This window comes from Hypanus sabinus, chromosome 8 (genome assembly GCF_030144855.1).
Source record: "Hypanus sabinus isolate sHypSab1 chromosome 8, sHypSab1.hap1, whole genome shotgun sequence".
NCBI lineage: Eukaryota > Metazoa > Chordata > Chondrichthyes > Myliobatiformes > Dasyatidae > Hypanus > Hypanus sabinus.
This window is the reverse complement of record NC_082713.1, coordinates 91,839,156-91,983,334: the sequence shown is the minus strand read 5'-3', so window position 1 is coordinate 91,983,334 and position 144,179 is coordinate 91,839,156. Positions and strand designations below refer to the sequence as shown.

At 43.2% G+C, this 144,179-nt stretch overlaps 1 protein-coding gene across 2 annotated transcripts; it reads right to left on the bottom strand.

Moving 5' to 3' along the window:
* Nucleotides 1-47,938: 47,938 nt before the first annotated feature.
* chmp1b (charged multivesicular body protein 1B) lies at nt 47,939-97,881 on the bottom strand. 2 transcript variants are annotated; one of them, XM_059977488.1, is made up of 8 exons: nt 97,790-97,881; nt 92,543-92,640; nt 89,578-89,724; nt 75,486-75,554; nt 73,609-73,716; nt 65,442-65,485; nt 56,399-56,471; nt 47,939-48,745 (listed from the first exon to the last, which is right to left on the bottom strand). In XM_059977488.1, the coding sequence occupies exons 1-8, from the start codon at nt 97,806-97,808 to the stop codon at nt 48,701-48,703; spliced, it is 603 nt and encodes a 200-aa protein (XP_059833471.1). In that variant the 5' UTR covers nt 97,809-97,881; the 3' UTR covers nt 47,939-48,700. The 2 variants fall into 2 exon arrangements, with proteins under 2 accessions (XP_059833471.1, XP_059833470.1); XM_059977487.1 differs by lacking the exon at nt 97,790-97,881 and adding an exon at nt 93,100-93,179 and having other exon boundaries at nt 92,543-92,681.
* Between the last annotated feature and the right edge of the window lie 46,298 nt (nt 97,882-144,179).

Here is a 144,179-nt window from a genome sequence, read left to right as displayed (position 1 = left end):
TTGGAGAACAAGTCATATGAAGCAAGGTTAGCAGAGCTGGGACTTTTCTCTTTGGAGCATAGAAGAATGAGAGGGGACATGATAGAGGTCTACAAGATTATGAGAGGTATAGATAGGGTGGATAGTCAGTACCTGTTTCCCAGGGCACCAATAGCAAACACCAGAGGGCATATGTACAAAATTAAGGGAGGGAAGTTTAGGGGAGACATCAGAGGTAAGTTTTTTACACAGAGGGTTGTGAGTGCCTGGAATGACTTGCCAGGGATGGTGGTGGAGGCTAAAACATTAGGGGCATTTAAGAGCCTCTTGGACAGGCACATGGATGAAAGAAAAATAGAGGGTTATGGGGTAGTGTGGGTTTAGTACTTTTTTAAAGGATTATATGGGTCAGCACAACAAGGAGGGCTAAAGGACCTGTACTGCACTGTAGTGTTCTATGGTTCTATGATGAGGATGGGGGGGATGGGAGATGGACTGTCCTCAGCCTTCACAGAAAGTAGAGACGCTACTGGGCTTTCTTTGCTATGGAGATAGTTGTTGAGGGACCAGGTGAGATTCTCTGCCAGGTGAACACCAAGAAATTTGGTGCTCTTAACAATCTCTACAGAGGAACCATCAATGTTCAGACTGGAGTGGTTGCTCTGTGCCCTCCTGAAGTCAACAACCATCTTTTTTGTTTTATTCACATTTAGAGACAGGTTGTTGGCTTTGCACCAGTCCGTTAGCCGCTGAACCTCCTCTCTGTAAGCTGACTCGTCGTTCTTGCTGTTGAGACCCAGCACAGTCTTGTCATCGGCGAACTTGATGATGTGGTTTGAGCTGTGTGGCAGCACAGTCGTGGGTCTGCAGAGTGAACAGCTGTGGACTAAGCACACAGCCCTGGGGGGCCCCCCTGCTCAGTGTGATGGTGTTGGAGATGCTGCTCCCGATCCGGACTGACTGAGGTCTCCCAGTCAGGAAGTCTAGGATCCAGTTACAGAGGGAGGTATTCAGGCCCCGTAGGCTCAGCTTTCCAATCAGTTTCTGAGGGATGATGGTGTTGAATGCTGAATTGAAGTCTATGAACAGCATTTGAAAGTATTTGTTCAGGTGGGTTAGAGCCAGGTGGAGGGTGAAGGCAATGGTGTCGTCTGTTGAGCGTTTGGGATGGTACACAAACTGCATGGGGTCCAGTGAGGGGGGCAGCAGGGTCTTGATATACCTCATGACGAGCCTCTCGTAAAACTTCATGATGATGGATGTGAGTGCAACAAGATGGTAGTCATTTAAGTAGGACACTGAAGACTTCTTCGGCAGAGGGACAATGGTGGCGGCCTTGAAGCACGTTGGAACAGTGGCGCTGCTCAAGGAGATGTTGAAAATGTCAGTGAGAACATCTGCTAGATAGTCTGCACATCCTCTGAGCATTCTACCAGGAATGTTGTCTGGTCCAGCAGCCTTACCTGGGTTGACCCTGCACAGGGTTCCCCTCACATTGGCCATGGAATGATGATGGAATTGATGGCATTGTGCCAAGATACAAAGACAGGTGGAGAGGCAGGTGGTGTTCAGGAACCAGAGAGGCTACAGAAGGACTTTGACAGATTAAGAGAATGAGAAAAGAAGTGGGCAGATGGAATACAGTGTTGAAGTGTATGGTCGTGCACTTTGATGGAAGAAATAAAAGTGCAGACTATTTTGGAAATGGAGTGAAAATTCAAAATTTGGGGTATGAAGGGACTTGGAGTCCTCATATAGGATTCCCCAAATGTTAATTTGCAGGTTGAGTTTGTGGTGAGGAAGGCAAATGCAATGTTAGTATTTATCTTGAGGGGACTAGAATATAAAAGCAAGGACATAATGTTGAAGCTTTATAAAGCACTGGTGAGGCCTCACTTGGAGTATTGCAAGCAATTTTGGGCCTCTTTTCTAAGAAAGAATGTGCTGACATTGGAGAGGGTTCAAGGAGGTTCATAAAAATTATTCCAGGATTGAAAGGCTTGTCATATGAGGAGCTTTTGATGGCTCTGGGTCTCACTGGAATTCAGAAGAATGAGGAAAGAGATGATTGAGTGTTGAAAGGCTTCGATAGAGTGGATGTGGAGACGCTGGTTTCTGTGGTGGGGGACTCAGCCTCAGTATAGAGGGACATCCATTCAGAATAGAGATGAGGAGGAATTCCTTTAGCCAGCAAGTGGTGAATATGTGGAATTTGTTGCCACAGGCCACTGTGGAGGCCAAATCATTGGGTAAATTTAAGACAGAGTTTGTTATATTCTTGTTTTAGTCAGAGCGTGGAGGGATACAGGGAGAAGGCAGGAGATTGGAACTGAGAGGGAATTGTATCAGCCATAATGAAATGGCAGAACTGTCTCGATGGGCCAATTCCGCTTCTATATCTTATGGTCTTATGTACACAAGAGATTTTCAGATGCTGGATATCCAGTGTAACCCACACTAAATTCAGGAGGAACTCACCCAGGCCATGCTCTTTTCTCGCTGCTGCCATCAGGTAGAAGGTACAGGTGCCTCAGGACTCACACCACCGGGTTCAAGAACAGTTACTACCCCTGAATCATCAGGCTCTTGAACAAAAGGGGATACAATAGGGTCTTATAAGAAACTTTAAGATCGGTACATGGAGCTTAGTAAAATAAAGGACTATAGGTAAGCCTAGTAATTTCTAAGGTAAGGACATGTTCGGCACAACTTTGTGGGCCAAAGGGCCTGTATTGTGCTATGTTTCTATGATGGCTACAATTATTTAAGGACTCTATCTTATTGCTATTTCATGCTTGTTATTTATTGCTATTTATTTGTATCTGCATTTACACAGTTTGTTTTCAGTGTCCGATGTTTACAGTTTACAGATCCAGTTTACCGTTACTTCTCCATAGATTTGCTAAGTAACCCTGCAGAAAAAGAATCTCAGGGTTGTATGTGGTGATGTGTATGTATTCTGATCACAAATTTTACTTTAAGCTTTAGGTGAGGCACATCTATGGAAAGGAATAAACAGTTGGTGTTTTGGACCAAGATCCTTCATCAGGACTCATACATGTCACAGAGTCACAGAACACTACAGCACAGCAACACAGCCTTTGGCCCATCTAGTCCATGCTGATCCATTAATCTGCTTTCTCCCATCGAACTGCACCCTGACCATAACCTTCCATATTTTTCCCATCCATGTGCCTACCCAAATTTTTCTTAAATGTTGACATCAAATATGCATCAGTCTCTTGCACTAGGAGCTCATTCTACACTCTCAGCACCATCTGAGAGTGCTGCTCTTAAACTTTTCACCTTTCACCCTTAACCCATGACCTCTAGTTATAGTCTCACCCAACCTCAGTGGAAAAAGCCTGCTTGCATTTACCCTCCCTATACCCCACATAATTTTGTACACCTCTATTAAATCTCCCCTCAATCTTCTACGTTCTAGGGAATAAAGTCCTAACCAATTCAACATTGCCCTATACTCAGGTGATCAAGTCCCGGCAACATCCTTGTAAATTGTCTCTGCACTCTTTCAATCTTATTTACATCCTTCCTGTGAGTAGGTGACAAAAACTGTCTCTCTAACTGACACACTATACTCCAATTAGGCCTCACCAGTGTCTAAAAGAACTTCAACATAACATCAAAACTCCTGTACTCAAAGTTAATGAAGGCCAATGTACCCAAAACTCTCTTTATGTCTCTATTCATCTGTGATGTCTCTTTCAAGGAATTATGGATCCATATTCCCAGATCCCTGTTCTGCCACATTCCGCAGTGCCCATCACTCACTGTGTAAGTCCCTAATCTTGTTGGTCCTCCGGAAGTGTAATACTTCACGCTAGCCTGCAAAAATCCCATCTGCCATGTTTCAGCCTATTTTTCCAGCTACTCCAGATTCTGCATAAAGCTTTGATGCTCTTCTTCACTGTCTATTTTCCCCACAATCTGCAAATGGCTCCACATTAGCACAGCAGTTAGTGCAATGCAATTACAGCTTGGTGTGTTCTGGAGTTAGGAGGTTAGTGCTGTCAGTACATCCTCCCCATGGAATGCACACGTTTTCCCCGGGTCCTCCAGTTTCCTCCCACAGTATAAAAATGTACTGGGTAGGTTGTCCATTGTCCCATGATGAGGTCAGCATTAATCAGGGTTGTGCAATTACTGGGACAGCGTAGCTCAAAGGGCCAGAAGAGGCCCACTGTATCACCAAATAAAATAACAATAAATAAAATTCACTGACCCACAATATCATCCAGATCATTGATATGGCAAACAACAAAGGACCTGATATCAATACCCGTGGCACACAACTACTCACTGGCCTCCGGTCAGAGGCAACCCTATACTACCACTCTCTGGCTTCTCCCACAAACCAATGTCTAATCCAATTTACGACATCATTTTGAATGTCAAGCGAATGAACCTTCTTGAACAACTTCTCATGCGGAACCTTGTCAAAGGCCTTGCAAAAATCCATATTGAAAACATCCACTGCCTTGCTTTCATCAACTTTCTTGCTAACTTCCTTGAAAAACTCTATAATATCGGTTAAACATGACCAATCATGCAGAAAGCCATGATGACTATCCCTAATCAGTCCCTGTTTATCCAAGTATATCTGATCCTTAGAATAACTTTTCCACTACTGGCATCAGGTACTTTATGACAATCACCAACAAAACTGCCTTTTAAATTTTCTAATGTTATCTAGCCCCACCACCTCCTCTGGTAGTTCTTTCTGATATTCACCAGCCTCTGAAAAACTTAACCCCTCAGTTTGCTTTTAAATTCCTTCCCATTCTCCTTAAACCTATGCTCTCTAATTTTAGACTCTACTGCCCTGGTATAAAGGTTTTGAATTTCTACCTTAATTAAATACATTGTAAATTTATTGAATCACCCATTAGACTCCTACATTGCAATGAGAATAAGACATTGGGGCAGAATTAGGCCATTTGGTCCATTGAATCTGCTCCACTATTTGATCATGGCTGATGCATTTCCATTTCAACTCCATCCTCTTGCCTTTTCTTCATGACCTTTCACGCTCTGGCCTATCAAGAATCCATCAACCTTCACCTTAATGACCTGACCCTCCATAGATGTCTGTGGCAATGAATACCACAGATTCACAACCCTCTGGCTGAAGAAATTCCTTCTCATCTCTATTCTAACTGAAGTCCCTCTATTCTGAGGTTACGCCTCTGGTCCTAGACTTCCCCACTACAGGAAGCATTCTCTCCACATTGTCTCCAAATCCACTCTACCTGTGCCTTTCAGCATTCAATAGGCATCAAACAATTCTCATATGATAAGCTTTTCAAGATTGAAATTATTTTCATGAACATCCTTTAAATCTGCTCCAATGTCAGCACATCCTTTCTTAAATAAGGGGCCCAAAATTGCTCACAATACTCCAAGTGAGGCCTCACCTGAGCCTTCAAAAGCATCAACGTTACAGTACGTCCTTGCTTTTATACTCTAGTCCTCTCAAAATCAATGTTAACTTTGTATCCGGACAAGACAGCGCCAGTGTATAATGTTCCCTTTGACATTTTCCAGATAGCAAAATAAAATAGCCTTTTTACTTCTTTTACATCTGTTTTCCACCTTAAATGCATTTCTGAGACTGTTAGAGCCTGTGATTTACAGTTTGGAGATCGTTTGAGCGATCCAGCAGTTTATTGGCTCTGAGAAGATTCTGGGAAGTGAGCGCGTACTCAAACGGCCTCAATGTGAAGGAACTTTGAGACGATGTTCAACTTCATTTTGCCAGTTCAAGCATTCATTAATCGCTGATTAAAGCATCAAGAAAGACTAAAAGATCAAGGTGAGTGGGAGTTCAGCGCCAACTGCCTTTCTTTTGATCGTTGCCAGATGAGGAGTCTGTGGTCCCCTTCCCTTTCCAATAATGTCAGGATATCAGAGGATGGTATCATGCTTCTGTGTTTGAACTAATGCGATTATGGACCTTGGACATGGGTTTTATATTCTCTTGTTATTTATCACCCGTTCCTTTTCCGTTTTGTTGTGTGAGGGGAGAGTGTTTGGAGGTTGATGTTCTGTTAGCATTTTGTGCAGTGGAGAAGTTGTTTTCTCGGGGATCAATATTGCAGTTCCGCTTTGTGCAGGGGGAGGGGGTTGGGGGCTTGATGGTCGGGATGCCTTTCTTTTTTGTACAGGGGGTGGGCTTGATGTTTCTCTCTGAATGACTGTCATGTTCTGTCTCTGTTTCCTGGCTATCTAGAGAATACAAATTTCAGAGTTGTTTGTGGATACATGGTTTGATAATAAATGAATCTTTGACCTTCCTCAGCACCAAATCAAACTGCAAATTTACCTTTAGGGACTCCTGCATGAGGACTCCCAAGTCCCTTTGCACCTCTGATTTTTGAATTTTCTCCCCATTTAGAAAATAGTCTGCTTTTATTCCTTCCACCAAAGTGCATTACCATACACTTCCTGGCACTGTTCCTACAGCCATTTTGCCCACTTTGCTGATCTAAGTCTTTCTGCAGCCTCCCTGCTTCCTCAACACTACCACCCCACCACCAATCTTCATATTGTCCACAAAGCAATCAATTTTGTCTTCGAAATCATTGACATCCAGCTTATCAATCTCTTCTTACAACTTCAGTCCTCTATTCTGTGTAAAATCTCCATTAATGTTTGACAGAGCAAATATTTAATCCTGGTTCTCATGACTATAACATTGTAAAACCCAACCTGAGCTTTATCTCTTGGTATCAGAGAATAGAGAACATTGAACTCAACAACACAGGACAGGCTTTTTGCCCCATGATGTTACGCCGAACCAGTTAGAAAGTAAAATTTCAAAGAACCAAAAACTACTCCCTCCTGAGAATCGGAATCAGAATCAGGTTTATTATCACCAGCATGCGACATGAAATTTGTTAACTTAGTAGCAGCAGTTCAATGCAATAATAATCTAGCCGAGAGAGAGAAAAAAAGCATAATAATAAATAAACAAGTAAATCAATTACGTATATTGAATAGATTATTAAAAATGTGCAAAAACAGAAATACTGTATATTAAAAAAAAATGAGGTAGTGCCCCAAGTTTCAATGTCCATTTAGGAATCGGATGGCAGAGGGGAAGAAGCTGTTCCTGAATCGCCTTGTGTGTGCCTTCAGGCTTCTGTACCTCCTACCTGATGGTAACAGTGAGAAAAGGGCATGCCCTGGGTGCTGGAGGTCTTTAATAATGGACGCTGCCTTTCTGAAACACTGTCCCTAAGGATGTCCTGGGTACTTTGTAGACTAGTGCCCAAGATAGAGCTGACTAGATTTACAACCTTCTGAAGCTTCTTTTGGTCCGGTGCCATTGCCCCTCCATACCAGACAGTGATGCAGCTTGTCAGAATGCTCTCCATGGTACAACTATAGACGTTTTTCCAGTGTATTTGTTGACATGCCAAATCGCTTCAAACTCCTAATAAAGTATAGCCACTGTCTTGCCTTCTTTATGACTGCATCAATGTGCTGGGACCAGGTTAGATCCTCAGAGATCTTGACACCCAGGAACATGAAGCTGCTCACTCTCTCCACTTCTGATCCCCCTATGAGGATTGCTATGTGTTCCTTCATCTTATCCTTCCTGAAGTCCACAATCAGGTCTTTCGTTTTACTGACTTTTGAGTGCCAGGTTGTTGCTGTGACGCCATTCCACTAGTTGGCATATCTCACTCTTGTACACCCTCTCATCACCATCTGAGATTCCACCAACAATGATTGTATCGTCCCAATGCTCATATTCCTCCACCTTCCTCACATCCATGTGCCTATCTCTTAAAAGCCTGTAATGTATTTGCCTCTACCAGCATACCAGGCAACATATTCTAAGATTCCAACATTCTCTGAATAAAAAAACTTAACCGTCACATCCCCTTTGAATGTACTCCCCCTCAGCTTCATTGCATACACCCTGATGTTAGACATTTCTACCCTCTCTACTCTATCTGTGACTCTCATGATCTTATAAACCTCAATCAGATCTCCACTCAGCCTCAGACACTCCAGAGTAAACAACCCAAGTTTGTAAGCCTCTCATGACAGCACATGCCCTCTAAACCAGGTAGCATCTTGAATCCTCTTCTGCACCTTCTCCAAAGCCTCAACATCTATAAAGGGGCAACTGGAATTGTCTGTAATACTCCAGATGTGGCATAACCAGTTTTATAAAGTTGCAACATAAAATAACCTCTCAATTTTTGAACTCACTGCCTCGACTAATGAAAACAAACTTTCCATAAGTCTTCTTAACAACCTTATCAACCTGTGTAGCCACTTTCAAGGAACTATGAACTTGACCACAAGATCATTCTGCTCAACCGTCTCCTTGCAATTTTCCACCAAGGTTCAACACCTCACATTTATCTGGGCTAAACTCCATCTGCCATTTCTCTATCCAAATCTGCAACTGGTCTATATTGTGTTGTATTCTTTGTCAGTCTTTTACACTATCCACAACTGCACTAATTCTGGTATTATCTATAAACTTAGTAACCTACCCATTTACATTTTCATCTAGGTCAAAATCCTTCAACCACCACCCTCTGTCTTCTATCTGCAGCCAGTTCTGAATACAAACAGCTAATTCACTGCAGACCCTGTACAACTTAATATTCTGGATTAGCCTCCACTGAGGGACTTTGCAAACACCATACTAAAATCCATGTGGACAACATCCACTGCTCTACCTTCATCAATCTCTCTCATCATCTTCTCAAACAACTCCGTCAAGTGAGTAAGACGTGACCTACCCTTCACAAAGCCATGTTGGCTCTCCCTAATCAGGCCATGGGTTCCCAAATGCTCATGCATCCTACCCCTATGAATTTTCTCTACAGTTTCCCCACAGCTGCTGTGAGACTCAATAGTCTATAGTTCCCCTATATGCGACAAAAAGCAGCATCTCCCTTTAGCTACCAATTTTAAAATAACTTCACATTCCCATTATACCATGTTGGTCAATGGCCTCCTCTACTTCCATGATGAGGCCAAACTCAGTTTGGAGGAGCAAAATCAGATTTTTCCATCTGGGTGACCTCAACCATATCGGCATAAATGCCAATTTCTCCAATTTGAAGTAATTTCTCTCTCCACCTTCCTTTTCTCTTTTTCCGTTCCCCATTCTGGTTGCCCTCTCAACTCTTTACACCTCACTAACCCATCACATCTGTTGGGTTCCCCATCTCTGTCCCTTTCTTCCGTGGTTCACTGTCCTCTCATATTAGATTCCTTCTTCTCCAGCCCTTGAATTCTTCTACTTAGAAACATAGAAAATCTACAGCACAATACAGGTCCTTTGGCCCACAATCTGTGCCGAACATGTCGTTACCTGAGAAATGATCTAGGGTTACCCAGAGCCCTCTATTTTTCTGAGGTCTATGTACCTATCCAGGAATCTCTTAAAAGACCTTATGGTACCTGCCTCCACCACCATCACCAGCAGCCCATTCCAGACTCTCACCCCTAACATCTCCTCTGTACCTACTTCCAAGCACCTTAAAACTGTGCCCTCTCATGCTAGCCATTTCAGCCCTGGGTAAAAGCCTCTGACTATCCACATAATCAATGCCTCTCATCATATTGTACACCTCTGTCAGGTCACCTCTCATCCTCCGTCGCTCCAAGGAGAAAAGGCCAAGTTCACTCAACCTATTCTCATAAGTCATACTCCCCAATCCAGGCAACATCCTTGTAAATCTCCTCTGCACCCTTTCTATGGCATCCACATCCTTCCTGTAGTGAGGCAACCAGAACAGAGCACAGTACTCCAAGTGGGGTTTGGCCAGGGTCCTATATAGCTGCAACATTACCTCCTGGCTCCTAAACTCAATCCCACAATTGACAACAGCCAATGCACCATATGCTTTCTTAGCCACAGAGTCAACCTGCACAGCAGGCTTGAGTGTCCTATGGACTCGGACCCCAAGATCCCTCTGATCCTCCACACTGCCAAGAGCCTTGTCATTAATACTATATTCTGTCATCATATTTGGTCTACCAAAATGAACCACTTCACTCTTATCTAGTTTGAACTCCATCTGCCACTTCTCAGCCCAGTTTTGCATCCTATCAATGTCCCACTGTAACCTTTGACAGCCCTCCACACTATCCACAACACCCCCAACCTTTGTATCATCAGCAAGTTTACTAACCCATCCCTCCACGTCTTCATCCAGGTCATTTATAAAATTCACAAAGAGTAGCGGTCCCAGAATAGATCCCTGAGGCACACCATGCTCCATGAAGAACATGACCCGTCTACAACCACTCTTTGCCTTCCGTGGGCAAGCCAGTTCTGGATCCACAAATCAATGTCTCCTTGGATCCTATGCCTCATTACTTTCTCAATAAGGCTTGCATGTGGTATCTTGTCAAATTCCCTGCTGAATCCATATACACTACATCTACCACTCTTCCTTCTACAATATGTTTAGTCACATCCTCAAAAAATTTAATCAGGCTCGTAAAACTTGATCTGCTTTCACAAAGCCATGCTGACTATTCTAAATCATATAATACCTTGTAGCGATGTGCTACACACAGCGCTGAAATAACGACACGCAGTCGGAAAGTCGTTTCGAGACTAGTTTATTCAAACTTCGCGGCGCTCGTATTTAAATCCCTAGCGCCCCCCGGGCGGAAATGACGTCAGAGGTGTATTATCAAAGTCTCCCCTGTGCACTGGCTATTTGTGAGCCGGTTCGCCTGCGCAGAAAGTGGGTCGCCACATACCCCCCACCCCCAGAACCGGCAACACACCCCCCAATGTCCACAGTCTGGATCAGCCTCTGTTTGGGAGGTCTGCCTCTGCGCCGCGGTGCCCGAACCTCGACCGGTTGCGCCAAATCCACATGGGCTGGTTTGAGTCGGTCCACCGTGAAAACCTCCTCTCTCTCCCCAATGTCCAGAATGTACGTGGACCCATTGTTGTTGATCACCCTGAACGGCCCCTCGTACGGCTGCTGTATCTGCACCTGGTGTCCGCCCCTTCGTACAAACACAAACTTACAGTTTTGCAGGTCTTTGGGTACATGGGTCGGGGTCCGTCCATGCTGTGAAGTTGGTACGGGGGCCAGGTTGCCGAGCCTTTCGCGTAGCCTGACCAGGACTGCTGCGGGTTCTTCCTCTTTTCCCCTTGGGGCTGGTATGAACTCTCCCGGGACGGCCAAGGGTGTGCCGTACACCAACTCGGCCGACGAGGCATGCAGATCCTCTTTGGGGGCTGTACGAATTCCAAGCAGGACCCAGGGAAGCTCGTCCACCCAGTTAGGTCCTCTCAGGTGGGCCATGAGAACTGACCTCAGGTGACGGTGGAAGCGTTCCACTAGTCCGTTCGACTGTGGGTGTTAGGCAGTTGTGTGGTGTAGCTGTGTTCCCAACAGGCTGGCCACAGCCGACCACAGGCTGGAGGTGAACTGGGCGCCTCTGTCGGAGGTAATGTGGGCCGGTACCCTGAAGCGTACTACCCAGGTTGCGATCAGTGCTCGGGCGCAGGAATCGGCAGATGTGTCGGTGAGTGGGAAAGTCCTGCAGCTGCAAACCCGAGACTGCAGTCCTGTAGCTGGGCATCTTGTCGTCTGCCTGCTGCGCCTCCGCCAGTGCTGCATAGTCCACCCCCAGGGACAGATCCTGGACAGCTGGTCTGGAGAGTGTGTCCGCCACGACGCTGTCCCTTCCCGAGACATGCTGGATGTCCGTCGTGTACTCGGACATGTAGGACAGAAGTCGCTGCTGGCGAGCCGACCAGGGATCGGACTCCTTCGTGAACGCGAAGGTCAACGGTTTGTGGTCCATGAACTTCTGAAGTACCTGAAATGCTGGATTGCCAGATACAGTGCCAACAGCTCCCAGTCGAAAGCACTGTACTTGAGTTCGGGTGGTCGTAGGTGCTTGCTGAAGAATGCCAGGCGTTGCCAGCACCCCTCGATGAGTTGCTCCAGCACCCCACCGACTGCTGTGTCGGATGCGTCCACCGTGAGGGCGGTCGGAATGTCCGTTCTGGGGTGAACCAGCATCGCGGCATCTGCCAAGGCTTCCTTGGCTTTAACGAAATCGGCCGCGGCCTCCTCGTCCCAAGTAATGCCTTTACCCGACATCAGGGTGTATAACGGGCACATGATACAGGCTGCTGAGGGGAGGAAACGGTGGTAGAAGTTCACTATACCAATGAACTCCTGCAGGCCTTTGACCGTGTTGGGCCGGGCAAAGTGGCGTATCGCGTCTACCTTGGTGGGCAGAGGTGTTGCCCCATCTTTGGTAATCCTGTGGACCAGGAAGTCGATGGTATCGAGACTGAACTGGCATTTGGCTGGGTTGATCGTGAGGCCGAAATCACTCAGGCGGGAGTAGAGCTGGCGGAGGTGGGACAGATGTTCCTGATGACTACTGCTGGCTATGAGGATGTCATCCAAATAGATGAACGCAAAGTCCAGGTAGCGTCCCACCGGTTCCATTAGCCGCTGGAACGTCTATGCGGCATTCTTCAGGCCCAGTGGCAATCAGAGGAACTCAAACAGGCCGAATGGGGTGATGAGTGCTGTTTTGGGGATATCTTCAGGGTGCACCGGGATTTGATGGTATCCCCGGACGAGGTCTACTTTGGAAGATATTCTTGCCCCGTGCAGGTTTGCTGCAAAGTCCTGTATGTGCGGCATGGGGTAGCGGTCTGGAGTGGTAGCCTCGTTCAGTCTGCAGTAGACACCACATGGTCTCCAACCCCCAGCTGCTTTGGGCACCACGTGCAGGGGGGAGGCCCATGGGCTGTCGGACCTCTGTACGATCCCCAATTCCTCCATCCTCTTGAACTCCTCCTTCGCCAAGTGGAGCTTTTCCAGGGGGAGCCTTCGTGCGCGGGCGTGGAGGAGTGGTCCCTGGGTTGGAATGTGGTACTGTACCCCATGTCTGGGCATGGCTGCCGTGAACTGCAGTGCCAGAATCGATGGAACGTCCGCCAGGATTCTGGTGAATTTGTTGTCCGACAGCGTGATGGAGTCCAGGTGTGGGGCCAGTAACTTGGCTTCACCCAGGGAGAACGTCTGGAAAGTCTCGGCATGTACCAGTCTTTTCCCTTGCAAGTCGACCAGCAGGCTGTGAGCTCGCAAGAAGTCCGTCCCCAGGAGTGGTGGGGCCACCGCGGCCAGTGTGAAGTCCCACGTGAACCGGCTGGCGCCGAACTGCAGCTGCACTGTGTGGGTGTCATAGGTCCGTATCGTGCTGCCGTTTGCGGCCCTCAGGGTGGGTCCTGGCTTCCTGTTGCGGGTGTCGTACCCTGTCGGGGGCAAGACGCTGATCTCCGCTCCGGTATCGACCAAGAAGCGGCGTCCCGACTGTTTGTCCCAGACGTACAAGAGGCTGTCCTGGTGGCCAGCCGCCATAGTCATTAGCAGCAGCTGGCCCTGGCCCTTGCAGGGCGGGCGACAACGGTGGGCTTTTGTGCCCCACCGCTGGTGGTAGAAACACCACTGTTCACTGGCCTCCTCACTCCTGCCTCTGTGTTGTGTGTGCCCCCCTGCCGGGCCTGGTCTGGTCTGCTGTTGGGTGCGTGGCCTGGTAATCTGACCGACAGACGCCACGCTCTCCCTCTTGGCTTTCCACAGCACGTCTGCCTGGGCTGCCACCTTCCAGGGGTCGCTGAAATTTGTGTCGGCCAGCAGCAGATGTACGTCCTCGGGCAGTTGCTCTAGGAATGCTTGCTCAAACTTGAGGCCGTCAGCCAGGGACAGTATCTCGTTCATCAATGCTGACAGCTGTCTGTCTCCCAAACCGTCCAGGTGAAGCAGGCGGGCACCCCGCCGTGAGAGGCCACAGGTCCCAATGAGCAGCACTTTGAATGCTTCATATTCGCCTTCTTCCAGGGGCAACTGTATGAAATCTGCAACCTGGGCGGCCGTCTCCTGGTCAAGGGCGCTCACCACGTGGTAGTAACGCGTGGAATCAGAGGATATCTGCCGAATCTGGAACTGGGCTTCTGCTTGGCTAAACCACACGCGTGGTCGCAACGTCCAGAAAGTCGGCAGTTTTAGTGAATCTGCGTGAACAGATGAAGAGTCGGTCATCTTTGGTCCAAATCCCGTTTGGACCGTCGGGGTCACCAATGTAGCGATGTGCTACACACAGTGCTGAAATAACGAAACGTTTCGAGACTAGTTTATTCAAACTTCGCGGCGCTAGCTTTTAATCCCTAGCACCCTCCGTCTCCGGGCAGAAATTACGTCAGAGGTGCATTACCAAAGTCTCCCCCAGCGTACTGGCTATTTGTGAGCCGGTTCGCCTGCGCAGAAAGTGGGGTTGCAACAGCCTCTCCAAATGTTCATAAATCCTGCCTCTCAGGATCTTCTCCATCAACTTACCAATCACTGAAGTAAGGCTCACTGGTCTATCTCTACTCCCTTTCTTGAACAAGGGAACAACATCTGCAACCCTCTAATCCTCCAGAACCTCTCCTATCCCAATTGATAATGCAAAGATCATTGCCAGAGGCTCAGAAATCTCCTCCTTTGCTTCCCACAGTAGTCTGAGGTACATCTCATCCGGTTCCAGAGGCTTATCCAACTTGATGCTTTCCTAAAGTTCCAGCACATCCTCTTTCTTAATATCTACATGCTCAAGCTATTCAGTCCGCTGTAAGTCATCCCTACAATCACCAAGATCCTTTTCCATAGTGATTATTGAAGCAAAATACTCATTAAGTACCTCTGCTGTCTCTTCGGTTCCATACACACTTTTCCACTGTCACACTTGATTGGTCCTATTCTATATAACCATATAACAATCACAGCACAGAAACAGCCCATCTCGGCCCTTCTAGTCCGAGCCGAACACTTACTCTCACCTAATCCCACTGACCCGCACTCAGCCCATAACCCTCCATTCCTTTCCTGTCCATATACCTATCCAATTTTGCTTTAAATTACAATACCGAAACTGCCTCTACCACTTCTACTGGAAGCTCATTCCACACAGCTACCACCCTCTGAGTAAAGAAATTCTCCTGCATGTCACCCTTAAACTTTTGCCCCCTAACTCTCAACTCATGTCCTCTTGTTTGAATCTCCCCTACTCTCAATGGAAAAAGCCTATCCATGTCAACTCTATCTATCCCCCTCATAATTTTAAACACCTCTATCAAGACCCCCCTCAACCTTCTATGCTCTAAAGAATAAAGACCTACACCTTACATCCATCCTCTTGCTCTTCATATAGTTGCAGAATACTTCGGGTTTTCCTTAATCCTGCCTGCCAAGGCCTTCTCATGGCCCCTTCTGGCTCTCCTAATTTCACTCCTAAGCTCCTTTCTGCTAGCCTTATAACTTTCTAGATTATAATCTTCCTGGTTAGCTGCCGGTGACTAGTGGTGTTCCACAGGCGTCTGTGTTGTGACCAATTCTTTTTACGTTATATGTCAATGATTTAGAGGATTAGATGATTGATGGCTTTGTGACCAAATTTGCAGATGATACGAAGATAGCTGGAGAGACAGGTAGTGCTGAGGAAGCAGAGAGACTGCAGAAGGCTAGAGGGATGTCCATTTAGAACAGAGATGAGGAGGAATTTCATTATCCAGACTCTGGTGAATCTGTTGAATTTATTGCCACAGGTGGCTGTTGATGTCAAGTATTTACATATATTCAAGTAAGTGGTTGATGGATTCTTGATTAGTCAGGGCATGAAGGGATATGGGAAGAAGGCAGGAGATTTGGGCTGAGAAGGAAATGGATCAGTCATGATGAATTGGCAGATAAGACTCAATGGGCCAAATGGCCTAATTGTGCTCCTTTATCTTATGGTGCTACTGTGTAATGGACATTCAAAACTAACACATCTTAAGGATGCATGCTTAGGCTACTGCTCTACTCTCTCTGGACCCATAATTGTGTGGCTAAGCACAGCTCAAACACCATCCATAAATTTTGATGACACAACTACATTGGCGGAATTTCAGATTGTGACAAGGAAGCATGCAGGAGAGAGGTAGATTAGCTAGTTAAGTGGTGTTGCAACAATTACCTTGTACTCAGCATCAGTAGGAACAAGGAATTGATTGTGGACTTCAGGAAGGGGAAATCAAGGAAACACACACCAGTTGTTAAGAGATCAGTGGTGGAAAGGGTGGGCTATTTCAAGTTCTCTGAAGATCTATCCATGTCCTGACCTATCAATGCAATTACAAAGGATGAGAGACAGTGGCTATAGTTCATTAGGAGTTTGAGGAATCTCTTTAGAGATACAGCTGGTTCTTCTGGCCCACTGAGCTATGTGCTTAGCAGCCCATCGATTTATCAATAGCCTAATCACAGGGTTATTTACAATGACCAGCTAACCCACAGATTTATCAATAGCCCAATCACAGAATCCTTTGCAATGACCAGTTAACCCACTGATTTATCAATAGCCCAATCACAGGATCCTTTACAATGACCAGTTAACCCACTGATTTATCAATAGCTCAGTCACAGGGTCATTTACAATGACCAGTTAACCCACTGATTTATCAATAGCCTAATCACAGGATCCTTTACAATGACCAGCTAACCCACAGATTTATCAATAGCCTAATCACAGGATCCTTTACAATGACCAGTTAACCCACAGATTTATCAATAGCCCAATCACAGGATCCTTTACAATGACCAGCTAACCCACTGATTTATCAATAGCCCAATCACAGGATCCTTTACAATGACCAGTTAACCCACTGATTTATCAATAGCCTAATCACAGGATTGTTTACAATGACCATTTAACTTGCTAGTTGCTACGTCTTTGGAAGTCAGAGCATCTGGAAGAAAGCCACACGAGCACGGGAAGGAATGTACACCCTTGCTTACAGAGAACCCAGAAATGTACTCTCAACTCCGACCCCTGAGCTTCACACTAACCGCTCTGCCACCATGGCTCCAGCAATTTTCTATACTTGTATCATGCAGATTATTCCAACTGGTTGCATTACCATCTGGACTGGAGGGGCTACTGCACAGAATTGGAAAATGCCACAGAAAGTCGCAAATTCAGCCACTTCCATAATGGGCGCTGGCCTCCCCAGCAATGAGGACATCATCAAAAAGCAACTTCTCAAAACGGCGGCAACTTTCCTTGACCCCCATGACCTCTTTTCATTGTTACTATCCAGGAAGAGATACAGGAGCCTGAAGGCACACACTCAATGCTTTAGGAAAAGCTTCTTCTGTCATGGTCCTGGTTGGCCATTCCCCTTTACCACTTCTTTTTCCCTGATCATGCCCCAATTTCAGTCAATTGCTGCTAATTACCCGATTACTGTACATCTGGTCTTCATCAGAGCCTGGGAAATAAATACGATGGTGACTCTATCACAGGTTGCCAGTTCGTTGGTCGATTCTCGTGTGACACTTCGTTCCTTGTTCCGATTAGAACCGGTAGTTCTAAGTTCCACTCTAGTTTCTAGAGAGTCCCTGTGAATCCCGTCTCCTTTTCAAGATCGCTCCGGTTTCCTGCTCTACGTTCATGAACTGGCCATGATGAACCCAGCAGACACGGATCTGGTACAAGAGGCCCTGACCAACCAGGGCTACCTGTTGGGTGCCCACGACCAGCTACTTCAGGAGATCACAGACAACCTTCTGACGCCAACCATGAATGTGCAGAAGGTCAGTGAATGAATGGACCCTCTCCACCCCCTCCAAGATCCCCAGCTACCCAAACCGTACCGCTCAGGATGGCTTTGCCCTCGGAGTCTGCAATCCTATCCCTTCATCCCTTCGAGAACCATCTGTGCCCGAGTCTGAACCCTACGCTGGGGACCTAGGCAGGTGCCAGGCCTTCCTGCTACAGGGCCTCCCTGGTTTTTGAGCTACAGCCACCTACCTACGCTTCCAACAAATCAAACATTGCGTACATCATGGGGCTGCCTTGGCTTGGGTAACTGCGGTGTGGGATAACCAGCCGGAAGTTTGTTCGTCTTACTCCTCCTTTATCGCAGAAATGAGGAAGGTTTTTGAAAAATCCATTCGCGGCAAGGACGCTACAAGATGGCTGCTTACACGTCACTAGGCTTCGCGAAGTGTGGCCAGGTATCCCACTGAGTTCTGGACATTGGTCGCAGACTCTGGATGGAATGATGAGGCCCTACGGGAGGTGTCTCGACAGGGCCTCTCGGATCAGATAAAGGATGAGTCGGCCACAAGGGATGACACGGACTGTCTGGACTCTCTGATCTCACTAGCCATCCGATTAGATTATCGACCTTGAGAACGTCTGAGAGAGAAGACCGGTTACCCCGTTCCTCGGGCCATCCTACGGTCCACCTTACCTTCTCCAACCAGCCCTAACTTCTCCCCCCACCCCCCCCCCCGCCGTTGCTCGCAGACTGTTCTGATGGGTCTGATGACACTCCCCTCAACACCCCAGACTCGGATGCAGATCCCAGCAACCGTGAAATACCAACAACAGTTTCTGTCCCTATCCGCTCTGGTGGATTCTGGTGCGGAGGGCAACCTGCTGGACAAGGAGAAAGCCACCCAGGCTGGAATACTTCGTGAGCCATTAACCACCCCCCACTGGACGGAAAACTGCTGGCTCATGTGACCCATTGTACGCTACCCCTGACCTTGATTTTATCCGGCAACCATCGGGAGGAAGTACGATTCAGTCGCCTCAAGCCCCGGTAGTCCTAGGGCACCCATGGCTGACCCAACTCAATCCCTGGATTGGCTGGTCTACCGGGAGGATAGCCGAATGGAGCCCATCCTGCTATACCAACTGTCTGCGGTTGGCCTGTCTCCCAGAGAATCTACCGTGACCACACCTGTTTCGGAACCCCTTGACTTGTCCCGGGTCCCCAAGGAGTACCATGACTTAGGACAGGTGTCCAGCAAACAGTGGGCCCTTTCCCTGCCCCCGCACCGCCCATGCAATCGACCTTCTTCCCGGGGCCCCACTACCCACCAGTCACCTATTTAACTTGTCCCAGCCAGAGAAGGAAGCAATGGAAGGTTACATCAGTGAATCTCTCGCGGCGGGCATTACTCGACCCTCATCCTCCCCAGTGGGCGCAGAGTTCTTATTTGTGGGGAAGTAAGATGGCTCTCTCCATCCCTGCATCGACTACCGAGGCCTAAATCATATCACCATTAAGAACAAGTACCCACTGCCTCTTATAAGTTCTGCATTCGAGCCACTTCATGGAGCCACCATCTTCTCGAAGTTGGACCTCCGAAACGCCTACCATCTGGTCCGGATAAGGGAGGGGGACGAGTGGAAGACGGCTGTCAATACCCCTTTAGGCCACTTCGAGTACTTAGTCATGCCTTTCCGCCTCACCAATTCCCCCGCAGTTTTTCAAGCCTTGATTAATGATGTACTAAGAGACTTCATAAACCGCTTCGTGTTTGTCTACCTGGATGACATCCTGATCTTTTCCAGCAGTCCCCAGCAACATGTGCACTATGTCCGTCAAGTCCTGCAGAGGCTGGGGGAGAATAAAGTATTCATGAAGGCAGAGAAATGTGAATTCCACGTCCCCTCGGTCAGCTTCCTAGGCTATATCATCGAGAGGGGACACGTGAGAGCTGATCCCGAGAAGATCCGGGCTGTGGCGGAGTGGCCCAAACCCATGGACCACAAGCAACTCCAACAGTTCCTGGGGTTTGCAAACTTCTATTGCCGGTTCATCAGAAGCAACAGTCAGGTGGCGGCCCCCCTTACCCGACTTACCTCGTATACCACACAGGAGCGGTCCTATCTCAACAGGCAAGTTCGGATGTAAAACTGCACCCCTGCGCCTTCTACTCTCGCCGACTGTCCCCCACCGAGCGGAATTACAACGTGGGGAATCGGGAACTACTGGCGGTCAAACTAGCGCTGGAAAAATGGAGGCACTGGTTGGAGGGGGCAGAACGCCCGTTCGTGGTATGGACGGATCATAAGAATCTGGAGTATTTTAAGACCGCCAAGCGATTGAACTCCCATCAGGCCCATTGGGCATTGTTTTTTGGATGATTCCAGTTTACCTTCACGTACCGTCCAGGATCCAAGAATGGGAAGCCGGACACGTTATCCCATCAGCATGGCTCCAAGGAGGACACCTCCAGCTCCGAGACAATCCTCCCTCCAACCTGCGTGGTGGGAGATCGAGGCGAAGATAAGAGAAGCCCAGCGGGACGACCCCGATCCTGGAAGCGGACCCAGCGATCGCCTGTACGTGCCTGCCTCTGTCAGGCCTCAGGTCCTCCAATGGGGACACACATCCCAGTTCGCCTGCCACCCCGGGAGTGATTGGATCCTGGTTCTCTTGAGGAGATGCTTCTGATGGCCATCCATGGAGGGAAACACTCACTCTTGTGTCTCGACTTGTTCCATCTGTACCTGGGGAAAAACCTCTCATTGACCACCGCCAGGTCTACTTCGTCCTCTACCCATCCCTGGTCGCACATCGCCCTAGACTTTGTCACCGGTCTACCCCATTCCCGCGGAAACACAACTGTCCTCACCGTGGTAGACCGATTCTCCAAGGCGGTGCACTTTGTGGCCCTCCCGAAATTCCCATCCTCTCAGGAAACCGCTGACCTTCTCGTCCGCCACGTCTTCCGCCTCCACGGAATCCCCGCGGACATTGTCTCCGATCGATGTTCCCAGTTCATCTCGCAGGTATGGAAGGCCTTCTGTCAAGCCTTAGGTGTAACGGTCATTGTCATTCGGCTTTCACCCCCAGACGAACGGGCAGATGGAAAGGGTCAACCAAGACCTGGAGGTGACACTACGTTGTGTAACGGCAAACCACCCATCAACCTGGAGCGTCCATCTTCCGGGGGTTGATTAAGCTCCCTGGTGAGCTCTGCCATTGGGAGGTCCCTGTTCGAGTGCTCCCTTGGGTACCAACCCCCGCTGTTCCCCGCTCAGGAAGAAGAGATCACGGTATCGTCAATGTTGATCGGTGCCGGAAGGTTTGGGTGGAGACCCGCACGGCCCTACTCAGATCGACAAACCAATATAAGAAAATGGCCGACCGACACCGGACTCTAGCACCAGAGTACCAACCGGGGCAGATGGTGTGGCTTTGCGCCAAGGACATCCTGCTCAGATGCGAACATAGGAAACTCGCCCCCCACTTCCTGGGACCATTCAAGGTTGGTAGGATTATCAATCCAGCAGTGGTCCGCCTCACGCAGCCAAAGTCCATGCGTATTCACGCAACCTTTCATGTGCCTCAGTTGAAACCAGTCTCCGTCAGCCCTTTGTGTCCCCCAGCTGAGACTCCTCCCCCTGCCCGGCTCATCGACAACCATCCGGCATGCACTGTCTGACGACTGCTAGATATACACCATCGGGGCAAGGGCCTCCAATACCTGGTGGACTGGGAGGGGTACAGTCCTGAAGAGCGTTCCTGGGTCCCCCGCTCCTTTATCCTAGACTCTTCCCTTATCCAGGACTTCCATCAGGACCATCCAGACAGGCCTGGAGTAACGCCGGGAGGCTCCTATTGGAGGTGGGGGGGGTTCCTGTCATAGTTCCGATTGGCCGTTCCCCTTTAACACTTCTTTCTCCCTGATCATGCCCCATTTTCAGTCAATTGCTGCTAGTTACCCAATTAAGGTACATCTGGCTTTCATCAGAGACTGGGAAATAAATACGATTGCGATTCTATCACAGGTTGCCAGTTCATTGGTCGATTCTCGTGTGATACTTCGTTCCCTTGTTCCGATTAGAACCAGTAGTTCTAAGTTCCACTCTAGTTTCTAGATAGTTCCTGTGAATCCCATCTCCTTGTCAAGATCCCTCTGGTTTCCTGCTCTACGTTCAGATCTACGCCAGCCTCCCCAACTGAATTGACATGCCAGTGTCCTGCACTTGGGTTCTCTTCCGTCGCCCCCGTGTAACATCTTCGTCTTCATCATCAGATTTCTGAATAGATAATGAACATGTGCACTACCTCATTATTTGTTTTTCTCGCTTTTTGCTCTCAATAGGTCAATAGGTACATTTAACTTCAGAGAAATGTATACAATATACATCCTGAAATTCTTTTACCTTGCGAACATCCACAAAACAGAGGAGTGCCCCGAAGAATGGATGACAGTTAAATGTTTGAACCCCAAAGCCCCCCAACTCCCTCTCCCATGCATAAGCAGCAGCAAAGCAATGACCCCCCTCTCCCACCAGCAGAAAGCATCAGCACCCCCCACTGAGCACTCAAGTGTGCAGCAAAGCATCAATAAAGACACAGACTTGCTGTACCCAAAGACTACTTGTTCACCTGGTAATTCAACATACCACAGGCTCTATCTCTCTCTCTAATAAGGGAAAAAAAGGTGTCCCCATTTCACAACAAGAGGGCAGACATAACAAATCAACTCGCTGATTTATGGTGTTAAAAGTCTGTTGCGTTGCTTCTTCCGAGCTCTGTGCCCAAAGAGCTCAGCTCTCTGGCACACAGCTGGCAGCCAGCTTGCTGCTTTCGATCTTCTGTTTCCCGTGCCGCACCGGACAGTGGCACTGACCTTGAATCTGCCTGCCTCCAGAGCCACAAATAAATAAATTATAGATATCGTAGTTATTTATAGTTCTTTTATTATTATGTATTACAATTTACTGCTGCTGCAAAGCAGCAAATTTCATGATATAACTCCAGTGATATTAAATCTGATTCTGAGGTAAATTGTTCCCTGAGGTCTGATTTTGCTCATGTCCAGGATGTAATTCCATTTACTGTCCATCCTCCTAAGATTCAATTCCATGTTTTGAAGGAGGGTGTTGTGAGTAATTACTCTACCATTTAATCTAAAACCTTTCAAAGAACAGTTTAAGAGTGTATTATATAGATTACTAGAAATTTAGAAAGTGCAAGCAATTGCATAGAGTTTATTTATGTATTGTAAATTACTATTCTCACAATTATTACATAAAAATCATTTGTTAAATGATGAATAATGTAACAACTCCAATGAATGGTTAAAGCCAAGGTATGTAACTTGTAATCCCCAACATCCTTCCTAATGTTCAAATAATCTATGATGTTTGATGTAATTAGAAGTTTTCTTGATTTATTCAGGAAACTACTTGCCAAAGTTTTGGAAAAGATTGCAGAAAAGCTAAAGGAAAAATTATATTTGAAAGTACTGTATCAGTGAATGGACCATTTTACCTAAACATGCTGAAAATAATACAGAATTCATAATCCTAAATAATTCCCAAACTGGAAACAAATGTTATTACAGCTCCAATTGGTTTACTGCCCTATCTCCATGCAAAATTCTTCTTCAGTTGTCCATCGAAATCCGATGACGACATCCACTCCCTTAACGGTGAGATCTTTGATGACTATACAGTTCTATCCTGGACCCACAAGTTCTATTGCAGGTGGGAGATGTATATGTGGTAGTGGTGGTAGTGATGGCAACCATGGCTGCATTTCTCCTGGCTCTCTTCTGCTGTCTTGTGGTTGTTCCTTCCACCTCCAGAATACGAACCCCATCCCTACACAGCTGTCGCCAAGTGTCAGCAGCAACATCCTCCAGGTCCTCGGGTCTGATCTTGCACTTCCTTAAAGCATTCTTCATCTGATCCTTATAGTGCTTCTTCAGCCCTCCAGCTGAGCATCGACCATGATGTAGCTGGACATATAACACTCTGCGGGGTAGCCGACACTGGGGCATCCTTATCACGTGACCCAGCCACTGCAGCTGACGCTGGGTGATCATGGCCTCAATACTTCTGCAGTTGGTCTTTACAAGCATTTCAGTGTGAGGCACCCACTCATGGCAGGTAATTCCCATGAAGGCAGCTTATGTGGAAGCGCTCCAAGCACTTGATGTGATGGCTGTAGGTTACCCAAGCTTCACAGCCATAAAGGAGGGTGGTGACACAGACTGCTTGGTATACAGCGACCTTTGTGGAGTGACGAAGGCTCCTGTTCTGAAAGACTCTACGTCTTCCATGCAAAATAACCAAACATATTTAGTTCTGTAAAAGAAAATCCTATCTTTAAATGTAAAAATACTAACAAGCTGGTGTGTAGATATTTGTGACTATTTTCAAAAATGCTACAACATGGACCTTAAAAGGGTCAGTAACAATTCATAATTTTAAAAAAACCTTTAGGTTTTACATCTTCCTCAAGCAAGTTTTCCCATTTGTTTTTGATGTTGTTGGAAGCTTTGAAAAATTAAGTAAAATACATCAGAAACAGCCGTCAGCAGAAAAGTTGCTTCTTCAAGCCATCTGGAGAACATATTCTTAGAGACGACAGCATAAGGATTATAACCGTCATTTAATCTTCAGCCTCAGGATGTGGATCATGTCTCTCATGGGAATGAAAGGCTTTATTTATTGCTGGCTATCAATTCCTAGTGTCCATACAAACAGGAACCTGGGTCTATTGCAACACACATAAAATGCTGGAGGAACTCAATATGCCAGGCAGCATCAATGGAAAAGAGTGAACTATCTTTGTGTTGACATATAAGAGCAATTTTTTCACAATATTTGAAACTATCAAACGTGACAGTGTGATGGAGAAAGAGATGGCATGGAGAAACATAGCCTTAAGCCAAAAAAAATACAACAGCTATTTAGAAAATATATATGCGTGCAATTTCATCAAAGTAGGTTCCTTTCTTCTTTGAAAAAGCTTTATAACTAAGACCAGCTTCTAAAGCAGGGGTTCCCAACCTGAAGTCCATGGCATAAAAAAGGCTGGGAACCCATGATCTAAAATAAGACTTGAAAGGCTTTATTTAGTATTTGCTTATCAATTTCTATTTCATGTGCAGATCTATTGTTGAACAAGTCTCTGAAGGATTTCCTGCTCAGCATTATTATTTGAATATGGCCTCTGTTTTGAGATTTATTTGGAAGTCCTCACTTTACTTTAGTTCAGGGCTTGCAGGCAAACAATGTGCTCACTTATTTATGAATATTACAAAAGGAGTAAAAGAATACTGTTACCCCATAACAGGTTAAAAGTACTAGCAGAAATGGAACACACCTGGAGTCTGGTTCTGCTGTTAACAAATACTGTTTTATTAGTAACTACGTAATATAGTAATATAAAACCAGATAAATCAAACAGGTTAGCAGAGTTTATGCATATAGGTGTGTAAATATAAAACCCAAACTACTTCAAGCTCAGGTGGTAAGTGATACAGTCTAACGATGGTATATAAACAAAGTCAGTTCAGTTCTTGATATTGAGTTGAGTAGAATTGAGGAGAGAGAGAGGTGATTTGTTATCCAAGTAAGCCAAAGCTGTTGATCACCCCATTGTCCTCCGAAACCTTTTTAGGCCACTGACTGTGACCAAGCTAAGGGTACTGTCTACACCGTCTACAGGTCACCCCTTTTCCACACTATGAGAACCATTGATTGATTCTCCCAATCGATCCACAAAACCCATGCTTGTGTGGGCACTCACAGCTCATCCAGTGTCTGGTTCTTCTGTGTCTCTGTGTGTCTTGTAAAAAGTAAACAAGTTGCAGAGAAACCATAACATCGATTATTCATCAAATAACTCCACCTCTCTCCACCATAGTAACCAAGCAACCCTGCAGTCAGCAGAGATCCAACAGTGTCTAAAAGTCAGTGTCATTCCCCAACCTCATAGTTCCCACACCCCACACTTCCCATTTCTACCTCCTACCCAAGATTCACAAACCTGCCTGTCCAGGTAGACCCATTGTCTCAGCTTGCTCCTGCGCCACTGAACTCATTCCTGCATAACTTGACACTGTTTTATCCCCCTTGTTCAATCCCTTCCCACCTATGTCCATGACACTTCTCACGCTTTGAATTTTTTCAATGATTTTAAGTTCCCTGGCCCCCAGCGCCTTATTTTCACCATAGACATCCAGTCCCTATATACCTCCATCCCCCACCAGGAAGGTCTCAAAGCTCTCCACTTCTTTTTGGACTCCAGACCTAACCAATTCCCCTCTACCACCACTCGCCTCCGTCTAGCAGAATTAGTTCTTACTCTCAATGATTTCTCCTTTGGCTCCTCCCACTTCCTCCAAACCAAAGGTGTAGCCATGGGCACCCGCATGGGTCCTAGTTATGCCTGCCTTTTTGTTGGCTTTGTGGAACAGTCCATGTTCCAAGTCTATACGGGTATCTGTCCCCCTCTTTTCCTTCGCTACATTGACGACTGCATTGGCACTGCCTCCTGCACGCATGCTGAGCTTGTTGACATCATTAACTTTGCCTCCACGTTTCACCCTGCCCTCAAATTTACCTGGTCCATTTCTGACACCTCACTCCCCTTTCTTGATCTTTCTGTCTCCATCTCTGGAGACGGCTTATCTACTGATATCTGCTATAAGCCTACGGACTCTCACAGCTACCTGGACTATTCCTCTTCCCACCCTGTCTCTTGCAAAAATGCTATCCCCTTCTCACAATTCCTCCATCTCTGCCGCATCTACTCTCAGGATGAGGCTTTTCATTCCAGGGCAAAAGAGATGTCTTCCTTTTTTAAACAAAGGGGCTTCCCTTCTTCCACTATCAACTCTACTCTCAAACGCATCTCTCCCATTTCCTGCAATCTGCCCTCACCCCATCCGCCCACCACCCCACTCGGGATAGTGTTCCCCTTGTCCTCACTTACCACTCCACCAGCCTCTGGGTCCAACGTATAATTCTCCGTAACTTCTGCCACCTTCAACGGGATCCCACTACCAAGCACATCTTTCCCACCCTCCCCTTCTGATTTCCACAGAGATTGCTCCCTACATGACTCCCTTGTCTATTCTTCCCCACCAATCTCCCTCCTGGCACTTATCCTTGTAAGTGGAACAAGTGCTACACTTGTCCTTACACTTCCTCCCTCACCACCATTCAGGGCCCCAGACAGTCCTTCCAGGTGAGGCGACACTTCACCTGTGAGTTGGCTGGTGTGGTATACTGCATCCGGTGCTCCTGGTGTGGCCTTTTATATATTGGTGAGACCCGACGCAGACTGGAAGACCATTTCGCTGAACACCAACGCTCTGTCCACCAGAGAAAGCAGGATCTCCCAGAGGCAACACATTTTAATTCCACGTCCCATTCCCATTCTGATATGTCTATCCATGGCTTCCTCTATTGTCAAAATGAAACCACACTCAGGTTGGAGGAACAACATCTTATATACCGGCTGGGTAGCCTCCAACCTGATGGCATGAACATTGATTTCTCTAACTTCCATTAATGCCCCTCCTCCCCTTCTTACCCCATCCCTGATATATTTAGTTTTTTCCCCCCTCCTCTTCTTTTTCCCCTCTCTCTGCCCATCACTCTTCCTGTTCTCCATCTCCCTCTGGTGCTCCCCTCCCCCTTTCTTTCTTCCTAGACCTCCCGTCCCATGATCCTTTCCCTTCTCCAGCTCTGTATCACTTTAGCCAATCACCTTTCCAGCTCTTAGCTTCATCCCACCCCCTCCGGTCTACTCCTATCATTTTGCATTTCCCCCTCCCCCCACTACTTTCAAATCTGTTAGTATCTTTCCTTTCAGTTAGTCCTGACGAAGGGACTCGGCTGGAAACGTTGACAGTGCTTCTCCTTATAGATGCTGCCTGGACTGCTGCATTCCACCAGCATTTTGTGTGTGTTGCTCTCATTCTCCTGGTGTTTTAAAGTGACAGTCCACAGAAAAAATGAACCCTAGGGGTACACTGGCCTAACGAAAGGAAAGATATTGTGATTTTTGCAGGGCCTATCACACCTGCCAAGTTGTGGAGACACATAATCAGGCCATTCCAATAGCACCTTAGGCCGATACCTGCTTTTGGTGAACCTTTTTCCAGAGTCACAGTGGATTGTGTTGACCCATTGCCAAAGACTGCAGCTGGCCATCAGTATTTGTTAACCATTATGTGTGCTGCGTCTAGGTTCCCTGAAGTGATTCCTCTCAGAAATATTAAGGCTAAAACTGTAGTGAAATCTCTCATCAAGTCTTTTACTATGGGTGGTCTGCCCAAAGAGATTAAATTCAACCAAGGCAGTAACTTTTCCTTGGGAGTATTCCAAGAGATAGTTTGTGCCCTGGGAGCTAACAAATTGTATCATCTGCATATCACCCAGAATCCCAAGGAGCAATAGAAAGATTTCATTTTACCCTTGAGACTATGATTAGGAAATATTGCTTTGAGAATGGGACAGACTGGGAAGGTGTGTATTTGCTTTTGTTTGATGTAAGAAATTCGATCCAAGATCCTTAGGGTTTAACCCGTTGGAACTTGTTTTCAGTCACAGGGCCAGAGGACCCTTAACTTTACTCAGGAAACAGTGGTCAAATCAGGAGATGTGTTCTATCACTGCTGATACCTTTACAGGGTTGCATGTATGTGACTTAAATTTTGAAAGTCCTCACTTTACTTTAGTTCAGGGCTTACAGGCATTTTATGTGCTCACTTATTTACGAATATTACAAAAGGAATAAAGGAATACTTACAGGTTAATTGGCCCATTTCCATGTGAAATAACAACAATAAGAAATAGTTTTATTTCAATAGTTCATGTTCCTGAAATAAAAGTGTAAAGGACATAGGGTGCAGAATAAATTGCAGTTTTCCAAGTGATTTTAGTTGGACTACATTCAAAGTTTAAAATAAAAGGAAGTTTTACATCAGACACATGTATTTATACAATCATGTAAACAAAACAATCTGTTTCAGGGCAGTAAAGTAACCCTAAGACTCAGATAACTCAAACTATTTGAACTTTGTTTTTCTGGTTCCCAAGTTATTTGATGTGTTGGATTAGATTACTGATTTACAGTCACCCAAAATTGATCCCTGCAGCCATTCACATCCATTTCATTTGGTGTTCATTAGATGTCTTCATGTATATTTATATTTTAAAAAATATGCTGCAAATTGATAAACAACTGTGCAACTCCTGAATAAACCAGGCAGGTAAAATGGTTGGAGGAACAAGCAAGGAGTGTTAAAATTGTCAGATTAGTTTGGGTGGATTCAATGTCAAATCATTTAGAGAAAGAGAAAGAAGATAATTGGATGGATTCAAATAGGGGACACATGATCAAATAAAAATATACAAGTTTTAATTGGATATTATCAGAGGTCATTTGGTAGCTTGTGGAATCAGAGAGCACAGAAGCAGGCCCTCTCAGTCCACCTGACCTGCATTGTGATGACTTTGCCTACATTAGCCCTGATCCTTCTAGGTTTTTCCTCTCTCTTCTAAATGCCTTATAAATGTTGTTCTTGTATCTGCCTCCATCACTGGCTCCGGCAGTTTGTTCCTTTGTGTGATAAAGTTACCTCTCAAATCTCCGTTAAGTTTCTGTGTTCACACCTTAAACACCTCTGTCCTGGGAAGAAAGGCTCTGTCTACATCTATTAATTAATATTATTTAATTATTTATGGTTTTATATTGTTATATTTCTTCACTATTCTTGGTTGGTGCGGTTGTAACAAAACCCAATTTCCCTTGGGATCAATAAAGTAAGTCTGTCTGTCTGTCTGTGCCCCCCATTATTTCGTAAATCTCTACAAGTTCACCTCTCAGCCTTCCACATTCCACCAATCCAATCTCCCCTTATATTTATAATCTGTCATTGCTAGTAATATCCAGATGAACCTCTTCTGCACTCTCTATATTGCTACCATATCCTTTCTGTAGTGTCATAACCACAACTGTAAAAAATATACCAAATGCAATCTAAACAGTTGTAATGTAGTGTGTCAAGTTTAATTAATATCTGTCGTAAAAATACACCAATTTTATGGCTTTCGTAAGTTGTTGGGGAGGGATGGGAACCAGAGTGAAGAGACTCAGGATAGGACGGGTGGTAAAAAAGCAAAGCGAGCATGCAGACTGTCAGGAAAGACAGGCAGATGATTGAACAAAATTGCAGCCAGTAGGGTGAGTATCAGTGCATGAGGAATGCAGAATCAAAATGGGGAGCAAATACAGTACTCAAAGTGTTATATCTCAATGCACGGAGTATAAGAAATAAGATGGATGATTTTGTTGCACTATTGCAGATTGTCTGATACGATGTTGTGGCCATCACTGAATCGTGGCTGAGGGATAGTTGTATTTGGGAGCTGAATGTCCAAGGTTACATGTTGTATCAGAGGGATAGAAAGGTAGGTACAGGGGGTGGTGTGGTACTACTGGTAAAGAATGGCATCAAATCAGTAGAAAGATGTGACATAGAATCAGAAGATGCTGAATCCTTGTGGTTTGAGTTAAGAAACTGCAAGGGTAAAAGGACCCTGATGACAGTTATATACAGACCTCCCAACAGTATCTGGGAGGTGGACCACAGATGACAATGGGAAATAGAAAAGGTATGTCAAAAGAGCAATGTTATGATAGTCATGGGACATTTTAACATGCAGGTCGATTGGGAAAATCAGGTTGGAAATGGAGAGTATTTGCTGAATGCCTTTTTAGAGCAATTTGTCATTGAGCCTACTAGGGGATTAGCTATACTGGATTGGATGTTATGTAATGAACCGGAGGTGATCAGGGTGCTTAAGGAGGCAGTTATCACCATATGATTGAGCTCAACATGATAGAGAGAAAGGAAGGCCGTATTCAGCGGAGTAAAGGAAATAAGAGAGTGTTGGCCAAAGTAAATTGGAGTGAGGTGCTGGTAGTTTGCCTCCCAGGTGCCAGGGTCAGGGATGTTTCTGATTGTGTCCACAATATCTTGAAGTGGGAAGGAGACCAGCTAGAGGTCGTGGTACATATTGGTACCAACGGCATAGGTAGGAAAAGGGAGGAAGTCATGAAAACAGACTACAGGGAGTTGAGAAGCAGGACCTCAAAGGTAGTCATCTCGGGATTACTGCCTGTGCCATGTGACAGTAAGTATAGGAATAGAATGAGGTGGTGTCATGGTCCAGATTGGTTCCCCTTTAAATTTAGTTAGGTTGCGTTATGATCCGGACCATTGACTCTTTGTTCCCTTCTAACTCTGTTTCACGTGTCCCTTGAGCTTGGCAATTAAGGTGATCTACTCTCGACCCGAACCGGCAGCTTATAAGCCCTTGGCTTTAGCCATTTGGGGCGAGAGTGTTAAGAAGCCTTCACAAGTTGCCACCGCTATGACACGCCGGAGTTATCCAGCCTGCATCAGAATGCCAGCAATTCACCTTCCTTCATGCTCGTCGTCCATGTCTACCCCTCGAAGAGTCCCGGCTCGGTGCCCGAGTGGAAAGCGGAGTCCTGGCTCAACGTTCATGCCCATTGTCTATGTCTATCCCTCAAAGAAGAGTCCCAGCTCGGTGCCTGAGTTGAAGGCAGAGTTCTGGCTCGATGTTCATGCCCATTGTCTGTGTCTACTCCTTGAAGAAGAGTCCCAGCTCAGTGCCTGAGTTGAAGGCAGAGTTCTGGCTCGATGTTCATGCCCATTGTCTGTGTCTACTCCTTGAAGAAGAGTCCCGGCTCGATGCCTGAGTTGAAGGAGGAGTCCTGGCTCGATGTTCCTGTCCTGTGTTTTGGTGTCCACGTTTCTGGCTGCGGCAATCCATGGTGTCAATGTTTCTGGCTGTGGTGAATCAAGGTCCCACTGTCTAAATCCAAGTGCCGCGGCTGTCCATGTTCCCACTGTCCAAGTCCCAGGTCCATATCCCTAGTCCCCTAGTTCGAGATTCGTGTACCTCTTCGTCCTCCTTGATTTCCCGATTCTCTGTGTAGCGAGTAATAAACACTATCTTATTGAACCTAAGAAAGACATGTTTGTGTCCTGCATGTGGGTCCTCTCCCAGAACCCTTGTCCCCACCTTGTGACAGGTGGAGGATAAATGCATGGCTGAGGGATTGGAACAGGGGCCAGGGATTCAGATTTCTGGATCATTGGGACCTCTTCTGGGGTAGGGTGACGTGTACAAAAAGGATGAGTTGCACCTGAATCGGAGGGGGACCAATATCCTGGTGGGAGGGTTTTCTAAAGCAATTGGGGAGAGTTTAAAAAAGTATGTGAAGAGCAAAAGGATAAGACATGAGAAAATATGACCAATTAAGTGTGACAGTGGAAAAGTGTGTATGGAATCGGAGAAAATAGCGGAGGTACTTAATGAATACTTTGCTTCAATATTCACTATGGAAAAGGATCTTGGCAATTGTAGGGATGACTGGTAGTGGACTGAAAAGCCTGAGAATGTAGATATTGGGGGTGGAGTTTCAAGATGGCGACGTAAACATCTGCCTTTTAGGCGCTCTTCACTTTTCTAACTATAATCACCCTTTAATCAAATCTTTTCGAATTTAATCAAATGAGTTGATATTTTCGATTGACTTTTTTTTCTTTTAAAACTATATTTGATCTAACTTTGCCGAACTTAAAATGGCTACAAGTAAGAAATCGTCTAAGGAGCCTTTATCTATCGATGCAGTTTCTAATCTTCTGGACACTAAACTTGCAAGTTTGGATAGCAAGCTGGAAAGTAAAATGGCAAGTTTGGAAGACAAGCTGGAAAGTAAAATGGCAAGTTTGGAAAGTAAAATGGCAAGTTTGGAAAACACGTTTACCACGAAAATGTCTGAACTTGAAGGAGCTGTTAAATCGCTTGATACTAAGTGTCAGTCACAGGCAGCGGATATTCAGCGGCATGAAGATAAGTTGGAGACCCTTGAAAAATTAGTTGTTGAAAAAGCATGTACACTTGAGGAGTTGGATAAGAAGGTACAATCGACTCTTAAAGTTGTAAATCAGCATAAGTTTAAAATTACTGATCTCGAAAATCGATCTCGCAGACAGAATTTGCGTATTATCGGGTTTTCCAAAAAAGTTGGGTCCGGTGATTTAACTGAATTTTTCTCTAATTTACTGTGGGAAATTTTCGGTGAAGGTTTGGAAACTAAACCTGTTATTGACCGTGCTCACAGAGTTGCGAGGTTTTCGTCTATGACTGATAAACCACGAGCGGTGATTGTTCGCCTTCATTATCCTCGTGAGAAAGAGCTTTTAATTCGATTAGCTCGTAAAAAAGGTATGATTTCTTACAAAAACTTTCAATTTCGAATTGTTGAGGATTATTCTTATGAGGTTATGAGAGCCAGAATCACTTTTAAACCAGTGATGGCAGAGATTCACTCGATTGGACTTAGACAAGCTTTAATGTATCCAGCGAAGCTTAGAATTGTGCTGGACGACAACAGTCAACGATTTTTCAACACTCCGGAAGAAGCGAAGAAATTTGTTGAAGAATTTCGATCTTCTACTGCAACTTGAACTATGTGTTATGTGGAAGATTTTTCGGAGAGAGGATATCTTTCTATTTTAAGTTTTAACCTATGAAGCTGGGTTATAACTTTTTATTTTTTGATCTATGGGTCCGGTTTTTTTTACTAGCATCATTGTTTATAGATGTTCTTTTTAATTTTGATAATATCTTTTTTTTTCTTTCTGTTTTGTTATATACGTTTATATTTTGCAATAATGATTTACCTTTTTTTTTAAGATGTCGTTTCTTTTTCCCATAAGATTCTGTTTTTTACAAGCATTTATCTGTTTGCCTGTACTCAGATATGGGACGAATGTTTTGGATTTTTGGTTTTTTTTATATATATTGTACTGTTTATTATATCCCTTTTTTTAAATATTATTTTGTCTTTTAACAGATTGCATTTGTATTTAGTAATATGGCTTTTTCAAAATGGCGTTTCTTCTTCCCATAAGTCTTTGCTTTTGAAACGTCATCTTGTATTTGAACATGGGATTTTTTTTAAAGGTATATTACACTTTTAAATTTTGACGTTTATACTTTTTTTATTAATGATTGTTTGTTGTATTATATTATTTTTCTTTTATTCTGATTGATATATATATATACTTTTGCAACTCTATATCTTAATTTGGGTGTTATATAGTTTTCTTTTAATCTTTTTTATAGAGCTGCCATCTTGAAATGGGGGTAATATTAGTATTAGATTATGCGCCTGCCGCTTGGCTTTTTTTCGAAGGGTGGGGGGAGGGGGTAGGGATCTTTTTTCACGCTTTTGCTTTTTATTTTTTTGCTTTTAGTTTATGGGCCGACTTTAAACTATTAATATTGTTGAGGTGTCATGTTCTCCGGTTGCTCCTGAATCAATTTTCCTCCTTCCTGAATTGTGGGTTATGTGTCTTTCTAACCTTTTATGATACACACAATTAATATTGGTATGATGGATAGATCTGTTAACTTTATCTCCTGGAATACTAATGGTTTAAATCATCCGATTAAACGTAAAAAAAATATTTAAAGTATTCCATAGACTGAATGCTAATATTATCTTTGCACAGGAGACCCATATCAGGAGGGAGGATAATCAACGTTTTTTTAGGTTCTGGAAGGGTCAACAATTTCATTCGAATTGTACCGCTAAAATTAGGGGTGTGTCTATTTTTATAGATCCCTCAATATCGTTTACACATCATGAAATTATCTCTGACCCACAGGGTAGATTTTTGTTGATAACTGGCTTACTTTTCCATCGGAAAGTTGTTCTAGTTAATATTTATGCTCCAAACTTTGACTGCTCTGAATTTTTTAAACTTTTATTTACCTCTCTTCCTAATCTAAATGAATATATGTTGATAATGGGTGGAGATTTTAATTGTTGTTTGAATCCTTCGATGGATAGATCTAAACCTATTCGTACTCTTCCGAATAGATCAGCCCTACTTATTAATTCATTTATGGTTGACTCGGGAATTACAGAAATATGGCGGTTTTTGAACCCTAAAGATAAAGAATTTTCATTTTTTTCACATGTATATCATAGCTATTCTAGAATTGACTATTTTCTTATTGATCATCGGTTATTAACGGATGTTATTGATTGTAAATATGATTCTATTACTATTTCGGATCATGCACCTTTGAAGTTATCTATTAAGATTTCAGACTATTCCAATAATATCAGATCTTGGAGGCTTAACGCTACTTTGCTTCAAGACCCAGAATTTATTACTTATATAAAACAGCAAATTGACTTGTTCTTCTCTACAGACTGTACTGAAGAAATCGACAGAGGAATACTTTGGGACTCTTTTAACGCTTTTATTCGTGGTCAAATTATCTCATATTCTGCTGGTAAAAGAAAACAAAGATATTTAGATATTGCTTTATTGGTGGATAAAATCAAGGAAATTGATAAGATTTATTCCGTGACTCCTACCAAAGAACTTTATAAGAAGAGAGTTGAGCTTCAAATGGAACATAGTTTACTATTATCTTCTTCAATTGAAAATCAATTAATTAGGACCAGGGCTCAATTTTATATTCATAGTGACCGTACTGGTAAACTGTTAGCTAATCAATTAAAGGCTATCTCGACTAAGCGACAAATTATTAAAATTCGCAAACAAGACGGTAATTTAACTACTGATCATAAAGAAATTAATAATACCTTTCAAGATTTTTATAAATCTTTATATCATTCAGAATTTGATGGTGACCAGTCCATGATAGATAATTTTTTTAACAATTTGAATATTCCTAAACTGACTGATGAAGACCATAGCCTGTTAGATGCTCTTATTTCTATGGTGGAAATAGGAGAGGCTATCTCATCAATGAATTCAGGGAAAGCTCCTGGTCCTGATGGTTATATAGTAGAATTTTTTAAAACTTTTTCTTCTTTGCTCTCTCCTTGGTTATGTGAAATTTTTAATGATGCGTTTGCTAAGAAGAGATTACCTCAATCTTTTTATGAAGCTAATATTTCTCTAATTCTTAAAAAAGATAAAGTTCCTACTTTATGTACATCTTATCACCCTATATCACCATTAAATGTAGATTCTAAGATTCTTACAAAAATTTTAGCTATTAGATTAGAAAAAGTACTATCTCAGATTATTTCAGAAGATCAAACTGGTTTTATGAGGAATCGGTATTCCTTTTTTAATGTTAGAAAATTGATTAATATAATTCATACTTCACCACCCACAATCCCAGAATGTGTTATCTCATTAGATGCTGAAAAAGCTTTTGATAGAGTTGAATGGATATATTTATTTAATACATTGAGAAATTTTAATTTTAGTCCTAACTTTATATCATGGATTAAATTAATATATCATAAACCTGTTGCTTCTGTTTTTACAAATAACTATAGATCCTCTTTTTTTCAATTATCTCGTGGTACGAGACAAGGCTGTCCCTTAAGTCCTTTATTATTTAATATTGCATTAGAACCTTCAGCTATTGCTATTCGTGAATCTCCTAATATTTTTGGTATTACCCGTAATGAGAAGTTATACAAATTATCACTTTATGCTGATGATTTGCTGTTATATATTTCTGACCCTGATAGGTCTATTCCTGTTATTTTATCCTTGTTGGTCCAATTTGGTACTTTTTCTGGTTATAAACTAAATTTAGATAAGAGTGAATTATTTCCTTTAAATGCACAAACTTTATTGAGTGATAGGATACCATTTAAAGTTGTTACTGATAACTTTACCTATTTAGGTATAAAAATTACCAAGAAATATAAAGATTTATTTAGACTGAATTTTTTACCTATGCTTCATCAAATTCATCAACTTACTACAAGATGGTCTCCTTTGTTTTTATCATTAATTGGTCAGATTAATGCTATTAAAATGATGATTTTACCGAAATTTTTATACTTATTTCAAGCCCTACCAGTTTTTATTCCTAAATCTTTTTTTTGATAACATTGATTCAAAAATTTCCTCATTTGTGTGGCAAAATAAAAACCCTAGGTTAAGTAAAAAGCAATTACAAAAATCAAAAAAAGATGGTGGTTTAGCTTTACCCAATTTTAGATTTTATTATTGGGCAAATAATATTCGTAATTTATTGTATTGGAAACTAGATTTGGATTCACCACTGTGCCCACAGTGGGTAAATTTGGAATGTAATGAGGTAAAGGGATATTCTCTATTCTCTGTTCTTGGTTCTTGTCTTCCTGCGGATTTAGTTAAATTTAATAAACAAATATCTAATCCTGTTATTAAACATACATTACGAATTTGGTTTCAATTTCGTAAGTTTTTTACTTTGAAAAACTTTGTTCTTGATAGCCCTATCTTACTTAATTTCTTTTTCAAACCCTCTTGGACAGATCAAGCTTTTAACATATGGAAAAGGAAAGGTATAAAATGTTTTCGTGATCTCTTTTTTGAAGATACTTTGATGTCATTTGATCAACTTTCCAACAAATTTGAATTACCTAAATCTAATTTTTTCAGATATTTACAAATTAGAAATTTCTTACATAAAGTTTTACCATCTTTTCCTAATTCAACTTTGGTGGACATTACAGATTTGATTTTTACCTTAAATCCTTGTCAGAAGGGATTAGTAGCTTTTATTTATAATATGATTATGAAGATACAACCAGAAATATCAGTTAGAATTAAACAAGAATGGGAAAAAGAACTTCGATATAACATATCAACAGATAAATGGGAAAACATTTTGCAAATGGTTAATTCTTCTTCTATATGTGCTAAACATGCTTTAATACAATTTAAAATTGTACATAGAGCTCATATGTCTAAAGATAAACTTGCTCGATTCTATTCTCATATTAACCCTCAATGTGACAGATGTCATTCAGAAGTGGCCTCATTGACCCATATGTTCTGGTCATGTCCCACTTTACATAATTACTGGAAGGACATATTTACTACTATTTCCTCAATTTGGAATATAGATTTACAACCTCATTTTATTACTGCAATTTTTGGCATACCAAATGAAGATGGTAATCAGTTTTCCCCTTCAATCAGACGAATGATTGCTTTTGTAACATTAATGGCCAGAAGGTCTATATTACAAAATTGGAAAGAAGTAAATCCTCCTACCACATTTCAATGGCTTTCTCAAGCTATTTCTTATCTGAGTTTGGAAAAAATTAGAAGCACTATTTTTGACTCATCAATTAAATTTGAAGAAACTTGGAGACCGTTTATTCGACATTTTCATATGAATTAATTTGGCCTTTTCCAGACCTTCTTTCTGCTTATTCATGTTCAGGTATGGAGTTCCGGAGTTCTTTGACACTATCATATACTTGTAAACTGTTATTATTGCCCATGTTAGTTTAGTTTAGTGTTTTATTTTTCTTAATATATACTTTTTTCACATATTTTCAAATTTTTTTTTCTTTTTTAATGGTTATTTTTGTTTTTTTTTCATATAATCATATGGGACTTGATTGATTAAGGTATTTTCTTCTGTTGATGTTTAGTAGGATATTGTTATCTTATTATCAATGTGATTTCAAGTCTATTGTATTCATAATTTACTTATTATTATGTTATTTTTTTTGTGTATATATGAAAATCAATAAAAAGATTGAAAAAGAAAGAGAATGTAGATATTAAGGAAGAGGATGAGCTGGAGCTTTTGGAAAGCATCAAGTTGGATAAGTCACTGGGACCGGACAGGAAGTGCCCCAGGCTACTAATGGAAGCAAGGGAGGAGATTGCTGAGCCTCTGGCAATGATCTTTGCAGCATCAATGAGGACAGGGGAGGTTCCAGAAGATTGGAGAGTTGTGGATGTTCTTCCCTTATTCAAGAAAGGGAGTAGATATAGCACAGGAAATTTTAGGCCAGTGAGTCTTACATCAGTGGTTGGTAAGTTGATGGAGAAGATCCTGAGAGGCAGGATTTATGAACATTTGGAGAGGCATAATATGATTAGCAATAGTCAGCATGGCTTTGTTAAAAGCAGGTCGTGCCTTACTAGCCTGATTGAATTTTTTGAGGATGTCACATAAACACATTGATGAAGGAAGAACAGTAGATGAGGTGTATATGGGTTTCAGCAAGGCATTTGACAAGGTACCCCATCCAAGGGTTAATGAGAAAGTAAGGAGGTATGAGATCCAAGGGGTCATTGCTTTGTGGATCAGAACTGGCTTGCCCATAGAAGGCAAAGAGTGGTTGTAGATGGGTCTTATTCTGCATGGAGGCTGGTGACTAGGGGTGTGCCTCAGGGATCTGTTCTGGGACCCTTACTCTTTATGATTTTTATAAATGACCTGGATGAGGAAGTGGAGGGATGGGTTAGTAAATTTGCTGATGACACAAAGGTTGGGAGTGTTGTGGATAGTGTGGAGGGCTGTCGGAGGTTACAGTGGGACATTGATAGGATGCAAAACTGGGCTGAGAAGTGGCAGATGGAGTTCAACTTGGATAAGTGTGAGGTGGTTCATTTTGGTAGGTCAAATATGATGGCAGAATATAGCATTAATGGTAAAACTCTTGGCAGTGTAGAGGATCCAAGGGATCTTGGGGTCTGTCCATAGGACACTCAAAGCTGCTGTGCTGGTTGACTCTGGTTAAGAAGGCATATGGTGTATTGGCCTTCAAAAATCGTGCAATTGAGTTTAAGAACAAAGAGGTAATGTTGCAGCTATATAGGACCTGGTCAGACCCCACTTGGAGTACTGTGCTCTGTTGTGTTTGCCTTACTACAGGAAGGATGGGGAAAACCATAGAAAGGGTGCAGAGGAGATTTACAAGGATGTTGCCTGGATTGGGGAGCATGCCTTATGAGAATAGGTTGAGTGAACTCGGCCTTTTCTCCTTGGAGCGACGGAGGATGAGAGGTGACCTGATAGAGGTGTACAAGATGATGAGAGGCCTTGATCGTGTGGATAGTCAGAGGCTTTTCCCCAGGGTTGAAATGGCGAGCACAAATTGTGTTAAGGTGCTTGGAATTAGGTGTAGAGGAGATGTCAGGGGTAGTGTTTTTTATGCAGAGAGTGGTGAGTGCATGGAATGGGCTGCCTGCGGCAGTGATGGACATGGAAATAGACAATGGACAGCAGGTGCAGGAGTAGGCCATTAGGCCCTTTTAGCCAGCACCGCCATTCACTGTGATCATGGCTGATCATACACAATCAGTACTCCGTTCCTGCCCTCTCCTCATATCCCTCAACCCCGCTATCTATAAGAGCTATATCTAACTCTCTCTTGAATGCATCCAGAGACTTGGCCTCCACTGCCTCCTGCGGCAGAGCATTCCACAAATCCACCACTCTCTGGGTGAAAAAGTTTTTCCGCATCTGTTCTAAATGGCCTACCCCTTATTCTTAAACTGTGGCTTCTAGTTCTGGACTCACCCATCAGCGGGAACATGCTTCCTGCCTCTAGTGTGTACAATCCCTTAATAATCTTATATATTTCAATCAGATCCCCTCTCAACCTTCTAAATTCCAGTGTATGCAAGCTCAGTCACTCCAATCTTTCAACATATGACAGTCCCGCCGTTCTGGGAATTAACCTTGTGAACCTACGCTGCACTCCCTCAACAGCAAGAATGTCCTTCCTCAAATTTGGAGACCAAAACTGCACACAATACTCCAGGTGGGATCTCACCAGAGCCCTGTTCAGCTGCAGAAGGACCTCTTTACTTCTATACTCAATTCCTCTTGTTATAAAGGCCAGCATGCCATTAGCTTTCTTCACTGCCTGCTGTACTTGCACGCTTGCTTTCATTGACAGATGTACAAGAACATCTAGATCTCGTTGTACTTCCCCTTTTCTTAACTTGACTCCATTTAGATAGTAATCTGCCTTCCTTTTCTTGCCACCAAAGTGGATAACCTCACATTTATCCACATTAAACTGCATCTGCCATACATTTGCCCACTCACCCAACCTGTCCAAGTCACCCTGCATTCTCATAACATCCTCCTGACATTTCACACTGCCACCCAGCTTTGTGTCATCAGCAAATTTGCTAATGTTACTTTTAATCCCTTCATCTAAATCATTAATGTATATTGTAAACAGCTGCGGTCCCAGCACCAAACCTTGTAGTACCCCACTGGTCACAGCCTACCATTCTGAAAGGGACCCATTAATCGCTACTCTTTGTTTCTTGTCAGCCAGTCAATTTTCAATCCATGTCAGTACTCTGCCCCGAATACCATGTACCCTAATTTTGCCTACTAATCTCCTATGTGGGACTTTATCAAAAGCTTTCTGGAAGTCCAGGTACACTACATCCAGTAGCTCTCCCTTGTCCATTTTCATAGTTACATCCTCAAAACTCCAGAAGATTAGTCAAGCATGATTTTCCCTTCACAAGTCCATTCTGACTCGGACTGATTCTTCTACTGCTATCCAAATGTGTCGTAATTTCCTCTTTTATAATTGACTCCAGCATCTTTCCCACCACTGACATTAGGCTAACCGGTCTATAATTCCCTGTTTTCTCTCTCCCTCCTTTCTTGAAAAGTGGGACAACATTAGCCACCCTCCAATCAGCAGGAAGTGATCCTGAATCTATAGAACATTGGAAAATGATTGCCAATGCATCCACAATTTCTAGAGCCACCTCTTTAAGTACCCTGGGATGCAGACCATCAGGTCCTGGGGACTTATCAGCCTTCAGACTCAACAGTCTATCCAACACCATTTCTTGCCTAATATAAATTTTCTTCAGTTCATCCTTTACCTAGTTCCTTTGGCCACTATTACATCTGAGAGATTGTTTGCGTCTTCCCTAGTGAAGACAGATCCAGAGTATCTGTTCAACTCATCTGCCATTTCCTTGCTCCCCATAATAAATTCACCCGTTTCTGTCTTCAATGGCCCAATTTTGCTCTTAACTATTTTTTTGCTATTCACATACTTAAAGCAGCTTTTACTATCCTCCTTTATATTCTTGGCTAGTTTACCTTCATACCTCATTTTTTCTTGGCATATTACCTTTTTTGTTATCTTCTGTTGCTCTTTAAAAACTTTCCAGTCCTCCAGTTTCCCGCTCATCTTTGCTATGTTATACTTCTTTTATTTTTATACTGCCCTTTACTTCCTTCATCAGCCACGGCTGCCCCTCAATCCCCTTAGGATCTTTCTTCCTCTTTGGAATGAACCGATCCTGCACCTTCTGCATTATTCTCAGAAATACCTGCCATTGTTGTTCCACTGTCTTCCCTGCTAGGGTATTGTTCCATTGAACTTTGGCCAGCTCCTCCCTCATAGCTCCATAGTTCCCTTTGTTCAACTGTAATACTGGCACATCCGATTTTCCCTTCTTCTCAAATTGTAGGTTAAAACATATATTATGGTCACTACCTCCTAATCGTTCCTTTACCTCGAGGTCCCTGATCAAATCCGGTACATTGCACAACACTAAATCTAGAATTGCCTTCTCCCTGGTAGGCTCCACTATAAGCTGTTCTAAGAATCCATCTCGGAGGCACTCCAGAAACTCCCTTTCTTGGGGTCCAGTACCATTCTGATTCTCCTAGTCTACCTACATGTTGAAATCCCCCATGACAACTGCATCATTACCTTTGCGACATGCCAATTTTAACTCTTCATTCAACTTACACCCTACATCCAGACTGCTGTTTGGGGGCCTGTAGATAACTCCCATTAGGGAGTTTCTACCCTTAGAATTTCAGTTCTATCCATACTGACTCTACATCCCAATTCTATGTAACCCCTCGCAAGGGACTGAATATCATTCCTCACCAAGAGAGCCACCCCACCCCCTCTGCCAGTCAGTCTGTCCTTTTGATAAGATGTATATCCTTGAATATTCATTTCCCAGGCCCTGTCCGCTTGAAGCCATGTCTCAGTTATTCCCACAACATCGTACTTGCCAATTTCCAACTGAGCCTCAAGCTCATCTACTTTATTCCTTATACTTCATACATTCATATACAATACTTTTAATTCATTACTCCCCTCTCCTTTCATATCAATTCCTATTTCACTTGGGCATACTGTATGATCTCTTCTTGATCTTTCTATACTCCATTGATTCTGTTGTCCTTCTTAACTTTTCTTATTTTCACTTTCCCTTTATATTTTTATTATATTTTATTATATCATTATATTTTCAGTTCATCCCCCTCCCCCCCACTACTTAGTTTAAACACATCCGTGTTGCAGTGGCAAACCTGTCTGCCAGAATGCTGGTCCCCCGCCTATTAAGGTGCAACCCATCCCTTTTGTACAATTCATCCCTACCCCAAAACAGATCCCAGTGGTCCAAGAATGTAAATCCTTGCTTCCTGCATCAGTTCCTCAGCCACACATTCAGATCCATTATCTCCCTGTTCCTGCCCTCTCCAGCACAAGGAACTGGAAGCAAACCAGAGATAACCACCCTGGAAGTCCTGCTTTTCAGCCTTCTTCTGAGTTCTCTGAAGTCCCACTGCCCAATGTCCTTCCTCTTCTTCCCAATGTCATTTGTGCCGACATGCTCTACCACTTCCGGCTGTTCACCTTCACCCTTGAGGATCCCCTGCAATTGGTCCGTGATGTCTTGGATCCTAGCACCAGGGGGGCAACACACCATCCTTAAATCTCACCTGTTGCCACAGAAACCCCTTTCTATACCTCTTTCTATGGAGTCCCCTACTACCACGGCTCTTCCTGGTGTCTGACTCCTCGGCTCTGCTTCTGCACCAGTTTTCAGCTTGCAGACCTGTCCACCTCTCAGACTGGCAGTATCTTCTGCCCTGACAGCTTCCAAGAGGGTGAACCTGTTTACAAGAGGTACATCCCCTGGGGTCTCCTGTACTTCAAGCATCCTTTCCTTCCTCATCGTCACCCCCTTTCTCTCTTCTGGTATCCTCGGTGTAACAACCTCACTGTTGGTCCTGTCCAGAAAACTCTCACTTTCACAGATAAACCTGAGGTCATCCAGTTCTTTCTGCAGTGCTGCAACATGCTCCTTCAGAAGCTGAATCTGGACACACTTTCCACAGCTGTAGCAGCCATGGGCACCATCAGTGTCCCTGACCTCCCACGTCATGCACGTAGCACACTGAATCAGCTTAGCAGTCATGTCTTCACCCTCTCCAATTGTGCCTGGCGTAGTCTCCTCATCAAAGACTCTCAAGCCAAAGACTAGCACTTCCCTTGACCAGGCTGCTTCCCAACAGGCCACTCTGCTGCAGCGCTCCCTCTTTTTATTTGCTTGAGCTTTGCCAGCTGCAAGGTCACCTGACTGCGATTGCCCAATCAGCTGTTTTCTGCTGAGACTGAGCTATTCAAATCTTGATTGCCAATCAACTGCTAATCAATTCTTGACTGCACTATCCAACTGCCAAAACTGCCCAAAGCTCTTGAGCCAAAGACTAGCACTTTTAAGACACTTTTAATGATAGGGTCTTTTAAGAGACTCCTGGGTGGCTACATGGAACTTAGAAAAATAGAGGGCTATGGGTAAAGCCTAGGTAGTTCTAAGGTAGGGACATGTTCAGCACAGCTTAGTGGGCTGAAGGGCCTGTATTGTGCTGTAATTTTTCTATGTTTCTATATTTCTAGAGTAGCAATGGCATGAATTTCTGGGAAAAACGAGGAAAGTGTGGGATAGAGGTATGCCAAAAACAAAGAAATTCTCAAATGGCAAAATAGTAGAACCAGCTTCCTTACTATACAAACAGAGAGCATACAATAAAGTAAAAATTAGTGCAAACTTAGAGGTTTGGGAAGCTTTTAAAAACCTACAGAAAACAACTAAAAGAATCATTTGGAGGGAAAAGATGAAATATGAAAGCAAGCTAGCAAATAATATTGAGGTGGATAGAAAAGCTTTTTAGTATATAAAAAAAATAAAAGAGTTGAGAGTGGGTATAGGACCACTAGAAAATGAGGCCAGAGAAATAATAATGGGGAACAAGGAGATGGCAGATGAACTGAATGAGTATTTTTCACTGTGGAAGACACTAGCGGTGTGCCAGATGATGAAGGTGTGAGGGAAGAGAAGTTAGTCCAGTTACTTTTAAGAGAGAAGGTGCTCAAAAAGTTGAAAGACCTAAGGGTTATGTAAGTCACCCGGACCAGATGAACTGGACCCTAAGGTTCTGAAATTGTGGAGGAAGTAGTAATGATCTTTAGAATCATTGGACTCGCATTAGTTCTGGAGCACTGGATAATTGTAAATGTTACTCCACTTTTTAAAAAAGGAGGAAGGCAGCAGAAAGGAAATTATAGACCAGTTAGCCTGACCTCAGTGGCTGGGAATATGTAGGAATCAGTTGAGGTTATCGAGTACTTGGTGACACAGGACAAGATAGAACAAGTCAGCATGGTTTCCTTAGGGGAACATCTTGCCTGATGAAGCTGTCGGCATCCTTTGAGGATATTGCAAGTAGGATAGATAAAGGGGATGCAGTGGATAGTGTATATTTGGATTTTCAGAAGGCCTTTGACAAGGTGCCACACATGAGGTTAAGAGGCCATGGTATTACAGGAAAGTTACTGGCGTGATTAGAGCATTGGCTGATTGGTAGGAGACAATGAATGGGAATAAAAGGATCGTTTTCTGGTTGACTGTCGGTGACTAGTGGTGTTCCGCAAGGGCCGGTGTTGGGACCGCTTCTTTTTATGCTGTATATCATTGATTTAGATGATGGTATAGATGGGTTTGTTGTCAAGTTTGCAGATAATATTAAGATTGGTGGAGGGTCAGGTAGTGTTGTGGAAACAGGGAGGCTGCAGAAGGACAGACAGATTAAGAGAATGGGCAAGACAGTGGCGAATGAAATACAACGTTAGAAAATGCATGGTCATGCACCTTTGATGGTAGATACATATGCAGACTATTTTCTAAACTGGTAGAAAATCCAAAAATCTGAGTTGCAAAGATTAGTGCACTAAATATTAACTTGCAGATTGAGTCAGTGGTGAGGAAGGCAAATACAATGTTAGCAATCATTTCACGAGGTCTAGAATACAAGAACAGGGATGCAATGTTGAGGCTTTATAAGGCACTGGTGAGGCCTCACCTTGAGTAGAGTGAACAGTTCTGGGCTACTGAAGAAACACACTCAGTACTTCAGGAAGAGCTTGTTCCCTCCGTCATCAGATTTCTGAATGGACAATGAACTCGTGAATACTGCCTCACTGTTTTATCCTCTTTTTGTATGAATTATTTGATTTTTATATATATTTCTGATGGTAATTTAATTTTTTAATTATTATGTATTGCAATGTGCTGTTGCTGCAAAACAAATTTCACAACATGTATCAGTGATATTAAACCTGATTCTGAAATTTCTCAGCATGATACAGCAGTGTTGGCTTTGTACAAAAAAAAATGCAGGTCAGTAAAATAATTGTTTCAACGAATTTACTTCGATCTGCAGATTGTTGCAGGTAAAAATTGGGAAAGGAAGATTCTTTGTGCGGATGATAAATGGTAACACATGCTACGGTAATTGAATGTGAATGATGACATAAGTGCACGCCAATTAACCAGGAAATAATTTTAGATCTTACAACCAGATGCACAAGTCAAATATTCTGCAGAGGCCAAGTCACTGGGTATAATTAAAGCGGAGTTTGATAGGTTCTTGAATAGTCAGGGTGTCAAATGTTATGGGAAGAAGCCAGGAGAATGGGGTTGAGAAGAAGAATAAACCAGTCAAGATTGAATGACAGAGCAGACTCCATACATGGAGTGGCCTAATTCTGCTCCTATGCCTTATGGTCTTATACAAGATGGTACCCTCTTCAATGGTTTTGAGTATAGACACTCTGCCCAGAATATAACTAAAGCAGACTGACATTAGTGAAATTTGATTTGTGATCAACAGACAGACATTTATCCAGGTAATGGTTGGTCTATTATAATTGATGTCACTCCATTACACTGGAAGAAAAAGTATATATAAAAAAAGCAGTTCCACCTAAAATTGTCATGCATTGAGCAATACCAGAATATGCAGAGAACTGAGAAACCTATCAGGAGGGGCACATGTCCACTTGTTATATTCTGGCAATACAGTTTGCTTGAAGAATTACTGAAGATGGTGCCAGTTAACAACATGAGCAATGACTATGTCCTACAGATAATTCACAAAACTGCTTCTTTTATTTCTTCTTCTTTCACATATAATTCAGCTATGATTGGAACCTGTGATTTACATTTTGATGGTGTGCTTGCAGGCCAATTGAGCCATCTTGCCCTTTTCTGACTCCAAGGAAGTTTGGTGTGCTTTTGAGCGGTGTGTGCAGCCTGGAGGCCAAGAAACCCGGAGACAGGGTGCGAGCCCATGATCAACTCCATTTCTTGCCGATCACACTGATTAAAGCATCAAGGTTGAAATCAATGAAGATGAGAGCGGATGGCGAGTGGGTGTTCAGTGCTGTCTGCCTCCATTTGACCCATCTCTCTCCCTCTCACTCACTGCTCCTGGAGGAAGATGCCTGTGTGTGACTGGTCTATCACTTGCTGCTCCCCTAGGAAGATGCCTGCATTTGATTGGTCTCTCTCTCTTCCTTGATGTTGCTGGAGTCTTGGCTCTTGAGCAAGGTTTAATCGACACTCTTTATCGTTCATGTTAATGTGTTTCTGGTTTCCCTTTTTTGTGATTTTCATTAGGTCAAACTAGCTCTGTGGCCTACAGGCAACTAACAGCGCTAAATTGAACTGAACTGAACTATACTGAATATTCCTAGATGGTTTCAATATGATTTGATGTTTTATAGTCTGTGTTTTTCTTCATTTTTGCCATTTATGCGATTTGTTTCTTTGTTTGCATGTCTGACGTTTTCTTGAAAGGGTCCCATAGTGTTTATTTGTTTTGTGGCTGTCTGTGGAGCAACAAATCTTAGGTTTGTATACTGCATACATGATACTTGATACTAAATGTACTTCAAATTTTATTTCAATTAGAAACAACAGAAAACAGAAAATACAGCAGTATTTTCAGAGGGAAAAAAAAAGACCTCAATATCCCTCAGGTTATTAAATAAATGTGTAAAAATTAAATTGCCATAGAAACAACACAAATTCAATTTCAGTTTCTAATGAAAAAAACATAAGGAATATTGTAAAAGTTTTTGGACAACAACAAAGGAATCTAGACTGGCTAGAAGTTAATTCTTACATTAAATCTTATGATCTTCAATTATCAACTTCACTGCACTGCAGTTCTTTTTACAAAAACAGGTCAGTGCCCCTTAGATTCAGAAAATTAGGTCTACAATTTGAATGAATGGCTGTTGTCAAAGGGGCATTCAGAACGTTCAGGACCGTTTCAGCTCAGAGTAACACACACATTTTATTTTAAAGAACCTTTAATTGTAAGGTCAAGTACAGCGGAAGAAATGCAAAAATTTTAAAAGAATCATATTAACATGTAAACCTCATACAGACACAATATCCCTGCAATCAGTGTGCAATCATCAAAAGATTTAGTACAATAGAGCTTAATTTATACCCCCCCCCCCCCTAGTGAGGTTAAATGTCTTCAAAGCTTTTTCAAACTTCTTAAATAGATTAAATTTTATAACACTTGGGGAATATTCTAACTATTAGAGTCCCAGCAATACACAACAGAAAGTAAAACCAAATTACAATAAAGCTTTGTGCAGAAGTGTGGTGAAAATACGATACCATATTTCAAAAATACTTTCAATCATCTTTTAATCCAAACATCATTTTTTCAGTGATGCATCCTGAACAATTAAGATACAATGGTTGATAGCAAAATTGCACTATGTTTTAAGAGAGGAAACTGTCTCATCACAAATATTGTAGACTTCATCTGAATACAAAAGTCACCTGAACTTTCCCCACCCCTCACATAAACAAGATTCCCAGTTTATACTAAGTTGTAAGAGAAAGGAAGGAGGCTGTGTGATTACCAAATGCATTAACCATATCTCAGGTTTACATCTCAACATGGCCTATCCTGGTGACAGCATACTAGTGACTCAACTACAAAAGAATATCAATATGTTATAACCACACTTTGCCCCCTCCGCAACTGAAGATTATACATAATTCCCAAAGTATTAAGGCTGAATGTTTTCTCATCTTTACACTTGATCTCGAAGTCTTGAAAGTCTTTGGGAAAGATCATCCTGTGAACAAAAACAGTAGTTAACTATATTAGAAGGTGATATTTTAAAAATATTTTCAAGTATTAGAATAATGTTGTTATGATGTAGGTGGGTTGGTTATAAGTTTGCTGACAATACATTTGTTGCAGTTGCAGACAGTGTAGAGGATTTCCAAAGGATGCAGCATGATTAAGGTCAGCTGCAAATATTGGTGGAGAAATAGAAACAGAGTTTAATTCAGCCAAATGTGATGTGTTGTACTTTGGAAATGCAAAACGTACAGTATGCAATAATGCAGGACCCTAAACAGGAATCTCAGAGCTGAAGTCCATAGTTCCCTGCACAGGATGACAGGATGGTAAAGAAAGTGTACGGCATGCTTGCCTTTATTAGTCAAGACCCAGAGTTCACAAGTTGGAAAGTCATGTTGCAGTTTAATAAAACTCTAGTTAGGCTGCATCTAGAGCACTGCATTTTGGTTGCCCAATTACAGGAAGGCTGTGGAAGCTTTGTAAGGAACAGAAGTTGTTTACCAGAATTCTGCCTGGATTAAATGGCATGTACTGTAAGAGAGACAAGCTTGGCTTATTTCCTCTGCAATGTCTGAGGGGAGACCTGACAGAGGTTATAAAATTAAGAGAGAAATCGATAGTATTTTTCTCAGAGTGGAAATGTCTAATACTGGAAGGTATGCCCCTAAAGTGAGAAAGAACAAGTCTTTTTTTTGGAGTGGTGGGTGGTTGTAACGGTGATGATGGAGGTGTTTAAGAGGCTGTTAGATAGGCACATGAATGTGCAGAGAATGGAAAGATATGCATATGTGTAGGCACTTAAATACGGATTTAATTAGTTTGCACATTGTTCCTGTACAATCCACTTGGTGGCCACCTTATTAGATACACCTGTAAACCTGCTCATTAATGGAAATATCTCATCAGCCAACTACTCGGCAGCAACTGGTGCATAAGATGATGAGAGGCATTGATTGTGTGGATAGTCAGAGGCTTTTTTTCCCAGGGCTGAAATGGCTAGCACAAGAGGGCACAGTTTTAAGGTATTTCAAAGTAGGTACAGATGAGATGTCAAGGGTAAGATTTTTACGCAGAGTGGTGAGTGAGTGAGTTTGTGGAATGGGCTGCTGGCAATGGCGGTGGAGGCGGATACAATAAGGTCTTTTAAGAGACTCCTGGATAGATACATGGAGCTTGGAAAAATAGAGGGCTATGGGTAACCCTAGGTAATTTCTAAAGTAAGTACATGTTTGGCACAGCATTGTGGGCTGAAGGTCCTCTATTGTGCTGTAGGTTTTCTATGTTTCTATGATTTAACTCAATGCATAAAAGCATGCAGACATGGTCAAGAGGTTCAGTTCAAAAGTTCAGAGTAAATTTGTTATCAAAGTACGTACTGTATATGTCACCATATACAACACTGAGATTTGCTTGCTTGTGGGCATACTCAATAAATCCATAGAATAATAAACAAAACAGAATCAATGAAATGCTACATCAACTGGGCATTCAGCCAGTGTGCAAAAGACAACAAACTGTGCAAATATAAAGAAATAATCATAATAAATCAATAAGCAATAAATATCGAGAACATGAGATGAAAAGTCCTTGAAAGTGAGTCCATAGGCTCTAGGAACATTTCAATGATGGGGTAAGTGAAGTTGAGTGATGTTATCCCCTTTGATTCAAGAGCCTGATGATTTAGGGGTAATAACTGTCCCTGAACCTGGTGGCGTGGGTTCTGACACTCCTGTACATTCTTCCTGATAGCGGCAATGGGTGGTGCATGCTGATGATGGGTGCTGCTTTCCTGCCACAGTGTTTCGTGTAGATGTGCTCAGTGGTGGAGAGGGTTTTACCCATGATGGACTGGGCCGTACCCACTACTTTTTGTTGGATTTTCCGTACAAGGGCATTGGTGTCGCCATATCAGGCTGTGATGCAACCTGTCAATATACTCTCCACTACACACTTATAGAAGTTTGTCAGTTTTAGATGTCATGCCTAATCTTTCTTCGTAATTGCACTTATTGTATGCGCTGGGCCAAGGACAGGTCCTCCAAACTAATAACACCAAGGAATTTAAAGTTGCTGATCCCCTCCACCTTTAATCCTCCAATGAGGACTGACTTATGGACCTCTGGTTTCCTTCTCCTGAAGTCAATAATCAGCTCCTTGGTCTTTCTGACATTGAACAAGAGGTTGTTACGGCACCTTCAGTCAGTTTTTCAATCTCCCCCCACATGCTGATTTATCACCACTTTTGATTTGGCCTATGACAGTGGTATCATCAGCATATTTGAATATGACATTGGAGCTGTGCTTAGCCACACAATTATAACTGTAAAGCGAGTAGGGCAGGAGGCTAAGCATACAGCCTTGTGCTGTACCTGTGCTGATGGAGACCATGGAGGAAATGTTGCCAAACCAAAATGACTATGATCTGCAAGTGAGGAAATCAAGGATCCAATTGCACAAGGATTTACTGAGGCCAAAGTCCTGAAGCTTACTGATTAGCTTTGGGGGGGGGGGGGGGGGGGGTGATGGTATTCAGTGCTGAGCTGTAGTCGAGAAACAGCATCCTGAGCTAAACATCTTTGTTGTCCAGATGTTAGATGTTCCAGGGTTGAGTGAAGAGCCAATGAGATGGCATCTGCTGTGGACCTGTTGCTCCAGTAGCAAACTGGAGTGGATCCAAGTTGATTGTCACCAATCTCTCAAAACACTTCATTACTACTAGTTGATAGCAATAGAGACAAGTTGCCACATTCTTTTTGGGTACTGGTATACTTGAAGCCTGCTTGTACCTCAGACTGCAATGAGAGAGGTTAAAGATCCCAGTGACCACTCCACCACTCCAGCCCATTGATCAGCACAGGTCTTTAGTACTTTGCCAGGTACCCATCTAGACTGGGTGCTTTTCGTGTGATCACCCTTCTTAAAGGTTGCCCACACATCGGCCTCAGAGACTGAAATCACAGAATCAGTGGGGGCTTTTTTACAGCCAAAACAAGCATAGGGGCATTGAGCTCATCTGTTGAGACCGAACATTAGAATGGTGAAGAAATGTGATCTAAGTGAGTTTGAACGACTGTTGGTGCCAGCCAGGGTGGTTTGAGTAGCTCAGAAACTGCTGATTTCCTTGAATTTTCATGCACATCAGTCTCTAGAGTTTAGAGAATGGTGTGAGAAACAAAAAACATCCAGTCATCAAGTTTCACAGATTTACCCATGATTATAGCATTACTCCGAATCGGCTTACAAGTACTGCAGGTTATTATGGCAAGCAGTATTTCAACTCGGAATGCCAACCTGCAAATTACAGCTAGTTAGCAACCTTCTAGTGCACTTTTGAAGTCCCTGATTAACTTACGTATCCATGAAATCCATCAGTGATGATCTCCAAATCAGAATCATTCTCTACCTTCCTACCACTAAATCCCCAGCCTGCTGGAGGAACTCAGCAGGTCCAGCAACATCTTGGGAGGGAAGGGGTTTGGAGGGAAGGAATTGTCACTGTTTTGGGTAGAAACACTACAGCAACTTACCGTTGAAATGTTCTCTGTTCGAAATCAGTTGGTAAATTTTGTATCTTTTTTTTCCCCCCAAGACCTTCCATAGATGTCATCACCAGGATTAGATTGAAAGAGGGTGCAGAGGGTTGTAGACTCAGTCAGTTCCATCAAGAGTACAAGTCTCTCCACCATCGAGGATACCTTCATCAAGTAGTGCCTCAAATCAGTGGCGTCCATCATTAAGGACCCTCACCACCTGGAGCATGCCCTCTTCTTGTTACTACCATTAGGAAGGAGGCAAAGGAGCCTGAAGATGACTGCACAACACTCCAAATTAGACCTGACCAATGTCGTACAGAACTTCAACATAACATCCCATCTCCTGGACTCAATACTTTGATTTATGAAGGCCAATGTGCCTTTCTTTATGACCCTATCTACCTGTGCCGCCATTTACAATGAATTATGGACCTGTATTCCCAGATCCCTTTGTTCTACCACACTCCTCAGTGCCCCACGCTCACGGTGTAAGTCCTACTCTGGTTTGTCTACTGAAGTACACCACCATACACTTGTCACCCTTAAATTCCATCCTTCAATATTCAGCCCATTTGAACTGAATTATATTGAATTCACTTTATTTCTTCCATCCTTCACATACATGAGTAAAAATCTTTGTAATAAATAGTACAAGAAGACAATCAATATAGCATAGAATACAATTGTATCAGCGAGAATTAATCAGTCTGTTGGCCTGGTGGAAGAAGCTTGTTGGTCCTGCTGTGGTACCGTTTCCCGGATGGTGGCAGCTGGAACTGTTTGTGGTTGGGGTGACTCGGGTCTCCAATGATCCTTCAGGCCCTTTTTACAAATCTGTCTTTGTAAATGTCCTGAGTAGTGGGAAGTTCTCATCTACAGATGTGCTGGCTGTCTGCACCACTCTCCGCAGAGTCCCGCGATTAAGGGAAGTACAGTTCCCATACCAGGCAGTAAACCGCCAATCAGGATGCTCTCAATTGTGTCCCTGTAAAAAGTCTAGGATCTGGGGACCCATACCAAACTTCTTCAACTGTCTGAGGTAAAAGAGGTGCTGTTGCGCTTTGTCACCACACAGCCAGTACGTACAGACCACGTAAGATCCTCGGTGATGTGTATGCCGAGGAACTTAAAAGCTGTTCACTCTCTCAACCCCAGATCCATTGATGTCAATAGGGGTGAGCTTGTCTCCATTCCTCCTGTCGTCCGAGAGATTGGAGAGATTGGGCTTGTACACGCTGGAATTGAGGAGATTGAGAGGGGATCTGATTGAAACATTTAAGATAATTAAAGGATTTGATAGGATTGAGGCAGGAAATATGTTCCAGATGTTGGGAGAGTCCAGTACCAGAGGGCATGGATTGAGAATAAAAGGTCAGTTATTTAAAACAGAGTTGAGGAAGAGCTTCTTCTCCCAGAGAGTTGTGGAGGTGTGGAATGCACTGCCTCGGAAGACGGTGGAGGCCAATTCTCTGGATGCTTTCAAGAAGGAGCTGGATACATATCTGATGGATAGGGGAATCAAGGGATATGGGGACAAGGCAGGGACTGGGTATTGATAGTGAATGATCAGCCATGATCTCAGAATGGCAGTGCAGACTCGAGGGGCCGAATGGTCTACTTCTGCACCTATTGTCTATTGTCTATTGTTTCTGCAACATTCAGGGAGAGGTTGTTTTCTTGACACCACAGCATCAGGGTGATGACTTCTTCTCTGTCGCCTGCCTCGTTATTATTTGAGATAAGGCCAGTCAGTGTAGCAAATTTAATTGGCAAATTAGAGCTGTGGGTGGCTACACAGCCATGGGTATACAGAGTAAAGGAGGGGGCTTAGGATGCACTTCAAACTCAGATAGTCTTCCTCACTGTCCAATACACCCCCAATCTTGTTGACATCCGCCAATTTGCGGATCCTGTTACCAACATTATCATTCAGATCACCAATATAGATGACAAACAACATACCCAGCACCGATCCCTGCGGCACTAGTTACAGGCCTCCAGTCAGAGAGGCTTCTCCCACAAAGCTAATGTCTAATCCAATTTACTACCTCATCCTGAATGACGAGCAGCTGAACCTTCTTGTCCAACCTCCCATGTGGGACCTTGTCAAATGCCTTGCTATAGTCCATGGAAAAAGCATCTACTGCCTTGCCTTTATCAATTTTCCCAGTAAGAACCTCAAAAAACTGTATAAAATTGGTTAGACACTATCTACCACAAAGACATGCTGACTATCCCTAATTAGTTCCCATCTATCCAAATATTCATATATGCAGAGTCTTAGAATACCTTCCAACTGCTGTTCACTGGCCTATAATTAAAAGGTTTATTTTTACAGCCTTTCTTAAACAGTGGAACATTATCAATCCTCCAGTTCTCTGGTACCTCACCTGTCACTAAGGATGATTACAAAATTATGAGGGGTATAGACAGAATAAATGCAAGTAGGCTCTTTCCACTTAGACTAGGAGAGATAAATACAAGAGGACATGGCTTTAGGGTGAAAGGGGAAAAGTTTAGGGGGAACATTAAGGGGAACTTCTTCACTCAGAGAGTGGTGGGAGTGTGGAACGAGCTGCCATCTGACGTGGTAAATGCGGGCTCACTCTTAAGTTTTAAGAATAAAACTTGGATAGATTCATGGATATGAGAGGTCTGGAGAGTTATGGACTGGGTGCAGGTCAATGGGACTGGCAGAATAAAGTTTCGGCACAGACTAGAAGGGCCGAATGGCCTGTTTCTTTGCTGTAGTGTTCTATGGTTCTAAATATCTCTGCCCCTGCAATTTTTGCACTTACCTCCCAAAGTTTTCCAATTACTTCTGATCACTGATTGGCCATTGCTCAAACACTAAACTACTATGAATGTCTTGTGTACTCAGTCGGCGAACTTGAGAGAGCTATATCTTCTCACGTTTCCAATCACTGATTCACCACTGTTTTTATACTCTGGTCCTTTCAAATGAATGCTTAGACATTCCATTTGCCTTCCTTGTAATCATCTCAACCTTCAAGTTAAACAGCTGAAGCAACTAGCAAGTTAACCAACAGTTAATCCTGAACCAAGAATCCTATGTTTATCTATGACAATCCTGCAATGGTACCTCAGATTTTCAAATTCTTTCCTTGTTTAGAAAATAGCCTATACCTTTATTCCTTCCACCAAAATATATGACCATGCACTTCCCTATGCTGTGTTCCATCTGTCACTTCTTTGTCTATTCTTTCAACCTGTCCAAGTCCTTCTGCAGATTCTCTGCTTCCTCGACAGGCAGAGGCTCTCTATCTCTACTACAGTGACTGTATCAATGTTCTGAAAAGTAATAGCATCTCAGAATATTCATTTTTCACTTGATGCCATGGGACTGGTCACCTCAGCAATGTGGTGAATTCAACTGAAAATATCCATGGTGCCATGATCTCCACTTTTACATCATGAAGCTGAAGACCCGTGGTTCTTTGGAGAAAGCGCTTCGTGCTGCCTGAACAAAGCACCTTAACACAGCCCCAACAAGGGCACCTATCTTTGCTTTCACTTACTCCACTAAGTACTGTGCTGACATTTGTCTTTGCAAATTTGTTTCATTTCTGGTGTTGTAAAGCACAAAGTCTTTGGATGCGCCAAATACTTTTTAACTGTTTCAGAGTGGAGGTGTCAGAACTGGAGCACAGAAGAGGATTCTCAGCCCAACTTATTCATACCAACCACAATGTTATCTGTGACAATCCTGCAGTAGTCCCATTTCTAATACCTTGCTATCTATTTCTACCTCTGCCTCTGGCAGGGTTTTCTTTTTAAATAATCACTGTCTTCTGTGTGGAGCAACATGCCTCTCAGATCTCCACACTCTGGATGGACCCAAATCACAGCTCTAAAGCCAAAAGATCAGCTTGGAACTGTTTGATCACTCTTTATCAGCAGAGATCCTGTTACCAGTCCAGGCTAATTCAGCACTGGCTCCTAATAACAAATCTTGTAAAACTACAGAGGACAATATAAAATGATTCCAAATCAGACATTAACCAGTTAAAATAATAAATACAAATACATAGAGCAGTGTTGTTGCTATAACGTTTTTTAAAGCCAAAGGCACAAGATAACGATTTTACCTGTTCAGCAGAAGCCACACTGCTGCTAACTGATCCCATTTGACCTTCAGGAAGTTGCAGATTCAAATCAAGACTGAAATATAAAGAACACATGCTCCATTAGGCATTTCTGTTCTAGAATTCAGACAATACTATTGGAAATATAGTAGTAAACTGGATTAGATGTTGGCTTTGTGGGAGAAGCCAGAGAGTGATGGTTGATAGTTGCCTCTGTGACCAGTGAAGTGCCGCAGGGACTGTTGCTGTTCATGTTTGTCGTCTAAATCAATGACTTGCATGATAATATGGTTAACTGGATCTGCAAATTTGCAGATGACACCAAGATTGTGGGTTTAGTGAACAGCAAGGAAGACTATCAGAGCTTGCAGTGGGATCTGGACCAGCTGGAAAAATAGGCTGATCAATGGCAGATGGAATTAAATGCAGATAGTGGAAGGTGGTGCAATATGGTAGGCCCAACCAGGTAACAGTTGGGCACTGAGGAGTGTGGCAGAACACAGGGACCAGGGAATACAGGTCCATGATTCATTGAAAGCGGTGGCACAGGTGGATAGGATTGTAAAGAAAACTTCTGGCACATTAGCCCATATAAAAAAGTATTGAGTAAGGGATGTTATGTTGAAGTTCTATAAATTGTTGGTGGAGCCTAACTTGGAGTATTGGGCACATTTGGTCATCTACCTACAGGGAAGATGTAAATAATTTTGAAAGAGTGCAGAGAAAATTTACAAGGCTGTTGCTGGGACTGGAGGACTTGAGTTATGAGGTAAATGCAAGTAATCTTTTTCCACTGAGGTTCGGTGGGACCACAACTTGGATTAAGGGTGAAAGGTCACTCAAAGGGTTGTGAGAGTCTGGAATGAGCAGCCAGCTCAATTTCAACGTTTAAGGGAAGCTTGGATAGGTACATGGGTGGGAGGGGTGTGGAGGGCTTTGGTCCCGGTGCAGGTCAATGGCAGTAGGCAGTTTAAATGATTTGGTGTGGTCCAGATAAGCCAAAGAACACTATTTGAAATGACTCATTATTATAACCGATCCTGCAAATCTGAAAAATGTATCCAACATTAACAAAAGTAAAAGGAGCTAACGTGACTGCAACATCTTCTGAGTATATGGGACACGCATTGAGCAACAACTGTAAAGCTGCATACCCTGCAGGGACTACAACAGGAGATGGCAATCTGTTCAGGGTGAAGATGCAACGCTGCATCAATGTTTGAAGACTAACGAGGGATAATTGTCTTCGCTGAATACAATCATGAGTGAACTATTTTATAACCAAACATGATTTCATATATAAAACAGAACAAAACAGATCTGGAAGACCGTGTGAGGAATCTGGAGCAGCAGCTGGATGACTTTCGACTCATAAGGGAGAATGAGGCAGTCATAGATGAGAGCTACAGGGAGGTAGTCACACCTAGGCTGCAGGAAGCAGGTCATTGGGTGACAGTCCGAGGGGGGAAAGCGAGGGAGAGTAGACAGGTAGTGCAGAGCACCCCTGTAGCCATTTCCTTGAATAATAAGTTTACCGTCCTGGATGCTGTTGGCGAGGATGTCCGACCAGGTGTGAGCCACGGTGGCAGGGCCTCTGGCACTGAGTCTGACCCTGTGGTGCAGAAGGATGGGACGGAGAAGAGGAGAGCTGTCGTCATTGGAGACTCTACAGTTAGGGGAGCAGACAGGAGATTTTGTGGACGTGAGAAGGACACCCGCATGGTTTGTTGCCTCCCGGGTGCCAGGGTCCGGGATGTCTCTGACCGGGTGCATGACATACTGTTACGAGAAGGAAAGCAACCAGAAGTCGTGATACATGTTGGTACTGTCATGTGTGCTGAACAAACCAGATGGAAACGGGGTCCAGGGCTGACCCCCCTACCCCGGGAACTATGCTGCTAATGAGAGAGAGAGATGAAGAACAGAGGTAGGGGCATTTGCTACAGATAAGAGAGAGACAGACGGATGATTTAGTATTATGGCTTCTTCACTGATGGAAAGGTAAACAATCTTTTGCTGCAAGGTAATTTCTTTGCTTGTTAACATTCTTGCTGAGACAGCAGGGAGTGGACTAGTTTGATGGACATGCACATGTGGAGTTGGTGGATGGCTGATACCCTGTCAATGGGGATAGAAGACAGGTCTGGGGAGACACCCTCAGACATACCAGTGGACACTGAAAGAGTGTTGTGCACCCACAGGAAGGTGGGGGCCTGGAGGATCGGTTCAGGAGAATCGGTCCAGAGCACGGTGGATGAAGGCAGACCGGTGGAGACTTGTGTGTGTCCCCGCCCTTGCCTGGGTGACGAGTCCATCACTGAAGAACGGTCTAGCCTGGAACGGAAGGGTCATAACCGATGACCCCAACGGTACAATGGAACAAGAAGACGACAAAAGGTTTGCCTGCTACAGCTGCTCATCTCTTGCTCTCTCTCTCTCTCTCCCCCCCAACATTGCAACACAGCAACTACCTCAGCACGAACTGAACTCTATATTCTCTTATGACAATTCATTTACCCCTAGACTTTGATAGAGCTTAGTTTTGATTCTTATTTCTACACTTCTGTATTTATCATTGCTAACCTGTTTTATATGTATATTTGCATTTTTGATACTGTATTGCTTAGTTTACAAATAAACACCTTTAGTTACAGGGCCACCAGACTCCAACATATCATTCCATTTCTGCTGGTCTGTTAACCCAGTTACGGGGTACGTAACAGTACCAATGACATAGGCAAGAAGAGGGATGAGGTCCTGAAGTGTGAGTTTCGGGAACTAGGCAGAAGGCTGAAGAACAGGACCTCAAGGGTGACGTTCTCAGGATTGCTCCCAGTGCTACTTGATAGTGATGGTAAGAATTGGAGGAGATGGCAGTTGAATGTGTGGCTGAGTAGTTGGTGCAGGGGGCAGGGTTTTAGATTTTTGGACCATTGGGATTCCTTCTGGGGAAGATGGGACCTGTACAGATGGGATGAGTTGCACCTGAACTCGAGGGGGAGCAACATCCTTGCAGGTAGGTTTGCTAGCATGGTTCGGGAAGGTTTAAACTAATTGGCAAGGGGGATGGGACCCAGAGCGATACAGCAGTGAAAGAAGTGCATGGAGTAAAGCCAGATCTAACATTTAGAGAGGCTTTGAGGAAAGAGCAGCAGAATAAAGGGTATAAAGGCAGTAAGGTAGAAGGGCTAAAGCGTGTGTACTTCAACGCAAGAAGCATCAGGAACAAAGGTGATGAACTGAGAGCTTGGATACATACATGGAATTATGATGTAGTGGCCATTACGGAGACTTGGCTGGCACCAGGGCAGGAATGGATTCTCAATATTCCTGGATTTCAGTGCTTTAAAAGGGATAGAGAAGGGGGAAAGGGGAGGAGGGGTGGCATTACTAGTCAGGGATACTATTACAGCTGCAGAAAGGGTGGATAATGTAGCAGGGATCCTCTTTTGAGTCAGTATGGGTAGAAGTCAGGAACAGGAAGGGAGCAGTTACTCTACTGGGGGTATTCTATAGGCCCCCTGGTAGCAGCAGAGATACCGAGGAGCAGACTGGGAGGCAGATTTTGGAAAAGTGCAAAAATAACAGGGTTGTTATCATGGGTGACTTTAACTTCCCTAATATTGATTGGCACTTGTTTAGTTCCAAGGGTTTAGATGTGGCAGAGTTTGTTAAGTGCGTCCAGGACGGATTCCTGTCACAGTATGTTGACAGGCAGACTACGGGGAATGCCATACTAGATCTAGTATTAGGTAACGAACCAGGTCAGGTCACAGATCTCTCAGTGGGTGAGCATCTGGGGGACAGTGATCACCGCTCCCTGGCCTTTAACATTATCATAGAAAAGGATAGAATCAGAGAGGCCAGGAAAATTTTTAATTGGGGAAGGGCAAATTATGAGGCTAGAAGGCTGGAACTTGCAGGTGTGAATTGGGATGACGTTTTCACAGGGAAATGTACTATGGACACGTGGTCGATGTTTAGGGATCTCTTGAAGGATGTTAGGGATAAATTTGTCCCGGTGAGGAAGATAAAGAATGGTAGGATGAAGGAACCATGGGTGACAAGTGAGGGGGAAAATCTAGTCAGGTGGAAGAAGGCAGCATACATGAGTTTTAGGAAGCAAGGATCAGATGGGTCTATTGAGGAATATAGGGTAGCAAGAAAGGAGCTTAAGAAGGGGCTGAGAAGAGCAAGAAGGGGGTATGAGAAGGCCTTGGCAAGTAGGGTAAAGGAAAACCCCAAGGCATTCTTCAATTATGCGAAGAACAAAAGGTTGACAGGAGTGAAGATAGGACCGATTAGAGATAAAAGTGGGAAGATGTGCCTGGAGGCTGTGGAAGTGAGCGAGGTCCTCAATGAATACTTCTCTTCGGTATTCACCACTGAGAGGGAACTTGATGATGGAGAGGACAATATGAGTGAGGTTGATGTTCTGAAGCATGTTGATATTAAGGGAGAGGAGGTATTGGAGTCGTTAAAATATATTAGGACGGATTAAGTCCCCGGGGCCTGACAGAATATTCCCCAGGCTGCTCCACAAGGCAAGGGAAGAGATTGCTGAACCTCTGGCTAGGATCTTTATGTCCTCGTTGTCCACAGGAATGGTACTGGAGGATTGGAGGGAGGCGAATGTTGTCCCCTTGTTCAAAAAAGGTAGTAGGGATAGTCCGGGTAATTATAGACCAGTGAGCCTTACATCTGTGGTGGGAAAGCAGTTGGAAAAGATTCTTAGAGATAGGATCTATGGGCATTTAGAGAATCATGGTCTGATCAGGGACAGTCAGCATGGCTTTGTGAAGGGCAGATCGTGCCTAACAAGCCTCATAGAGTTCTTTGAGGAGGTGACCAGGCATATAGATGAGGGTAGTGCAGTGGATGTGATCTACATGGATTTTAGTAAGGCATTTGACAAGGTTCCACACAGTAGGCTTATTCAGAAAGTCAGAAGGCATGGGATCCAGGGAAGTTTGGCCAGGTGGATTCAGAATTGGCTTGCCTGCAGAAGGCAGAGGGTTGTGGTGGAGGGAATACATTCAGATTGGAGGGTTGTGACTAGTGGTGTCCCACAAGGATCTGTTCTGGGACCTCTACTTTTCATGATTTTTATTAACGACCTGGATGTGGGGGTAGAAGGATGGGTTAGTAAGTTTGCAGATGACACAAAGGTTGGTGGTGTTGTAGATAGTGTTGAGGATTGTTGAAGATTGCAGAGAGACATTGATAGGATGCAGAAGTGGGCTGAGCAGTGGCAGATAGAGTTCAACCCGGAGAAGTGTGAGGTGGTACACTTTGGAACGACAAACTCCAAGGCAGAGTACAAAGTAAATGGCAGGATACTTGGTAGTGTGGAGGAGCAGAGGGATCTGGGGTTACATGTTCACAGATCGCTGAAAGTTGCCTCACAGGTAGATAGGGTAGTTAAGAAAGCTTATCGGGTGTTAGCTTTCATAAGCCGAGGGATAGAATTTAAGAGACGTGATGTAATGATGCAGCTCTATAAAACTCTCGTTAGGCCACACTTGGAGTATTGTGTCCTGTTCTGGTCGCCTCACTATAGGAAGGATGTAGAATCATTGGAAAGGGTACAGAGGAGATTTACCAGGATGCTGCCTGGTTTAAGAGAGTATGGATTATGATCAGAGATTAAGGGAGCTAGGGCTTTACTCTTTGGAGAGAAGGAGGATGAGAGGAGACATGATAGAGGTGTAAAAGATATTAAAAGGAATAGACAGAGCACCACCCCAGGGCACCACTGTTCAGTACAAGAGGACATGGCTTTAAGTTAAGGGGAGGGAAGTTCAAGGGGGATATTAGAGGAAGGTTTTTCACTCAGAGAGTGGTTGGTGCGTTGACTGCACCGCCTGAGTCAGTAGTGGAGGTAGATACACTAGTGAAGTTTAAGAGACTACCGGACAGGTATATGGAGGAATTTAAGGTGGGGGTTATAATGTGAGGCAGAGTTTGAGGGTCAGCACAACACTGTGGGCCGAAGGGCCTGTAATGTGCTGTACTATTCTACATAGAAAGCAATTTTCTATGTAGAGATTATAATAAAATGGTTTCAGAATAACAGTTCAAAGCATAAACTGAACAAATCTGGCAATTCAATCTTTTCTGCTCTAAGCAGAGACTTGAAATGCTTTGAAATGAATTTCAATTCCAAGCAGAGACCGTACCTACAAATCAGTGATAATAAATCTGATGTTAAGTCACAAATTTAGTAAAGTGAGCACTGGTTGTCTCTGGATGCAGCCAGAGTTTCTATATTCTGTTACTGCATGTCAACCAAACTAGCAGTGATTGATTTTCTCTGCCTCAACAGAGAATTCATTTAATTAATCAAAGACGAACAATTGTACTGATCTTACAATTTCCAATAGGCAGATACTATCAGCGTTAGACCTGAAAACATCTTCAGTGTCACACGGTTCCAGTACCAACTACTGCTGCACTCTGACCAAATTCTTTGGGTACCATGGCAGAGTAGCAAGCAGCATGAAGCTAATACAGATTCCAGTGCTGCGGAATTCAGAGCTCAGCTCAGCTCCAGTACCATTCCCTCTGTGGAGTGTGTGAGTTCTCCAGTTTCCCCTCACACTCCAAAGATGTACCGGTGTATTGTCACGTGATTAGGTTACAGTTAATTGGGTTTCTCAGGGGTTGCATGGCATGGCTTGAAGGGCCGACTCCATATTGTATATGTGGAGTCATAAAGTTTACCACCCACTGCTTGTTCATACCACACCCCAGGGCCCACAGTTTACCACCCTCTCCCTGTTCAAACCAACCCCAAGGGCACACAGTTTGCCACCGTCTCCCTGTTCATATCGCCCGAGGGCCCACAGTTTACTACCCTCTCCCTGCCCATACCACCCCCAAGGGTCCACAGTTTACCCAATCCCTGTTCATAAATAAATAACAATGTGTTTCAGAAGCTTTGCATTACACGAAATATAGTATAACTCAAATATTTAGAACTTTCTGCACAATTGTACAATGGTTTACAAGTCAAAAAAAATTCTAATTATAAATACAATTCCTGCAATGCAGGCTGTTTCCCAGTTACAAATACCTGACTCATTCACTCTCCTACATCCATGTGAGCTTCCATAATTTTCAAACTTTCACATAAAACCATATAACAATCACAGCACGGAAACAGGCCATCTCCGCCCTTCTAGTCCATGCCGAACACTTACTCTCACCTAGTCCTACCGACCTGCACTCAGTCCATAACCCTCCATTCCTTTCCTGTCCATATACCTATCCAATTTTCTTTTAAGTGCCTCTACCACTTCTACTGGAAGTTCGTTCCACAATGTGTGTTCCATATGTACACACATTCTACGAATGGCAGAACTAGTGTGCTGTCTCTCTACTCCCAGTAACTGCTGTTTCTGAACTGCTTTTGATACTATTCGTTACAGTACTGTGGAAGCATAGTGGCCGTACTGAGTGATTCTGTGCACTTTCCAACTTATGGACAAAAGTGACTCATGGAGATCTGTGAAATCTGCACCTGTTTGTAAACTGTGGATGAGCATTTAGTGTTAGTAGGGCCCAAATTAATCACCTACCACTATATTTTTATTTCTCTCCATTTTATAATTCCAACTGTCAAAGCAAGATATATCCCAGCTCTTCAACAAAGTTTGTTCTTTAACAAAATCAGTGGTGTGAGATAACAAGTGTGTCTCTATAATGAAACTAAGCATTTGTTTCTGCTTTAATTCCTTCTGCTGGGCTTGGTAGATGCTTTCAATCGAGATAAATGTGAGGTTTGGAATTATGGGAAATGAAACCAGAATAGGACTTAGACAATAAATGACAGGGCCCTGGGGAGTGCTAGGGGACAGTGCACGTGCATAGTTAACTGAAAGTGTTGACACGACACAGGTAGATGAAGGCAGTGGGTATGCTGGCCTTCACTGGTCACAGCATTAGATCTAGTAGTTGGGAAGATGTATTGCATTATCTGAAATGCTGGTGAGACTCCACTTGGAATACCGTGTACACCTTTACTCACGATGTCAGGGTGCAGAAATGATTTACAGTCTGAGTTTCACAGTCAGGAGAGGCTGCATAGACTAGGACTTTATGCCAAGGAATGTAGGATATTGAAGGGTGATCTGAGAGAGATATACAAGATCACGAGGGGATGGAAGTACCGGATTTTTTTTGCAGAGAGGAGGTGCTAAAACAAGGGGCATAGGTTTAAGATCAGCAGTGAGAGATTTCAAAGGAACATCAAGGTCAGTTCTTCATGTGCTGCTTATTCACGAGCTGCCAGAAATGGTGGTTGAGGTGATTACATTAGTGATATTTAAAGGCCATATAAACAACACATTAATGGAAGAGGTTTAGAGGCAAAAGCAGGCAGATGAGACTAGATCTCTGGGCAGGGCAACATGGATGATTTGAGCTGAAGGGCACATTCCTATGCTGTATAACTCAACAACACAGTGCAAAAATACCATATATAAATCCCTTTTCCAAATAATATCAATTATATGCAAACTGTGCAATTTATGGTAATTCTCATTAACTTGCTGCGCTAAGTATTTAAAAATAGAGCAAGACTGCACGAAATCTGAAAAGCACTACAACAGTTCCAGTTAAAGTGTCCGAAGCAATACAGACAGACATACTTTATTGATCCTGAAGAAAAATTCTTCGCAAAAATATACAAGTATAAAAAGACTGGAAGATGCCAAAATAAAATATTACTCATCTTTGGAAGAATTAGCTGTATTATAGTCTGACTGGACTGCACCTTAGCCAGATTGGTCATTAAATATTTAAATACTGGAGACATTACAAACAGCTATCAGAAAAACCCACAGGAAGTACAGCACTTTTCCTTTAATACTACTGTGGCACCCGAACAGACAGAGAGATTTTAATTTGATATAAGATGTTCTAGTTAATGCTTACCAATATCAAAATACCACCCATCTCTGGAATGGTGTTTGGATATGAGCAAAGTCACCACAAGAGGGCAGTACTCTACAATAAAACTCAAAATAAATCCTTTGATACTGACCCAGCTTCGTCAGCCATTTCCTGCAGCAACGAATCCACTTGATGCTGAGGAGAGACAGATAATCTGTGAGTGCTTTATACAAGAGAGAAAAATATGTTTAATAATTACAACTGATTTGAAAGTCACTTGATATGCCAGTTAGTTCCGAAGGAGTCACCAATGCTTGACAAGAAATATATAATGTAGGAGGTAAGATGTGAAAAATAGGAAGCAGTTAGATCATGCATCAGACTACCTACCTGAGGAAGGGATATTAACAAAGGAGCTGACCTTTGGAAAGGGGCCAATGGATCCATGCATCCACTTTAACAAGGTGGAATGTCTTCACTTTATAAAACGGTAAACTACTTTTCTTGAACTGTTGCAGCCCAGGTGACAAAACTATTTCCATAGTGTAGACAGATGCACGAGCTTCTAGGATTTTGTCCCAGCAGTGATAATGCAATGTCGAGTTGGGATAGTGAACAGACTTGCCCATGGTGATAATCCCTTGCACTTTCCGCTCTTAGAATTCTAAGTAACACTGATACAAAGATTTTGTGGAGCATGCACCTGTGATATATTGAACATGGAACACAGACGAGTACAGCCATTCAGCCCACAATATTGTGCCGAACCATCTATAAATCAAATCAAAATCAGTCAAACACTAATCCCTCGTACCTAGATCTTCCTCACATCCAAGTGCCTATCCAATCATCTCTGAAAGGCCTTTAATGTATTTGCCTCTACCAGCACACCAGCCTCCACCACTCTCTGAGTAAAAAGCTTACCCCCCCAAATTCCCCTCGAACCTATCCCCTTTCACCTTCAATGCATGCCCTCTGACATTAGACATTTCAACCTTGGGAAACAGATACTCTCTGTCCACTCTCTCTTGTAAACTTCCCACAATTTTGTATCAGATCACCCCTCAGCCTCCGACGCTCCAGAGAAAACAATCTAAGATTTATCAAGCTTCTCGCAATAGCCCATGCCCTCTAAACCAGGCAGCATCCTGGTAAACCTCATCTGCACTCTCTCCAAAGCCTCAACATCCTTATGCTAGTAGAGCGACCAGAACTGCACGCAATACTCCAAATGTGGCCTCATCAGCATTTTATAAAGTTACAACATAACCTGACTTTAAAACTCAATGCCTTGACTAATAAAACAAGCCTTCTTTACCACCCTATCGACGTGTGTAGCCACTTCCAAAGGGCTACAAACTTGGATCCCAAGATCCCTCTGCTCAGCAATGCTGGAAAGGCTCTTGCATTTGCCCTACTGAGGTGCAACACCTCACATTTATCCGGGTTAAGCTCCATCTACCATTTATCAGCCCGTATCTACAACTAACTACAGCTGTGAGAAGTGCATGCAGCTTCAGCTTCTATCAATCCACAATAAGGAGTTGGAGCTGGAACTGGATGAATTCCGGATCATTTGGGAGGCTGACGGGGTGATAGATAGGACATATCGAGGTAGTTACTCCCAAGGAGCAGAACACAGGAAACTGGGTGACAGTCCAGAAGGGGATAGGAGTGAAGGAGTCAATGAAAAGTACCCCTGTGGCCATCCCCTTGAACAACAGATACATAATTTTGTAAACAATTGGGGGAAGGGTGGGGAGGACCTAACAGAGGAAAGTCACGGTGGTTGGGTCTCTGGTACTGAGTCTGCCTCTATGACTCACACGAGAAGGGGGAAAGAAGAGGCACTCTGTGGTGATAGGGGATTCGTTAGTTAAGGGAACGGACAGGAGATTCAGTTGGCGAGACAAGATTCCAGGATGGTATGATGCCTCCTGGGTGCCAGGGTCTGGGATATCTCAGATCGAGTCTTCACAAGTGGGAGGGTGAACATCCAGAAGCTGTGGTCCATGTAGGTACCAGTGACATGGGTAGGATGAGTGTTGAGGTTCTGCATAGGGAGTTCAGGGAGTTAGGTGATAAGTTGAAGGGCAGGACCTCCAGGGTTGTGATCTCAGGATGTGCTAGTGAGGCCAGAACTAGGAAGATTATACAGTTTAATATGTGGCTAAGGAGTTGGTGTAAGAGGGAGGGCATAGGATTTTTGGATCTCTGGGCTCTCTTCCAGGGAAGGTGGGACCTGTACAGAAGGGAAGGTTTGCACTTGAATTGGAGGAGGTCTAATATCTCAGCGGGACGGTTTGTTAATGCTGCACAGTAGAATTTAAACTAGAGTTTCAAGGAGATGGGAACCAGGGTGCCAGAACAGTTAGTGGAGAGGTTGTGAAGGCAGATGTTGGTAAGACCTCAGACAAAGTCAGAAACTAAAAGTTTGAGCACGGTGCCACTAGAGATCTGAGCTGCAATGCTAGAAGTATCGTCGGAAAGGCGGATGGTAGAGCTGAAGATGAGGTAGCTGGTTTACAAACAGAGGCAATGTGTAGTGAGGAGAGGCTGTTGATGGGACAGAATTGCAGTCAACAGGATAAGTTACAACGTAGAAGCCAGACAAAATCGAAAAGGGTGAACACAGGACTGAAAGTGTTTTATTTGAATGCACACAGTGTATGGAACAGGTGGGTGAACTTGCAGCACAGCTACAGATTGGCAGGTATGATGTTGTAGGCATCACTGAATCATGGCTGAAAGAAGATTATAGCTGGGAACGTAATGTCCAAGGGTACACACCGTATCGAAAGGAGAGGCAAGAAGTCAGAGCCGGTGGCATTGCTCTGTTGGCAAAAAATTAAATCAAATCATTAGAAAGAGGTGACATAGGCTGGACAGTGTTGAGTCATTGTGTACAGAGAAGGAACTGCAAGGGTAAAAAGACCCTGATGGGAGTTGTATACAGGCCCATAACCACAAGCAAGGATGTGGCCTACAAATTACAACGGGAGGTAGAAAATGCATGCCAAAAGAGAAAATTTTCAATAGAAATAGGGAATTTCAATGATTGGGAAAATCAGGTTAGTGCTAGATTCCAGGAGGGGGAATTTCTAGAAAGCCTATAAAATGGCTTTTCGAGCAGCTTGTGGTTGAGCCCACAAGGGGATCAGTTATTCTGGACTGAGTGCTGTGCAATGAACCAGAATTGATTACAGAGCTTAAGGCAAAAGAATCCTTAGAGGCAAGTGATCACAATATGATCAAATTCATCTTGAAGGAGAAGCTAAAGTAAGATGTATCAATATGACAGTGGAGTAAAGGGGATTACAGAGGCATGAGAGAGGTGTTGTCTAGAATTGATTGGAAAAGAACACTGGCAGGGATGACAGCAGAGCAACAATGGCTAGAGTTTCTGGAGCAATTTGGAAGGCACAGGATGCGTACATCCCAAATAGGAAGAAGTTAGTGGGGAGTTAGAGGATTGGGAAGCTTTTAAAAACCAACAGCAGGCAACGAATAATATCATTAAGAAATTAAAGATGGAATATGAAAGTAAGCTAGTCAATAACATTGGAGAGAATACCAAAACACTCTTCAGATACAAAGTAAAAGAGAGTGCCAAGAGTGGATGTCGGGCCACTGGAAAATGATGCTGGAGAGATAGTAATGGGGGACAACAAAATGGTGAACAAACTGAATAAATATTTTGTGTCAGTCTTCACTGTGGAAAACATGAGCAGTATGGTAGAAGCTCCAGGTGTCAGGGGACATGAAGTATGTGAAGTTACCATTACTAGAAAGAAGGTTCTTGGGAAACTGAAAGGTCTGAAGGTAGATCAGTCACCTGGTCCAGATGGTGTACACCTCAGGGTTCTGAAAAAGGTGGCTAAAGAGATCATGGAGGCATTAGTAATGAATTTTCAAGAGCCATGACATTTTGGAAGGGTTTCAGAAGAGTAGGAAATTGGAAATGTCTCTCCACTCTTCAAGTAGGGAAAGAGACATAAAAAAAGGAAGAGGCAGAGAGTGAAGAAGTACAGAAGGCATCTCAGAGAGAAGCCATTTCTTTAACAGATCGGGGAAAAGAGGCTAGACTATGCAGGCACGTGACATAGCGCGCCAAAGGTTTAAACAAAAAGAGCGCCATATACAGCTGCCATTGTCGGAGTGGACTGAGTCAGAGTGGGACGGCTTTGGCTCAACAGGCTTCGGTGTGAACAGGCAATGTGAGGGTAGGTCCTCGGTAAGTTTTGTTTTTGTTCGTTTAGAGTAGGGAGAATGCCAGGCAGGATGTTGGTGTCCCTAACAATGGCCCCTGCAAGAAGTGCATCCACCTGCAGCTCTTAACAAACCGCATTAGGGAACTGGAGCCGGATTATTCGAGAGAATGAGGAGTTTATAGTAGTAGCTACAGGGAGGCAGTTACACCAAAGGAGCAGTGCACAGGTAATTGGGAAAGGGCAGGCAGAGCAGGGCGCCCCTGTGGCCATTCCCCTCAACGACAAGTATACTGATTTGGATACTGTTGAGGGAGGTGACTTACCTGGGACAAGCTGCGGCAGCCGTATCTCTGGTACTGAGTCTGGTTCTGCAGTGCAGAAGGAAGGGGGGAAGAACAGGAGAGCAGTAGTGATAAGGGACTCGATAGTTAGAGGTACAGACAGGAGGTTCTGTGGTCACAACAGAGACTCCCGGATGGTTTGTTGCCTCCCTGGTGCCAGGGTCAGGGATGTCTGATTGCATGCACAGCGTTCTGAAGTGGGAGGGTGAGCAGTCAGATGTCGTGGTACACGTCGGTACCAATGACGTAGGAAGAAAGAGTGAGGAGGTCCTGAAGAGTGAGTACAGAGAGCTTAGTAGGAAGTTAAAAAGCAGGACCTTGAGGGTGGTAATCTCAGGATTGTTGCCTGTGCCACGTGCCAGTGAGGGTAAGAATAGGATGCTCTGGAGGATGAACATGTGGCTGAGGAACTGGTGTGGGGGCAGGATTTCAGATTTCAGGATTATTGGGATCTCTTCTGGGGCAGGCGGGACCTGTACAAAAGAGATGGGTTACACCTGAACTACAGGGGGACCAATATCCTTGCAGGGAGGTTTATTAATGCTGTTGGGGAGGGGTTTAAACTAGATTTGCAGGGGGATGGGAACCAGAGTGCCAGAGTAGATAGTGGAGCGGGGGTGAAAATAAATGATGTTAAAGTTTCATGCATAGTCACAAATAGAAGGTTGTGTGTGGTGGTAATAATCTTCTGAGGTGTGTCTATTTCAATGTGAGGAGTATTGTGGGGAAGGCTGATGAGCTGAAAGGCTGATGGATTGACACGTGGAGTTATGACATTGTAGCCATTACTGAAACTTTGCTACAGGAGGGGCAGGATTGGCAGCTTAATGTTCCAGGGTTAATGTTCCTGTCAGGATTAAATACAAAGTGAATAAGAATAAGGAACCTTGGTTCTCTAGGGATATTGGAACTCTGATAAAGAAGAGAGAGATGTATGACATGTATAGGAAACAGGGAGCAAATAAGTTACTTGAGGAGTATAAAAAGTGCAAGAAAATACTTAAGAAAGAAATCAGGAGGGCTAAAAGAAGACATGAGGTAGCTTTGGCAGTCAGGGTGAAGGATAATCCTAAGAGCTTCTACAGGTATGTTAAGAGCAAAAGGATAGTAAGGGATAAAATTGGTCCTCTTGAAGATCAGAGTGGTTGGCTATGTATGGAGCCAAAAGAAATGGGAGAGATATTAAATGGGTTTTTTGCATCTGTATTTACTAAGGAAACTGGAATAGAGTCTATGGAAACAAGGCAAACAAGTAGGAAGGTCATGGAACTTATACAGATTAAAGAGGAGGAGGTGCTTGCTGTCTTGAGGCAAATCAGAGTAGATAAATCCCCAGGACCTGACGGGGTATTCCCTCGGACCTTGAGGGAGACTAGTGTTGAAATTGCAGGGGCCTTGGCAGACATATTTAAAATGTCGATATCCATGGGTAGGTGCCAGAGGATTGGAGAATAGCTCATGTAGTTCTGTTGTTTAAAAAAGGCTCAAAAAGTAAGCCGGGAAATTATAGGCTGGTAAGTTTGACATCAGTAGTAGGTAAAATATTGGAAGGAATACTAAGAGATAGGATCTACAAGTATTTGGATAGACAGGGACTTATTAGAAAAAGTCAGCATGGCTTTGTGCGTGGTAGGTCATGTTTAACCAATCTATTAGAGTTTTTCGAGGAAGTTACCAGGAAAATGGATGAAGGGAAGGCAGTGGATGTTGTATACATAGACTTTAGTAAGGCCTTTGACAAGGTCCCGCATGGGAGGTTAGTTAGGAAGATTCAGTCGCTAGGTATACATGGAGAGGTAGTAAATTGGATTAGACATTGGCTCAATGGAAGAAGCCAGAGAGTGGTAGTGGAGGATTGCTACTCTGAGTGGAGGCCTGTGACTAGCGGTGTGCCACAGGGATCTGTGCTGAGTCCATTGTTATTTGTCATCTATATCAATGATCTGGATGATAATGTGGAAAATTGGATCAGCAAATTTGCTGATGATACAAAGATTGGAGGTGTAGTGGACAGCGAGAAAGGTTTTCAAAGCTTGCTGTTGGATTTGGACCAGTTGGAGGAATGGGCTGAAAAATGGCAGATGGAGTTTAATGCAGACAAGTGTGAGGTATTGCACTTCGGAAGGTCAAACCAAGGTAGAACATACAAGGTAAATGGTCGGACACTGAGGACTGCAGTAGAACAGAGGGATCTGGGAGTACAGATACATAATTCCCTGAAAATGGCGTCACAGGGGGATAGGGTCATAAAGACAGCTTTTGGTACATTGGCCTTTATAAATCAAAGTATTGAGTATAAGAGTTGGAATGTAATGGTGAGGTTGTATAAGATGAGGGACTTTGTCAAACACCTCACTAAAAGCCACACAGACAACATCCACTGCCCTACTCTCGACAATCTCTTGTCACCTTGTCAAAACACTCAATAAAGTTGGTAAGACAGAATGCCTAGGTGAATTGCTCCATACACGTTGTAGACCGTACAAACTCAAGCAGTTTTGTAAGGCGGCATTCTGGGACAAACAATCTCCAGTTGCTTCATCAATATATCCTCCAACAATGCTCCATGAGAAGGCAGGGACATTGACTCACTGCATAATGATCTACAATTTGAAGTAGTCTGCATGCGGCAACAGCAAAACAAACTTCAGGTCACTGTGAAAATTGGAAAGTAACTCTCAGACAATTACCAATTCCGGTAAGAAAGCTATTACTTCAGGCAATCTATTATCAAACTGAATATTGCACACTGAGCTTTCCATTTTTTAGGAAAGTAACTGAAGATGATGTTTTTGTGATAGGAAACTGCCCACAAGAAATGGAAATGGGGAATGAAAAACATGTGCTTGAAAGCCTCAAGACTTCACACATTCCAAAGTCGGTGCCATCCCTGACAACACTTGTGTCTCTCAGACTGAAGGCATGAAAAATGCAGGGCACACCGAAATATAAAGATAGATGTGCCAAGAATTTTCAGCAATAAATACAACTGTAAGAAAGATCATGCCAAGTTGTTCTGTAACCATTGCACACTGACAGGCTCAGTGTACTCTGCCCACATTTGGTTACGGTGGGTTGAGAGCTGAAAGTGTATTTACATTGATCATATGGAAATGATTCAAAATTTCCCTTTAACCAACATCTATGTTTATTCATTTTCTTTTAGCTCTCCAGCAGAGCTCTAAATTTCAGTCGTCTCAAAGAGACACGGTTAAAACTTACTTGAGAAATAGGTAAGTAATATTACTATGTTATGGAGTCATGCACTTGACTCTGGTACGGAAAAGTCCTTCCACTGGTTGGTACATTTCCCAATCTTGAGAAAGCCATTGTAGGCAAGATAGTTTCCACCTTGCTGATACCATGCTGTCATTGACTTAACATACATTAGTGAATCCAATCAAGATATTGCAGGAGAACAAGGCTTCAATGGTATCATTATCACCTCAATGATGCACCCATTTAACAAAATTTAACACCCATTTACCCATTTCACTCGTAAAAACTTTGGGATAAAGTAACCAACAGGTTGCTCACAGAGTTTCAAAAGGAAGAATTTGTTCTAATTTGTAATTAAATATAATTATTTAATCAAATCTCACAAGGATACTGGCCACAATTTGAACTTTCTCCTGAATGCTAGAATTAAAGATGAACCTCTTCTACCAATTTTCAAGGTGATGGTAGATTAAAAAAAGGAAATGATCAGTGTCAGAAATCATACTGATTTGATAAATCCAAAACAGATGATATCTGTATCCCTCACCTGTGGTGTAGTTAGAGTTGTGGTACTGCTCATAGTGTCCTCCATCTGCTGGGTCTGTACATCTAACGTTTCAAACTGATGTTCAAATTTATCCATTAGGGCAGAAATCTAAAAGGTAAAGAAGTAATAATATTACTGTACAAGTGGTGTGATGATTCTCAGGAGGACTACACACAAATTATTGCACTAATAACGTCCTGCACTCGCTCCTTTCTTCCTGCAATTGTGCGCTGTTAAGTTCATCACAAAATTGAATTAACTTTGCATTTCTTTTCCTATTGTCTTATCCTGATTCAAAATTATCATCTTCTTTCATAATCAACAACTAACAATATACTAATCAAATACTGTTTAATGCAACACAAGATTGACCTTTGAAATTGATGTTACTTCATTTTTTCTATTAAAATTGCATTGTTACTAACATGTCTAAATTGTATTAAATTTCTGTTGCTGCCATATCACTATCACATTACAAACGACAAAACACAACTTTATACTGCCCTCACAGTTTGAAAAGTCTTCCCTCTCCAAATCAACATCAGAGCACCAAAATGCAACTTAAATTCATGTTGCTTTGATGTCACAACATAAATGCCCTCAGAGTCAATCTTTCGAATACTTCAGCATCTACCCAGAAATCAGTCGTACAAGGTTGGCTAATGCACTCCTCCTTTCTACATGGAAGAAATGTGTTCATACAAATCATTTACTATAATGATTAATGACTATAATGAAACTTTGTCACATGGTGTGAGCAGAATCATCTGCAGCTTAATGTGAAAAAGACTAAGGAGCTGGTGGTGGACCTGAGGAGGGCTAAGGCACTGGTGACCCCTGTTTCCATCCAAAGGGTCAGTGTGGACATGTTGGAGGATTACAAATACCTGGGGATATGAATTGACAATAAACTGGACTGGTCAAAGAACACTGAGGCTGTCTACAAGAAGGGTCAGAGCCGTCTCTACTTCCTGAGGAGACTGAGGTCCTTTAACATCTGCCGGATGATGCTGAGGATGTTCTACGAGTCTGTGGTGGCCAGTGCTATCACGTTTGCTGTTGTGTGCTGGGGCAGCAGGCTGAGGGTAGCAGACACCAACAGAATCAACAAACTCATTTGTAAGGCCAGTGATGTTGTGGGGGTGGAACTGGACTCTCTGACAGTGGTGTCTGAAAAAAGGATGCTGTCCAAGTTGCATGCCATCTTGGACAACATCTCCCATCAACTCCATAATGTACTGGTTAAGCACAGGAGTACATTCAGCCAGAGACTCATTCCACCGAGATGCAACACAGAGTGTCATAGGAAGTCATTCCTGCCTGTAGCCATCAAACTTTACAACTCCTTCCTCGGAGTGTCAGACACCCTGAGCCAATAGGCTGGTCCTGGACTTATTTCCACTTGGCATAATTTACCTATTATTATTTAATTATTTATGATTCCATATTGCTATATGGTTGGTGCGACTGTAATGAAACCCAGTTTCCCTCGGGATCAATAAAGTATGTCTGTCTGTCTTCAAAACAGTAAATGCTGAAAATATTCTGATTTACAATAACAATTCAAGAATATTGTTTTATTTTATACTTGTGGAAGGGAACCTTTAGTTTGTGATTATAAACGCTACTTCCTAACTGTATGTTTCTTCTATTTCTGACTGCCAATGTCAACACCTTTTCTGACCAAATCCAACTGGGTCATGGGTCCACAATCTGACGGTACACTGTTCTTATTCAAGGCTCCAAAATATTACAGAACTACCAGGAATATACACATAGGGAATGAAAGAAAAGTCAGAATCTTCCTTTTTTTTTGTTTGAATACAACACTCTGAGACATTCAACTACATAGGTAGGTCATTTATATTAACAGATACCTTTTCCAGGTTCATACTTTTTAAGGTGATATCCATGGATTTGACAACTCCTGCCATCGATTTGGTTACCTACAATAAAACATTATCATCAGTTAAATGCAAAAAGTACCTCACAGTCATGATCAATTAGTAGCTACTCACTAATACTATACACATCATTCCACAAACAAACATACAGTGACAGCATTTGTCATGCAATTAACAGTTGAGTAAACTTGCAATGCAAATTCTTGTCCTACCATAGCAGATAATAAATTTGTTGATAAGTTCAACAGAATGATGTAGATTGTAGATAGTGGTAGTCTTGATTTTACTCTAGATGATATAGCTCCTACACTGCTAATGCTTCACATCCAACTTCCATTTCATTCCTGACTCAGAAGAGGACTCAGCAGCAATATAAAACAAGTGACAACTCTGGAAACCCCTGCCCTTCACCAGGACAGAGATACGTTCCTATCCATGTAAGAGTCAAAGTATCTGTCAAACACTGCAGTTGTCCATCATTTCGTCTGGCAACTCATTCTATAAACTTACTACCTTCCTCTCTGGTCTTTCAAATCTTTTGTGCCTTACCCTCAAACTTGTAACCCTCCCTCACCCCACCTAGGGAAAAGACTGTGCTTATGCCTCTTATATTTTAGAAATCTCTATGAGGTCACACTTCAGCCTCCTGAACTTATGGGAAAATAGTCCCAACCAACCCAGCCTCCCTTCTAATTCAAGCAATTAGAAAATCCCAGTAAAATTCTTCTAAATCTTTTCTCTATCTTTTTTTAATGACATCCCTTCTATAGCATGGTGACCACACTTCACACAATAGTTCAAGTGCAGTCTCACCAATAATCTCAACAGTCATTATGTGTCCCATCTCCTGGACTCAATGCCCTGCCCAGTGCAATAAAAGCTAGCCAAATGCTTTAACTACCACCTTGTCTAACTGTATCTGTACTCCCAGGTCTCTTGCTTTATAAGACTCTTTTTGATAACACACTTTACTGTCCATTATGCCACCAATTTTGGTGTCATTGTTAAATTTAGCAACCATGATAATGATATTCTCATTCAAATGAATAGAAGACTCAAGCTCTCCACACTCAGCAGCATCATTTACACCTTATCACAGCTTAATCATATATTATCACAATGTTGTGACCAGACTATTCCAGGTGTGGTCCCACCAATGATTTGTACAATTGTAGCTTGTACACTCTTGTATTCAGCACCCTGACTGTCATGCACCTTCTTCATTGCCCAGTCTGTCTTTGTTGCCAGTTTCAGTTTCAAGGAATTGTGTAACTGTGCTCTGTGTACCTGTGTACTGTGTACCTGTACCCTTAGGTCACTCTGTCCTACAACATTTCCCAGGGCCCTGACACTCACCATGCAAGTCCTGTCCTGGTTTACCTCCCCAAAATGTATTAGTTTGCACTTGTCTGAATTAAATTCCACCCGCTGTTCCCGTGCTCGCTTCCCCACTACACCACAAAGTCAGTGTCACCTGTGAATCTACATTATCTTCCACCTTATTCATATAAATGACAAACAATAGCGGGCCCGGCACACACATCACTGGTCACAGGCCTCTGTCCTCTAATCCGAAACAGTTCACCTTCCACTATTTCTTCAGCAGTTTAAACGGGTCACGACCGCACAAGTGAGTGGAGATCGGCCAGTGAGAACAGCGGGAAGAGTTTAAAAGGAAGACAGATTTACAAAGCGGGAGTCAGAGGAGTGGGCGACAGAGTGGAGGGAGGCAGAGTAGGTTTTGGCTTAACGGAGCTTCGGCAATAAAGGGTTGAGGCCAGGAGGTTATCTGTTTAAAATAAAGACAGAGAGTATGGTGTGAGGCCAGTTTTCTGTGCTCGGTGTCAGATGTGGGAGGTCCTGGAGACTCCCAGCCTCTTGGATGACCACATCTGCACAAGGTGTGTTGAGCTGCAGCTCCTTAGGGAAACTAACTTCCAGTTAGGGAACAGGAGATGCAGCTTGATGACTGTGGTCTGACCAGGAAGAGTGAGGAGGTGATAGAGAGGAGCAATAGGCAGGTGGTCACCACAGGACCACAGGAGACAGAGAAGTGGGTAACAGTCAGGATAGGGAAGGGCAAGAAGCAGGTACTAGAGAGTACCCCAATGGCTGTCCCCCTTAACAATAAGTATTCCTGCTTGAGTACGGCTTGGGGGGGGGGAGGGGAACGGCCTACCTGGGGGAAACAACAGTGGCCATGCCTCTGGCACAGAGTCCGGCCCTGTGGCTCAGAAGGGTAGGGAAAGGAAGAGGATGGCAGCAGTGATAGGAGACTCTATAGTTAGGGGGTCAGACAGGTGATTCTGTGGACGCAGGAAAGAAACACAGATGGTAGTTTGCCTCCCAGGTGCCAGGGTCCGGGATGTTTCTGATCGCATCCACAATATCTTGAAGTGGGAAGGAGACAGCCAGAGGTCGTGGTACATATTGGTACCAACGACATAGGTAGGAAAAGGGAGGAGGTTCTGAAAAAAGACAAAAGGGAGTTAGGAAGGAAGTTGAGAAGCAGGACCACAAAGGTAGTAATCTTGGGATTACTGCCTGTGCCAGTGACAGTGAGTATAAGGATAGAATGAGGTGGAGGATAAATGTGTGGCTGAGAGATTGGAGCAGGGGGCAGGGATTCAGATTTCTGGATCTCTGGGACCTCTTCTGGGGCAAAAAGGACAGGTTGCACTTGAATCTGAGGGGGACCAGTATCCTGGCAGGGAGGCTTGCTAAGGCTATTGGGGAAAATGTAAATCAGAAATGCTGGAGGGTGGGAACCGAGCTGACAGAGGAAAGGGAGGTTGGCTCACAAATAGAGAAAGCTTGGAGACAGTGCAAAAGGGAGGATAGGCAGGTGATAGGGAAGGGACGCGCTCAGTCCGATGGTTTGAGATTGTCTATTTTAATGCGAGGAGTATCGTGAATAAAGCAGATGAGCTTAGAGCATGGATCAGCACTTGGAGCTATGATGTTGTGGCCATTACAGACTTGGATGGTGTAGGGGCAGGAATGGCTACCTCAAGTGCCAGGCTTTAGATGTTTCAGAAAGGGTAGGGAGGGAGGCAAAGAGGTGGGGGTGTGGAAATGTAGATCAGAGATAGTGTCACGGAATGGGAAAGGAGGAAGTCATGGAGGAATTGTCTACGGAGTCTCTGTGGGTGGAAGTTAAGAATAGGAAGGGGTCAATAGCTCTACTGGGTGTTTTTTATAGACCACCCAATAGTAACAGGGACATCAAGGAGCAGATAGAGAGATAGATTCTGAAAAGGAGTAATAATTTGTGGTGGGAGATTTTAATTTCCCAAATATTGATTGTCATCTTGCTGGAGTGAGGGGTTTAGATGGGATGGAGTTTGTTAGGTGTGTTCAGGAATGTTTCTTGACACAATATGTAGATAAGCCTACAAGAGGAGAGGCTGTACTTGATCTGGAGTTGGGAAATGAACCTGGTCAGGTGTCAGGTCTCTCAGTGGGAGAACATTTTGGAGATAGTGATCACAATTCTATCTCCTTTACCATAGCATTGGAGAGGGATAGAAATAGACAAGTTTGGGAAATGTTTAATTGGAGTAAGGGGAACTATGAGGCTATCAGGCAGGAACTTGGAAGCACAAATTGGAAACAAATGTTTTCAGGGAAATGTACTGAAGAAATGTGGCAAATGTTCAGGGGATATTTGCATGGGGTTCTGAGTAGGTACGTTCCAATGAGACATGGAAAGGATGGTAGGGTACAAGATCCATGGTGCACAAAGGCTGCTGTAAATCTAATCAAGAAAAAATGAAGAGCTTACGAAACATTCAAAAAAACTAGGTAACGATATGAATCTATAATGTTATACGGCTTAAGGCTAGCAGGAAGGTGCTTACAAATGAAATTAGGAGAGCCAGAAGGGGCCATGAGAAGGCCTTGGCGGACAGGATTAAGGAAAACCCCAAGGCATTCTACAAGTATGTAAAGAGCAAGAGGATAAGATGTGAGAGAATAGGCCCAATCAAGTGTGACAGTGTAACTGGAGGAGATAGTAGAGGTACTTAATGAGAACTTTGCTTCAGTATTCACTACGGAAAAGGATCTTGGTAATTGTAGGGATGACAGCAGCAGACTGAAAAGCTTGAGAATGTAGATATTAAGAAAGAGGATGCTGGAGCTTTTGGAAAGCATCAAGTTGGATACGTCACATGGACTGGACAGGATGTACCCCAGGCTACTGTGGGAAGTGAGGTAGGAGATTGCTGAGACCCTGGCAATAATCTTTGTATCATCAAAGGGGACGGGAGAGGTTCTGGAGGGTTGGAAGGTTGCTGATGTTGTTCCTTTATTTAAGAAAGGAAGTAGGGATAGCCCAGGAAATTATAGACCAGTGAGTCTTACTTCAGTGGTTGGTAAGTTGACGGAGAAGATCCTGAGAGGCATAATATGATTAGGAATAGTCAGCATGGCTTTGTCAAAGGCAGGTCGTGCCATGCAAGCCTGATTGAATTTTTTGAGGATGTGACTAAACACATTGAAGAAGGTAGAGCCGTAGATGTAGTGTATATAGATTTTAGCAAGACATTTGGTAAGGTACCCCATGCAAGGCTTATTGAGATTAAAGTAAGGAGGCATGGGATCCAAGGGGACATTGCTTTGTGTATCCAGAACTGGCTTGCCCACAGAAGGCAAAGAGTGGTTGTTTTTGGGTCATATTCTGCATGGAGGCCGGTGACCAGTGGTGTGCCTCAGGGATCTATTCGTTGTGATTTTTATAAATGACCTGGATGAGGAAGTGGAGGGATGGGTTAGTAAATTTGCTGATGACACAAAGGTGTTGTGGATAGTGTGGAGGGCTGTCAGAGGTTACAGCAGGACATTGATAGGATGCAAAACTGGGCTGAGAAGTGGCAGATGGCGTTCAACCCAGATAAGTGTGAGGTGGTTCACTTTGATGGAAAAATATGATGGAAGAATGTAGTATTAATGGTAAGACTCTTGGCAGTGTGGAGGATCAGAGGGATCTTGGGGTCCGAGCCTACAGGACACTCAAAGCTGCTACGCAGGTTGACTCTAGTTAAGAAGGCAGATGGTGCATTGGCCTTCATCAATTGTGGGATTGAGTTTAAGAGCAGAGAGGTAATGCTGCAGCTTTTTGGACCCTGGCAGACCCTACTTGGAGTACTGTGTCTCACTTTGGGAAGGACATGGAAACCATAGAAACAGTGCAGAGGAGATTTATAAGGATGTTGCCTGGATTGGGGAGCTTGCTTTATGAGAATAGGTTGAGTGAACTTGGTCTTTTGTCCTTGGAGCGACGGAGGATGAGAGGTGACTTGATAGAGGTGTACAGGATAATGAGAGCCATTGATCCTGTGGATAGTCAGAGGCTTTTCCCCAGAGCTGAAATTGCTAGTACGAGAGGATATAGTTTTAAGGTGCTTTGGAATAGGTACAGAGGAGACGTCAGGAGTAAGTTTTTATGCAGAAAGTGGTGAGTAAGTGGAATGGGTTGCCGGCGGCAGTGGTAGAGGCAGATACAATAGGGTCCTTTAAAAGACTTTTGGATGGCTACATGCAGCTTAGAAAAATAGAGGGCTATGGGTAAAGCCTAGGTAATTCTAAGGTAGGGACATGTTTGGCACAGCTTTGTGGGCCAAAGGGCCTGTATTATGCTGTAGGTTTTCTATGTTTCCACTACCGCCCTCTGACAGTTGACACCAAACTAATTGCTTAGCTCACACTGGATCTCATTTGCTCGAATCTTCCAGACCAGTCTACCATATGGACCTTGTCAAAGGCCTTGCTGAAGTTCACGTAGACAATGTCCACTGCCTTGTCCTTATCAATTCTCTTGGTCACCTCTTAGAATATTCAATTAGTTCTGTGAGACACAACTTCACACACACAAAACTACGTTAACTATCCCCAGTTCTTGCCTTTCCCAATGCAGGTTGATCCTGTCTCTCAGAATCCCACCCCACCCAGTATCTTATCCACCTTTGATGTTGTTTTTCAGCCTGTAGCTCCCCAACTTGTTCTTACAGATATTGTTGTATTTCTGACATGATAGGCATCAATTATGTCTGATACTCAAGACAATATCAATGCTCAAAGTAAATAGCATACTCCAATTATATTAGATAAATAACAATAACAATAGCACGGTAGCTATTCGATAGCTGGTAGAATATGCTCATCTGGGAGTGGAAAACACTAGGGTTAATGTTGTCAAGAAATCACTTGGCATACTTGGCTATAAAAGTTGTCAGGTCATGTTGCAGCTGTATAAAACGTTGTTTCGTCTACACTTGGAATACTGTGTGCTGAGGGAACTTGCAAAGTTTTTGAGAAGGTTCACAAGACCGTGGGCTGGATTGGAAAGTGTGAGCTATTATTAAGGTTGGACAAACATCAACAGAGTGCTGCAGGGCCGGCAGCAATTTGATAGATCTGTGCTACATTAGGATAGGGATTTTTTGAGTAGATACTCCAAACATAGGGTTTGATCACAGCGGTTGTAATTTCACAAAGCAGTCAGTGAATAAAGTATGATGGGTTTTGGATTACAGCAAAGTACATTTGGAAGTAGAAAAGTATATGGAGAGACAGGCAGGATTGGCAAAAGATTCCAGGGAGCTGACCATAAAAGGGAGAAAGAAGGTGTGGGTGAGATTAATTTGAAGGCTAAATCAGAGGAATGAAGAAATGCTGTACAGCTGCAAGCAGTTTCTGAAACAAGGAACTTGAAGAATCAAGAACAAAGTGAGTTTAAACCTGATGAAACTGGAACCGACAAATTATGTTCAGGAGAGATGGGTGAGCAAGGACTGCAGAGTTTTAGCTCAAGCTCACAGAACATGAAGGTGCAGAGCCTGAAAGGCTGCCTTATAGAAGAATTAAACCAATAACCCTGAATGAATCTAAACCCTGTTCCCTGCATATTGACCACATCTTTCTCTCATATTCATATACCTTTATCTAAGAGTGCTCATAACATTTCCATGCCATCTTCCTCAATATTACCTTGGCAAGGTATTCCAGGCTCCTACCACTCTCTCTGAAAACAAAACTTGCCTTTCCTCGGAACTTTCCCCTTTTCACTATAATTATATGCCCCCTAGTATAATACATTTCAATTCTGGAAAAAAATACTGGCTGTCTACTCTATCATGCATAATTTTATAAACCTCCATCAGCTCTTCTCTCAACTACTGCTGCTCTAAAGAAAACAATCCAAGCTTGTCCAATTTCTTCACACAGTACATCCTCAAAACCTGGCAGCATCCTGGTAAACGCACACAAAATGCTGGAGAAACTCAGCAGGTCAGGCAACATCTATGGAAAGGAATAAACAGCCGACATTTCAGACTGAGACCCTCCATCAGGACCGGAAAGAGGAATGAAGCCAGAAGTTGGGAGGAGGGGGGAGTACAAGTAGAAGGTGATAGGTGAAGCCAGGTGAGTGGAGAGAGGGGGATGAAGTAGGAAGCTGCAAGGTGATAGGTGGAAAAGGCTGGAGAAGGAGGAATCTGATAGGAAAGGAAGATGGGAGAAAGGGAAGGAGGAGGGGCACCAGAGGGAGATGGTTAGCAAAGGGGGAGAGGTAAAGATGTGTCTGGTAGTACAGCCCTGTTGAAAATGGTGATATTTGAACAGAGAAGGCAAACAACATATGTAACTGATCTTGATAAATTTGATGAGCCTAGAGGCAACAAATAAAATAGACAATAGACAATAGGTGCAGAAGTAGACCATTCGGCCCCTCGAGTCTGCACCGCCATTCTGAGATCATGGCTGATCATTCACTATCAATACCCAGTCCCAGACTCTTTGTAAAATGGGTCAAAAACAGGGGACACTGATTCAAGGTAGAAGGTTGAAAGAGGACAGACGAATGGTAGGCACCTTAAAATTTCTGTTTGTAGAGCCATAAATTCTCATCATATTCAAGAAAGAAAGCATGCAAACATTTAGTGATCCTTGTTTTTGGTAGTAATGTACACTCAGTGGCCCCTTTAGCAGGTATTCGTGGACAGCTCCACTTCACTTTGTTTATCTATGTGTAGATTTAATTCTTTCCGAAGTTACTGTGTGTCGTGTGTACTACTGTGCTTTACACCCTGGCCTGGGGAATGTTGTCTTGCTTGACGGTATGTACTGTAGTTAAATGATCTGAAGTGTGATTTAAGTGACTTTGACCATGGAATGATTGTTGGCATTAGACAGGGTGGCTTGAATATCTGCGAAAAAGCTGTTCTCCTGGGACTTCCACACACAACAGTCTCTAGAGTTTACAGAGAAAAACAAAAAACATTCGGTGAGTGGCAGTTCTGTGGGTGAAAATGCCTTGTTAATGAGAGAGGTCAGAGGTCAGAGGTTCAAGCTGACAGGAAGGTGACAATAACTCAAATAGCCAACAGTGGTGTGAAGAAGAGCTTCTCTGAATGCAGAACACGTTGAACCTTGAATTGGATGGGCAGAAAACCACAAACATACATTCATAGCCAATTTAATAGGTACAAGAAGTATCTAATGAAGTGGCCACTGAGTGTATATATAACTTGGATGAAAATGCAGTGGTCTTTATTAGATTGCAGATGACACAAAACTGAATGGAGTTGTAAATAGTAAAGCTTGATGAAGTTGGGCTGACCAGTGCCAGGCAGAAATTAATCCAGACAAGCGTGAGGTAATATACATTGCATATCAGATTCTATTGGAATGTATAATGGCAGGGACTTTAGGTGCTCAAACACACAGAGAGATGCACATATATATCTCCATTGTGATGGGATAATAAAGATGGCATTTGGTTCGCTTGCTTTTTCAGGCTGTTTTGTATAGCGTGCATGCAGCAGGTGTACAAAATGCTATTTCGAAAACATTGCATTTGGAGAATTGTCTATCGTTCAGGTTGCCTACACCACAGTAAAGATCTGGTAGCAATAGAGAGAGGACAGTAGAAATGTTGCCTGCAATGGAGGGATGTAGCATAATGAAAACAACAACACACACAAAATGCTGGTGGAACACAGCAGGCCAGGCAGCATCTATAGGGAGAAGCACTGTCGACATTTTGGGCTGAGACCCTTCATCAGGACTAATGAAATAATGAAAGCATAATGAAAGACTAAATCTGGAATATAAGATATTGAGGAACATTATTGAGGTCTATAAAACACTGAGGGGCAGGGACTGAATAAACAGTCAGAGTCCTTTTCCCAAATAGGAGAGACTAGAGGATGCAGGATTGCAGTGAATGAAGAAATTCTGAGGGGAGTAGATATTTCCACACAATGGGTAGTGAATATTTGAGGCAAGCTGCTGGAGCAGGTGTTGGAGTGTTTGAAGGCAGTTGGATAGGTACTTGAATAGGAAAGAAGAGGGATCTGAGCCTAACGCCAGTGATATTAAATCTGATTCTGATCATGGAGACAAAAGGCATAGACAAGATTCACTTAAAGGGGCCCAGCCGTATGATTCTATTTAACCTATGAGAGAAAATAACCTGCATGTGCCTTCTGAGGAATTGTGATCTGCAGGCTAAAAAACCAAATGTTGGAAAATAGGGTTACCTTCTTTTCAGCAGGCATGATGACGCTAAGGTGAGCTTGCAATAAGATACAAGAAATTGTGTAGATTCTGGAAATCTTGATCAACACACACAATATACTGGAGGAACTTAGCAACATGTTAGAGGAACTCAGCAGCATCTACGGAAGGAAATGAACAGGCAGTGCTTTGGTCCGAAACCCTTCATTTGGATTGTTTAAGGCTTCTTTCTTTCTTATTGCACAGGTAGGAATGTGGAATGACAGCACAGCGATATGTTCCAGGATGTGGGAAGTCAGGGTCTCGGATGACTACATCTGTGAGTAGTACAGCTCTTTGCAGACCACATTCGGGAACTGGAGCTGAAGCTGGGTGCTGAGGGGTAGATAGAGCAGGGTTACAGAAAGCTAGTCTCACCTAAGATGCAGGAGACAGGTAGCTAGTGACTAAGAAGAGAGAAAGGCAGTCTATTATAGAATACACCTGAGGCTGCTCCACTCAATAAAGTATACCACTTTGGATATCATTGGGGGGAGGGAACAACCAGGTCTCTGGCACTGAGTCTGGCCCTGTGGCTCTGAATGGAGAAAAGCAGAGTGGTAGTGATAGTGGATTCATTGGATAGGAGACTCTGCTGAAGAGAGCAAGACTCCTGCTTCATATGTTACCTCCCAGGTACAAGGGTCAGAGACGTCTCAGATCAAATCCACAGCATTCTTAAGGGAGAGTTTGAGCAGCCAGGAGTTGTGGTACACATTGGTACCAACAATATAGCTAGCAAAATCAATGAGACCCTGGAGAGGGAACATACAGAGTTAAGTAGGAACCTAAAGAGAGGGGCCTCAAGGGTAGGAATCACTGGATTGTAGCCTGTGCCACATGCCTGTGAGAGAAGAATGGGTCAACGTATAGCAGACAAATGTGTGACTGAAGAGTTGGTACATGGGGGTAGGGTGTCAAATTTATAGATCATTGGGATTTCTTTTCGCGAAGGTATGACCTGTACAAAAAGAACAGGTTGCATCTGAACTCAAAAGGGGCCAAGCTGATTGTGAGCAGGTTTGCTGGAGATGTCGGGGAGAGGTTAGGTGAGGTTGGCAGGGGCATGGGAACTGGACTGTTGAGGCACTCAATCCAACAGTTGGTCTAAAAGTAATGTACAGACTGTGAGGAAGGGTAAAGCATAAAGACAGTCAGTTGGACACGTGAGGAGGAGCTTGTGAGGAGTATTACGAACAAGGGCGATGAAGCATGGATCTTAATTAAAATAAAATACAGTTCATCAAAACATGATTTTGCATTACAGAGATGGCTGTTGCAAGGACATGTTTGGCTTCTCAATCTTGCAGGGTATAGATGTTTCAAAAAGGACAAGGAGGAATTTAAAATAATGTCACTGCTAATTGGAGATGCTATCCCAGCTGTAGGATCGTCTACCAAGTTGGTGTGGGTGGAAGTCAGAAACAGAAAGGGGGCCATCACCCTTTTGGGAGTATTCTACAGGACATCAATGGACACAGAGGAGCTGATCAGTAAAAAGATTTAGAAAAAGTGCAAAAATAACATGATTGGTACCTGCAAAGGGTGTATTTTTGGCAGATTTTCTAAACACGAAAAATTCCACAGATGCTGATAATCGAGAGTAACACAAGCAAAACGCTGGAGGAACTCAGCAGGTCAGGCAGCATCTATGGAAATTAAGAAACAGTTGGCGTTTCGGGCCATCCTTCTCCAGGACTAGAAAGGAAGGGGGAAGAAGCCAGAATAAAAAGCCGTTGAGTGGGGGGAGGAGGATAGCTAGAAGGTGATAGGTGAAGCCAGGTGGGAGGGGAAGGTAAAAGGCTGTAGAGGTGAGAATCTGATAGGAGAGGACAGTGGACCATAGGAGAAAGGAAATAAGGGGACCCGGTGGAGGTGATAAGCAGGTGAGAAGCGGCAAGAGGCCAGATCGGTGAATAGAAGAAGAGGGGACGGGGGACGGGGGGGGGATTTTTTTTACCAGAAGGAGAAATCAAAATTCAAGCCATTAGGTTGAAGGCTACCCAGATGGAATATAAGGTGTTGCTCCTCTATCCTGAGGGTGACCTCATCATGACATAACAGGAGGCCGTGGACCGACACGTTGGAATGGAAATGGGAATCAGAATTAAAATGTTTGGCCACTGGGAAGTTCCACTTTTGGCAGATGGAGCGGATACGCTCGACGAAGCGGTCCCCCCATTTTCAATTTATACTGGGTCTCACCAGTGTAGAGGAGGCCACATCAGGAGCACTGGACACAATAGACAACCCTAGCAAATTCGTAGGTAAAATGCCGCCTCACCTGTAAGGACTGTTTGGAGCCCTGCTTGGAGGTGAATGGGCAGGTGTAGTACTTTGGCCACTTGAAGGGTTAAGTGTTAGGAGAGAGATTCGTGGGGAGAGTTGAGTAGACAAGGGAATCATGGAAGGAATGATTCCTGCAGAAAGTGGAGAGAGGGAGAGAGTTAAAGATGCGTTTGTTGGTAGAATCCCTTCAGAGATGGCAGAAGATGCACAGAATTATATGCCGAATGTGGAGGCTCATGGGGCGATGGGTAAGGACAGGAGGAATCCTATCACTGTTAAGGTGGCAGGAAGATATGAGCGCAGATGTTCGGGAAATGGAGGAGGTGCAGGTGAGGGCAACATTGATGGTGGAGAAAGGGAAAACTCGTTCTTTGGATTTTTATAAATAATGAATGAGGAAGTGGAGGAGTTATTTAGTAAGTTTGCAAAAGGCACAAAGGTTGGTGGTGTTGTGGATAGTGTAGAAGGTTGTTGTAGAGTACAATGGGACAGATGCAGAGCTGAGCTGAATGGTGGCAGATGGAGTTCAGTCCTGAGAAGCATGAAAAGATACACCTTGGAAGACTGAACTTGAAGGCAGAAGACAAGGTCAATGGCAGGATTCTTAGAAGTGAGGAACAGAGCAGTCTTGAGGTCCATGTCAAAAGATCCGTCAAAACTACTGCACAAGTTGACAGAGCGATTAAAGCATATGGTGTGTTGGCCTTCATTAATGAGAGACTGAGTTGAAGAGCTGAGGTAGTGTTGCAACTCCAGAAAACCCTAGTTAGACCACACTTGGAGTTTTGTTGTCATTTCTATTTCTAGACACCTCATTATAGCAAGGATGTGGAAGCTGCTGAGTGTGCAGAGGAAATCTACCCGGATGATGCCTGGATTAGAGAACGTGTCCATTAGGAAAAGCTGAATGAGCTAAGATTTTTTCTTTTGGAGCAACAAAGGATGAGAGGCAACTTGATAGAGGTGTATAAGATTATGAGAGACATAGATAGAATGGACAACTCACACCTTTTTCCCAGGGCAGCTGTGGCCAATGCCACGAGTGGAAAAGGTTTAGGGAGATGTTAGAAATGATGGCTCTGGAATGCACTCCCAGGGCTGGTAGTGGAAGCTGATTCAATAGGGACATTTATCTGATTCCTAGATATGTAAAATGAAAAAATTGAAGGGCTTTGATTATGTGGGAGGGAAGGGTTAGACTGATTGTGGAATAGGTTCATAAAGGTTAAAACAACATCAGGCCAAAGGGCCCCAGTGTACCTTACAGTTTTATGTTCTATGGGTTGAGGAGTGGATGGAGAAATAACTTTAGCTACCATCTGTTTAGATGAGGAAACACCCCCCCACCCCCGCTGCAGATAACATAATTGAAAGGAAGCCCTTGTTTGTAAGAGTAAAGATAAGCTAATAAAGGGTTGCGATGGTATGGGACTGTTATTGGATATTTCTTCTGAGCCTGCATGTACGTTATTAACTTGAACAATGATAGAGAGGTTCTGACGAATGCCCCACCCAGGAAATTATTGGAAATCCTTCCTGAAATAGCTTTAAAGGAATGATATTGTCCTTTTTTCTTCAGAGTTCAGCAGTCTATTGCATCATTTTCACACCATAAATTTTGATGCCAAGAGACGGTGAACCATGGTAAATAGCCATAAATAATACAACATATGACTTTAACTCAGAATACTTCAGCCCTGTGGCAGGAAAGCCTGACTTTGAACACTCAAAGTGGATTCATGCTGTGATAGTCACCCAGCACAAAAACACCATGTTCAGCTAATGTTGTGTTGTTCCCCATTGACACTAATTCTATTTTCACACACCAGGGACGTTTCCTTCAATGTTTTGCTTGCTGAAGTGCCTGTCTAAATGAATTATACAATTTAGTTTCCGATTTCACCCCCTCCTTTGTCAGCGTGATTTAGGCTCATGCACACAATTTTTCAGTCAAAACAGACTATGTTGGGAATAGATTTTGGAGGCAGAAAATAACACAGCTAATTTGTTACATAAAGCTGATGTGAGTCTATCTCTATTTCTTATTAATGACAAATTAACCATCTGAATTGTATAATACAATACTGTCCAGCAATAAACATTCTTGTGCTGATATACAAAACTATAACACCAGTGAACTTCAATATAGCATTGCAAACAGCCTGAGTTTATTTTCCTATTGACTCAGATGTAGATGTAGCAGCTTGGAATTGAGTACCTTGCCCATTGTAACTGCACTCTGAACTCGTGCAGCCACTGCATCCACTCTCGCACTCATTCGCAGGAAGTTGATGGACTGATTCTTTTGTCGGATTGCATTTTCTGCATGTATTCTTGCTACTTCTGTATTACCTTTTTGAATTGCCTGTAAATGTAATAAAGTAGACATTTGAAAACTGAAAATTAAGCTTCGAGTCCAGAATTAGCAAGGGCTAATACAATTATTATTATTACGTAACATTGTATCTAAGACTTTCCTTTCAATACCCATGAATTGGTTTTGTTTTTATTGCAGTGCATTTGCAAACCTCTGTCAAGGGGGAAAAAAATCATGCACAATACAAACCAATGACTTTCAAAAACAATAATATCAGTTTATGTTACAGAAAGCATGTGTACATTGCTTAATTCTGGTCCACAAAAGCCAACATTTCACACATCAACTTTCCCATAACACTTGCTGGTTTGACTATTTATCTTCGATGATAAATACACCACAATTTGTACACAAATTCTATTTTGCATTGATTCAGCAATTGCAGCTGTACAACATATCTAAAATAATGCACAATATAAATTACCTCAAAAATATACTGGTATATGATTCTAAAGAGAAGAGGGTCCACTGATCCTTCACAGCAAAAAATTGTCCTGTTAGAAACTCCAGTAAATAATATTGTAATGTTATTTTTCCAATTTGACATTATAGATTATCCTATAAGAATTAGTTAACTTCAAAGAAATCTGAAAGCCAAATTCTTGTAATAAAAATGAAGTAATGCAAATGAAGTCGTGAAGAAGGGTCTTGGCCTGAAACATTAACAGCTTAATCTTTTCCATAGATGCTGTCTGACATGCTGAGTTCCTCCAGCATTTTGTGTGTGTCACTGAGGATATGCAAAGTTTACCTCAAACATTTCAGCAGGAAGCCTTTGCACCCTTTAAGACTGTCTATTTCACCTATTAAAATCCTGCTAATTATCTTTCATACTAAGAATTTTCAAAGTTTGGAGTAGGTAGACAATTTCACACATAAACCCCTGAATTTACCCAGAGGGATTAACAAAGCATTTATTTATTTTATTTTAGAATAAACTGCTGATTTGTAAGTTTGACTTGCAGCTTTCATTTAAATAGCATATTTAATGTAAAAATCCATCATGCTGAAACATGTATTTTCCTTTCCTGTTGCTCGGCCATTGACAACAGATTAATAGAAATACGTTAATGCAGAAGGTCATAAATCTGAGGGCTATAAACTGGTTATTGGGGAAGTCAGAGGTTGGGACTGACAGACTCCTGAATACAATAAATGCTGATTAATTGGGACACATCAGAACCAGTACACTTTGGCCCAATTAAGTTGCTATCCCAATTAGCCGAAGTTTCATGCAAATAGTTAAAAAGGTATTGAGACAAACTATCTGAGTAACAAATTATGTATTGAAATGAAATACAGAACATCAGTACTATAAAACTTTATAGGTTCTTCATTTTCATTGTAACATTCAATCAAGATTGTAGATACCTTCAAATTGTTGAAACAGTAACATAGTTTCATTTTCACTCACCACCATGTCTGGCAGCTCCAAGCCTGAATGCTTGAAACCACAGTGAACAAACAACAGCTCTGAATTGTCCTGCTGTTTATTTTTTGCCAGCTATCAGTGACAACAATCATTGCCTTCTGAGCAGAAACACACGCAACAGACACACTTTAAAACAGTTTCTCTAAGTACAGCGTAGTGTCTAATGGCCACACAAGTGCACACAACTGATGCTAGTCAGAAACTGTTTGACAACATTCATTGTCTACACTGGTTACTGACTTGCAGAATGCAACTTCTGACAGAATGCAACGCTGTGGATATGTTAATAATCAGCACTTCACTGATTTCTTTACTGTCAATTGAATTGCCTTTGAACTCAAGTCCCAAAACAATCTATGTACATTAAACATATGATATCTAGTAACATAGCCTGCTTGGGAGATAGCTTCTCTTTTCAGAACTGGATATTAACTCTCTCATACTCAGAGTGTGTGATTTAAACATTTGCTAAATGATCTGAACTGTGGATTAGAACAGTGGTGTAAAACAACATAGTGCTGATTGTAAAACATATCAAAATGAGTTAATGCTGCATCATCTTTGTTATCTTTGAAACTGATTTTGTTTATATTGATAAATATTGAATAACTGGTTATCTGAACTGTAAGCGAATTTACATAGCTCGTCCCCAAGAATAGTTTGGGATTAAATTGTATTCTTCAATAGTGTCAGACATAAGTGATGTACCTATTTATCCTGACCATTTAAACTAACTAAATTATACTAAATAAAAGCAACATTTTTCTTTTAACAGCAGTTAGAACACTTCACAATCCAATTCAATCTTACTTTCTATCAGTAAACAGACACATGTACAACAGATAACCGACGCAGAGGTTCACACTCAATGGTGGCTTCTGGATTTATCATAAAGATGACAATTTAGTAACCAAGACAAAAACACTCCTTTTGAACTTCTTGCTATTCTCTAATAATAATCCTGTTGCTGCTATTGACTGATATTCAACCAATCAACTGGTTCAGATACTTAGACCATTACAAATATTTTCCCTGGAAAAACATCTATTAGGAAATTAGTAAAATCATTCCAAAACACTCAACAGAATTTTGTAGTTTCTGCACATGATTCAAAAGGTCCCAATAGACAGATTCTGAAAACTGCGAGTTATGAGTTTGATACTTTAAACAACTACCTGATAATGTTGAGTAATCAAGGATGGAGCCGATCTGATGAAATCTGTTAAATGCTCATGCACAAATTTGGACAAAACAACTAGCAGGTGACAGGTAAATAGAACAAAGTACATCTGTGGCAATGAGAATGGTGCTCAGGAAACAGGATGATGAAACGTACATTGCATGAATTTTACGACCAGACAGCTAATTAATTACCTTTTTGATTTTGGCTTTTTCTGCTTTTTCTTCTTTATCACACTTTTTGGCATTTCTGGAAAGTTCCTTTGCAGCAAACTTAAGATTAAACAAGTTTTCTGAAGAAACGTTAAGGATATAATGTCCAAAATAACTCCCACTAATCAGAAAAGACAAGTAGTAATGTTTAAACACTCCTTACTGCTGCAATGCCACGTAAGAAGTTCTAGGATAAAAGCAATACTGTAAATCATTTTAGAACAAAATAGTTCAATGTGTTTGAAACAAAACATAAATTCAACCACATTAAACAGCTTTAACTGTTAATTAGATACTGACACTAGAGGCATTAAAGCTCTTTAAACTCAAAGACAATAATTAGCTGAGCTGGTTGTCATGATAAATAATTGTAACTACGGCTTTCATTGTTTAGATAAACAGTAAATTACAATACTCCAGATCACACCAGACTATGTATGATGAGTCTACGATGATTGACCTGAAGGTTAGCAGAGTCAATAACATAAGGAAAAGTGAGGTTCTTCAATCATGTTAAAATAATACAAAGACAAGAATACCTGCAGATACTAGAAATCCAAAGCAACACACACAGAATGCTGGAACTCAGCAGATTAGGCAGCATCTATGGAAAAGAGTAAACAGTTGATGTTTCAGGCCAAGACCCTTCATCAGGACTGGGAAAAAAAGGTGAGAAGTTAGAGCAAGAAGGTGGAGGGGAGGAGGAAGTACAAGGTGGTAGGTGATAGGTGAGACCGGGAGAGAGGGAAGGGTGAAGTAAAGAGCTGGGAAGCAGATAGGTGAAAAAGATAGGTGGAGAAGGGGGAACTTGATAAAAGGTAGAAGGCCATGGAAGAAAGGGGAAGAGGAAGAGCACCAGAGGGAGATGATGGGCAGGTAAAGACAGGAGGTGAAAGAGAGAAACGGGAATGCCTGGGCGGGGGGGGGTCAGCAATTACCAAAGTCTGAGAAATCAATGTTAATGCCATCATTGGAGGCTATCCAGATGGAATATAAGGTGTTGTTTCTCCATCCTGAGTGTGGCCTCATCACGACAGCAGAGGAGGTGATGGATAGACACGCCGGAATGGGAATGGAAAGTGGAATTGAAGTGGGTGGTCACTAGGAGACTCTGCTTTCTCTGGTGAATGGAGCTTAGCTGCTCAGTGAAGCGATCTCTCAATCTACGTCGAGTCTCACAGATGTACAGGAGGCCACACCGGGAGCACCGAACACAGTATACGACCCCAACAGACTCACAGGTGAAGTGTCGCCTCATCTGGAAGGATTGTTTCAGTGAATTTGGTCCATTTCCAACACCTCCCTCCCCTTTCTCCACCTCTCTGTCTCTATCCCTGGAGGCAGTATATCTACTACTAGCTTTTACAAACCCACTGATTCTCACACCTAGAATTACCTCTTCCATCTTTCCTGTCATTTGGAGAAATGCCATCCCCTTCTGTCAGTTCCTTCGTCTTCACATCTGCTCTCAGGATGGGGCTTTTCATTCCAGAACTACTAAGTCGTACCTCTTCTTCAAAGAAAGGAGCTTCCTTCCTCCAACAATGATGCCTTCATCTGCATCTCTTCCATTTTGTGCACATCTGCCCTCGCCCTATCCTCCTACCACCTCACCAAGGTTCCTATCATCCTCACCTACCACCCCAGTAGCCTCTGTGTCCAGCACATAATTCTCCATAACCACATTTTTCCCTTTGCCCCCAACCCCACTTTTAGTAGGGATCTCATCCCTCCCCACTGTTCTCTCTCCTGGTACTTATTCTTGCAAGTGGAACAGGTGCTACACCTACCCAATACCTCCTCCCTCACTACCATTCAGGGCCCTAAACAGTCCTTCCAGGTGAGGTGACACTTGGGGTAATCTACTGTATCCAGAACTCCTGGTGTGGCCTCCTGTATATCGGTGAGACCTGACGTAGATTGGGAGACCGCTTCTCCGAGCACCTACACGCCATCCACCAGAAAGAGCAGGATCTCCCAGCGACCACCCATTCCTATTCCAAAATGTCAGTCCATGGCCTCCTCTACTGTCGCAATGAGACCACACACAGGTTGGAGAAACACCACCTTATATTCCAGCTGGGAGCCTCCAACCTGATGGCATGAACATTGATTTCTCAAACTTCTGATAATTAGCACACTGCACCCTTCCCCCTCACCATTCCCATTCCGGTATCTCATCTCATTTCCTTACCTGCATCAACTCCCCCTCTGGTGCTCTTCCTCCTCCCCTTTATTCCATGGCCTTCTACCTTCGTATATCAGGTTCCCCCTTCTCCAGCCTTTATCTTTTACACCTATCAGCTTCCCAGCTCTTTACTTCACCCCTCCCTCTCTCCCGATCTCACCTATCACCTACCACCTTGTACTTCCTCCTCCCACCCCCCCCCCCACCTTCCTGCTCTAATTTCTCACCTTTTTTTCCAGTCCTGAAGAAGGGTCTTGGCCTGAAATGTCAATTGTACTCTTTTCCATAGATGCTGCCTGCCCTGCTGAGTCCTGATTTAAATGCCGAGCCTAGTCAAGTTAATGATTGTTACTGGAGCGGACACAGATTATGGAAAAGAATTTCAAAGATCTGAAGAATTACACAGCACAGAAAATGGCCCCATAGCCCAGCATGTCTATGCTCACTTTCTCCACATCAGGTCTATAATTGTCAAGTTGTGTTTCAAGACTAGCGTTTAACTTTTTTTTCATAATTAAGAGCTGAGAAGCAACTTCTTTCAGCTGCCACACTTCTCCTGGAAAAATTACTCTTGCTTTATTCATGAATAGAACATTCCAAAAGGTTTAGCCCAGCAGCAATGAAGGAATGTCACTCTATTTCTAAGTCAGGGTAGTCTACATCAGAGAGGCGGCAGCTGTGTGGGGCATAAAAACTAAAATAATTTGTTCTTTAATAGTTATTTATGGGTACAGAAAACACTGAAAATGTGATTTGACTATTTTCAATTGATGGCTCTGTTGCTAAAATTGGCATAAAGGAATAAGGGTACTTGCTTGATTTAAACTACTGGCAATTCCTGTCAGCTATGGTAGCTTGCAGTCCAAAATCCCTGAAGCTCACGGTATACCAGCAACAACTGCTGCCTTATGAGATTTGGACTGCTTACCTGATATACCTTGATGCATTGGAGAATAATGTCAAATCCATAGCCAGGTTAGCATTTTACCTTGTTACCTCAATGGGTAGGCCACAGCATTTGCCTGCATGATACCAAACTCTCACACTACCATTCCAGGCTCTGAACAGCAACTGATTGCAGGAAGAAAAGATCAAAGGACCACCTTAGATCCTCCTTGAAAACCAGTATCAAACTCATTCATTAAAAGTGGAGATGGAGCATCCAACACAGTGCCCACCATGTCAAGCTCATCTGTGCACTGTGTGGGTTAGAAGTCAGTCACCTCAGAGTGAAAGCAGCCTCAATCCCGAGAGTCTGCTGTGAGTACCATGGTCCGACTATGCCCAACTTCCCAAAGCTAATATTCTATTATTTCTCTCAAAAAAAAACACATGAAACAAAGCTGCAAAAGACTGTAGCCCAGCTCAGAGTAGTACTCTGCCAAGGGACCAGTGATTGAAGTGTCTCCCATTTCCAGCAGGCTGTAGTAACATCCCCACCTCTCCCCCCCTCCTCCACCACTTGGACTAATCACACACACCCTCATCCCACCTCTGGAATGGTCACTGCACCAGCCTCCATTTCCACTGGTGATCACAGCCCCCCTTCCATTGGGGTGATGACAGACCCACCCCCTTCCCTTTGGCAGTACTACCAGAGTGATGACTGGAGTCAAGTATGATGTTTTCCTAAGAGATTATCTATTGGTGGAGCTTCATTTAACGTAGCTAGACCCACATGTAAATCTCACACTCTTGCTCTCTTAGCCATTTGCTGATCGCCGCAGGATTTAATCCAGGATGTTAGGGAGCATTCCCTTAATGGATAACAGGTGGGGAGGGTGATACAGCCACATGGTCTTTGACAGATTGGTGGTATGGGGTGCAAGACGACCAGAATTGTCCCTTCCCACAACTGTCAATACCAATACCCCTCTCCCGGGGGTGATGACAAACACTCACTCCTCCAGGTTTTCACAGATCCTTTCTCTCCCACCGGGGTCGAAGGCCACCCCTCCAATGGGGCAGATCAACAACACCCCGCTCCCTGGGGTGATGACAAATACTGACCCTCCATCCCAGAGGTATTCACAGATCCTCCTCTCCCGCCGGGGTGGAAGAGCACCCCTCCAATGGGGCAGATCAACAACACCCCGCTCCCTGGGGTGATGACAAATACTGACCCTCCATCCCAGAGGTATTCACAGATCCTCCTCTCCCGCCAGGGTGGAAGACCACCCCTCCAATGGGGCAGATCAACAACACCCCGCTCCCTGGGGTGATGACAAATACTGACCCTCCATCCCAGAGGTATTCACAGATCCTCCTCTCCCGCCGGGGTGGAAGAGCACCCCTCCAATGGGGCAGATCAACAACACCCCGCTCCCTGGGGTGATGACAAATACTGACCCTCCATCCCAGAGGTATTCACAGATCCTCCTCTCCCGCCGGGGTGGAAGAGCACCCCTCCAATGGGGCAGATCAACAACACCCCGCTCCCTGGGGTGATGACAAATACTGACCCTCCATCCCAGAGGTATTCACAGATCCTCCTCTCCCGCCGGGGTGGAAGAGCACCCCTCCAATGGGGCAGATCAACAACACCCCGCTCCCTGGGGTGATGACAAATACTGACCCTCCATCCCAGAGGTATTCACAGATCCTCCTCTCCCGCCGGGGTGGAAGAGCACCCCTCCAATGGGGCAGATCAACAACACCCCGCTCCCTGGGGTGATGACAAATACTGACCCTCCATCCCAGAGGTATTCACAGATCCTCCTCTCCCGCCGGGGTGGAAGAGCACCCTTCCAATGGGGCAGATCAACAACACCCCGCTCCCTGGGGTGATGACAAATACTGACCCTCCATCCCAGAGGTATTCACAGATCCTCCTCTCCCGCCGGGGTGGAAGAGCACCCTTCCAATGGGGCCGATCACTAACACAAGGCGTCCTCGGAACTGATCCGCTCCTCCCCTCCCTTCTCCCCAGGGGTAATCACAACACCAAGCGCAGAACCCCCTCTCGAGACAAAGCAAGCGGTGGATAAATGACACAATCACCCCGCCGACCCGCACACTCGACTCCAACACAACAAGGATACTTTCCATACTAGACGACATGGTTCAGATTCGGAACCCCGACCACAACAAACAGCACTCCTTCCGCTTCCGCTCACCGCGAGTGTGACGTCACTAGATGCAAGGCGCATCACCGCGTCACGTGGCGCCGATGCCATCCGGTGCTCTGAGCACCGATGTCACTGAAATGTTTCCTCGCGCTTCGGGCTTTTTCTCCGTATTTATTGCTTATTCATTGATAATGTTTTCTTCCCTTTTGTATTTGCAGTTTGTAATATTTTGCACGTTGGTTTTTGGCCCGCACTGTCTTTCATTGATTCTATTGTGTTCCTTGTATTTGCTGTAAATGCCTGCAAGAAAATGAATCTGAAGTTATGTGGTGACAAATTTACTTTGATCTTTTGACCCCTGATTCCTCATCAGGTCCATGATGACTCATGGACCTCCAGTTTCCTTTTCCTGTGTTCAATAATCTGCTCCTCACTCTTAGACTATAGGAGCAGAATGAGGCCATTCAGCCCATCGAGCCTACTTCACCATTCCATCATGGCTGATCCTGGATCCCATTCAACCCCATTCGGACTGACTGATCAGGAAACAATCAACTCCCACCTTAAATATACCCAAGTTATCTGCCTCCACCGCAGTCTGTGGCAGGGAATTCCACAGATTTGCTACTCTCTGGCTCAAAGAAATTACTCCTTTGCTCCTGAGAGAGTGGTTGTGTCACTCAATCTTCCTCCTAATCATCATCTGTGACAAAGGGTCTGCCTACACCTTCCTGCAGGGAGCACTCAATATCCAATATTTTGAGGTGTAGGTTCTGCAATTCATTGGCACAGAGGGCTGCAGAGGCCAACACATTGTGTCCATTTAAGTCCTTGACTAATAAGGTGTTTAAGGATTACAGGGAAATGTTGGGTTATTGGAGATGAAAATAATCAGCCATAATTGAATGGTAGAGCAGACTCGATGGGCTGAATGGCCTAAATCTGCTCCACTATCTTATGAATTTATGGAGTATTTCCCAGTATTGGTAAACGATTGACATATATTGTACATCATCAGAACAATGAGCAGAAGCAGAAGACAGGAAGGCAGTGTAGAGTTTGATCTAGGGGTGGGATCAATTATATAGGTTCAAGCTTTCAGCTTGAGATTGGTATGGGAAGGTTGATGGGTTGTGCAAAAATCAAAACCATAAATGTACTGAGGCATCGTCTGTAATCTCATTAAACTGTGGGCATTTGCCCTGTGGGGGCCATAGCATATTCAGCGCATCAGAAGCTGCTTCCGTCGTGATTGGTCTGTTTAGAAACTGCAGATGCTTTTCCCATTGGTTAGCTGCTGGCGTCTAGTTTCAAATATCCCAGGTATAAAATAACACGTAGATGAGGCTTGCTTTCTCTGCCTTTGTTCAGGACAAGCGGTGTGTGTAACCATGGGGAAGGTATGTTCTGCATGCGCTTTTAACTAAGACCATAATATTTTATTTATTTGATGACACCATGTGGAGTAGGTCTTTCTAGCCCTTTGAACCATGCCACCCAGCAACCCCACGCCCCTATCCAGACCGGGACCGCTCTTACTGCCGCTGGGACCTACCGCTCGTCTTATTCCTCTACCACCCCCTATTCTCCCTGCGACTCCCAACCCTCCCTCCACCCCTCATCTCCCCTCCATTCCACTGATCCCTCATCCTCCCCTCAGCCCGCTCTCCCTGAACATCCCAACCCCCTTCTCCCTCCTGAGACCTCACACTCTTTACCCTCCTCTGACCCCAGCCCCAACCCTTGTCATGTCTTCAACATCCCCTGACCTCCCCCTCTCTGAGGCAGAGCATTCTGTGCTCAGTAAGGGCCTCACTTTCGTCCCCCTCCGTCCACACCCAGCATGACGCTGAACTCTTCTTCTGTTGCTTACGTCTCCAAGCCTACTACTTTAACAAGGATTCCCCTCCCCTTATTGATGACCCCTTCTCCCATCTTCAATCCTCCTCTTCCTCCTGGACACCTGCACCGGGCCTTCAATCTGCACTCAATCTTTCCATCTCCAACTGTTGCTGAGACATCAACCGTCTCAACTTCACTACTCCTCTCTCCTGTTCCAACCTCACTCTCTCTGAACTCACTGCCCTCCACTCTCTCCGCACTAATCCTAACCTCACCATCGAATCCGCAGACAAAGGTGGTGCCGTAGTGGTCTGGCGGACAGACCTCTACCTCAGTGAGGCCAAACGGCAGCTCTCTGACACCTCCTCTTACTTACCTCTGGAACAGAACCCCACCAAAAAACATCAAACTATTTTCTCCTGTACCATCACTGCCCTTATCAACTCCGGAGACCTTACATCCTCAGCCAAAAAACTCATAATTCCCACACCCCGCACTGCTCGCTTTTACCTCCTCTCCAGGATCCATAAGCCTGACTGTTCAGGTAGGCCTATAGTTTCAGCCTGCTCCTGTCCCACCGAACTTGTATCTGCCTACCTCTGACTCCAATTTGTCACCCATAGTTCAGTCCCTCCCCACCTACATCTGGGATACATCCCATGCCCTCTATCTCTTCAATACCTTCCAGTTCCCCGGTCCCCACTGCTTCATTTTTACCATGGATGTCTAATCCTTATACACTTCAATTCCCCATCAAGAAGGCCTCAAAACCCTCCACTACTTTCTGAACAATAGACCTCACCAGTTCCCCAACACCACCACACTCCTCCGGTTGGCGGAACTGGTACTCACACTTAATAACTTCTTTTTCGGCTCTTCTCACTTTCTCCATACCAAGGGTGTAGCTATGGGCACTCGCATGGGCCCCAGCTATGCCTGCCTCTTCGTGGGTTATGTGGAACAGTCTATGTTCCAAATCTATACTGGTACTGCTCCCCAACTTTTCCTTTGATACATTGACGACTACATTGGTGCTGCTTCCTGCACCCATGCTGAGCTCGTCAATTTCATCAACTTTGCCTCTAACTTCCACCCAGCCCTCAAATTCACTTGGTCCATCTTGAACACTTCTCCCCCTTTCTCGCTCTCTCGGTCTCCAACTCTGGAGATAGACTGTCCACTGACATCTTCTATAAACCCACGGACTCCCATAACTACATTGATTATACCTCTTCCCACCCTGCCAAATGCAAAAATTCTATTCCCTATTCCCAGTTCCTCCGTCTCCACCGCATCTGCTCCAAGGATGAGGTTTTTTGTTCCAGGACATCCCAAATGTCCTCTTTCTTTAAGAATCGTGGTTTCCCTTCTGCCGTCATCAATGATGCCCTCACCCGCATCTTCTCCATTTCCCGCACTTCGGTCCTCACCCCATCTTCCCGTCACCACAACAGGGACCGTGTCCTCCTTGTCCTCACCTATCACCCCCCTAGCCTCCGGATCCAGCATATTATCCTCCGCAACTTCCACCACCTTTAACAGGACCCCAGTACTAAGGCCAACTTGCCCTCTCTACCCCTCTCTGCTTTTCGCAGGGATCGTTTCCTCCGCGACTGCCTGGTCCACACGTCCCTCCCCACAGATCTCCCACCTGGCACTTATCCCTGCAAGCGTAAGTGCTACACCTGTCCCTACACCTCCTCTCTTCCCACCATTCAGGGCCCCAGACAGTCCTTTCAGGTGAGGCAACACTTCACTTGTGAGTCTGTTGGGGTAATCTATTGCATCTGGTGCTCCCAGCGCGGCCTCCTCTACATCGGCGAGACCCGATGCAGATTGGGGGACCGCTTCATCACCATTGTGGTCCGCCACAGCAGACAGGATCCCCCGGTTGCCACTCACTTCAACTCTCCTTCTCATTCCCATTCGGATATGTCCATACATGGCCTCTTCTACTACCATGATGAGGCCAAAATTCGGTTGGAGGAGCAACATCTCATATACCGTCTGGGTAGTCTCCAGCCCCTTGGTATGAACATCAAATTCTCCAACTTCTGGTAATTCCCTCCCTCTCCTTTCCCCCATCCCACCTTCACTCTGTCTCCTCTTCTAGCTACTTATCACCTCTCATGACTGTCTTCTTCTACTACCCATATTGCTTTCCCCTTAGATTCCTTCTTCACCTCTCCTGCCTACCCCTCCCTGCTTCCCCTCCACCACCCCTTGATCTTTCCTCTGATTGGTTTTCCACCCTCCCCCCACCTTCTTTTATAGGGCTCCTGCCCCCCCTTTAGTCCTGATGAAGGGTCTCGACCCGAAACGTTGACTGCTCCTTTCAACGGATGCTGCCCAACCTGCTGAGTTCATCCAGCTTGTTTGTATGTCTTGATATAATCCCACACCTTGATGCACTCCAACCTAATCACCGACTGCTTATTCCCCTTACTCCTGCTGGTGGCCACCCATCTGCTATCTGGAGCCTGCACTCTGTGTGTGAATCCCTTGGTAAATGTTTCACCTATGAGATTTTTATCTCCCGATGATCCTGAGTACATCCAGCTCCAGTTCCTCGACCTTGTCAGTCAAGAGCTGCAGTTGGATGCACTTCCTGCAGATGTAGTCATCAAGGAGAATGTCAGCTACCCTGAAATTCCACATCTCACAGGAGGAGCATTTCATTGCCTTATCTGCCATCCTGCCTACACTTATTATATCCTGAAATTTTTAAGCTTAAGTTCTAGCCCGTGCCTGTTCCCCACTGAACCAAAACCTGGTCGGTCTAACACTCTCCACTCACACAATGGCCACTCCAATAGTGGCTGCTTCGCTTACACCTTGTTTCTTTTCATTGACCCCTGCTGAGTGCTTAAGAGGTTGTTATGTCAGCTAGAGTTTAAATTAGCATCTTGGTTAGGATGTACATTGTGGGCAAGGGACCTGTTACTGCTCTGTTCTGTGTTCCATAATGTAGCAACCAGAACTGTACACTATAGTTGAAATATAGCCTAATCAAAGTTTAATACAGCTGCAACATCATTTATCAACTTTCCCTAATCAATGAAAACATGATGACTCTACACTTTCTTTACCACAGTATTAATTATGTTGCCACTTTCAGAGAGCTAAAGAATCGTATCCCAAGTGTACTGAGGATTCCAATCGTATGCCATTGATTGTGTACTTTCCTATTAAATTGGCCTTCCAAATTGCAATACTTGTCTGAACTCAACTCCATTTGCCATTTTTCTGTCCCCAATTATTCTCATCTAAGTTTTTTACATATATCAGAAACAGAGGTCCCAGGATTGATCCCTGCGGAGCATCCAGTCAGAAATCAGCTTTCCACAACTACCCTCTGTCTTTATGTGTCTTTGCACCAATGTGCCAAATCTCTATGCCTCCCTCGTGCCTTAATCATCTAGATCCAAGTCCATATTTATGATGAGCATTATTGAAAGCTTTATTAAAATCAATGTATAGGTCCACTACTCTATCTTCATCAATCTCATTTTCACCTCCTCAAAAACACAATCAAGTTTGTAAGACTTATTTCTCACACAAATCTTTGCTGATAAAGTCTATGCCTTTCCAGATGATAGTAGGTACCAACAATAAGAATCTTCTCCAGTAATTTCTCTACCACTAATGTAAGCTCTTATGTCTTGATTGGACAACTATTGTTGGCATAATCTTAGATGGTGACAAGGAGGTGTACAGGAGTGAGAAAGATTGGCTGGTTGAGTGATGTCAAAGCAACAGCCTTACACTCAATATCAGTTAGACCAAGTGATTGATTGTGTAATTCAGAAAGGGCAATAATGAGAAAACACTGCAGATATCATTGAGGGGTCAGTAGTGGAAAGGGGGAGCAGCTTCAATTTTCCAGGTGTCAATATCTCTGAAGATCTATCCTGGGCCCAACACATTGATACAATTACAAAGAAAGCACACCACTGGCTATATTTCATGAGGAGTTTGAGGAGATTTAGTATATTACCATTGCTCTACAGATGTGGTATATTGACTGATTGGTTGCAACACCATCTAGTATGGAGGTGTCTCATCGTGGCTACTAGCCTCCTCATCATTGAAGACATCTTCAAAAGGCAATACCTCAAGCATCCAGCATGAAAAACCCTCACCATCCAGGACATGCCATCCAGAATATGAGGAAAATGAAGAGTGGGGGGGTGGGTGGGTGGAGGTAAAGATGTGTTTGGAGGTATGAGATGGTAGAAGCTGTGGAGAATGATACGGAGGCTCATGGGGTGATAGGAGAAGGAACAGCAGTTGAAAACACACATCCAGTGATTTAGGAACAGATTCTCCCCTCTGCCGTCATATTTCTAAATAGTTAATGAACCCATGAACACTACCTCACTATTTTGTGCAACACACACAAAGCACAGGAGGAACTCACCAAGTTTATACAAATGAACAAGCAATTGACGTTTTAGGCCGAGACCTTTCTTCAGGGCTGGAAAAGAATGTGGAAGATGCCAGAATAAAATGGTAAGGGAGGAGAAGTAGAACTAGCTAGTTGAAAGGTGAAGCCAAGTGTGTAGGAAAGGTCAAGGGCTGCAGAGGAAGGGGAGAGTGGATCATGGAAGAAAGGGAAGAAGGAGGGGCAGTAATCGGCAGGCGAGGAGAAGAGGTAAGAGGCCAGAGTGGGGAATAGAAGAGGGAAGGGGTAGGAAAACAAATTATAGGAAGGAGAAATCAATGTTCATGCCATCAGGTTTGAGGCTACCCAGACGGAATATGAGGTTTTGCTCCTCCTTCCTGAGATTGGCCTGATTATGGCAAAAGTGGAAGCCAAGGACCAACATGCCAGAACAGGAATGGGGATAGGAATTGGCTGGCCACCAGGAAAATTCACCTTTGTCAAATGGAGTGGAGGTGCTCAACAAAGTGTTCCCTCAATTTACACCAGGTGTCACTAATAGAGAGGAGGCCACATTAGCAGCACTGGATGCATTAGATGGCCCCACCAGGTTCTCAGGTGAAGGACTGTTTGGGACTCTGAATGGAGAACGTGAATGGGTAGGTGGACCATTTCTGTCGCCTGCAGGGATACGTACCAGGAGGGACATTAGTGGTGAGGGACAAATGGACAAGGAAATCATGGAATTTGTGATTTCTGCAGAAAATGGAGAATGGAGATTGGCGGGGGAAGGGTGGAGGTAAAGATGTGATTGGTGGTAGAATCCTGTTGAAGATGGCAGAAAGATGGGATGAGCAACCGGGAAATGGAGGATATACAGGTGAGGCCAGCATTAATGGTGTAGGAAGGGAAACCTCGTACTTTGAAAAAGGAGGACATCTCTGATGTCCTGGAAAGGAAAGCCTCACCCTGGACTTTGACAACTATTTTATTCTCTTACTATCTTCTTTCTTACTGTTTCTTCTCTCACTATTTTGTTCTCTTTTTACACTATTTACTCTTTATTCTTATTGTAATTTATAGTAATTTTAATTTGTTGTCCTATACTTCTGCTACCAAACAACTTTCACAACATTGTCACATCAGTGATAAGCCCGATACTGATTCACTATTTTGTGATATATACTTCCCTGTTATCTAACTGCTGATATCCTTTGACATTCAGTGTTCCCTGTACTCATACCCATTACAGGAACATGATAATCCTCAACTTTTGCTGTTGCTCCTTTGAGTACTTTCAATTTGACTGCAGATGTAGATCTTTATTCATGTCATACCAAACTAATTATTTGTTGACATTTAAATACGTTTAAAGTTCCATTTTGTTTCTTACTCAAAATGGTGGAGCAATTCAGCTGGCCAGGCAGCATCTTAAAGCAAGCAATAGCAAAGCCCCTAGTAAAGACCATGATCTGCAGTACTACAAAAACTAACCATTCACCCGAATAGTTGACATACCACAGGCTCTCTCTCCTGAATAAAGGGAAAAAGAGGAGTCTGTTTTCACAGCAAGAGGGGGAACATAATGTGGTGAACTACATGTGCCTGTCTGGACACGCCCCTCTGCTGACTGCTCCTGTGGCTCCTCCCACAGACCCCTGTATAAAGGCGGTTGGAGGCACTGCTCCCCCCCTCAGTTTCCAGGATGTTGTGTGGTCGCTTCTTGCAGCTAATAAAAGCCTATCGTTTGCCTCCCATCTCCGAGAGTTATTGATGGTGCATCACATAATAAAACGGTAAGTGAGAGGGAGAGGAAAGGGGAGAGGGTGAGAGATAGAGGGGAGGGAGAGGGGTATTTGTCAAGTTCAGAGCTCCCGATAGCTGATCTGCTGTTCCCAATGTTCCGTTTCCTTCCGTGATGCTTCCGCCAGTAACACTTGCATAGAATCAGCCTGTCCACAGGGCTGCAAACCCATGAAGTTACTCTTGTTTTCTAGGCCATATCCTTGGGATTTAAAAAGCGGCCGGTCGTGAGCCCGCAGGAGCAGGTCCCGTTACCGCAAGAGCCAAAGTCTAAGTGTAACCCCAGGTCAGGGTCTCTGACAGAATCCCATCCACCCTGAAAAGGAAAAAGAGAGACATCAAAGGTCGAAATTAAGCTACTTCCACAGATGAAATTGAAGGAGTTGCCATTGAGTGCCATAGTAACTCCTGCTATTCTCCATGTGCTTGTTCATTGGCGTCTTAAGTGTCGTTGTATCTGCCTCCACTAACCTCTTTTGGCCTACCCCCAGAGAGTGCAGAACACCCTCTGTACTGGGGAGTGTATGTCTTTCCGGAGTATATACACCTCCCTAGAGTGTAAACTCAACTCGCCTTGTAAATCTCTTTTAAACTTTGCCCATCCCATCTTAAAGCTACACCCTCCAGAATTTTATCTTTCTGGAGGGAAAAATCTATGCCTCCCACAGTTTTATAAACCTTTATCAGATCTCCTCTCACCCTCTGATGCTCCAAAGAAAATGATACAAAATTGTCCAAATTTTCCTTCTCTATCCAGACCATATTCTGATGAATCAGAATCAGAATGAGGTTTATTATCACCAGCATGTGACAGGAAATTTGTTAATTTAGTAGCAGCAGTTCAATGCATTACATAATCTAGCAGACAGCGAACAAATAATAATAAATAAAATAAAACATAATAATAAATAAACAAGTAAATCAATTACATATATTGAATAGATTTTTGAAAATGTGCAAAAACAGAAATATTGTATATTTTAAAAAGTGAGGTAGTGTCCAAAGCTTCAATGTCCATTCAGGAATCGGATGGCAGAGGGGAAGAAGCTGTTCCTGAATCACTGAATGTGTGCCTTCAGGCTTCTCTACCTCCTACCTGATGGTAACAGTGAGAAAAGGACATGCCCTGGGTGCTGGAGGTCTTTAATAATGGTCGCTGCCTTTCTGAGACACCACTTCCTAAAGATGTCCTGGGTACTTTGTAGGCTAGTGCCCAAGATGGAGCTGACTAGATGTAGAACCTCCTGCAGCTTCTTTCGGTCCTGTGCAGTAGCCCCTCCATACCAGACAGTGACGCAGCCTGTCAGAATGCTCTCCATGGTACAACTATAGAAGTTTTTGAGCATATTTGTTGACATGCCAAATTGCTTCAAACAGTGACAATTCATATTGCTGTTACTGAATCGCAAACAACAGAAAATCTACAAATGCTGGAAATGCTGGAAATCTACAAAATGTTGGAGGAACTCAGCAGAACAGGCGGCATCTATGGAAATGAGTAAACTCTCACAGATTTGGGACAAGCCCCTTTATCGGAACCGAATGGAGTCCTGACAAAGGGTCTCAGCCTAAAATGTCAACTTTTTACTCTTTTCCATAGAGCTGCCTGGCCTGCTGAGTTCCTCCAGCAATTGCTGTTACTGAATATGGAAACGCTTATTACAACTCAATAATTAGAAAATAAAACTTGGCCTGGTTTTCCATTCATTGGACTTTGCAAACAAGAATATCTCAATTATTGATTATGTTAATATTGCACTTATTGAAAGGCCTAGACAGAGTGGATGTGGAGAGGGTATTTCCTAAAGTGGGAGAGTTTAGGACCAGAGGGCACAGACTCAGAATAGAAGGATGTCCCTTTAGACAGTGATGAAGAGGAATTTCTTTAGCCGGAGGATTGTGAACCTGTACAATTAATTGCCACAGGTGGCTGTGGAGGCCTGTCATTAAGTCTATCTAAAATGGAGGTTGATGGGTTCTTGATGAGTAAGGATGTCAAAGGATATTTCTTTATGTTCTATTTATTTAGTGATATACCCTGGAATAGGCCCTTCCGGCCCTACTGCCCCAGCAACACCACAGCTCTGATTAACCCTAACCTAATCACTGGACAATTTACAATGACCAATTAGCCTATCTAGTCTGCCTTCGGAGGAAATCAGAATACCCAGGTGAGCCCGTGCATTCCATGGGGACAACATACAGACACTCCTTGCAGAACTGTGCCCGAATTGAACTCTGGACCCTGGAACACCCTGAGCTGTAGTGGTGCTGTGCTAACTGCTATGTTACTGTGGTGTTATGAGGGACAGGCAGAAGAATGAGGTTGAGGGGGATAATAAATCATGGCAGATTAGATTCGATGGGCTGAATTGCCTAATCTCCTATGTCTAATTGTCTGACCACCCATTTATAGTATCCACCTATGTTATTCTCCTCACATTCTCATCGTGTCCATGGATTCCACCATTCATCTAAACAATAGGGACAATTTATAGCAGTCAGCTAACCCACCAACCTGTACGTCTTTGGGATTTGGGAGAAAACTGCAGCATCTGGAGAAATTGCAGACAATTTTCAAACTCCATGCAAACACCCAGCACCAGAGGTCACAATTGATCCTGGCTCAATGATGCTGCGAGGCAGTGGCTGTGCCAGAATAAGCAGAGATGGAATGGGGTAAAGATAGGAGGAAACAAGTTTTAACAAACATGAGGAAATCTGCAGATGCTGGAAATTCAAACAACACACACAAAATGCTGGTGGAACACAGCAGGCCAGGCAGCATCTTTAGGGAGAAGAACTGTCGATGTTTCGGGCCGAGACCCTTCGTCCTGACGAAGTGATGAGTTAGTCCTGACGAAGGGGTCTCGGCCCGAAATGTCGACAGTGCTTCTCCCTATAGATGCTGCCTTGCCTGCTGTGTTCCACCAGCATTTTGTGTGCGTTGTAGGAAACAAGTTTCGTCAGGAAAGAGGAGGCTGAAATAATGTACCTACCTATTTGTGGATCTTGTGGGTGGAAGTGGTCTTTGTGGGTTTGGCGGACAGTGGGTTTCAAGACTGTGGAGCACTGATCTCCTGAAGAGGTCAGATACTGTCCAGGAGGCAATAGCCTGATATCTGGTGGAAGTATGAGATACCTGAGGTACAAGGCCTATGGTTTCCCAAGAGACATCAGCTGGACATACCTTTGTCCTGAGTGAAGCACTGCAATATCTGAGAAGGGTGTGCAAGTATGTATGAAACAAGCCAAGTCAATAGGAAGCAACGAATAGTTCTGGAAAATATAAGAGGACAGGAAGAGGGGTTAGGAGTTCCACAGAGAGTAGCAAGTATTCATAGTCATGTGGGGCTGGAAACCTATTGAGATAATGATGCAGGGGGATGAAGCCAGGACTGATCACTTGGTTTCAGAAGGATTGAGTGCAAATGAGGCAAGGATGAAAACCGGAGGGAAAGATGGAATCAAAAGAAAATGGAGTGGGAACAGGGGTCTGGATAGGTAATACTGTACTTAGAAATCAAGACTAATTGAAATTTGACTCAGAAAAAAAAAAGCAGAGTGCCTTTTTCGAAAGAGCAAAAAGCAAATTCCAGACCAGGACAGCTTTGAGGTAGATTGTGGTGGTGCTGTTGGCTAGAGGCCAAGTGTGGGCACATGGTAATCTAAGTGTGGATTTCAGGATGCGACGCGAGGAGTGATTGGAGAGACACTGGGTAGTTTGAGCAGAGCTGTGGAGGGCAGGATGTTTGTTGGAACAAATTGGAATTGGAAACATTTATTGAGGAAGAAGGTGCAATGATAGTCAGTGAAACTTCATGTGTAATTCAGCAACATCACCAATATCTACCAAGCAGCTCATATTGCAGACATCCGATTCAATGACCTTGATGTCTTTGTTACTTTTTGTTAAGATAATATTTACAATTTGTCTATGTAATTGTTAAGCGAATTTATTAAAAGCAGTCACTAAATCACATATCAAATGATGCATTTGGAAAAAAGCATCATGGAGATGTTGAGTGGCTGGCCTATCTGTCTCTAAGGAAGCAGCAGAGAAGTGATCAAAACAGACAAATCCAAAAGGAAATAACAGGTTTTTTTTCTCATTAAGGATTTATTTTTATATGCAATGAAATATGATGCTTTGAGCTATGATATCTGAAATGGCTCAGTCTCACAATTAACCTACATGATAAACTTTGATTTGTATATTTTAACTAAATCACCAGAAGTAATAGTACCTGTTGTAAGCAAGTTAATATGCAGCTGGGCAGTACTTTTAGTGTACGCTTGCAGCCTGTGTCTCTACCTCAATGCTTTTGAGTTGACTGATTACATTTGCTACAAAGTCAACACCACCTTACTTTATTTCTGGCAAAGCTAGATTTTACTTCATAAACACAATGTTTCATTGAGTTGCCTGCAGTTGCTTATTATTTATACCTTGATTCCTCTGCATTTTCTAAGGGAAAAATAAATCAAGTTGTTCACAATATAATGACAATAACGCATTTTGTAGTATTTTCCGTACATTTATCCCAGACAATATTGTCTTGTGAATAATCTCTTTTTATTGCAGATTAATGACGTCAATTGTGATGTTTTATTACCGAAATTCAATCCCTAGTTTGAACAGTGCAGATATATCTTAAGTTACAGCAGGTGCACTGTGACTATGCCATGAAAAATGGATTATAGCTAACAAAGTGACTAAAATCACATTCGTAAAGGTCTTGAGGATTTTAATCAATAAATTGTCCATATATAGAAAGCACACTCTGCCCTGTTAGTCACAACCCTAAATAACAGAGAGTTGTGCTGAAATGAAACTCACTGTTCTAAGCAGCACTCCCAATTTCTGTAATAAGTAGAGCTCTTTTAACCATTTTTCCTATAATTTCAACCCAGGTTTACACTGTATTGAAATAAAATTCACATGGTCTAAGAGGAAAAGTGTTCCATTATTCACATAAAAAGAAAATCCACTAATATGATTGAATACACAGAAGAATAAAGCAGCTAGAACCAATAGCTGCAGTTTTTGAAATTGCTGTTTGTAATAAATTATCATAAATCATATAAAGCCGAGATGCGGAGAAACTATTTTAGTCAGAGGGTGGTAAATCTGTGGAATTCGTTGCCATGAGTGGCTGTGGAGGCCAGGTCATTGGGTGCATTTAAGGCAGAGATAGATAGGTTCTTGATTAAGCTAGGGCATCAAAGGATTTGGGGTGAAGGCAGGGGAGTGGGGATGACTGGTAAAATTGGATCAGTCCATGGTTGAATGGCACAGCAGACTCGATGGGCTGAATAGCCTACTTCTGCTGCTATATCTTATGGTCTTATGCTACATTGAGGCTATATGTGGATATCTTCTTGTAGTTCTCTGGGAATCAAGGGTGGAGGTGGGATCCTTCTGTAATGTTGATTCATGCAAAATCCCAAACATTTCTTATTTTCTAACTATGTAGGAGACAACATTTGGCCTCTAAGGTCTATGCTCACTCTCAGAGCACTTCCATCAGTCTCATTTCCCACCTATCCCCTGATCACCTATCCTTTCACATGCCAACAACTTCCTCCACGAAAGAGCCATTTATAGCGGCCAGTGAATCCACTGGCACACTGTTGGGATGTGAGAGGAAACCAGAGCACTCAGGGAAAACACACATGGACACAGGACAGATATGCAAACAGCACTCGAGGTGAAGAAGTGAAGAAGTGAAGAATTGTGGGAGAGTCGCTAAAGACTATGCCACTGTGCTCCCTTATATCATCTTGATCTAACTCTGAGCAAACCGTTTCCCTTTGTGTGTCAACAAAATTTCCCCTAAAGTGCATCAAGACTATTAGCTTCAAACAGTCATAGACTCCCAACATGGATACAAGGCCAGTGTTGCCAACCATGAAGCATCCATTTTCTCTCAATCTATGGTCGTCTCCTTTTTATTCTCCTCACATAGTCATCAACTTTCCCAGCTTCAACCACTCATCTATGAACTAGTGACAATCAGCTGCAGCCATTTAACCAGGTAACCCAATCACAAATCTGCAGATGCTGGAACTCCAAGCAACACACATTCACAATGCTGGAGGAACTCAGTGGCCAGGCAGCATCTGTGGAAAAGGGTCTCGGCCCGAAACGTCAACCGTACTTTTTTTCCACAGGTGCTGCCTGGCCTGCTGAGATCCCCCTGCATTTTGTGCGTGTCGCCTGGTAACCCGCAAGGCTTTGACATGTGGGAGGAAGCCAAAGGAAAGCCCTGCAGTCTCAGGGAGAATCTGCAAACTCCATATAGACAAGAACAAAGGTTAGGATAGAACCCGAATCACTGGAGCTTTATGAGGAATGTCGCTGTTACCCAGGTAACCACTCCCTGATGCAGCATTCTGTATTTTTTCTGCTCCCTGTATACATTATCTATCAAAATTATTAACAATTATCCTCTGTGTCACTGGGTGCATCTCCACTGACATTAATCCAGCCCCCTCACACTGTCCCTCAGTAACTCCTCTCCCCCAGCATCCTGGGTCACTGACTGTATCTCCACTGACATTAATCCAGCCCCCTCACACTGTCCCTCAGTAACCTCTCTCCCCCAGCATCCTGCGTCACTGGGTGCATCTCCACTGACATTAATCCAGCCCCCTCACACTGTCCCTCAGTAACCCCTCTCCCCCAGCATCCTGCATCACCTACTGTATCTCCACTGACATTAATCCAGCCCCCTCACACTGTCCCTCAGTAACCCCTCTCCCCCAGCATCCTGTGTCACTCACTGTATCTCCACTGACATTAATCCAGCCCCCTCACACTGTCCCTCAGTAACCTCTCTCCCCCAGCATCCTGCGTCACTGACTGTATCCCCACTGACATTAATCCAGGGGTTTCTTGGATCAAGTCCTCAGCATTCTTAAGTGGGAGGGTGAACAGCCAGAAGTCGTTGTCTATGTAGGTACCAATGACATGGGTAGGGTGAGTGACAAAGTTCTGCATCAGGGGTTCAGGGAGTTAGGAGTTAAGGTAAAGGGCAGGATCTCCAGGGTTGTGATTTCAGGATTGCTACCTGGGCCATGTGCTAGGGAGGCCAGAACTAGGTAGATTATACAGTTCAACATATGGCTAAGGAGTTGGTGTAGGATGCAGGGCATAAGTTTTTGGGATCATTGGGGAAAGGTGGGACCTGTACAGAAGGGACAGTTTGCACCTGAACTGGAGGGGGTCTAATATCCTAGCTATCCTAACAACACTCCTCCCTACTTAGCTATAAACTCCAACTCAATATAGAATGCATCTCCACTATATACACACTATATTATATAATACAACTACTATATTGACAACATGGTAAATTTTAACAACAACACACACAAAATGCTGGTAGAACATAGCAGGCTAGGCAGCGTCTATAGGGAGAAGCGATGTTGACAGTTCGGGCTGAGACCCTTTGTCAGGACTAACCGAAAGGAAAGATAGTAAGAGATTTGAAAGTAGAGGGGGGGAGGGGGAAATGTGAAATGATAGGAGAAGACCGGAGGGGGTGGGATGAAGCTAAGAGCTGGAAAGGTGATTGGCAAAAGTGATACAGAGCTGAAGAAGGGAAAGGATCATGGGACGGGAGGCCTCAGGAGAAAGAAAGGAGGGGGGGAGCACCAGAGGGAGATGGAGATCAGGCAAACAACTAAATATGTCAGGGATGTGTTAGGGGGCAGAAGTTTAAGGGAAACACGAGGGGGTATTTCTTTACTCAGAGAGTGATAGCTGTGTGGAATGAGCTTCCTGTAGAAGTAGTAGAGGCCAGTTCAGTTGTGTCATTTAAGGTAAAATTGGATAGGTATATGGACAGGAAAGGAGTGGAGGTTTATGGGCTGAGTGCAGGTAGGTGGGACTAGGTGAGATTAAGAGTTCGGCACGGACTAGGAGGGCCGAGATGGCCTGTTTCCGTGCTGTGATTGTTATATGGTTATATGGTTAAGGGGAGGAGGGGCATTAACGGAAGTTAGAGAAGTCAACGTTCATGCCATCAGGTTGGAGGCTACCCAGCCAGTATATAAGGAATTGTTCCTCCAACCTGAGTTTGGATTCATTTTGACAATAGAGGAGGCCATGGATAGGCATATCAGAATGAGAATGGGACGTGGAATTAAAATGTGTGGCTACTGGGAGATCCTGCTTTTTCTGGCGGACCGAGCATAGGTGTTCCACGAAACGGTCTCCCAGTCTGCTTCGGGTCTTGCCAATATATAAAAGGCCACACCGGGAGCACCAGACGAGGTATTCCACACCAGCCGACTCACAGGTGAAGAGTCGCCTCACCTAGAAGGACTGTCTGGGGCCCTGAATGGTGGTGAGGGAGGAAGTGTAAGGGCAGGTGTAGCACTTGTTCCGTTTACAAGGATAAGTGCCAGGAAGGAGATCAGTGGGAAGGGATGGGGGGGGGACGAGTGGACAAGGGAGTCACGTAGGGAGTGATCCCTGTGAAAAGCAGAAAGGGGGGGGGAGGGAAAAATGGTGGGGTGGTAGGTAAGGACAAGGGGAACCCTATCCCAAGTGGGGTGGCGGGTGGATGGGGTGAGGGCAGATGTGTGGGAAATGGGAGAGATGCGTTTGAGAGCAGAGTTGATGGTGGACGAAGGGAAGCCCCTTTGCTTAAAAAAGGAAGACATCTCCTTCACTCTGGAAAGAAAAGCCTCATCCTGAGAGTAGATGAGGCGGAGACAGAGGAATTGTGAGAAGGGGATAACCTTTTTGTAAGAGACAGGGTGGGAAGAGGAATAGTCCAGGTAGCTGTGAGAGTCTGTAGGCTTATAGTAGATATCAGTAGATAGGCCGTCTCCAGAGATGGAGACAGAAAGATCAAGAAAGGGGAGGGAGGTGTCAGAAATGGACCAGGTAAATTTGAGGGCAGGGTGAAAGTTGGAGGCAAAATTAATGAAGTCGACGAGCTCAGCACACGTGCAAGAGGCAGCGCCAATGCAGTCGTTGATGCAGTGAAAGAAAAGAGGGGGATGGATACCGGTATAGACTTGGAACATGGACTGTTCCACAAAGCCAACAAAAAGGCAGGCATAGCTGGGACCCGTACGGGTGCCCATGGCTATGCCCTTGGTTTGGAGGAATTGGAAGGAGCCATAGGAGAAATTATTGAGAGTAAGAACTAATTCTGCTAGCCGGAGGAAAGTGGTGGTAGAGGGGAATTGGTTAAGTCTGGAATCCAAAAAAAATGAAGAGTTTCGAGACCATCTCGGTGGGGGATGGAGGTATATAGGGACTGGATGTCCATGGTGAAAATAAGACGGAGGGGGCCAGGGAACTTAAAATCATTGAAAAAATTCAAAGCATGGGAAGTGTCATGAACATAGGTGGGAAGAGATTGAACAAGGGGGGACAAGACAGTGTCTAGGTATGCAGAAATGAGTTCAGTGGGGCAGGAGCAAGCTGAGACAATAGGTCTACCTGGACAGGCAGGTTTGTGGATCTTGGGTAGGAGGTAGAAATGGGAAGTGCAGTGTGTGGGAACTATGAGGTTGGTGGCAGTGGATGGGAGATCCCCAGAGCTGATAAGGTTGGTGATGGGGTCTGTAGGTTTATAGTAGATATCAGTAGATAGGCCATCTCCAGAGATGGAGACAGAAAGATCAAGAAAGGGTCTTCCCTTCGTCCACCATCAACTCTGCTCTCAAATGCATCTCTCCCATTTCCCGCACATCTACCCTCACCCCATCTGCCCACCACCCCACTCGGGATAGGGTTCCCCTTGTCCTTACCTACCACCCCACCAGCCTCCAGGTCCAACATATAATTCTCCGTAACTTCCGCCACCTCCAACGTGATCCCACTACCAAACACATTTTTTCCTCCCCCCCTTTCTGCTTTTCGCAGGGATCGCTCCCTACGCGACTCCCTTGTCCACTCGTCCCCCCCCCCCCATCCCTTCACACCGATCTCCCTCCTGGCACTTATCCTTGTAAGCGGAACAAGTGCTACACCTGCCCTTACACTTCCTCCCTCACCACCATTCAGAGCCCCAGACAGTCCTTCCAGGTGAGGCAACACTTCACCTGTGAGTTGGCTGGTGTGGTATACTGCGTCCGGTGCTCCCGGTGTGGCCTTTTATATATTGGTGAGACCCGACGCAGACTGGGAGACCGTTTTGTGGAACACTCACGCTCGGTCCACGAGAAAAAGCAGGATCTCCCAGTGGCCACACATTTTAATTCCATGTCCCATTCCCATTCTGACATGTCGATTCATGGCCTCCTCTACTGTCAAAATGAATCCAATCTCAGATTGGAGGATCAACACCTGATATACTGGCTGGGTAGCCTCCAACCTGATGGCATGAACATTGACTTCTCTAACATCTGTTAATGCCCCTCCTCCCCTTCTTACCCTGTCCCTGATATATTTAGTTGTTTGCCTGTTCTCCATCTCCCTCTGGTGCTCCCCCCCCCTTTCTTTCTCCTGAGGCCTCCCGTCCCATGATCCTTTCCCTTCTCCAGCTCTGTATCATTTTCGCCAATCACCTTTCCAGCTCTTAGCTTCATCCCACCTCCTCCGGTCTACTCCTATCATTTTGTATTTCCCCCTCCCCCCACTACTTTCAAATCTCTTACTATCTTTCCTTTCGGTTAGTCCTGACAAAGCGTCTCAGCCCGAAATGTCAACATCGCTTCTCCCTATAGATGCTGCCTGGCCTGCTGTGTTCTACCAGCGTTTTGTGTGCGTTGTTGTTTGAATTCCCAGCATCTGCAGATTTCCTCGTGTTTGCTTGGTAAATTTTAAATTGTCCCATTCAGAATTAAAGACTTAATCACTTTAAAGGCTTTCATACTTTTGTGGGATAATGCCCTTCCTGACAAGAGGGATCACTTTGCTTGGTAGGTGAGACTTGTAGCTGTGAAACAATCTCAGGCTCTGGACCTTCTCTGTGGTGGTAGTAGGAGTTGACTCTGAGACTGCAGGAAGTGGTTCTGAGAACAGTAGCCACCTGTCCTCTTCCTTTTCTCTCTCTGTATCTACTTTGATCTTTTTCTTTTTCTTTCTCATGTTTCTCTACTCTTTCACACAATTCCTTTCCTTCTTCACATTCCTACTTTCTGCATCTTGATCTTCGGAAGCACTATTTAGTTCACTGGAATATTCTCTTATTAATCTTTCTATTGCTCCCTCTATGATCCGATCTCTCCTCTTGTTTTCCTCATCCATAACATCATCTGACGAATCCTCTGTTTTCATATTTCCACTGACTCCTTTCTTTTTGTCTTACCATTCATCCAGTTGGGCTTTGGTCTTTGCATCTACTTTTACAAACAGCTTTTTGTCTGCCACTTGAAGTTCATGCAATAATCTTAATGCTCACAGAGTAGATTCTGGTTCTTTATACTCACAAAAGCCTAAAGCTTGCAACTTTCCTGAAGCTCCCTGAACTCTGTTGCAGCTTAAAACCAAGCCACATTTCACAAATAACAGCCATTAACATATTGGATATATTGCCTACAAAAACTGGTGTAGACCAACCACTACCTTTGTCATTTTCATGATTTCTCTATAGAGCATGGTCCTTTTTTGGTCTAATATGCTTTCTAACCAGTGGCACAGAAGTTGGCACCAACACCTATTTGTTCTCTGTTGGGCAACGGTTCATGGTGTTTGGTATGGAGACAGTTGTGCCATCATCAGTACCTTTCTTAATTTACTTTCAGTTGCTTCATTGTGTGGCATGCAAATATGGATGGATCTCCAATCAGGTTGTGGTTGCCTCAGCCAATCACACCCCCACAGTGCTGGTCCTTCTGTTCTTACCACATACAAGCTCAATGTGGCTTGTTGTTTGTTGTATTTCAAATGTCATTCCCACAGGAGTTATCTTTTCTCCAGTATGTTCTCAGTTAGGTATCTGCAGACATCGGTTTAGTATTTCTATAACGCTCTCATCGTTACCAGATTTTGCAGATTAGTGCTCTTTTTGAAACTGCATCTTGACTTTTAGCTTTTTTTCTTTCCTGCAACTCAACCGTTCCTCACTGTGTTTTATTTATCTCGTTGTACTTTAACAGATCGGTAGCCTTGTCAGGTTTGTTTTAAAAATAGCTCATTGTAATGCTATGTTTTGTAACTTCAAAACATTGAAGTAATTCAAAAGAACACACAAGAGTCTGAAATATAGGTCTAACATTGTTTTTAAGTGAGACGTGCACATATCATGTGGTAGCATGATTCCACTTTGCCAGAACCACAGCGACACACAGGTGGAACAAATGAGGAGTTAAAGAATGCTCGGTTAATAACAATAGGTACCCAATAAAGGAGTTCTGTAAATGTTACTAGAGGAAATAAAACACCCCACCGCATTTGCATCTCATTTCTGGATAGTGTTCCAAGGGGTATATAAATTAACATTAGATCAAAATCATTTAGAATCAGAACCCGCAAAAAGATGGTTAAGAGCATTAGTCTCATTGCACTGATGAATCTAGAAAGATGTTGGAACTATCAACTACTATCACAATGAGGCCAGGCTCAGGTTGAAGGGCAATAACTTATATTCTATCTGGATAGCATCCAACCTGATGGTATGAAAATCAATTTCTCTAACTTCGGTAATGCCCCCACCCACCTTCACCATTCCCCATCCCCTTTTCTCTCTCTCACCTTATCTCCTTGCCTACTGATCACCTCCCTCAGGTGCTCCTCTCCCTTTTTCTTTCTCCCATGGCCTTCTGTCCTCTCCAATTAGATCCCCCCTTCTCCAGCCCTGTATCTCTTTCACCAATCAACTTCCCAGCTCTTTATTTCACCCCTCCCCCTCCAGGTTTCACCTATCACCTGGTGTTTCTCTTTCCCCTCCCTCATCTTTTAAATCTACTCATCTTTTTTTTACTCCATTCCTACTGTAGGGTCTTGGCCTATAATATCAACTGTATCCTTTTCCATAGATGCTGCCTGGCCTGCTCAGTTCCTCCAGCATTTTGTGTGGGTTGCTTGGATTTCCAGCATCTGTAGATTCTCTCTTGTTTGTAGATGCTGGAAGTGTTTGATCCCAATGACCATACACACACTGAGCTAATGGTACTGAGGAAAAGAATTAGAGCCTGGGAGAAGGGAATGCAGAGGTTAATTTTAACTTCAAAAATACCCCAAAGGCAGCTTCAAGGGCACCAATCAGGGAAGTTGTTGGGGGGTGGTGGGGGGGGGGGCAAAGTCTCAGTACAGTCTCAGATCTACTGCTTCTGCTGTGGTAATGTGGGTCATTGTGATGGAACTGTACAGCAAACAGCTCACTTAATCTGAATTTTACATAGAGCTGAGATTGGAGTAAGAGAAATGTCAGAGTATGTTGGAATTTTGGTTAATGTGGGGACCTCCTGGGACAGGTGGGACCAGTACAAAAGTGATGGATTGCACCTGAATCTGAGGGGGACTAACATTCTCATGGGCAGGTTTACTAGAGCTGTTGGGAATTGTTTAAGCTAATATGGCAGGGGGATGGGAACCAGTATGCTAGAGCTGAGGTTGAACCAGCAGGTTTACAAGTAGATGATGGGTGTCACATGAATGTAAGAAAGGACAAGCCAATGATTGGGTATAAATGCACACAAAGCAAAGAGTTAAATAGTACCATAGAGACAAAATTTATAAGGGTGAAGAATGCAGGACTGAAGGTGCTGTATTTAAATGTGCACAGCATTGTGAATAAGGTGGATGAACTCGTGGTGCAATTAGAGATTGGGCAGTATGACATTGTGGGCATCACTGAGTTATGGCTGAAAGAAGGCCAAAGTTAGGAGCTTAACATCCAAAGGATATACTTTGTATTGAAAGGACAGGCAAGAAGGCATAGGCAGTGGTGTGGCTCTCTTTGTAAGAGATGGAATCACATCTTTAGAAAGAGGTGACATAGGGACAGAGAATGTTGAATCATAGTGGGTGGAGTTAAGAAAATTCAAGGGTAAAAAAACCCATTATGTGAATCATATATAAGCCTCCAAATAGTAGTCAAGATATGGGTCAAGATTGTAAAGGGAGCTGGAAAAGGCATGTAATAAAGGTAATGACAGAATTGTAATGGGGGACTTCAATATGCCACGGATTTGGGAAAAGCAGGTTGATGTTGGATCGCAAGAGAGGGAATTTGTTCAATGTCTATGAGATGGCTTTTTAGAGCAGCTTGGGCTTGAGCCTACTTGGGGAAAGGCTATCTTAGACTGGGTGTTGGGTACTAACCCAGATCTTATTAGGGAACTTAACGTAAAAGAACCCTTAGGAGGCAGTGATCATAATATGATCGAATTCATACTGCAGTTTGAGAGGGAGAAGCACAAGTCACGTGTATCTGTGTTGCAATGGAATAAAGGGAATTACAGAGGCATGAGCGAGGAGCTTGCCCAGGTGGATTGGAGGAGGATACTGGCGGGATGATGACAGAGCAGAGATGACTGAAGTTACTGGGAATAGGCAACCCTGGCTGACAAAGCAAGTTAAGGACTGCAGAAAAGCCAAGGACAGGGCATATAAGGCAGCAATAGTGAGTGGGAGGTTGTATGATTGGAAGCTTTCAAATCCAATAAAAGTCATCTAAAAAAGCTATAAGAAGGGAAAAAATTAAATGAGAACAGAGTAGTCAATAATATAAAGCAAGATACTAAAAAGTTTTTTTTTCAGTTATAAAAAGAACCATAGAACCATAGAACACTACAGCACAGTACAGGCTCTTCAGCCCTCCATGTTGTGCTGACCCATATAATCCTTAAAAACTATCCCATAACCCTCTATTTTTCTTTCATTCATGTACCTGTCCAAGAGGCTCTTAAATACCCCTAATGTTTTAGTCTCCACCACCATCTCTGGCAAGTCATTCCAGGCATTCACAACCCTCTGTGTAAAAAACTTACCCCTGATGTCTCCCCTAAACTTCTCTCCCTTAACTTTGTACATATGCCCTCTGGAGTTTGCTATTGGTGCCCTGGGAAATGGGTACTGACTATCCACCATATCTATGCCTCTCATAATCTTGTAGACCTCTATCAAGTCCCCTCTCATTCTTCTATGCTCCAAAGAGTAAAGTCCCAGCTCTGCTAACCTTGCTTCATATGACTTGTTCTCCAAACCAGGCAACTTCCTGGTAAGTCTCCTCTGCACCCTCTCCATAGCTTCCACATCCTTCCTATAATGAGGTGACCAGAATTGAACATAATACTCTAAGTGCTGTCTCACCAGAGATTTGTAGAGTTGCAACATGACCTCTCTACTCTTGAACTCAATCCCCCTGTTAATGAAGCCCAGCATCCCATAGGCCTTCTTAACTACCCTATCAACCTGCGCAGCGACCTTGAGGGATGTATGGATTTGAACCCCAAGGTCCCTTTGTTCATCCATACTCTTAAGTAACTGATCATTAATCCTGTACTCAGTCTTCTGGTTTGTCCTTCCAAAATGCATCACTTCAGATTCAGATTCAGTTTATTGTCATTTAAAAACCACAAATGCAATGCAATTAAAAAATGAGACAACGTTCCTCCAGAATGATATCACAAAAGCACATGACAAAACAGACTACACCAGAAAATCCACATAACGTTTGGCAGTCCCCAATTCAGAGTCCGGAGAGGCTGCTGAGTATTAATATTGTGCTACCATCTTAGCACGTACCCCAGAAAGGATCTCCAAATCCACCAGACAAACAAGACCAAAAACTAAAGCTACAAGACCTGCACAAAACCACATATTTACATTACAACAGTGCAAACAATTGCATAATTGATAAAAAAAACAGACCATGGGCACAGTAACAATAGTCCAAAGATGTTAAAAGACTATAAGTTTGAAAGAAACCACCACACAGTTTGGTACATGCATGCCGGTACATGCATGTACACTTTCAACATTCAGTACATAATCCATCTAATAAAGAATCCATTGCCAGTGGTGTAATTTCACAATCCTTTAACATTAAAAGTCATAGATTCATGATAGAGTTTCTTGGCTACTGTCTTCAATAGGTTCCAATAGGTACACTTAATGTCAGAGAAATGTATACAATATACATCCTGAAATTCTTTTTCTTTGTAAACATCCATCAAAACAGAGGAGTGCCCCAAAGAATGAATGACAGTTAAATGTTAGAACCCCAAAGCTGCCCCAACTCCCCCTTCTGTGCACAAGCAGCAGCAAAGCAATGACCCCTCTCCATCAGCAAAACGTATTGGGAGTCCCCATCGAGCACTCAAGCATGCAGCAAAGTATCAATAAAGACACAGACTTGCAGTACCCTAAAGCCTACTTGTTCACCCAGTAATTTGACAAACCACAGGGTCTCTCTCTCTCTTCCTAACAAGGGAAAAAGAGGTGTCCCTGTTTCACAGCGAGAGGGAAGACATAACAAAATAACTCACTGATTTACGGTGTTAAAAGACTGTTGCATCATTTTTTCCAAGCCCTGTGCCTAAAAAACTCAGGTCTCTGGACACACAGCCAGCAGCAAACTTGCTGCTTCTGATCTTCCATGTTCTCCCACAACGTACCAACCTTGGATTAGCCCATCTCCAGACCCATGAAAATCTGGCACTCTGAAGGCATGCTAGTCTTTTCAGTCCTTGGGATATTGACAAGCAGCTGGTCGTGAGGCCCTGAGAGCAAGTCCTATTTTCGCAAAGAACCAAGGTCAGCATGTAACTCCAGGTCAGGGTCTTCAAAAGAACCTCGAAAGAGAAAAATTCTTAAAATTAGGGCTGGATTATTTTAAATGGAAGTTAGGTAGCTCTTCTTGACTTATGCAAGTAATATTCTGGAACCTCCACCAGATGACAATGGGCATTGCAATAGTTCAAATTTCAAGACTACAATCGATTGATTTCCCTTCACTGCAGATAGCAAGCTATATCTGAATGTATGGTTTAAAGTGCAGATCAACCGTGATCCAATTGAACAACTCAGGAGAGAAAGGAGAATGATATCTGCATTAATTCCAAGCTCTATTTGATTTCTCTCTCCAAGGTCATGAAAAGTGCTGTGTAATTGCAAACATCATTTATAAATTCTCAGATTGTTGGTAAATAGATCACTATTGTCAGCAAGACTCAGATGGCAATAAGGAGACTTAAAGAAATTAGAAAGACTGGGTGGTTGACTGCTGTTGCAACAACAACCTTTTACTCAATGACAGCAAGACCAAGGAATTGATTGTGGATTTCTGGAAGAGGAAGCCAGGAGGACACACAGCAGTCCTCATCGAAGAGTCAGTAGTGGAAATGGTGAGCAGCTTTAAGATCCATCTCCAAGGATCTGTCCTGGGCCCAACATATTGATGCAATCATAATGAAGGCATGTCACCAGCTCTGCTTTATTAGGAGATTGAGGTGATGTGAGGGCACCATGGTAGCGTAGTGGTTAGCACGACACTGTTACATCTGAGGACACCAGAGTTCAATTCCAGTGTCTTCTGCAGAATGATCCTTCTGTGTGTGCATGTGTTTCCTCCAGGTGCTCCAGTTTGCTCCCACGGTCTAAAGACATACTAGTTAATGGGTTAATTGGTCACTGTAAATTGTTCCATGATTAGGCTAGAGTTAAGTCGGTTGGTCACTGGGTGGTGCGGCTTAAAGTGCCAGAAGGACCTGGTCCACTATCTCTCTTAATAAACTAAAATAAATGTGGTTTGGCAAGAAAGACTTTTGCAAATTTATGTAGGTATATAGTGGAGAGCATTCTGATCAGTTTCATCACTGCCTGGTATGAATGCTCCAATGGACAGCATTGCAAGAGAGTTGTAGATTCAGGCAGATTCATCATGGGCACAATCCCTCCATCAAGGACAACTTCAAGAGGCAGTGCCTCAAGAAGGCAGCGTCCACCATTGATGACCTCACATACTGGGACATACACTCTTGTTACTGCCATTAAGGATGTTGGTACAGGCATCTGAAAACCTACACTCAATGACTGAAGGACAGCTTCATCTTCTCCATCATCATATTTTTGAATGGTCCGTGAACCCATGAACCCTACCTCATTATTCAATTTTGTACAATTTACTTATTTTGTAATTTACAGTAACTTTACCTATTTGCACTACGCATTTGATGCAAAACAAAAAATTACAGATCGAGATAATGAAATCTGTGTTTGATATCATCATGGGTGTCAGAGGAGAACATGGACAAGCATGTTGGTGAGGAAACGGAAGTTAATCTGAAAATGGTGACCACAAGGAGGTCCCGGTTGTCGCAACAGATGGGGCAATGGTGTTTGATGGTGGTCCACAATCTGCACTGAATCTCACTGCTGTAGAGACGACTGTGTCAAGACCACCTGAAACAATAATGGACCCCAACAGACGCAAGTGATTACTGGGGGTAATTACTGGTTTGAAGCAGGCAGCTGGTTCTTGTTTTGCTAACAAGGATTTAAATTAAATAAGAGAGTTTTAAGAGATAAATTTAAGAGATAAAAATAAAAATAAAGATAAAAATAAGAGATAATTTAAATTAATAAGGCAATTTATTTCACATATATCCCGGGACTGACGCTGGCTGTGACTGGTGTTCCTTCTCTCCGGCTGGTTTAGTGCATGCATTTTGGTCTTGCCCTCGGCTTGATGGCTATTGGGCACTGGTTTTTAAAATTATCAGTGAGGTTTTGGGGGTAACACTGAGACCTTGCCCACTTATAGCTGTATTTGGTGTGGCAGATGATGCTTTGGGTTTAAGTGCAAACCTGTCGGATATTGTTACATTTACATCATTTTTGGCCTGTAGGAGAATCTTGCTGGTCTGGAAATCTGCCACTCCCCCATCCGCTGCTGTTTGGTTAGAGGATGTAATGTTTTTTCTGAAATCAGAAAAGATTAAATTCACTTTGAGGGGGTCTGTGAAAAAGTTCTATTTGAAATGGGGACCTTTCTTGTCATACTTTGGGAGTCTTAAGGAATTACCTACTAGTTGAGGGCATTTGATTTACTTGGGAATTTGGCACTCTTTTAACATGCACATGGTTTACCTCACAGGGTGATTGATGAATTGATTATGAGTGTATTCTGGATCACCTGATATGTTGTGGATGTGTGTGGGCCTTCAGCTTGAAGTAGTGTGAGGGTATGGCTGTGAAATGTCCGTACGTAGTTGTGAATTGTTGTATTGTAAATACATTAGCTGCCATGGTATCTTCAGGGATGGAGGGTGAGGGGAGGTTTGTTTAGGGGTAAGATATAAAAGCAAAATGGAGGAAAATGTATGCATTATGTATTCTGTATTGTGTCATACCTTCAATAAAAATAAAAATTAAAAAAAAGAATAGTTCATTGATGTGAACTGGTGTCTCTGTTGTCATGATCTCTGGAGTAATTCTATTAACATTAGCCTGAAATTGTTAATTAGCACATAAATGAGCTGTTAAAGATACAAAAATCCAGAGCACCATCCTAACCTCCTGTACCTTCCACCATCTCCAACAGGATCCCACTACCAAGCACATTATTTCCTGTCCCCCTCCCTCCGACCATCGACTTTCCATAGCAATCACTCTCTTATTTGAATGTCCAAGGCACAGGGTGGATGGAATGAAATTTCCAACTTTCTAATCCAGAATATGTAGTTCTAGGGAACGGATTTAATGTTGGCAATTGGCACCTTAACAAGTTAATTACTGTACTGAAGTCCAGATCAGTCAAAACAGGCATTTTGATCTTTCAATAGCTTTGATTTCCATTACATCAGTTTGGAAAAAAAAGCTAAAACTTCCTCCAATATACAAATCAATACCTTCATGCTCAGGGCACCAGCCTAAAGTAAGTAATTGGTTCTTACTATAAACACTTGAGATTATGTACATGCCAGAAATCCAGAGCAACACTTGAAAAATCCTACATGAGGAAATCTGCAGATGCTGGAAATTCAAACAACACACACAAAATGCTGGTGGAACACAGCAGGCCAGGCAGCATCTATAGGGAGAAACACTGTTGACATTTCGGGCCGAGACCCTTCGTCAGGACTAACTGAAAGGAAAGATAGTAAGAGATTTGAAAGTAGGAGGGGGAGGGGGAAATCTGAAATGATAGGATAAGACAGGAGGGGGTGGGGTGAAGCTAAGAGTTGGAAAGGTGATTGGCAAAAGGGATACAGAGTTGCAGAAGGGAAAGGATCATGGGTCGGGAGGCCTAGGGAGAAACATAGGCGGAGAGGAGCACCAGAGGGAGATGGAGAACAGGCAGAGTGATGGGCAGTGAGAGAGAAAGAGGGGGGAAAAAATTAAATATATCAGGGATGGGGTAAGAAGGGGAGGAGGGGCATTAACAGAAGATAGAGAAGTCAATGTTCATGCCATCAGGTTGGAGGCTACCCAGCCGGTATGTACCCAACTTGAGTGTGGATTCATATTGACAGTAGAGGAGGCCATGGAGAGACATATCAGAATGGGAATGGGACATGGAATTAAAATGTGGGGCCACTGGGAGATCCTGCTTTCTCTGGCGGACTGAGCATAGGTGTTCAGCGAAACGGTCTCCCAGTCTGCATTGGGTCTCACCAATATATAAAAGGCCACACTGGGAGCACCGGACGCAGTATACCACACCAGCTGACTCACAGGTGAAGTGTCGCCTCACCTGGAAGGACTGTCTGGGGCCCTGAATGGTGGTGAGGGAGGAAGTGTAAGGGCAGGTGTAGCACTTGTTCCGTTTACAAGGATAAGTGCCAGGAGGGAGATCGGTGTGAAGGGATGGGGGGGGGGGGGGGACGAGTGGACAAGGGAGTCGCGTAGGGAGCGATCCCTGCAGAAAGCAGAAAGGGGGAGGGAAAGATGTGCTTGGTAGTGGGATCCCATTGGAGGTGGCAGAAGTTATGGAGAATTATACGTTGGACCCAGAGGCTGGTGGAGTGGTAAGTGAGGACAAGGAGAACCTTATCCTGAGTGGGGTAGCGGGTGGATGGGGTGAGGATAGATGTGCGGGAAATGGGGGAGATGCGTTTGAGAGTAGAGTTGATGGTGGTAGAAGGGAAGCCCCTTTGTTTAAAAAAGGAAGACATCTCTTTCATTCTGGAATGAAAAGCCTCATCCTGAGGGCAGATGTGGCAGAGACAGAGGAATTGTGAGAAGGGGATAGCATTTTTGCAAGAGACAGGGTGGGAAGAGGAATAGTCTAGGTAGCTGTGAGAATCTGTAGGTTTATAGTAGATATCAGTAGATAAGCTGTCTCTAGAGATGGAGACAGAAGATCAAGAAAGGGGAGGGAGGTGTCGGAAATGGACCAGGTAAATTTGAGGGCAGGGTGAAAGTTGGAGGCAAAGTTAATGAAGTCAACGAGCTCAGCATGCGTGCAGGAGGCAGTGCCAATGCAGTCATCGATGTAGCAAAGGAAAAGAGGGGGACGGATATCTGTATAGGCTTGGAACATGCAACAAAAAAGCAGGCATAACTGGGACCCATGCGGGTGCCCATAGCTACACCTTTGGTTTGGAGGAAGTGGGAGGAGCCAAAGGAGAAATTATTGAGAGTAAGAACTAATTCCGCTTTGAGGAGGAGAGTGGTGGTAGAGGGGAATTGGTTAGGTCTGGAGTCCAAAAAGAAGTGGAGAGCTTTGAGACCTTCCTGGTGGGGGATGGAGGTATATAGGGACTGGATGTCTATGGTGAAAATAAGGCGCTGGGGGCCAGGGAACTTAAAATCATTGAAAAAATTCAAAGCGTGAGAAGTGTCATGGACATAGGTGGGAAGAGATTGAACAAGGGGGATAAAACAGTGTCAAGTTATGCAGGAATGAGTTCAGTGGGGCAGGAGCAAGCTGAGACAATGGGTCTACCTGGACAGCAGGTTTGCGGATCTTGCGTAGGAGGTAGAAACGGGAAGTGTGGGGTGTGGGAACTATGAGGTTGGTGGCAGTTGATGGGAGATCCCCAGAGCTGATAAGGTTGGTGATGGTATAGGAGACAGTGGCCTGGTGCTCCTTAGTGGGGTCATGATCAAGGGGTAAATAAGAGGAGGTATCAGAGAGTTGTCGCTGTGCCTCAGCCAGGTAGAGGTCATTACGCCAGACAACAACAGCTTCCCCCTTCAGCGGGTTTTATAGTAAGGTTGGGATTGGTGCGGGGGGAGCGGAGAGCAGAGCGTTCAGGAGTGAAGTTGGAATTGGAACAGGGTGTGGTGAAGTCGAGACGGTTGATGTCCCGTTGGCAATTTAACAATAAAGAGATCCAGAGCAGGCAGAAGACCAGAGCGGGGTGTCCATGAAGAGAGGAGGGTTGAAGGTGGGAGAAGGGGTCATCGGTGGGGGTAAGAGAGTCCTTGCCAAAGAAGTAAGCTCGGAGACGGAGCCGGCGGAAGAAGAGTTCAGCATCATGGCATATGCAGAACTCGCTGAGGTGTGGGTGAAAATTGGCAAAGGTGAGGGACAGAGCGCTCTGCCTCAGAGAGTTGAATGTCGGAGGGAATGGTAAAGACCTGGCATGGATGAGCAATAGGATCAGAAGGGGGAGTGAGGCTGGTGGTGTCGGTGGAAAAGGGACGCTTGGGGTGAGAGGAAGATGGAGCCTCTGATGGCTCAGGAACTGATGATGGGTTCTTAAAAAATCTTGTTGGAATTCAGCAGACCAGGTACCATCTATGGTAGTGGTCGCCAACCCATCGATCACAATCGACTGGTCCATCTTTGAGACTTTCCCAGTAGATCCCGAAAAGAAAAGAAAAATAAATACACAAATACTGTTGAGAGATTGTTTCCAGGTTGCAGGGTTTTAGTTCCGTTCTTCCTGCCCAGTGCGCATGCGTGTAGCTCCCCTGCTCTACACAGTGTAATTCAACAAGTACAAACAAGCTGGATGAACTCAACAGGTCGGGCAGCATCTGTTGAAATGAGCAGCCAACCTGTTGAATGCTGAGTTCATCCAGCTTGTTTGTTTGTACGTGTTGATTTGACCACAGCATCTGCAGTGTACTTTGTGCTTACACAGTGTAATTCAGTGGTCCCCAACCATTGGGCCATGAGGAAACAATATGAGTCAGCTGCATCTTTCCTCATTCCCTGTCACGCTAACTGTTGAACTTGAACCCATGCGAGGTTATCAGTCGCCTAAACGCAATGACATCCTAGTGCCAGAGAACACTGATTGGCCAAGGCGTCTGGCGGTAAGTCGTGGGTGGGGTGAGAGGACGAGATCAGGTCCGGAGGTCCCCGTGCTGTGGCCACAGCAGTCACAGTCCAGAGAACGTGGCCAACCGACCGAGTGGGGAGTGTGACAGAGCACCCACCCGCCCCCCTTGTAGGATCTATTGGCCAACAAAAGTTTGTTTCAGTAGATCGCAGTGCGGTAGTTGCTCTGATACCTATGGAACCCTGAGCCCGAGTTAGATCGTCTGAGAATATTGCTTCAGTACATAAGAACATAAGAGATAGGAGCAGGAGTAGGCCAATCAGCCCCTCAAGTCTGCTCCGCCATTCAACAAGATCATGGCTGATCCAATCTTAACTCTAGTTTTCACCAAATCCCACAAGGCAACAGTGCCAACCAACAGGGCACCATGCCGCCCATTTTATTTTATTATTCATCCTGCCCAAACCCATGTGATCACCTGGGGAAAAAAAAAATGATTTGCCAATTGAGGAGAAAAAATCTGGAAAATTCCTCTCCGACCCATCCAGGCTATCGAAAACTGGTCCAGGAGATCACATGGCTGATCTAAACCTAGCCTCATGTCCACTTACCTGCTCACTCACCGTATCCCCGAATGCCATTTTTATCCAGGAAAATGTCTATCTCCGTTTTGAATTTATTGAGTGTAGTAGCTTCCACAGCTCTCTGGGGCAGTAAATTCCACAGCCCCACTACCCTCTGAGTGAAGAAATTTCTCCTCATCTCAGTCCTGGAATGGCATCCCCTTATTTTAAGATTATGCCCCCTAGTCCTAGTTTCACCCATCATTGGGAACAGTCTCCCCACATCCACCCGATCAAGCCCCTTCACAATCTTATATGTTTCAATAAGATCGCCTCTCATTCTTCGGAACTCCAATGAGTAGAGTCCCAATCTACTCAACCTCTTATCATACATCAACCCACTCATCCCTGGAATTAACCTTGTGAACCTTCTCTGCACTGACTCGAGAGGCAGTATGTCCTTTCTTAAATAAGGACACCAGAACTGCACGCAGTACTCCAGGTGTGGTCTCACCAATACCCTGTACAACTGCAGTAAGACCTCCCTGTTCTTATACTCCATCCCCCTAGCAATAAAAGCCAGCATTATATTGGACTTCTTGACCACCTGCTGTACTTGCATACTAACTTTTTGTGTTTCCTGCACCAGGACCCCCAGATCCCTTTGCACAGAAGCACTTTCCAGCTTCTCTCCATTTAGATAATAACTTGCTCTATTATTTTTCCTGCCAAAGTGCAAGACCTCACACTTGTCAGTATTATATTTCATCTGCCAAATATCTGCCCAATCACTCAGCCTATCTATGTCCCCCTGCAGGGTTTCAATGTCCTCCGCACTCATTACACTCCCTCCCATCTTTGTGTCATCAGCAAACTTTGATACGTTGCACTTAGTCCCTTTCTCCAAATCATTAATATAGATGGTAAAGAGTTGGGGTCCCAAAACCAACCCCTGCAGAACACCACTAGTCACCAACTGCCAGTCTGAGAATAAACCATTTATCCCAACTCTCTGTTTTCTGTTAGAAAGCCAATCCTCCACCCATGCCAGAATATTATCCCCAATCCCATGATTTTTACTTTAAGTAATAATCTTTGGTGTGGCACCTTGTCAAATGCCTTTTGGAAGTCCAAATACACCACATCCACTGGTTCCCCTTTATCTACCCTATATGTTATGTCCTCAAAGAACTCCAACAAATTTGTCAAACTTGACTTCCCTTTTGTAAAGCCATGCTGACTTTGTCATATTAAGCTATGTTTATCCAAATGCCCTGTTACTGTTTCCATAATTATCGATTCCAACATTTTGTCAACCACAGATATTAGGCTAACTGGCCTATAATTCCCAGCCTACTGTCTATTGCCCTTTTTAAATAAAGGAGTTACATTAGCATTTTTCCAATCTTCCGGGACCATTGCCGAGTCCAGCGAGTTTTGAAAAATTATCACTAATGCATCCACAATCCCGACCGCCACTTCCCTTAAGACCCTAGGATGCAAGCCATCCGGTCCAGGGGATTTATCCACCTTCAGTCCCATTAATTTATCAAGTACCATTTCCTTGGTGATTTGAATCATAGTTAGCTTCTCTCCCCCTAGAGCCCCCTGTTTATCCAGAGTTGGGATATTTTGAGTGTCCTCTACTATAAAAACTGATACAAAATATTTGTTCAGTATTTCCGCCATCTCCATGTCCCCTACCATTAATTTCCCGGTCTCATCTTCTAGGGGACCAACATTTACTTTAGCCACCCTTTTTCTTTTTATTTAACTATAAAAACTCTAATTATCTGCTTTTATGTTTTTCGCCAATTTACTTTCATAATCTATCTTCCCCTTCTTAATCAATCTTTTTGTTATTTGCTGCTGATCTTTAAAAGCTTCTCGATCTTCAATCTTCCCACTAGATTTAGCTACCTTATATAACTTTCTTTTTAGTCGTATACTTTGCTTTATTTCTTTACTTAGCCACGGATAACTATTTTTTCTTTTACACCCTTTTTTTTCAGTGGAATATATTTTTCTTGATAGTTGTAAAATAACTCCTTAAATATACACCACTGATCAAGTACCAATCTACCCTTTAATCTATTTTCCCAATCCATCTTAAGCAATTCCACTCTCATACCATCATAGTCTCCTTTATTTAAGCTCAGTACGCTTGTTTGAGATCCAACCCTCTCATCCTCTAATTGAACCCTGAGTCCAAGCACCCTGCAATTAAAGACAAACCCATTGAGTTTTTTGAGCGGAAAAAACGTGAGCAAGTAGGACAGAAGCAAAGTGCCAAGAGCCGCGAAAACTAAATTGCAGAATAGACCGGACATAAAGAACCTGCTTCGAGTATCGCTGCATTCTGGTCATATTTAACACCCACCTCACCTCCCCGTCGGCCGGTCCGCAAGAATATTGTCAATATTAAACCAGTCCGCAGTGCAAAAAAGGGTGGGTACCCCTGGTGTTTATACATTATTTCTACTTCTGGGTTGTGGGGTTTTACTTCCGGTCTTTTCTGCCCTGGTGTGTACGTATGTAACTAATCGATCTGGGGTCGATTTCACCTTTGACTATGGCCGAGGTAGGGGATCTTGGGCTTAAAAAGGTAGGTGACCACTAGTCTATGGAAATGAATAGTTGATATTTCCTCTGGCATATTGTGTGTGTTGCATTAAATTGGTGCAATGAACTGAAACTTCTACAGCTGAACAATGGAGAGTATCCTGACAGGTTGTATCACAACTAGTATAGAAACACCAATGGCCATGAATGGACAAGCCTACAAAAATGTAGGCTTTTTTGTAGGCACAGCCCAGTCCATCACAGGACAGCTCTCCCCTCAAGAAAGCAATCTCAAGACAGGCCAAATTGCTTCAGCTTTCTCAGGAAGTAAAAGCACTGGTGGGCCTTCTTGGCAGTGGACTCTGCTTGGTTAGACCAAGTCAGGTCATTTGTGATATTCACTCTGAGGAACTTAAAGTGTTTGACCTGTTCCACCTGTGCACCACCGATGTAGATGGGGTCATGTGGTCCGCTACTCCTTCTGAAGTTAACAACCAATTCCTTCGTCTTGCTGACGTTGAGGAATAGGTTATTGTCTTCACACCATGCCACCAGGTTCTTAATTTCCTCTCTGTACTCAGACTCATCATTACCCAAGATATGGCCTACAATTGTGGTGTCATCAGCAAATTTGTATATTGAGTTTGATGGAAACTTGGCTACACAATCATGGGTGTACAGTGAGTACAGCAGGGGGCTGAGTACACAGCCTTGTGGGGCACCGGTGCTCAGAGTGATTGTAGAGGAGAGCTTGTCCCCTATTTTTACAGCCTGGGTCCTGTCTGTGAGGAAGTTGAAGATCCAGCTGCAGATCTGAGTGCTAAGACCCAGGTTCCAGAGCTTAGGAATCAGTTTATTTGGAATGATGGCATTAAAGGCAGAGCTGTAGTCAATGAAAAGGAGCCTTACATATGCGTCTTTATTCTCCAGGTGTTCTAAGGAGGAATGTAGTGCCAGAGAGATAGCATCTGCCACTGACCTGTTGCTCCGGTAGGCAAATTGCAAAGCATCGACATTGACCAGTAGGTTATGGTTGATGTGTGCCATAACCAATCGCTCAAAGCACTTCATAGCAATTGATGTCAGAACCACAGGTTGATAGTCATTCAGGCATGCCACTTTGCTTTTCTTCAGCACTGGGATTATTGATGCCTTCTTAAAACATGAGGGGATCTTAGACTGAAGCAGGGAGCAGTTGAAGATGTCAGCTAACACTCTAGTTAGCTCGCTTGCACAGGCATGGAGAACCCGTCCCGGGACACCAACTGGGCCTGTTGTCTTCCTTGGATTTATCTTCAGGAAAGCTCTTATAACGTCTTCCTCGGTGACGATGAATCTCGATGCCACCAGGTCTGGTTCATCCGGAGGGGGCTCCTCTTCTGTTTGAATTTTGCGTAGAATACATTAAGTTCTTCAGGAAGAAAAGCGCTACAGTTATTGATATTCCCAGCATTTTCTTTGCTCCCAGTGATCTCATTTAGACCCTGCCACAGTCTACTGGCATCTCTCTGGTCAGCCTGGGCTTCTAACTTGGCTCGATATTGCCTCTTGGTGCCCTTAATGGCTTTCCAGAGTTCGCGCCTGGATTCCGTGTAGCAACTGGTATCCCTGGACCTAAAAGCCGCAGCTCTAGCCTTCAAAAGGGACAGGACCTCATAATTCATCCAAGGTTTCTGATTAGGGAATACCCGGATCATCTTGTGAGACACACAGTCCTCTGTGCATTTCCAGATAAAGTCTGTGACAGCTGAGGCATACTCATCGAGGTTAGCTGCCGAGTCCTTGAATACTAACCGGTCCACTGATTCAAAGCAGTCATGGAGGACCTCATCTGTTTCCTCTGTCGAATGTGACACCACTTTTGACGCTGTGTACTTCCCGCTTCAGTTTCTGTTTGTAAGCTGGAAGGAGAAGAAGGATGGTCCGATTTTCCAAAGTGAGGTCGTTGGACGGAACGGTAGGCACCCTTGTCTGCTGTGTAGCGGTGGTCAAGTATATTCGGGCCTCTAGTGCAGCAGGAGACATGTTGGTATAACTTTGGCAGTGCTTTTCTGAGGTTGGCCTGGTTAAAGTCCCTGGCCGTAATGAGCAAAGCCTCCGGATACCTGGTCTCAAGTTCACTGATGTTGGCATAAGTTCACAGCACACTCCACGTCCGCCTGGGGGGGAACGTAGACCACTGTCAGTATGAGCGAGGTGAATTCCCGTGGCAGATAATAGGTCCGGATAATAGGCAGATAATAGATAACCTGTCACTTCACCGACAGATGTTCTAGGTCCGGACTGCAGGAGCTTGTCAGTGCCACTGTGTCCGAGCATCACACAGTGTTGATCAGTAGGCAGATTCCACCTCCCTTTGTCTTGCCTGAAGGCCCTGTGCAGTCCATCCAATGGATCAAAAATCCCTCTGGTCGGATGGCACAGTCGGGGGTGGCAGGGGAGAGCCAGGTCTCTATGGAACTGAATACACAGCAGTTCTGCATCTCCCTGCAGTAGGTGAGTCTCCCTGTAAGATCACCCACCTTGTTCTCTATGGCTTGCACATTAGCTAGTAGGATGGTGGGCAGAGGGACCCTAAGCACCCTTCGCTTCAATCTGACTAGCAGCCCAGCTCTCTTCCCACACTTCCTCGGTAAATAGTGCATCTTTCCAGGTTTCCATCAATGCAGTGTGTTGTTGGCAGCTCTTTAATTTTCTTTAATTCCAGGGTAGCAATCTGAAGCTGCCAGTTAGTGATTTGAACATATTAACGATATCACTGCTCTTAGACAGCATTGTAAGTCTGACAGCAGTTTCCTCTAATAAGTGGCATTCTGATCTTCTAACATTATTCAAGGAGGGAAATAAGGATAATCCTAGAAACTAGTGACAAATGAGTCCCATGTTGGTGGTGGGAAAGTTACCAGAGAGAAATCTTAGGGATAGAATTTATAAGCATTGGGAAACTCATAGCCTAATTAGAAACAGTCAGCATGGTTTTGTGTGGGGCTAGTCATATTTTACTAATTTGCAAACACGAGGAAATCTGCAGATGCTGGAAATTCGAGCAACACACACAAAATGCTGGTGGAATTCAGCAGGCCAGGCAGCATATATAGGAACTGTCAATGTTTTGGGCCGAGACCCTTCATCAAGACTAACTGAAAGAAAAGATAGTAAGAGATTTGAAAGTAGGAGGGGGAGGGGGAAATCTGAAATGATAGGAGAAGACAGGAGGAGGTGGGGTGAAGCTAAGAGCTGGAAACGTGATTGGCAAAAGGGATACAGAGCTGGAGAAGGGAAAGGATCATTGGACAGGAGGCCTAGGGGGTAAGAAAGGCGGCAGGGAGTACCAGAGGGAGATGGAGAACAGGCAGAGTGATGGGCGGAGAGAGAAAAAAGGAGTGGGTAATAAATAAATCAGGGATGGGATAAGAAGGGGAGGAAAGGAATTGTTAAGATTTTGACTTAGTGATTAATTATTATGAAGATTGTATTCTGTTTTATTTTTTTAAGAGCTTGTTTTTTAAAATGGTCTACAAAAGTTGATTTTTTCCACTTAGCCTGTGTTTGGCATTCTTTCATAATGTTTTGGCTACAGGTGATTTCTTTTTCTTTAAAATTTGGAGACTTGCTATCAAGAGAGATGGGGATTGGGCAGTTCTCAGATAGTCTCTGGCTGCCTATTAGCCTGGTTTTGTGGCTTTGGGGGAGGGGGAAGGTCTTTTTTTTGTTCAGTATTTTTCCTTTGGGCTGCCTTGAAATGTCTATATTATCATAACTGTCTATATTGTCATAACTTCCAGTTCCTCTTTAAACTCTTTTTCATCTTCCTGGTTTATGAGTTTCCTATGCAACTTGGTTAACCCTTTATATACCATATTGTTTATTTAAGGAAAATGGATAGTATTATTAACTTTGTTTCATGGAACACAAATGGCTTGAATCACCCAATTAAACGAAAGAAGATTTTTGAAGATTTTCATAGATTGAATGCTCACATTATTTTTGTGCAGAGATTCATGTGAAGAAGGAGGATAATCAGCACTTTTTTAGGTGGACAACAGTTTCATTCAAACTCATCAATCAAAGTGAAAGTTGTTTCCATTTTTATAGACCCTTCAATTTCATTCATTCATTATGATACAAATTCAGATACATATGATAGATTTCTATTAATTACTGGTTTACTTTATGTTTATGCTTAATACTTTATACTTAATGTTTATGCACCCAATACTGACTATCCTGAATTCTTTAAGCAGTTATTTATATCTCTTCCCAATTTAAAAAAAATACAGGTTAATAATGGGCAGAGATTTTAATTGTTGTTTGAATCCTATGATGGATAGGTCTGCACCCCAATCAGGTACTTTCAAACAAATCTGCTACTTTTATTAATTCCTTTTTATTGACTTGGGGATTTTTAGAAATTTGGAGGTTTTTACGTCCTAATGATAAAAAGTTCTTCTTTTCTCATGTTTATCATAATTACTCTAGCATCGATTACTTCTTTATGAATTCTAGATTAGTTTTGTCTGTAACTACCTGTGAGTATGATGCAATTGCCATTTCCAATCACGCACCTTTGAAATTATCAATTAAACAGTGATATAACTTTTAGTATTAGACAATGGCAGTTCGATTCTCTTTTACTTCAGGATTTAAATTTTGTCAATTTCATTAAAGAGCAGATTGCTATTTTCTTTTCAGTTAAGTCCACAGAAGAAATTTCCAATGGGATATTATGGGATACCTTTAAAGTATATATCCATAGACAAATTATTTCATACTCGGCTGGATTGAAAAAATGAATTGATAGTGAGGTACATACATTGGTTGATAAGATTAAAGAAATCGATAAAAAATATTCTATTGCTCCCAATTTGGAGCTTTATATAGAGTTGAACTTCAAATGCAACATAGTTTGTTATTAACATCACCAATTGAAAACCAATCACTTAAAACTAAGAGTCAATTTTATACATGGTAATAAATCGGGTAAATTGTTGGCTAACCAATTGAAATCTGCTTTGGTGAAACGTCAGATTAATAAAGTTTGTAGACAGGATGGTATTTTGCCGGTTAACCATGATGAAATTAAAAATTCTTTTCAAGAATTTTATACTAATTTATATCAATCAGAATTTCCTGATGATCTTACCATAATGCATGAATTTTTAAGGAAACTAAATATTCCGAAATCATCAGCTGATGAACGTTTAGAATTAGATGCACCCATTACCAAAGCAGAAATAAAGAAGGCAATTTTTTCAATAAACACTGGTAAAGCACCTGACCCAGATGGATATACAGCTGAATTTTTAAAATCTTTTTCAGATTTACTTTCTCTCTGGTTATGTTAAATTTTTAAAGATGCTCCATTGGTAGGTAAATTACCACAAACCTTTTATGAAGCACCTATTTCTTTAATTCCTAATAAAGATAAAGATCCCACTAAATGTGCATCATACAGACCTATATCTTTGTTGAATGTGGATTCTAAAATCTTCTCCAAAATATTAGCAATTAGATTGGAGAAGGTATTGCCTCAAATTATTTCTGAGGATCAGACAGGATTTATTAAAAATCATTATTCATATTTTAATGTTAGAAGGTTAAGGAACATTGTATATACTACTTCATCTAATACTTCAGAATGTGTGATTACGCTCAACACCGAGAAAGTATTTGACAGACTTGAATGGGAATATTTATTTAATATACTTGAGAAATTTAATTTTAGCTCAAAATTTATATCTTGGATTCAATTGTTATATCATATACCCTTGGCTGCAGTATTTACCAATAACCAGAGATCCCCTTTCTTAAGGTTTTTTCAAGCTACTAGACAGGGCTGTCCTTGAAGCCCTTTACTATTTGATATTGCCCTGGAGCCTTTGGCAATTGCTCTTCATTATTCACCTGATATATTTGGCATTATTTGTGGGGATGGGACACATAAAATATCACTATATGCAGATGACCTGTTATTATATATTTCTAACCCAGAGAAATCCATTCCTGCAGTAATAACACTACTTGCTCAGTTTAGTAGTTTTTCTGGTTAGAAATTGAATCTTGCTTTGCCTATTAAATATGCAAGTTCCAATTTATAGACAATCACCATTTAGATTGGTTACTGATTATTTTACCAATTTGGGGGTTAAAATTACTAAGAAGTTTAAGGATCTATTTAAAGTCAATTTTTTACCTTTAATTGATCATGTTAAACAACTGTTTACTAAATGGTCCCCACTGTCCTGATCTTTGATTGGTAGAATTAATGCTATTAAGATGTTTATTTTACGGTTTCTGGTGACATCATCATCAAGAATGGCAGCTTAAGTCACTAGCTCCTCCGGAAAAACGCGCATTAAGCCCTGTTATCCCATCAAATATAATATTTTTCCAAAAATATTTGAACTGAAAAGAGGGGCAAGAATGGGGAAAAAGAATGGAAATTTTAAAAGCAACACTGTGGAGCCTGAGTCTGAGAGGAGTGCAGCGAGTGGCTCTCCTACCTGACCGCTTGCTAGCGGGGTGGATGCTGGGCCTCATTTAGGCGAAGTGGTGAATATCTTCGAAATTCTGAAAGAAATAATGGAGGTCCAGAAAGATATAAAGCAGCAGCTCCATGATATTAAGTCAGAGCTCGCCAGGGTCAATCAAAAAATAGCAGTGGCAGATTCTCAAATTCAGAAGGTGGAAGATCATGTTCAAAATGTGGAATGGATACTGAGTAAGACAATAAAAATATTAAATCACCAAGAAGGTAAACTGCTTGACCTGGAGGGAAGATCACGGCAGAAAAATATCAGAATCTACAACATTCCCGAAGGAGCGGAGGGCTCGACTATGATGGAGTTTGTCGGAAAGTTACTGCGGGATGCGCTGGATCTTCCCCCGACTATGGAGCTGGAAGTCGAAAGAGCCCACCACGCATTAGTCCCAAAACCTACCCAGGATAGAAAGCCACGCTCAATAATAATAAAATTCCTTTGGTACAGCACCAAGGTGGAAATTCTACCAAGGGCCTGGGGTAAGAAGAGAGTGTTTTTCAATGATAAATTAATATAAGTCGACCAAGATTACCTCCCCGCAGTCCTCCAGAAACGCAAAGAATACTCCAAAATAAAGTGAGTACTAAAGCAAAATAAGATTGGATTTCAAACTCCGTACCCTGTTAAACCTCGAGTGTCTTGTGACAATGGGACGCGGTTGTACCAGACAGTGGAAGAGGCAACTACAGACATGAAGGCCAGAGGGTTGCCCATCAGCGTGACCAAACCGAGGGAAAGCCTGGCTGAGGAATTATCCTGCTCCACTTGGGAAATAGTGCGAGAACTGAGAAGGCAGGAGACAGGAGGAGGCCAAGAGAAATATATCAGGAAGAGACCGGAAGTTTCCCAAAGACAATCCTCACACCCTCCAGAAGAGCCATAAGGTTTGGCTAACTTTAAAAATGTTGAGAAGCTAAATGGAAGCAAAAGTACATGGTGATATACCTATCTCGAAAAATACTTAATATAATGTGGATTTGATATTACTTAGTTGTTATTCTTTATTCGCTCACTTACGCCATTTTCCCCACCAAAATGAGAATATATATGTGTGCAAATATGTGTATGTATGTAATGTGTGTGTGTGTGTGTATATATATATATATATATATATATGTGTGTGTGTGTGTGTGTGCATTGTATGTGTATATATATATATGTGTGTGTATAGATATATAGGAGGAATACACAGGGAAATCATTTATGTGTAAGGGATTTGTTCACTGACTTTTATGAATACTGCAATGGGGCCCTCAACTCACAAGTAGGAGGGGTTATCCCTCACAGCTAGACATTTCCTCTAGCTCAACGCAGGGTCATCTACTAGAGACCTCAGCCTTGGAATCACACGTTTGTTGCCATTTTTGTTATTATTTGTGTTTATTGGTTCTTATTTTTTTCAGGGAGTAGATCGATTAAGTTTTATTCTAATTTCAATGATACATTGACAGTTAAATACAGATGGCTAAGGACAAGGTAAAATTCATTTCTTTTAATGTCAATGGGCTATTAAATCCAATCAAATGTTAAGAGAATTTTATCCAAAATGAAAAAAAGAACAATCCCATGTAGTATATTTACAGGAAACTCATTTAAGTGATAATGAGCATAAAAAACTAAAGAGAATGGGCTTCACTAATCTGTTTTTCTCCTCATATAAATCAGGACATAGGAGAGGAGTTGCTATTCTTATCTCAAGTAAGCTAAATTTTGAAAAAGTGTTCGAAATGGGAGATAAAGAGGGCAGATACATTCTGGTAAGGGGGAATATAGATGGAAATTAAGTTACTCTATTGAATATATATGCACCCCTGGGAAGTGATATTGTTTTTTTTTTCAGAAAATTACTGATATTATGGTAACGGAAACAGAAGGTCTCCTGATATGTGGGGGAGACTTAAATTTACAATTACAACCAAAGTTAGACTCTTCCAATAGAAAAACCTATGAAACAAAATCTTTACATAAGGAAGTTAATACACTTTTTGAGGATGGTGTTTTAATTGATATATGGAGGGACCTTTTCCCTGACAGAATGGATTACACTCATTATTCTGCTCCCCATTCTGTATAAACAAGAACAGACTATTTCATAACATTTGGAAAAGACAAAGACAAAATAAACACCTGTGGAATTGGAACAATAGATGTTAGTGACCATGCACCTATATATTTATCTGTTGATTTTGATCTACAACCAAAGAATACTATTTGGAAACTAAATTCAAGTCTACTCAATGATCCATACTTTAAGGAACAAATTAAAAAAGAAATTGGTCTCTACTTAGAATTTAATGATAATGGAGATGTTTCACTTCCCATTTTATGGGATACTCTGAAGGCGGTCTTAAGAGGGAAAATTATAGTGATATCTTCATATAAGAAATAAATAAGGAGTAAAACATTAGAGGAATTACAAAATAGGCTGAAGGAACTAGAGAAAAAACACAATTTGAATTTGGCACAGGATACATTAGGGAAAATTAAAAGAATTAGGAATGAAATAGATAATTTGGCTACGCAAGAAATCAGGAAAAGCTTAATGTTTCTGAAACAGAGACATTATGAAAGTGGATCGAAATCTATGAAAATACTGGCATGGAAACTGAAAAAAAAGATAGCAGAAAATACAATTCATAGAATTAGGGACCCAAGAAAGCAAATGATAAAAAATAAGCTAAGTGAAATTCAAGAAGCTTTTGAAGTGTTTTACAAAACTCTATATTCCAAAGTTCCAGGGGGAAACATAACCCAAATTGACACCTTCTTGAATTCTCTAGAGTTACTCACTTTAAGCGAAGAACAAAATAGAACAATGACTGATGACATAACTGAAGTTGAACTAAAAGCTGCAATTAGTAGGCTTCAATTAAACAAGTCACCAGGATCAGATGGTGGTACATCTGAGTGGTACAAAGAATTTAACAATGAGTTAATTCCTGTTTTACTTCCCACACTGAAATGGGCTCTAAAAAAGGCACAAATGCCACCCAGTTGGAAGGAAGCGATAATCTCAGCTATATCGAAAGAAGGCAAGGATAAAATGGAATGTGGGTTATTTAGACCAATATCCATTCTTAATGTAGATTATAGGTTATTTACGTCCATCATGGCCAAACGATTAGAGGAGTTACTACCCATACTGATATGTAACAATCAGACAGGTTTTACACGATAACACCAGACACAAGACAATATATGAAAGACACTTCACATTATGGATCATATACAAAAAAATAAAATCAAAGCAAAAGTGATGTGTAGACGCTGAAGAAGCATTTGATTCGGTTAATTGGAATTTTCTTTACAGAGTTTTACATGGATTTGGTTTCCAAGACACAATTATTAAAATGATACAGACACTATATGACAATCCTACTACTAGGATTAAAATCAATGGATATTTATCAAATAGTCTTACCCTAGAAAAGGGCATGAAACAGGGTTGTGCATTGTCACCACTACTCTTTGCGTTATATCTGGAACCATTAGCTCAATACATCAGACAAAATAAAGATATCAGGGGAATTACTATTAAAGGGACAGAGCATAAATTGGCTTGTTATGTGAATGACATTTTGATCTACCTAGGGCGACCAACATATTCTTTACCTAAATTGATGCAATCCTTTGAACAATATGGTCAATTATCAGGATACAAGATCAACATAGATAACACCCAATTACTTTCATATTACTGTAGCCCACCAAGAGAAATTGAAAGTCGATACCCCTGGGCATGGCACACAGAGTCTTTCAAATATTTGGGCATCATTATGCCAAAAGATTTGGCAAAATTATCAGAATGTAATTATCAGCCTTTATATAAAAAAATTAAGGAAGAAGTGGCAAGATGGAACCTGATTCCTTTTTTCAGTCTCTGTTCTAGGATTCTATTAAAATGAATATACTGCCCAGACTGTTATATCTCTTTCAGACCCTACCAATAGAAATTAATCAAAATCAATTCAATGAACGGAACAAGATGCTATCACAGTATATTTGGCAGGGTAAAAGGCCTAGAGTTCATCTCAAAACTTTGCAATTAGCAAAGGAAAAGGGGGGATGGGGCTTGCCTTCTCTTAGAGATTATTATTTTGCAGCACAGTTGAGAGCTGTGATATGATGGTGCAACCCATCATATGACGCTCAATGGAAAAACATTGAGGAGCGGGTACTTCCCATCCCCATACAAGCAATTTTGGCTGATAACAACCTGCAAAGGTACATAAATACTATTGATAACCCATGGGTGAAATTGACTCTTAAAATATGGAAAACTACTATAAAAGAATATAATCTAGATGGAGATATTGCAATTCTTAAATGGTGTGCATATGACTCGGATTTTACACCAAATAAATTGGATGCTAGATTTAAGGGCTGGACAGCTAAAGGAATAACAGTTCTTTGCAACATAATGAAAGAACACTGTTCAGTTTTGAAATGCTTAAAGAGAAACACTTATTAGAAAAACAAGATTTTTATTGGTATTTACAGATGTGACAATATGTTAAAAAGATGCTTAAAATGTAACCAAGTCAAATACATGCTTGATAGAACTCTTTAGAAAAGCATATAATTCAGATAATGGTAGTAGAATCATTTCAAGCATGTATAAGGGGTTGTCAAATCTTAAAACACATTCGACTTCATACATTAAAACAAAATGGGAGAAGGAAGGACGGATAATTATATCTGAGGAAGGATGGACAACAATATGGAGATATCAATGGAAGTGTACCAGTTCACAGAAATGGAGGGAGTTTGGATGGAAAAACTTGATAAGATATTTTATTACACCCTCTCAGAAATCCCATTATGATAGTAACCTCCCAGTTTGCTGGAGAAATTGTGGAAATCAAAATGCAAATTATTATCATATTTTTTGGGACTGCCCTGTTATCAAAAACTATTGGAGGGGGATACATAATGCCCTACAAGACATCTTTAAAGGTGAAATACCCTTGGAGAGTAAGACCATATATTTTGGATATACACCTCAAGAATGGTTGAAAAGAGATAAATATTTAATAAATCTACTGATGGTGGCTGGTAAAAAGACTCTTACTAGGAAATGGTTATCACAGGAGAGCCCAACTTTAAATACAAGGATGGAAATTACAATGGACATTTACAAAATGGAGAAGATAACTGCATCTGTTAATCATAAGCCGGAACAATTTGATTCATACTGGGAAAAATGGTTTAACTATATAATGCCTCATTGGCCTGATTTTATTCTCACAAATCAATGAATCTGTTGAAAAAAAAGATCACTCCCTACTTGTACATAGTTCTTTCCTTTTGCTTGTTTTTTCTTTCTACTCTTTTCTATACTTTGTGGAGATTTGTGATATATATGATTATATGATATATATGTACAATGTCTGAAATACATCTTATGGAAATGTTTGTTTGATGAACTTCAATAAAAAAATAAATTACAAAAAACAAGATATTTATTTTACCTAAATTTCTCTGTCTATTTCAGGCAGTATCAATTTTTATTCCTAAATCTTTTTTTGATATCATTAAATCTAAAATTTCTTCATATATATGGCAGTATAGTAATC

What these genes read in the sequence shown, in the direction of transcription:
- chmp1b (XM_059977487.1), bottom strand. Translation starts at nt 93,164, where the DNA reads ATGCTGCCTAATCTGCTGAGTTCCAGCATTCTGTGTGTGTTGCTTTGG. An exon ending in AAAGTATGAACCTGGAAAAG is followed by an intron (nt 73,717 to 75,485) that starts GTATCTGTTAAT and finishes TTTACCTTTTAG; the next exon opens with ATTTCTGCCCTAATGGATAA. An exon ending in CAACTCTAACTACACCACAG is followed by an intron (nt 65,486 to 73,608) that starts GTGAGGGATACA and finishes GTCTCTCCTCAG; the next exon opens with CATCAAGTGGATTCGTTGCT.